The following is a 144,179-nucleotide window of genomic DNA, read 5'->3' as shown; positions in this document are numbered from 1 at the left end:
AATATAGTCCACATGATATGAAGCTCATATTATATATAAAAAACCTGGCTTTCTTTCACTGTAACTTTCTTAACCCTGTTAAAGGGAAGGATTGAATTTAGCTCCTGACAGGTGAAAGATTTATGGCTAGAAATGTGAAGGATGGTGACCCCTTTTATCAGCAGCCTACATGCTTAGTGTGTGAGAAGCTATGATTCAACAAGGTCATAGTCATTACGTACACCCTCACCCAGAGACACAGATGACAACTGCACCTGATCCTTCAGCCAGGAAGGCTGTAGTCCAGGCTGCTAAGGCAGCAGTGGTAATCCACACAACTCATTTTATTCCACCCTCCAAAGAAAATTAACAATTTCACTTGTGATCCAAAATCCGATTCTAACCTACGTGTCTAGATGGCAAAGGCAATTGCTTTAATCCATTAAGCTACTTTAACTCCCTGTCTTTATCTGAAACTTGCAGACAGGAAGTGTCACTGGGAACTTGATGGACTTAAATACTTAGTGCAATCAAAGTTCACTGTGTGTAAATTACATTTTCTTGGGTAGCTTGTTTAAAAGGGAAAAAGCAAAAAACCAATCCTTATCACAAGCCTGGATTCTTCAGATACAGCTGTGGCCATGCTAAACAAACCATGGCAGTGAAGGATTTGAGAAGAGTTGGGGACAGAAGTGGTTTGTTTGTTGTTATTAATTTAGAAGTGGCTGCAGCGTGGCAGACAAGCCATTTTAAGGGTGATGCTAACCAACAAGAAAAAAACAACAGAGCCTGTTAAATCAGTGATACTACAAGTAGACATTTGTGTGACATGTTGATTTCTTACGTTTCAGAGTAGCAGCTGTGTTAGTCTGTATCCGCAAAAAGAAAAGGAGGACTTGTGGCACCTTAGAGACTAAGCATTTATTATGCTCAATAAATTTGTTAGTCTCTAAGGTGCCACAAGTCCTCCTTTTCTTTTTGTTTATTTCTTAGTCTCTCCCTATTATTTGCTAAACTGCATAAGGTTTCCAACAACTTTATGCTGAATCTAGCTGTCACAGAACTGTAATTTAGTGTACACACAGGAATCAGCGTTTGATGACTGGGAGCAGAGAGATGCCAAATGTCAGCCTTTTTGGCCTCAGGCATTTTAAATCCTCTAAAGCTGTTGTTATGTTTAGATTGTGACTGTGGAGAACATAAAACCTGCATCCAGAACTACCCATCAGAAGGGGGAGGAGACTGCCACGCTCAGAAGCCCTCTTTCATTTACATTGAGCTTTCTTGTGCTACCTCAGTTCAAGATTTTAGAAAGTCCAGGGTTTGATTGTACTAACTCCCTGGGAAAGTCATTCAGGGACTAAATGTTTTGAAAAGAAGTTGGACCTGGGACTGTAAATGGGGCCAGCTCTTCATGCTCATGCCCCAGGGCTGAAAATGAGAAAGGCTGGAAGCAGAGATACCTTTGCATTGAACAATCTGCTGGTGGCAACACACATGTTGACCCTGTCTTGAAAAATTGGCCTCTTAATACCTTCAGGGAGTGTTACTTCCTTGTCATGTTTCAGAGTAGCAGCCGTGTTAGTCTGTATTCGCAAAAAGAAAAGGAGTACTTGTGGCACCTTAGAGACTAACAAATTTGTACTCCTTTTCCTTGTCATGTTCATTAATAGGGTGGATACAAATTGATTTTTAAAAAAACCCAGATTTTTAAAAAAATGTAAGTCACAAGTAAAAAATCAATACATTAGTAAAAAGCTAATCTCTATAATTGCTTAAATAAATGTGTATAGCTTTAATGTATCCTCCTAGTTAACAAAAAAGAAGCCCCAAAATTTAGTGTATTTAGTTGCAAATCAACATGTTTTAATGGTTGCCAACCACTGAGAATTCTTTAGGAAATAATTATAAAATATATATACAAAACACGATTAAAATCGATTATGTAAATCAAGTTTCCTGCTTGCTGATTTAAGTCATGATTAAAATTGGAGATTTAAATAGCTTTGATTTAAATCATGTCACCTGGTGATTAGTAAGAAAGCAGTCAAATTGAACACAAAGAGTCAGGGTCCTAGAAGGAAAAGAGTGTTTTCAATTGAGTAAATAATTTGAACCACAGCTGCTGCTAAATGTCTTCCCTGATTTTGCTGCAAGAGTAGTTTAATCTTGGAAAAGTTGGCTGAGATTTTCTTTAATCCTTGCATCATAACCACCCTACCCATGCTATGTAACCCAGCTGACAGAAAAACCTAAATGCTTCATTACCTTTCATGAGATTATTAAAGCCAGTGAACTAATGGATTTTCAGAGATAGAAGCCACTGCAAGAGGCACTAAATCAACAATGGGTGTTGCATCTGAATAAACTACCCTCTTACCAGGCTTTTAAAGTCCCAAAGAGAAATGCAAGAAGCTCTGTCTTGTGCTGGTTTAAATAATCCACATAGTCGTACGTCCATCTATTTCCTGGACACGTTACTCCCAAAAGGCCAGATTCTGCTGTCTGGCTGCAATAATAGAATCCTACTGCAGCCACTTGGTGCACTGTTCTTGACTAGACTCTTCCAAACCTTCCCTGCATGAGAGTTAAAATCAGAGGAGTCAGTATGGAAAATTAACTTTTATAGGAGGCACAGCAAGGACTCTAGAATGTACAGATGAAGCTAAATGTTGTCCTTTGTTCATTCCATTCTAATGAGGTTTTCCAGCTCATACACTCTCCCTTGCTGCAGCCTGTAACTATTATTAAAACAAAGAAGTTTTGCATGCTGCAGCTGAGGAGCAATAGGGTTTAGGGTTGCCTTGTGTTCAGATGCTTGTTGACAAAATTGTCCATAATGAGGAAAGATGAAGAATATTTCAGGTTTAGCTTTATTTGTGTGGTATTAAACTGGTCCCTTTATATAGCCTTTTTTTTAAACAGGCATCACTTTTTTACAGTAGTTCTTCTAGCTCTAAAGGTAGGGTGACCAGACATCCTGTTTTTAAAGGGCCAGTTCTGTATTAAGCCCTCCTGCAGGTGTCCTGACTTTTATTAAAACAGACAAATTGTCCCATGTTTTCTGTCTCCCTCACATAAGTACTGGCATGTCCTGCTCCTGCTGGATCCCTGCTCGCCAGCCGCCCGCCCACCAGTGGCTGATGATGGGGGTGGGGGTGCGAGGCTGGAGGTGGGGAAAAGATGCAATGCGTGGGGCCAGCCACCCCCCTGCTGGTCCATCAGCACAGCCCCTGCTGCATGTTGGCTCTTGGCCAGCAGGTCCCTGCCCCCCATCCCATTTCTGGCCAGGATTGGCTGCGTGGTACAAGCTGCAGTGGCTGGTGAGTGTGGGCAGCCATCAGGCAGCGACCAGTTACGTGTCACCCTGTTGCCCAACCATCGGCCATTTACATGTTCCCCTTCCTGCTGTCCTCTTCCTGCTTTGCCCCTTCACCCCACCAACCCCACTGCTCCTCCATATCCCTCCCCTCCGACAGGGCATGTTCCACTCCCAGCGCTGTGTGGAGACCCGGTCCCTGGTCAGAGTACTCAGCTCACCAACAGCCTGGCCAGCAGGCTCCTTCCTTCCCCCACTGCCTCTGGCTGGGCTGGCGCCCCGGGGAAGCCCAAAACCCTCCAGCCCAAAACCTCTCACAGCACTGGCAAAGGGAAGCCTCTCTGCCCATCAGCTAAGCTCTGGAGTGGCAGTGGGCAGAAAGGGGGCAAAGCGATTTCCAGCCTGTTCGTGCCTGAACCTGCAGGCTCCACAGCAGTCCCCAGGGCAGGGACCTAGCACCCTCTTCACCTGCACCTCCCCTGCATCCCGCCTGTAGGGAGCGCGGGGCTGCTCCATGCCCTAGGCACCCTCCTCTGCTGAGCCACCTCTCTGGCTGGGTTCACTGAAGCCCCTGCAATGAGGTTCCCTGGGCCCTGGTACATAATGCATCCTTAGGGCTTAACCCCATCTTGTCCATGCTGTAGCTGGGGGACAGGCGGTGGCTGGTGGGGGTGGCCAGCAGCAGCCTGGAGTCATTAGCTGCCTTTCAACACTGCGGACAGGAAGGGACAAGCTGCTTCCAGCCTCATGGGGGAGGGGGGAGGAAAGGGGGAAGAGATGAGCTCTGCAAAGACATGGGCCAGGTCATCCCTTCCCCTTCCTCCTCCCCTGCAGCTGGAAGCAGTTCCCATCCCTTCCCTCCCACACAGTGTCGAAAGGCTGCTGCTGGCCACATTCAGATGTGACCCCTGGAGGAAATCTGGGGAGGGGGCATAGTGATCCTGTGTGATCCCCCACGTGTTGCCTCGGGAGGACAGGATGCCAGATATTAGGAGAGGTGGGTCTGTCTCGGTGCCTCAGTCAGCCATGGAGGACGAGGGAGGCCCTGGAGCCAGGCAGGGAGGATCAGGTCACTCGGTCACCCTCCTTGTGTGAGAGAGGTGTACAGGAGTGCGTGTGTCACTTCTCCGTGTGTGTGGGCGGGGGGGGGGGTAAGGGTGTGTGTTACCTCTCCCTATGTGAACCCTAAAGCCTTCAAGATAAAAAGGTAAATAAAAAGAATCCAGATACACAGTATTTCTTTTTAACAGGGACTCAGACAACTTGATGTTAATTTGAACATTTGTATGATTGATGGCCCTTGAGCTCACTTGAATACAAGTAATTTTACCAGGTGTCCCATATTCAGTATAGGGAAATATGGTCACTCTATTTAAAGGTGACCTACAAAGGGTTATTAAGAAACTGGTTTGTGCCCCCTTTTCACTCCTTTATAGTGTAGAAAGAGAACCTGATTTTGTTTAATTTGTTCTAAAAAATTTCCTGCTTGTTTTTTCCCTTCGGAATATCAGGAACATTAAGTCTACTCTTCTCTGGTTTTGCTGGAGGATGTGTGGGAGGTCTTAGGGATAGTATCCTAATGGAAGACGGGAGGATGTCAAAGCCTTAACAAAAGTTTCTTTTATTCAAAGTGTTGGTCAATCACTGAGGTCAAGTAAGTGTTAGCAAAAACAGTTTTAAAATAAAACTAAAAGTACATACATTTTTGGTAGTTTAACAAAAAATCCCATCCCTATCAAGTTGCTCAACTTTCACTCTTCTGGTTCTTGTCATGTCACCCTTTCACTAGTCTCCACACTTAGACAGGACTTGCATTCCTAATTTAAATCAGCCTTTCTTTATAAGCCATAACAGAACAATAGCAAAGGGACAAGCTCATCTCCTCCCCCACCCTCCCTTCACAAGCCCCCTGTAAGGCTGGACTGTAGTCACTGCTATCATGGAGTATATGATTTGCCATTTAAAAAGATCCTGTGATACATTTTGGGCTATTTGCATGCGAGTGCCTAGATGGGTGGGTGTGATGTACTCATTGAATAAATTTTTCTACAAGCTGGGTTGCATGGGAGGCTAATAGAGAAAAAGAAAAGGAGTACTTGTGGCACCTTAGAGACTAACAAATTTATTTGAGCATAAGCTTTCGTGAGCTACAGCTTTTTCTACAAGCTGGGTTGCATGGGAGGCTAATAGAGAAAAGAAACTCAGGGATAACAGTGCAAGGACACAGAGGGCCAGAGCAGCAGACTCCCAATGAGAGCATTAATTACTCAGGGACTATTACATTGGAGAGAAAGGTTGAGTCTGTAAATGTAGCTTGGTTACTAGAAAACACACCAGTTCATTTCACGGCAGACAGGGAAACAATCACAGTTTAGAACCTGTTGGCAGTCTGGGCAGAAACTCAGAGGAACTGGACTATCCTCTCACCACTAAATGTTGTTCCATCACCACAGGGTTGAGGTGTGTCAGGATACTTTGTAGAACCTGCATTGCCTCTGCCCTTGCTCTCACTATCCTGTGGATTGAGGACTTCAGTCTTCAGGACAGTCCATCTCCCTCCTTTCACTGGCCAAAGGGGCCATCTGGCAATCCAGCAGGAAGAAACTCAACAGGAAAGTGCAGCTCATTTGCCTACAACCTATTTCTTTCACTCTTTAGGTCATGTATCCAGGCACATTTCCTTTGGGTGAAGTCCACCAAGTCCAGAGACTCTTTTGCAAATCAGTAGGCATTGTGTGGGTTTCTATGCTCAGTGTCTCCTTCTGGTTCCCTGGTTTTAACAGTCTCACCTGCATTCCCATTCCTTGGTGTGGTCTTGGTCCCTTGTCCTGTTCTTTTGTAGCTTCCCAGGGCTGCCCAGGGAATTCAGGGGGCCTGGGGTCTTCGGCAGCAGGGGTCCTTCCGTGATGGGTCTTCAGGGTACTTTGCTAAAGACATGGAGCAGAAGGACCCCCGCCACCGAATTGCCACCAAAAACTCTCATAGGGGCCTCTGTGGGGCCCGGGGCAAATTGCCCCACTTGCCCCCCACCAGGGCAGCTCTGTACCTTCCCCTTCCCTACTGTTTTTATTGAGGGATGGCTGCTTCTGTTCCTTTGTCCACCAATTCCTTGGACTCATTCTCAGAGCACTGTGCAGTTTCTGGGCTTCTCTGCTTAATGTCCCCTTTTGGATTCCTTGTTCTGACTCTGTGAACTGCACCTCCACATCTGTTTTTTCATTCTTTGTCCCCTGTAAGCTGGGCTCTGTGGCCCTTCACATCTGAGGGGGTGGACCTTTCATTCTTTCTGTGGACTCTGCCCACCAACCCACAATCCAGGTAGGCTGACCTCTTTTGTGAGCATTTGTCAAGGTTCCTTCCCCACTCTGAACTCTAGGGTACAGATGTGGGGACCTGCATGAAAACCTCCTAAGCTTACTTTTACCAGCTTAGGTTAAAACTTCCCCAAGGTACAAATTCTTTTGCCCTTGGACTTTATCGCTGCCACCACTAAACATCTAACCGGTATATTACTGGAAAAGAGTCCGTTTGGAAACGTCTTTCCCCCCCAAAATCCTCCCAACCCTTACACCCCCTTTCCTGGGGAAGGCTTGATAAAAATCCTCACCAATTTGCATAGGTGAACACAGACCCAAACCCTTGGATCTTAAGAACAATGAAAAGCAATCAGATTCTTAAAGAAGAATTTTAATAGAAGAAAAAGTAAAAAGAATCACGTCTATAAAATCAGGATGGTAAATATCTTACAGGGTAATTAGATTCAAAACATAAAGAATCCCTCTAGGCAAAACCTTAAGTTACAAAAAGACACAGAATCAGGAATCTACATTCCATTCAGCACAGCTTATTTTCTCAGCCATTTAAAGGAATCATACTCTAACGCATATCTAGCTAGATTACTTACTAAGTTCTAAGACTCCATTCCTGTTCTGTCCCCGGCAAAAGCATCACACAGACAGAGAGAGAGGCTTTGTTTCTCCCTCCCCCCAGCTTTTGAAAGTATCTTGTCTCCTCATTGGTCATTTTGGTCGGGTGCCAGCAAGGTTATCCTAGCTTCTTAACCCTTTACAGGTGAAAGGGTTTTTCCTCTGGCCAGGAGGGATTTTAAAGGTGTTTACCCTTCCCTTTGTATTTATGACAGTATTAAAGTCATGGGCAGGATTTAAAAAGGAAGAGAAAACATGAATTTTTTTTTTTAAAGAACACTTTTCTCTTACACTCCTCAGAATTTGCTCTCAGAGAGCTGCAGACCTGAGCCCGGCACAACCTGCCCTATGCATTGTGGAAAAGCATTATCCTCTGCTGAAACATAGCTCCCACTGGCCGAATGGAGTCTGCTCAGATATGTAGACTCCTAGGTTCAAAACTATTTGCCAAATGCTGTTGCTGCTGCTGCTATTGCCCCCAAACAAACACACAAACATGAGATGATTTAGGCTGCTTTGTCATAACCTCCTGTCTGCTCCAAGACACAGGACGTTGCTAGCTCACAAGTAAGAATAATGACCACATGGTTAAAAACCAAGACCAAATTGAAGGCCCCCTTGAAAACAGATGTTCAGATGACTCCCTCTCTCCATTAATTTCAGAATTTAAATGCCAGTTAATTCCTCTTTTTATTACACTGCAGCAGGTTCAATGTCAGAGAGAACCATCCTGCAGAAACACTTGATTGATCAAATCTGAAGGTCACTTAAAATGTGCGAACTTTCAAAACAACAGGGGTGAAGGAGGGTGGTGCTTCAAGCGGCAAGTTTCCGTTGGGAATCATCATGTTATATCGAACAGCTGCTGAAACTAGAAACAGTTAGATGTGGGGAGCTGGCAGCGACGACTTTGCCCATGACCTGTAGAAAGAGGGGGTATAAGGCAATACACACAGAGGGATTTAACTCTGGAAGTTACCCAACTCCTAGCCAAATAACCGCTGGAAACTGGTGAATGTCTACTTTCAAGGAGAGGCAGATGGGATTGTTCTGGCAGCTGGTAAAGAGATTAAAGGGTATCCATTCTGCCATGTTTTCTCCTCTTCTTATTCTGCCTTTCTCCCTCCTGCTTCAATCTACTTACCCCGTCCACTCCCCTCCCTAACCTTCACCCTTTTCCCTCTCCCTCATTCTCTTTCCCAGAAACTCATTCTGTCACATTTCCTCTATCCTGTTTCCTGTCTCCTCTACCTACCACCATTCAGCACTCCCCTCTCCTACAGAGAATATAAGCAAAAGCACAGACGCCTTCCCCAGCGACTATATCTGGAGAAGGGGGTGGCTGAGTTGCTTACAGCCTTGTTGCTTAACCACTGCAGAGTCTCCGACTCTCTATGGACCTAACGCTAAATGTAGAGGAAGGCTGCCTCTGGAAGATTCACCAGGAGTTCTCACTGAGGACAGAAACATATGACCAGCCTAGTGGATGGTGGATCTAGGAGACACACCACCAGGCTGCTCTCAGTTTCACCAGTTCAGCTGGCCAATGGCTATTTCAGAAAGCCAGAATCAGCAGCAGAAGCAAATGCAATAAAGAGCCTATGAGACCCAGTAAATGGTCTATTCTATTTAGCATCCCTATATACATCTTCCTAGACTCTTGTCTATGGTGGAAGCTTGTCAGTTTGATATTCATAAGGCCAGAAGAAATCATAATTGAGAATATGTCCAACTGGTGCAGTATTAATTATCTGTAACAAACATGTCAAGTCAATATGCTGCTTGTACACATAAGATTAGCTTCAGTTAGTACATTAAAAGGTCAGCAGGAAGAAGAAAGAAAATGAGAGATGTAAAAAACAACATCTCTGATGTTGGGGGATACGCTGTGGGTACTCCTGAGAGATTGTCTCCAGAGTATTCCATTCCCATTCCCTAAATTAGCTGTACTTTCCTTCCATACAGTTACTATTAATCATGATGCTGTCAGTATAAAGGCATAGGAATATGTTATGCTAGCCAATGACTTTCCAATTAATTCCAACTCTCCTGTCCACAGAATATAAATCCTTTACCCACAGAAATATTATTTCTGGTGGTCATCTAAGAGCCGCTCCTTAAAAGAACAGTAAGTGTTATGAAACTCTGCAATCATAAATGATATTACTACATGATAAAATTCAGGGTGGACTAGAACCTATTCAGAAATATACAGTACTCCCTTAGGACTAACAAAGTACCTTAATAATTCAAGAAAGATATCCAAGGTACAGGTTAGGCATATTGATCATTTGATGCTGGTAATGAATTGAGGCACTATTTAGAAGTCTCCAAGGAATATGCTAATTTAGAAGGTATTGTTATGTTGCTACAATGTGATGCATTAGTGACTATTAGACTTCTGTTTAATGGATAAAGACTAGGTGAAGGAGCCACCTCCAACCCATGCAAAGAAAGCAGATAAGGCTAGAATATTTTTTTAATTTTTCCATATGGACAATATAGGCAAAGAGCCATGAAAGAATGGGTGGTCCTTTCTATGATGGTGTTTTATTTTGCTGAGTACATTACTCCTATCAGTGCTGTTCAGAGTTATGTGTGCATCAAGAAAAGAATATAAACCAGTTTGAGCTGCAAAGTCTAGCTACAATGGAGTCAACTAAACAATAAGATTTCAGCCTTATCTGTAAATAATCCAAGCCTTTGTAGATTTACTTTAAACCTCAGACCTGCAACACTTTAGAGAATGTAGAAACCTACCTCAGAGAATACAGATTTGCAGATACATGTGTTAGATACATCTGTATTTTTAGCTGAAAAAGCTGTTAGTATTTTGTAAATCTGTAAGTGAGATGGTTTTACAGTGTATAAATTATTTAAACATGTGAGGAACATATATACTAAAGATAATGAAAACCATTCATATGCTGATTAAATACTTTAAATGTTACTAAAATAAAGTAGAGATTTGTAAAGACCTAACTCAATATTGTGGACTAACAGTGTAAAATAGTACTAAATCATGCCAGCTTTGAATTATAGACACAAGCTATTTCAAACTATTCAAATTATAGACACAAGCTATTTCAAACTAAAGCAAACTATTTCCTTCCAAAAAGAAAAGGAGTACTTGTGGCACCATTTTATGGATTATGCTCTCCTCTCCCCCAAGATGTATAACACATTAGATTCATAGATACTAAGGTCAGAAGGGACCACTCTGATCATCTAGTCCGACCTCCTGCACAGCGCAGGCCACATCACATGCAACTAGGAGTTAAAGACAAAGACATTAAATAACTTTCACCACACACTGAATCTTAAACCTTTGAAAATAGGGGTTTATAATATAAATATCAACACACTGCTATGTCCTGAGCCCTTGCCATTAAAAACAGTAAGAAAAACTGTAAGAAATAAGAACAGCCTGGTCACTCCAAGCATCAAACTGTATCCACTGTGATGTTCATCCCATTTACTAATATGAACAGACTTCTGATTTTATTTTTATTTTTTTGAGGCTACTGAATGAATGTCATTAGCATTGGCATCAGTTGCTACTTTCCTCCCCATTGTAGCCTGTTTGCTACAGATAAGTGTGACAAGTTACATTTATGCTGCAACAGAAGGGACTGATGAAAAAATATTAAGTATAAATGAGGATTTTAATATAACTTTCTTTCCAAAGGAGATGGCAGAAGACCTTCACGAAAGCTATAATAATTCACATATATGGAGCCATTGAATCTTATCAAGATATTAATGAAATTATTAGTCTTTTTAATTCTAAATTACTAAAATAGCCTCTTAGTTGAATGGCTAACTTTAATATCATATTGATTAAGATTTTGCCTCAGGGAACTTGCATCCTATACTAACAATCCAATCCAAGGAACCCATTTAACACTCTTATTAGCTCTATACAAAGATTAATTAAGCAATATCTCTTCAAAATGGCTCCTCATCAGTGGTTAATAACAGGTTTGTTAGTTAACTTCCTAAAGCAAGATCCACAGTGGTGAATGTTCTAGCAAGCTGGTTAATTGTTTTAATGATTTTTGCAGCTTTTATTGCTGATTTAAATTCTACTTCACAATTTGTAACAGGAGTAATGTTCATAAATAATTATCCACAAGATGCTGTTATGGCAGCACAGATGGAAAAAGTCAGTCATTTAACTAGAGGGGTTCTGGAATTCATTTAGAATGAAGGCCAAAATTTACAGCAAGTAATTCTTTTTAATGCATTTTCAAATGTATCTAAGATTTCTTGGTTTAACATTTTGATTTAAATTTTTTTTATTATTGCTATCTAATAACATTTCATCATTTCCTTTTAACCTACACTCCAGAAAGCATAAATGTCTCCACTACCAAGCAAAAAAAAAAAAGCCCCAACCACAGAAGAAGCGAAGGCTGGGGCAGGTGAGAAACATCTAAGGCCTATAAATAGGCCTGGCTATCAAATATAAAGACTCAAAGCTACATTAAAACTTACTATTATAAAGTCTGGTAGAGCCCTTGCTAGATGCTGATGACTAGTATGCAACTGATTTCAACAACTACCTGTGCTTTGAAAAGATTTGCAGTGAAAAAAATAAAAATACAACCCCCTATTAAGAGTTATGCTGACTCCTCATAGGCTCTTTCACAAGATACTGCCAGAAGCAGACAATTTCAACTACACAGTGAAGACTGTAGCTAAAGGACTTCTCTTGCACCTGCAGACCTTGTATTGTTATAATCTTCTTAAAACAAACAAACCTATCTAGTGTAAACCAGGATCTGAATGAGCTTTCCTCTGCCATCTGTTGATGAACTGGGGGGAAAAGATCTCAGGAGCCAACTGTATTTGCATAGACACACCTACTTTGCCTCAAGAAAAGGAGTACCGGTGGCACCTTAGAGACTAACAAATTTATTAGAGCACTCAGTGATCAGCAGACAGACCTGCCTTGCCAAAGAGATTGATTTTGGTGTTCTGGGTTAAAATCCATTTTAGTCTTGGATGCAGGAGCAGTGAAAGTTAATTATTCTTATTGTTAGCATAACAGACAGCAGACTGTACTTAATATGCCTTAATTGAGGGAGTCACCTTACACTGAACCTCACTCGCTAAGCAGGGGGTAGTGATGCTAACTTCAAGAGAAAGTCAGAGGGTGAGTGTGGCATCTTACCAACACCTGCCTTTAGCAAGAGGAAGCCTTGTTTTTGACTCCTCTAGATCAGCTCCCTGAAACTATGAGGCTTTAGCAGCACAAGCAATACAATCCAGGCCTTGATGGCCCTGTGTGGGTAGTGATAGGCACATAGTGACCTTCAAGTTTACTGAGCATTCCCCCTTTCCAATGAACATTCAACAGAATTACCAGGTCTGCTGTTCTCAAAGGAACACTTCACACCAGCTTGTAAGATTCAACTCAGGACCAGCACTTGCTTAACACCACAGCATTAGATATATTTATAGTGAAAACAAGAATACATTTATTATCAAAGAATAGAGATTCAAGTGATAGTGAGTAAGAACAGTGGAAAGAAGAGGTTACACTCACCTTGTGCAGCAACTGGAGTTCTTTGAGATATATGTCCCTATGGTTGTTCCACTTCAGGTATGCTCACACACCATGCAACTTTAATCAAAGGTACTTGGTAGTAGTCTCTGTTTGAGCAGTGCATGCACCTTATGTATCCCTGTGCCCCACTCAGAGGCTATATAGGGCTGCATGGGCAAACTGCCCGCAGTTCCTTCTCCATCGCAAAGTCTCCAGAGGTAACTCCAAAGCAGAAGGGAAGGAGTGCAGGTGGTGAAGCACCCATATAGACATACATCTTGAAGAGCTCCAGTTACTGTACAAGGTGAGTAACCTCTCCTTTTTAAAGTAGTGTCCTTATGGGTGCTCACTTCAGGTGACTACTGATCAGTACCCCTAGTGGGGGAGGGGAGCCTTGGGAACCAAGTTCAAGACTCAAGACAAGATAATATTTGCAATCTAGAAGACTGGGCCACTGCAGAATGCTTGGAAAAAGTATGTATGGAGGTCCAAGTGGCAGCCTTACAAATGTCCAGAATAGGAATCCTCTTGAGTAATGCCATAGATATATAGAGAGAGATTTCATGGAATGGGCCAATACCCTAGAAGGCAGGTCTATGTCTGCAGTTACATAGTATAATCAGAAATCCCTCCAGAGAGTCTCTAGGTGGAAATTGCCAAACCTTTAGACTTATCAGCAAGGAACACAAATATTCTGGTGATTTTCTAAATGACTTAGTTCTGTCCAAACGAAAGGCTAATGCCCACCTAACATCCAAAGTGTGCAAAACAGCCTCCTCTCTGGACTCGCGCATCTTGGGGGGGGGGGGAGAAACACAAGATGAATATCTTGGTTGATGTTACACCTAGGGTAAAAATTTTGTGTGTGGACATAAAACTTTGTCCTTGAAAAATATTGTAAATGGAGGGCACACAACCATTAGAGACTCTTTCTCCAACCCTTTGGGCACCGGTAACAGCCACCAGCTAGGCCTTCTTCAGAGATAAATTAATGAGGGAAGTAGCTGCCATTGGCTCAAAAGGAGAATCCATAAAATCCTAAATTCAAATCCCAAATCAGAGTGGGTTCTTTAACTGGAAGGGAAAGGTTCTCCGACCTTACAGTTGTGGGATGAGCGAAAACTGAGAATCTCTCAACCAGGGAATGAAAGGCTATCATAGCCACCAAGTGGTCCCTGATAGAACTCATAGATAGTTCTGTCTTTTTGGTCTTTAGAAGGTAATCTAGAAGTATTGAGAGGGAAGGGTGAGCAGATGGAAAATGTCTCTGGACACATGGAAGGCTGACCCTTTTCCACCTGTGATGGTAAATATAGCTTGTGGAATCTTTTCTATTGTTCAATAACACCTGTTGTACCTCCTCAGAACAAATAGATTCTATTCCCACAAACCATTGAGGAGCCAAACTTTGAGATGAAGAATCTTCAGATTTGGGTGAAGAGTCCTACTAGCATCTTGAGAAAGAACATGAGGCATGGGTGGAAGGCTGATTACCTGACAAGTGGGTGGGTAAAACATGTCCGTCTGGGCCACATTGAAACTATTAATATGATTTTGCTTGATTTTGTTTACCACTTTCAGAATCCAGGGTGTATGCATATAGAAGGCTTCTTGTTGACTGAAGAAGGAAGGCATTTCCCAGTGAGAAAGGGCCTAACACCTCCCCCACCCCCTCAAGCAAAAGCGTTTACATTTCCTGTTAACCGTGGAAAAGAGATCTACTTCTGGAAATCCCCAAGCCAGAAAGATTTGATTGCGAATCCAGGAATCTAACTCCCAGCATAGTTGTGGTAGAGGTGTTATCTGAGGTCATTCACTATCCTGTTTTGTTCCCTGGGAGGTAAACTGCTGAGATTAGAATGCAATTGGCTATGCACGAGTTCCAGAGCTTCATCACTTCAGCACAAAGGGAAGGAGATCTGACCCCTCCTTGTTGATTGATATAAAACATGCAAGGCTATGTTGTCTGTCAAGAGCTTTATGGACCTGTCTCTGATTAAAAGCAGGAAGTGGATACAAGGATTCCTGTCTGCCCTCAGCTTGAGGAGGTTGATATGTAGCCATGCCTCTTAGGCAGACCGTTTGCTCTGAGTGGTGGTGGTCCCTAAATGCACTCCCGCCCCACCCAGCTCATCAGGGTTGCATCTGTTGTTATGGTGATGGAAGGAGGAAGTTGAACAAATAAAATCCCCATGCAGACATTATCTGGATCTTTCCACCAATTGAGAAACTCTCGTGCTTGACAAGGGACCAGCACCAGCTTGTTCAGGCTGTGTTTGTTTGGAGTGTATAAACAGTCCTGAGCCAGCCCAAAACATCAAAGGCAGAGCCTGGCATGTTTTGTCACAAAGGTGCAAGCTGCCGTATGTGTGAGTAGTTAAAGACAAATTCTTATTGATGTCTGTGGGCTGATTTGAATCTTTGAGATGAGATTTGTTAACATTAAGAATCTGTCAAGGGAAGATAAATCTGGGGTGATACTGCATCTAAGGATGCTCCTGTGAACTCTAGTCTTTGTAGCGGCCCGAAAGTGGATTTCTCAATGTTGAGCTGCAAACCTAGCTAACACAACAGGGATCTTATCTTTATGACAGCAAAAACCTTATTATAAGATTGGCCCTTGAGTAGCCAGTTAATCCCCAGGTACTGAAGGTAAGCTGCAACCACTGCCAATATGTTCAAGAGCACTCTTGGGGCAAAAGAAAGGCCAAAATAAATTACACAATACTGGAAGTGATCCTGACCTATCAAAAACTTCAGGAATTGTTTGTGAGATGGATGAATTGCAATATGAAAATAGGCATCATGAAGATTGAGGGCTGAAAAACAGTCCCGCAGTTATAATGATGGAATTATAACTGTGAGAGACACCATCCTGAATTTTTCTGATTTCACAAAGCTGTTTAGGAGTATTACAGCCAAAATCAGTCTCCATCCCCCATTCTTCTTCGTGACCAAAAAATAGTTGGAGTAAAAGCCCCTCTCCCTCTGTGCTGAACTGGAACTGGTTCTACAGCTCCTATGTGCAGAATGGAATTGACTTCCTGCTTTAAAAGGTACTTGTGAGAGGTGTTCCTGAAGCGGGATGAAGAACAGAGATAGAGGAGAAGGAGGTAAAATGGATGGAGTACCTGTTTTATAACCTCCAGCACCCATTTGGCTGACAATATTTGCTTCCATCAGGATTGAAAGTGGGAGAGACTGTCTCCAAAGGAAGGGAGGTGGGTAGAATGGTATAGATGCAGCTCAGTTTAATGGAATTGTTCTGGATCCTCGACCAGCCTGTCAGAACTGTCATTTAGATGATAATGGATGCTCAATAGTGGACACAGAAGAAGTAGATGGTCTCCTGCTCTGGAACATTGATTTCTTCCAGGATGGTTCATAAGGTCTCTGAAACTTTGAGAATGGAGCGTGGTGGGATCTTTGGGGATCTGCTAAAGTTTCATTTGCTTGTAAGTGTGTACATCCTAAAGATGGCTCTGAAATCCTTAAGGATATGCAAGGACTCATCATTAGATTGAGTGAACAGTATGAGACCATTGGAGGGAAGTCCTCAACTGTGTTTGGGACCTCCCTTGGGAATCCGGGCAGCTGGAGCCAGGACATCTTCTGCATGACCATTGTCTTAGATATGGATTGAGCAGCAGTGTTGGTCACATCCAGCAAGGCCTGTAGTGATGTTCCAGCTAACAGTTTGCCCTCGTTAATAGCCTGAAACTGCTCATGTTGTTCAGATGGCAGCTGCTCAATAAAGGTGGTGAACTTGGCATAATTTGAGTGGTTGTGTGGTGTCTTCCCAGTATTGAAGCCATCTAGTGGTCAACTTGGATATAGACTGTACTTAAGAAGACCGTAGGTACTGATCTCATAAGGTACCGCTACACTGAAATAAAAATCCATGGCATAGCTGTGGCTGGCCCAAGTCAGCTGTCTCAACCAACAGAGCTCAAGAGTGGGGCAAAAAATTGCTATGTAGATGTTTGGGCTTGGGCTGGAGCTTGAGCTCTGGGGCCCTCTCACCTGGTATGGTCCCAAAGCTCAGACTACAGCCCGAGCCTGAACGTTTAAATAGCAATTTTACAGCCCCTCAGCCCAACCCTCATGCGTGAACTGTGTGGTGCTCTCTCAATGCTGGGGAAGCAACTCTGATCGAGATAGATCATCACCTGCTGATGTACAGCACCTCAGATTAAAGATGAGAGAGACCACTGGCCGCCATGAGGAATACTTTGGACCACATTCCAGAATGCGTTACTGCAGAGGGGTCAAATAGCAGGGGTCTAATTCTTTCCGAAGACTGCTCTATTTTATTTTTATTATTTAAATCCCAATCATAAAACATCTCAAATCACATCAAGTACAGCGTGTCATGCTTGGGAATGCTCCAGAATCCATCTGCTGCTGCTGTATGATTACAGAAATTCAATAATTCAGATGAGTAGAAATCCAGGACAGACGTTTTGCTTGCTCTCCATTTAATTTGCTGGTCACACACACATCCCCTTCAGAAAACTGTACCTCCTATCACAGAAAAATACATTTCAGGGGTAATCAGGGCCCAATAACAGTCAAAAGATTATGCTAGTGCTGTTAACCTGTTACACTTGCTCCTCTTTTGACACTCAAATCAATACACCACGGACTAGTTGCTCTGAACATTGTAAGAAATATTTGTAAAAAGAAAAGGAGTACTTGTGGCACCGTAGAGACTAACAAATTTATTAGAGCATAAGCTTTCGTGAGCTACAGCTCACTTCATCGGATGCATTTGGTGGAAAAAACAGAGGAGAGATTTATATACACACACACAGAGAACATGAAACAATGGGTTTATCATACACACTGTAAGGAGAGTGATCACTTAAGATAAGCCATCACCCACAGCAGGGGGGGGAAAGGAGGAAAACCTTCCATGGTGACAAGCAGGTAGGCTAATTCCAGCAGTTAACAAGAATATCAGAGGAACAGTGGGGGGTGGGGTGGGGGGGAGAAATACCATGGGGAAATAGTTTTACTTTGTGTAATGACTCATCCATTCCCAGTCTCTATTCAAGCCTAAGTTAATTGTATCCAGTTTGCAAATTAATTCCAATTCAGCAGTCTCTCGTTGGAGTCTGTTTTTGAAGCTTTTTTGTTGAAGTATAGCCACTCTTAGGTCTGTGATCGAGTGACCAGAGAGATTGAAGTGTTCTCCAACTGGTTTTTGAATGTTATAATTCTTGACGTCTGATTTGTGTCCATTCATTCTTTTACGTAGAGACTGTCCAGTTTGGCCAATGTACATGGCAGAGGGGCATTGCTGGCACATGATGGCATATATCACATTGGTAGATGCGCAGGTGAACGAGCCTCTGATAGTGTGGCTGATGTGATTAGGCCCTATGATGGTATCCCCTGAATAGATATGTGGACAGAGTTGGCAACGGGCTTTGTTGCAAGGATAGGTTCCTGGGTTAGTGGTTCTGTTGTGTGGTGTGTGGTCATCAACGATCTACAACCTATCCTGAAGGACGAGCCATCGCTCTCTCAGATCTTGGGAGATAGACCAGTCCTTGCTTACAGACAGCCCCCCAATCTGAAGCAAATACTCACCAGCAACCACACACCACACAACAGAACCACTAACCCAGGAACCTATCCTTGCAACAAAGCCCGTTGCCAACTCTGTCCACATATCTATTCAGGGGATACCATCATAGGGCCTAATCACATCAGCCACACTATCAGAGGCTCGTTCACCTGCGCATCTACCAATGTGATATATGCCATCATGTGCCAGCAATGCCCCTCTGCCATGTACATTGGCCAAACTGGACAGTCTCTACGTAAAAGAATGAATGGACACAAATCAGACGTCAAGAATTATAACATTCAAAAACCAGTTGGAGAACACTTCAATCTCTCTGGTCACTCGATCACAGACCTAAGAGTGGCTATACTTCAACAAAAAAGCTTCAAAAACAGACTCCAACGAGAGACTGCTGAATTGGAATTAATTTGCAAACTGGATACAACTAACTTAGGCTTGAATAGAGACTGGGAATGGATGAGTCATTACACAAAGTAAAACTATTTCCCCATGTTATTTCTCCCCCCACCCCACCCCCCACTGTTCCTCTGATATTCTTGTTAACTGCTGGAATTAGCCTACCTGCTTGTCACCATGGAAGGTTTTCCTCCTTTCCCCCCCCTGCTGTGGGTGATGGCTTATCTTAAGTGATCACTCTCCTTACAGTGTGTATGATAAACCCATTGTTTCATGTTCTCTGTGTGTGTGTGTATATAAATCTCTCCTCTGTTTTTTCCACCAAATGCATCCGATGAAGTGAGCTGTAGCTCACGAAAGCTTATGCTCTAATAAATTTGTTAGTCTCTAAGGTGCCACAAGTACTCCTTTTCTTTTTGCGAATACAGACTAACACGGCTGCTACTCTGAAAGAAATATTGGTGTTGCTGTAAAGACAAACAAAACAAAAGAGTCTTCTTCACTATTCTTAAAGTCTACAGTGCTGAAAACCAATTTCTGCCATTTAAAAGCAAGCACAGAAGGAAAACATCTTTCCAGGTATTAGATTTATCCACTTTGAGAGTATGTCATTTTAGTCCTGTCATTCTCTTCACAGTTCACACTTTTTACTACGAGTGAAAATGAGAGTTGAATCACCCATAAGTAAAGGTGATTATTCCTCTTCATCCAGAAATGCATGGTTGATTTAAGGCTAGGCCTGATGTATATCCCTTGCCAAATGAAAAAAAAAAAAAATCAGACTAGGAAATTCCTTGTCCAGCTACCTAATTCATTAACTAACCAGTACATTTTATTACAGGCTTCAGCAAATTAATGTGAAATGGGCCTATTTTATGCTACCATGGTATATGAGCAATGTGAAATTGCTTTTCCTAAAAAGGTATTCAAGTGTTGCCCTACCTTGAGTGTTTCCTTATGAACAAACACAGCAGCAATGCAGTATTTCCTTTGATGATATTTGCACATACACTGAGAGGCCATTGCTCCAGTGCTCCCACTGAAACACTCATGTATCCCCATAAAAATGCACAAGGGATGTAGCAATTTTGCCTTTCACTTGTTTGAGATGACTAAGACCAATGCTAATATCAGTATATTTAAGTCTTCAGGAGATCTAGCAAGATCTCACACTTCCACCTGGATCACAGGAGACAGTAATTTATGTTAAGATGTCCTCAGATAGCTTTCAAATTTTTAGCACGTTTACTAGAAATATGCAGTGAACTAAATCAATATATGTTTATGAATCATTCTGCTAAGGACTCACTCATTCTAGAATCTACTGTACAGACTCAAATTTGTGTGCCAAGAAAGGGGGAATGGGTTAGAGTACAGCAATTAAAAAATGAAAGGGATGAATATTTCTCAGATTTATTCCTTCTATAATTTCCAGTTTACTTTTGAGTTCAGATTCTGACAGTAAGTGAATGTTTAGACAAAATTTGTAAGGAAAGGGACCACTGCCTAGCAGTGAGGCATAGAGCACGTACTGCTCAGCGTGGACACAATAATATGCAGCATTCCCCGAAAAGATATTTCCTTTTATCAGTTGAATTTGCCACTTCTCCATTTCATTGAATATCTCCTTGTCTTATGAGACAGGAAGAACAAAAGCTCCCCATCCACTTTCTCTGTACCATTATTTCATATATTTTATCACGTACTCTCATTCATCTCCTTGCCAAGGTAAACAAACCCAATCATTTTAATCTAGTTTTATATGAGTTTTTCCATGTCCCTAATCATTTTTGTCCCTTTCTCTGAACCTTTTCTAGTTCTGCAATATTCTTTTTGAGATGGGATGAATACTATACAGAGTATTCTTGATGAGGCTGCACTATTGATGATATATAATGACATTTTCCATATTATTCTCTGTCCCATTTCCTATTCATTCTAACATTGTGTTTGCTTTTTTGACTGCAGCTATACATTGAGCACAGGTGTTCATTAAACTATCTGCAGTTCTACTCAGCTCCCTTTCCTGGATTGATACAGTTAGTTAATTTAGAACCCTGAAAGACATGCTAATAGTTCACTGTTTATTAATTTGCATTTGTCAACATTGAATTTCATTTGCCAGCATGTTATCCATTCACTTTAGTTTAGTCTCTAAAATTCCTCATAGTTTTCTCTGGTTATAACTAATCTAAATAAATGTATAATCTGTAACTTTTGCTACCTCACTACTTAGTCCTCTCTCACCACCACCCTTCAATGTCATTGTTATATTAAACCCAGGACCTAGAATGGAATCTTGAAGAACCCCCACTGTTAACCTTTTGCCATAAGAAAACTGACCATTTATCCTCTGTGTCCTGTCTTCAAGCCAGCTTTTGATCCACAATACTTTGTCTCTTGACTGCTTAGTTTCTTTAATAGCCTCATGAGGGACCACATCACAGGTCTTTTGCAAGCCTAAACAAACTGAATGAACTGGTTCTCCTGTACCCGTTACTTTGACATGTTCAAAGAATTCTAATACATAAGGGATAGATTTTCTTTTGCAGAAACCATGGTTAGACCCTATCATATTTAACTTTCAGGTGTTTTACTTTATTTTTAATTATCATTTCAACAAATTTGCCCAGTACAGATGTAATCTGTAATTACTCAGATGATGCCAAAGCCTTTTTTCAAATACAGGTACAACATTTGCTACCCAACACTCTTCTCATACACTAGCTGTTTCTAATGAGAGATTGATTGTTTTTGCCAACAACTCAGCCACTTCACAGTGGAACTCCTTCAGAATTCTTGTATGTTTACCATCTAGGTCTAGTGATGCCTTGCTTTTTACATCATCAATTTGTTCTAGCCCATCTTCTGACACTTCAGAGTTTGATATTACCTCATCTTTGGGTTTGTCTACGCTACCACTAAAGTTGATGTAACTTGAGTCCATTCACAGGTGTGAAAAAACACCTCCCTAAGCAACATAAGTTACGTTGACTTAAAGCAGTGTCTCTACCATGCTATGTTGATGGGAGATACTCTCTCGCCTGCATAGCTTCTGCTTTTCATTGAGGTGGAGTACTTTCATCAATAGGAGAGTGCTCGCCAATCAACATAGCGCATCTTCACCAGACGTGCTACATCAGCGCAGCTGCACCAATGTAACTCATAGTGAAGACAAGCCCTTTGGTGCCAGAAAAGAGCAGGACAGGAGTCAGTATCTTCACAAACAGCCTCTGTGGTGAAGATTGATGCAAGAAATTATTTGTGTCTCAGAACCTTAATTGCTCCTTTTATCCCCTCAGAAACCAACAGACCAACTTTTGGGGGGTTGGGAGGAGTGAGCTGCCTTCTCCTGATCTTTTTGTTTTTATACCTTTAGCTATTTGTTCTCTGAATTCCATTTTAATCCTTCTAACATCTTGCCTGCTATAATGTGTCCTAGTGTCAAATTTCCAAATTTTGAAGGATTTTTGTTTGGTTTGAACAACCTCTTGAACATTTCCCTTTAGACAGATCCGTTTACTCCTTGCCTCCCTGATTCCCTTGTTGCTCAGCAGTTCTATACCTCAAGAGCAACTGATGGTCCAGCTAGCCATCACTGGCGGTAAGAAGGAACTGAAGGGGTGTGGGGTCAGCAGGGCTCTATATTGGGCACCATGAAGGCATGATTCCAGGGAGCGCCCAAGCCAACCCTATGGACGCTGCTAAGGGAAAAATCTTCCGGCTGGCGTGGCCGCGGCACGCACACACCTGATTGAAATGGACATGAACAAACACTCGAAAAACAGCTCCAACAGGGGAGAGACAGCTGAACCGCAAAATAATCCTAGTGGTTAGGGCACTCACTTGCAATGTGGGAGGCTTAAGTTCAAATCCCTGCTCTGACCCACACAGAGTGGGGACTTGAACCCAGCTCTTTCACATTCCAGCTGAATGTGCTAATCCCAGGGCTAGAGAGTGTACCAGGAGGTATGATATGGCTCTCAAACTCCAGTCCATGGAGACCTTCCTGGTTGGCTGTAGAATGTTTTTTTAGAAGTAATCAGTGGGTAAATATGTTGTTGAAAAAGGTGGTAGCCTTGCAGCAATCTGTATTATAGTGTGATCCACAGCACGAAAGATTTAGACAGCCACTTATAAGGATTCTATTTATATATTTATATTTCTATTTATATAAGGAAAAATTTCTGGATGGAAAGGGCCAGAAGAGTAACCAAATAGAAAAGACAGTTACCTTTTCTGTAACTGGTGTGCTTCGAGAGGTGTTGCTCATGTCCATTGCACAATAGGTGTGCATGCTCGCCACGTGCACCGGTGCCAGAAGTTTTTTTCCCTAGCAGTACCTGTAGGGGAGCACCCCTAGTGCCCCCTGGAGTGGTGCCACCATGGTGCGGAATAAGGGATGCTGCACGCTCCCCCTACCCTCAGTTCCTTCTTGCCAGACAACTCCGACAGAGGGGAAGGAGGGCAGGATGTAGAATGGACTGGAGCAACACATCTTGAACACCAGTTCTTCTTCAAGTGATTGCTCGTGCATTCCACAATTGGTGATTCCAAGCTATATCTGTTGGAGATGGGTAGGAGTTCACAAACACTCGTGACAGAGTACAGCCCTGCCAAACCCGATGTCCTCCCTGGTTTGGGAGATGATCACATAATGTGAAGTGAACGTGTGAACTGAAGACCATATGGCAGCCCTACAAATGTCCTGGATGGGAACATGGGCCAAAAATGCAGCCAAGGCTTATGCCCGAGTCGAGTGGGCCTAGAGCTCCAAGACCCGTCTAGTGTAAGTGATCGCCCCCAGGAAGGCCACCTTCCATGAGAGGTGCGACCAGGAGCTTGTAGCTAGCAGTTCAAACAGGGGATCCATAAACTTGGTCAGCATCAAGTTCAGGTCCCACTGCGGGCTTAACATATGGGAAAAGACGATCCAAACCCTTAAGGAATTGGCCAGTCATGGCATGGGAGAACATTGTGTGGCCCTGCATCAGTGGAAGGCCAATATAGGCACCAACTGCACCTTGATGAACAAGGGCGCTAGGCCTTGGGCTCTAAGGTGAAGGAGGTAGTCTAAAATGAGCTGAATCAGAGCAGCCACAGGTGAAACGTCCCGATCAGCTGCCCACCCCAGGAAAACCGAGACCACTTTGCCAGGTAGGCCCAACATGTGGAGGGCCGTCTGCTTTCCAGGAGGATGCACTGAACCCCTTCCAAGCAAGTCCTCTCTTCCTGGCCTAACCAGTAAGCAGCCACACCGTGAGGTGGAGTGCCGCTAGATTGGGGTGGAGGAGGCAGCCCTGGTCCTGGGATAGCAGGTCCGGGGGGGATGGCAGTGGCCATGGTGGGGCAACCGCCAGGCTCGTGAGAGTCCTGTACCAGTGTTGCTTGGGCCATGCCAGGGTGACCAGGAAGATCTGGGCCCTGTCCATTTTTATCTTTTCCAAGACTTTGCCGATCAGCAGGATTGGGGGAAAGGCATAGAGAAACCGGCTGACCACGACAGGAGGAAGGTATTGGAGATGGTGCCTTTGCCCACCCCCCTCGGAGCAGAAGTGGGGACACCACCTGGGGAATGCCCCATGTTTGGAAAAGCCTGTGCACCATCTCCAGGTGTAGTGACCACTCATGCTGAGATGAGAAGTCTCAGCTCAGGCAATCTGCCAGAGAATTCTAGGCACCCAGTAAGTGGTGGGCTTCCAGGCAAACATCATGAGCTATCCAGAAGTCCAACAGCCTGAGGGCTTCCTGGCAGAGGGCTGAGGAATGGGCCCTGCCTTGCCTGTTGATGTAGAACATCGAGACCGTATTGTCCATGAGAACCCTGACCACTATGCCTTCCAGGTGCGAGTGGAAGGCCACGCATGCCAGACAAACCGCCCTGAGCTCCTTGACATTTATATGCAGGGCAAGGTCTTGCGTGGACCACAGACATTGGGTCTGAATGTTCCCCACATTAACTCCCCACCCCAAGTCCGACATGGCAGACACCAGTTCCATTGACGGGGGCTAGCTCCTGAACGTGACCCCGTGGACTGGGAGAACACAGAGGCCAACCAGAGCTGGAGGGGCCACATCCTGAATCTGACGTGGCAAACCACACATGTGCACGCCGACATATGACCCAGGAGCTGGAAGCACGCTCTGGCTGTGGTCACGGGGCACCTTGTAACTGTGCTGATGAGCTCCCTTAGGGTCTCGAACCTCTCCAGTGGGAGGAAGGCCCTGGCCGACATCACATCCAGAACTGCCCCAATAAACTATGCGCTACACTGGGACTAACGTGGACTTGGTGTCATTTACCAACAGGCCCAGAGTGGCACAGGTGGGCAGGAGGAATGCCACGTGATCCTGCACCTGCAACCTGGAACTGCCCTTGATTAGCCAGTCATCAAGATAGGAGTTCTGCGCCTTGCTGGACAATCCAGATAGCAGGAGCAACGATGCCATCCTCAGACACCGCAGGGGCCACAGACCTTGCAGCCGTATGTGTGGCATCCGAGGCTGCCTGAAGGGCCACCCTGGCAGCAGCCATACCCTCCTCCACCAGAGCCTTAAACTTTTTTTTTTTGGGGTCACACTCTTGAAGGAGTCCTTGAATTTGGGCAGAGAGCCCCACAAATTGAACTTGTATCTCCCCAGGAGGGCTTGGTGATTCGCCACCTTCAGTTGGAAACTCAAGGACTAATAAACCTTTCTACTGCATAGATCCAGTCTCCTCAAGTCCTTATTCTTAAGAGTAGGGGCTGGTTGGTCTTGCCTCTTCCTGTGGTTGACTGACTCAACCACTAGGGAGTTGGGGGCAGGGTCGGTGTACAGGTACTCATGCTCCTTGGTGGGCACGAAGTACTTTTGTTCTGCCCTCTTACAGATAGGGGGCAAGGAAGCTAGGATTTGCCACAAGGTGTTTGAAATCTTTGCACCCCTTCATGGAGTGGGAGAGCCACTCTGCCCGGCGCTCCAAGGGTTCCTCCGCCTCTTCAGCTTGAAGGTTGAGGCTCGATGCTACCTTTTTCCAACAGTTCCTGCTGGGTTTTAGTCCTCCTGCAGAACAGGTGGAGGAGGGGCCGTGATCGCCTCATCGGGGGAGGATGAGGATGGAGGTGCGGAACTCTGCATACCCACTGGTGCCATAGGTCCCACCACTTGGTTCCCTTCCGAGCATGGATCCGGGGATAAACGGTCCACCAACTCCTTCTTAGGAGGTTGAGAAATGTTCCGGCCACTGAGCGAGCCACCACTGGGGGCTGCGTTGGGGGTGTGACGTTGCAGCCCATAATGCTTGATGGAAATATGCTTACGAGTGTAAATAGGATACAACTGGAATATGTTTTATGTTAGATATGCCATGCAACATGTTTGCAAAGGTTATGTTCTTCAGCATGTTTTCATCCTATTTGTATGCATGTATCATTTTTGTATTAGAAGTTATGAATATTGGCTATTACTCCACCCGCAAAGGATACCTAAAAGAAATTAGAACAAAGGACAGTAACCACAGGGGTATGAGTGATCACTGGACCCAGACTAGAAGGAGGCTAGTCTGTAAAAGAAATTTATTGGAACATCTCTGAGGCTGAGATTTCATCTGTAATCACTCTCTTACTGTATTAGACTTAGATTTCTGTGTTTTATTTTATTTTGCTTGATAATTCATTTTGTTCTATTACTACTTGGAACCACTTAAATCCTCTTTTTGTATTTAATAAAATCACTGTTTACTTAATACATACTCTGGGTTAATAATACCTGTAGGGGGGAAACGGGGGGGCAAACAGCTGTGCATCTCAATATCAGTGTTACAGAGGGTCAACAATTTATGAGTTTACTCTGCATAAGCTTTATACAGGGTAAAACTGATTTATATGGGGTTTGGACCCCATTGGGAGTTGGGTATCTGAGTGCTGGAGACAGGAGCACTTAAGCTGTTTTCAGTTAAGCCTGCAGCTTTTGGGGGACACAGTTCAGATCTGGGTTTGTGTTTGTAGCAGGCTAGCGTGACTGGCTCAAACCAGGAAAGGCACTGAAGTCCCAAGCTGCCAGGGAAAACGGGCTCAGAGGTAGTCCTGGCACATCAGGTGGCAGTCCCCAAGGGGGTTTCTGTGATCCAACCTGTCACAGGGGGCCACTGGGCCCATTGGTACTATGGTGCCAGTCAAGGAGCCCAGTTCCACTGCACCTGCTGCGACAGCGGCGGAGCAGGCTGTTCAGCTTGACTAGCCTGGCCCATCAACTGACTGCGAAGGGAGGCTGGGCTGGCATCTGATCTGCCACTATCCCGGGACCAGGACGAGCGGTGGCGTTGGGAACGGTGCTGACCACAAGAGACTGTGATCCCAGCATGGAGGAGTGGGAGTACTGCTGGTAGCAGCTACTCCGTGACTGGCACCAACAGGCGGATCTGTGATGGCAAGGTGCCAGCAACTCACGCCCGGGACTGCGAGAATGGTGCTGTGGTGGGGACCTTGAGCGAGATGAAGAACGGGAGCGGCGCTGATGCCCGTACCACAAAGGGCTATGGTAGCCTCTCAGAGACAAGGACTGCCGGTGCAGTCTGTCCCGCCCTCGACGGGACACGCTCTCCTTGCAAGGTCTACGGTCCCTCGAGGCAGAGCAGTGCCTGGAACCCCTGCCAGTTGGTACCCAGCCAGACAACCTGGTGGGGGTTGACGGGGACCGGCGCAGACTGCACACAGGGCAGTCACTGAGCAGGTAATGGCATCGGGATCCTTTCCTTGAGCTTGAGTGGTACCATCCAGGCAGCAACTGTGGGGATCTGAGCTGTGTCTTGCCTCTGGACCAGGAAGCTGATGACGGCAGTGCTACCAGTAGAGAGACAATGTCTCAAGCCACCTGCAGAGCCTCTGGCATGGAGGGCACCCAGATGTCCAAGGAGGTCAGCTAAGGGTGGGCCAGGCTACTCTGCTCAACTTGAGTTGGAGGCCGATGGGGACCGAGAGCTGTCCAATGTGGGTCTAGTCTCTCCCCCGGTCTTGCTCCGGTGTCTTCTTAACCTTTTTGGAGTGTCCCATGGACAGGGAGCAGTGACGGCTGGTGGAAGGCACCGAAGGGTCACCCTGCACCAACGCCGCGGTGCTCGGTGCAGACTCAGAATGGCACAACAGTGTTGGAGTCAAGGCCGACGCCATCAAAATGGATCAGATGAATGTCCCACTCCTTCTTGGTCCGAGGCTTGAAGGATCTGCAAATCTTGCAGCTATCTCTGAGATGGGTTTCCCCCCAGAGTAAACAGTCCATGGGCAGATCACTCACGGGCATCAACTGCTTGCAAGTGTCACACGACTTAAAGCTCGGGGCATGGGGCATGCCCCGACCCGGGCGCACTAAACTACTTCTAACTACAGGTACTACTAACTATGAATTAGCAGAGTCCAAGAGGGAAGCTGCAGCAAAGCTGGAGCAGAGCAGTTCCGACGCACCTTCACTGGCAGCAAGAAGGAACTGAAGGTGGGGAGAGCGTGCAGCGCCCCTTATACCATGCCATGGCAGCGCCACTCCAGGGGTTGCTAGGGGTGCTGCCCTACAGGTAGTGAAAAACTTCCAGCACTGGTGTATGGGGCGAGCACGCACACCTATTGTGGAATGCACATAAGCAATCACTCGAAGAACTAATTGTGTCACATTTCTATCTCATTAGTTGTTGCTCACACTCATATCTGTTATACACTACGGCAGTGGTTCTCAACCTATTTACTATTGTGGGCCCCATATGCAGCCCTCTATGTATAACGTGGGCTGTATTCACACTATATACATACTACCTGTATGGTACTGAGGTTGTCACTTGGGTCACGGCTGTGAGCTGTTTGGGCCGCAAGTGGCCCACAGGCGGCAGGTTGAGAACTACTGCACTATAGCCTTTTCAGAGCCAGGATTGTTTTAGTTTTTTTTTAAATAAAAGATGCCTGAAAACCTCCTAGCACCAGTTGGGCATATCATCAATAGGGTGGATTACATATTAACAGATATTCCAGGTTAGAATACAAATGCTGTACAGTGTGCGCATATGACTGATCACACCACACTGAAAGTGATGGTAATGAGTCCCCACTGCAAGAACTTGGGGAGACTGCTAGAATCATAACAATGAGTCACTTCAGCTACAGAAATGTCACTTCAGGACACAAATTAGCAAAACCAGTTTGTAATGCCATAAAAAATGGTTCCTTGGAACAGCTAGTCTCATAAAAGATGAGAGGCTATTCTTGATGCAATCCCTGATAACATTACGAATGGTTCAGGATGTAGGGTTAGACTAAAAGTTTTACAGCCAGTGGACAAAAGTGAAATTCCCCTTCCCTAAACTATTGTAAAATTAGCTAAATGCACTATGAGAGTTTTATAACTTGTATTCTGAATTGGCCTCTCTCGGACAGGATTCCTGGCAACTCTTATGGTTCTCCAAAACCAGAGGACTTCCCCACCTATAAACACATTAACATCACTTTTGGGGGCCTGTTGTTGCAATGACTGTGCAGGTGCGTTGCATAGAACTTTTTTCAGAGCCCCTCACTGCTACTCCCAAAGCATCCAGGTTTCCGGCAGAGCACTGTAATGCACTTCTACATTCACAGGCAGAGCAAAGCCTCTACACAGCACTCATATTTCTTGTCACACTGGAAGCAAAAGAGCATACTTGATTATTAGGGTTGAATTCAGTGCTGATTCCATGCAATACCATTAGATGAGGGTATCAGTGCTGCATTTGGCCCTTAATGCAAACAGCTACTGAGTGAAACACTCCACCACTAGCCCATCAAACCTACTCTATTTTGCAGTGAAAAATATTCTTCTACATGTTCAATGTGTATATAGACTCTGACTGTTTTACAGGGGAGGTGAAGAAAGAAAGTTCATTGTAATTACAGACCAAACAGTGAATCTATTTTGTGTACTGCAGTCTTACACAAGACTGTTTTAGCAATGAAACGTGTGCGTTTTGGAAAAGGAGATTAAAATAGGCTTTAACATAATTGGAAGCTATGATTTAACACATTCAGCTCAAAGGTTGCCTTGTAGCTATAAAATAAGCTAGAGCATTTTTAATGCCTAGACAGAACAGGTACGTTAACTCTTGCTCAGTTTAAACTACCGGTGTGTGTTTAAAATACACATTAAATCACAAAAAGATTAACTGCTTATAAAACACGTGAGGAAGACCTCAACAGAATTAAAGTAATAAAAGCCATTCCAAAAATGTTAACGTGAAAGAGATAGAAAGAATAAGTTTTGTATGGGCCACATTTTAGTTTAATGAGCATAAAACCAAAATTGTAAAACTTATGCAAAGGCATACTCTATACTGGTATAAATATACCTATATGTGTGCATACAACAAAGCTGGATATTTTCTTTAAAAAAAATAACATGATTCTCTAAAAGCTACACTATTAGCATTTTGTGTGCATAACAGAGCTGGATGCCTGCATACTAGGAAAGCATTATGGTAAAAAATTGTTGCCTTTATGCAGAGCTACCTAAAAAAAGCTGAATTTGATTTCATGTTGATGGTCACATTGTTTTTAAGTATCTGCAATAATATACAAATTACTGGTCCTACGAAAAATTATTTCAGAACAGAGAAAAAAAAGATACACAGACAGTTTTCTTCCTCCTTTAATATCAGGTGATGCAACAGACTTCTAAAAATGGACACCCTGAAATTATTACACTTGATGCATAAAACAGGTATGTGTTACCGTGTAAAATTCAATGTTATAAAAGTTGAAATGACCTGAAAACAAAGATCTTTGTATTTTTACTATAATTATTCCCTCCAAACACATAATAGAATTACCTGTAAAAACAGTCTTTTCTCCCATGTCTTACAGCTGCTTTCCAACCAAATCAAAAAGTTCAAAAGGTATAAATATCAACATTACTGATGGGAGATAAACTAGGAGTTCCAAAGTGGATATTGGCTTAAGACGCACATACTTCCTGCTGGATATTTGGCTGTGAAAGTTTACTATCTTCTGTCTTTTCCTGCCCAGGACCTTGGCACACAGTCTTGCGTTTAAATAACCGTAGACTCAACCTTAACAAGTCACTGTCTACTACTGGGGAATTCGTGTAAGTTTGTTTTGTTGTGCCCTGTTTGGATTGAAGAAAGAAAAATTAGTGGCTTTTTGACAAGTGGGCTGAGATATTAGACTCAGATATCCTCAAAAATTAAATAACCATATGTCCTTGGAAATGGTTCCTCCTGGCATTAAATTCTAACAGTAATTTTGCCTTTTCTATTGACATGCAAAGTCAGGACACCTAATTCAGCATGTGACAACTGACAAATCCTTAGAGAAAATATTTTACAGGAACAAATATTCAGTAATATTCCTAAACTAGAAAACTACTTTTAAAAACATGATTTGTACAAAACCTCATAGAATCCAAAGACATCAAGGGATTATTCAAAAGCCATTCCTGCAACCACATCTTTAAATTTTAATTTATATATTTTATCTTTATAAAAGTGTGTGTCCCTAATTTAATTCAAATCTAGCATATGAGGGAGCACTCACCCCTATTCACACATCTCAAATTAATCTCTTAGGCTAAAGTAAAATAAAAACCCCATGATCACTTAATACCAATGGAAGTCCGTCCTCCATTACATTTTAATCAGTAAACATTGATTTTACCACACACATACAGACAAAAAAATATTTCCATCAATAATCAAAACGTACAGATAGGAAATTAAGAAAAAAAGCTGCTTGAGAACTCACTTTGATTTAAGAATATTGGTTTTGTATGTTTTGACATGTGATGTTGACAACCTGTGTTTTAACGGTTATAAAACTTCAACTTTGTGAACGTCAACATCTGCTGCCAAATACAATCTGACCTGACCACTCCCTTAATTTTGCACAACTATCAAAATTTAAATCAATACAAATTGAAAAAATGCTTAAATATAAACATTGATATTATTCACTGAAATTATGAAAAAATAATCAAATTCTCCCAAGTCTCATTATTTGTGCATGGAGGGGGGTGAGAACAGAAAGATAGACCAGCAATGACATGTAAACTATATCAGAAGAAAAAGTTATATCATTGTAGAAATATTTTGAAGGCAAAGACAATTCATGTTCTTATATTTTGTATGCTTTATGTAATCCATGCACTTGCCTTTTCATTTTTCACTAGCTGCTTGCGAATTGCAGAATCCCTTCTAAAGCACAGGGCTTTACAGCAAGGACCAAGGTTACTAAGAAGACCTGCTCTCTCTTCTTTTCGCAGTAATGCAGCCATGTTCAGGGCCCCAAGTTCATGTTCAAACAAATTTTCTGCATCTACAAAGAGATGATCAGCATATATAAGAATAACTTTGCCGACCGTGAAATATTTCTGTCCCACAGAAGAGTGAATTTAGTGAAGTTAAAAATTCTCACATGTGATTTACAGACCCCCCCCTTGTCACGTATTATTTCTACAATTCTTGCCTAAAGTTGAATTCAGTGTTGGAGGAAATAGGAGACAAGGTGACTCTTAGTCTCCGAGAAGAATACAAACAACAGTTCCTCACTTCACCCTTTCCACTGATTGGTGGAGCAGCATTAAATAGAAGAGTCTAGAATGAGTGTGCTTTTCACCTTCAGCACTGGAGGGAAAGGATTATGATGGCAGTCATAACCGAGGGTTAAAAACTTGGGCACAGCTCTAGAACGGAAGAATGGGCTTCCTCGATCAGATGAGTGGGTGTGAAGACAGGGAGTTCAAATTTGGCATTAATCAAAGTCCTATGTTCCCCTTTTGTGCATGACCAATGGGTACATCACCATTAAAATGGGCCAGATGTAGCTAAACAGATGTGAGATGTAGAATATTTCCCCTTTCCCTAGTGCAGTTGCCACATCTCCCTCTGCAAAAGGCTGCCCAGGAACCATGGAGAACAAGTCAGGAAATAGATATTCTAACCAGCACACTCTTCCTAGGAGTCTCTCCCACCCCCAAAAAACTATCCTGTTAATGCTATTTGGAATGGAAGCATTAATACTTCCTCTATGTTCTGTATAATATCTCTGCCAGAAGTGTCGGTGGGCAGCTGTAGCAGAGGAGGCCAGCCCCACTGCCACTGCTTTTTGTTGGGGGCATCACAGAGAAGTGTGGATGTGGACCTGAGCTTCCTTCTACTCTTTTCCAGGTCACAACCTCTAACCCAGATAACATTGCCATCAATCGAAGAATAAAAAGGAGAGGATGTATCCAAACCCACCTCTGATTTAATGTAAAAACAAAAAGGATAACATATTAAAGCATAACAATGTGATTGAAAAACTTAAGTTACGAAGAATAATGTGACATACTACAGAAAAAAAGCATGGCCTTAGGTACAATTCAGTGACATCTAGATATCAAAAGCTGTTTTATTTAGTGCTTGGCAGAAACTATGAGCATTTTACATGAAGTCTCACATATGGCACTGTAAAAAGCAAGAGACCTGGGACAAGTCTAATGGATAAAGGTTCGAAGGCTAATGCAGAGATTAGACAGAATGCATACAGGGCATGAGGACACATTTTTTAATCCATTTACAGAGTGATCTTTTGACCAAGCTGAGCAGGACATTTTTCAGACAAGGTAGAAATAAAAAAGTACTCAGAATCAAAGATAAGTCAAAGAAAATAACAATGAAGTTGCCAAGACAATCCAGATGGCTAATCAGGAACTCAAGTAAATGACAGACCAACAGCCAACTTCAAAGCCAGCCTGTAACCAGCCTGTGGAGTCTGCCAAGGTACCAGATGCTGTTGCTCAAAGAGCATGTTTCACAGCTGAGCACCTGGGTCCTAAGAGGAAACAGTTGTAAATAGTAGATGGGGAGGAAACAATTAAAGACTAGACAATTAAATTCCAGCACTTGCTAGAAAATGGATAAGCAAACGAGAATCCCAAAAGTGGTTTTCTTTCAGCCATGCAGAACACAGTGCCATCCACAACCTCAGAAACAACTCTGACATCATAATCAAAAAGGCTGACAAAGGAGGTACTGTCGTCATCATGAATAGGACGGAGTATGAACAAGAGGCTACTAGGCAGCTCTCCAACACCACTTTCTACAAGCCATTACCCTCTGATCCCACTGAGAGTTACCAAAAGAAACTACAGCATTTGCTCAAGAAACTCCCTGAAAAAGCACAAGAACAAATCCGCACAGACACACCCCTAGAACCCCGACCTGGGGTATTCTATCTGCTACCCAAGATCCATAAACCTGGAAATCCTGGACGCCCCATCATCTCAGGCATTGGCACCCTGACAGCAGGATTGTCTGGCTATGTAGACTCCCTCCTCAGGCCCTTCGTTACCAGCACTCTCAGCTATCTTCGAGACACCACCGACTTCCTGAGGAAACTACAGTCCATTGGTGATCTTCCTAAAAACACCATCCTAGCCACTATGGATGTAGAAGCCCTCTACACCAACATTCCACACAAAGATGGACTACAAGCCGTCAGGAACAGTATCCCCAATATTGTCACGGCTAACCTGATGGCTGAACTTTGTGACTTTGTCCTGACCCATAACTATTTCACATTTGGTGACAATGTATACCTTCAAATCAGCGGCACTGCGATGGGTACCTGCATGGCCCCACAGTATGCCAACATTTTTATGGCTGACTTAGAACAACGCTTCCTCAGCTCTCGTCCCCTAATGCCCCTACTCTACTTGCGCTACATTGATGACATCTTCATCATCTGGACCCATGGAAAAGAAGCTCTTGAGGAATTCCACCATGATTTCAACAATTTCCATCCCACCATCAACCTCAGCCTGGACCAGTCCACACAAGAGATCCACTTCCTGGACACTACGGTGCTAATAAGCGATGGTCACATAAACACCACCCTATATCGGAAACCTACTGACCGCTATTCCTACCTACATGCCTCTAGCTTTCATCCAGATCATACCACTCGATCCATTGTCTACAGCCAAGCGCTACGATATAACCGCATTTGCTCCAACCCCTCAGACCGAGACAAACACCTACAAGATCTCTATCATGCATTCCTACAACTACAATACCCACCTGCTGAAGTGAAGAGACAGATTGACAGAGCCAGAAGAGTACCCAGAAGTCACCTACTCCAGGACAGGCCCAACAAAGAAAACAACAGAACGCCACTAGCCATCACCTTCAGCCCCCAACTAAAACCTCTCCAACGCATCATCAAGGATCTACAACCTATCCTGAAGGACGAGCCATCGCTCTCTCAGATCTTGGGAGACAGACCAGTCCTTGCTTACAGACAGCCCCCCAATCTGAAGCAAATACTCACCAGCAACCACACACCACACAACAGAACCACTAACCCAGGAACCATACCATTGCAACAAAGCCCGTTGCCAACTCTGTCCACATATCTATTCAGGGGATACCATCATAGGGCCTAATCACATCAGCCACACTATCAGAGGCTCGTTCACCTGCGCATCTACCAATGTGATATATGCCATCATGTGCCAGCAATGCCCCTCTGCCATGTACATTGGCCAAACTGGACAGTCTCTACGTAAAAGAATGAATGGACACAAATCAGACGTCAAGAATTATAACATTCAAAAACCAGTTGGAGAACACTTCAATCTCTCTGGTCACTCGATCACAGACCTAAGAGTGGCTATACTTCAACAAAAAAGCTTCAAAAACAGACTCCAACGAGAGACTGCTGAATTGGAATTAATTTGCAAACTGGATACAACTAATTTAGGCTTGAATAGAGACTGGGAATGGATGAGTCATTACACAAAGTAAAACTATTTCCCCATGTTATTTCTCCCCCCACCCCACCCCCCCACTGTTCCTCAGATATTCTTGTTAACTGCTGGAATTAGCCTACCTGCTTGTCACCATGAAAGGTTTTCCTCCTTTCCCCCCCCTGCTGCTGGTGATGGCTTATCTTAAGTGATCACTCTCCTTACAGTGTGTATGATAAACCCATTGTTTCATGTTCACTGTGTGTTTGTGTGTATATAAATCTCTCCTCTGTTTTTTCCACCAAATGCATCCGATGAAGTGAGCTGTAGCTCACGAAAGCTTATGCTCTAATTTGTTAGTCTCTAAGGTGCCACAAGTACTCCTTTTCTTTTTGCGAATACAGACTAACACGGCTGCTACTCTGAAACCTTTCTTTCTTTTGTACTTCAATTCACTGATAGAAGCATGAGATCCATGTATATGAATAGGTGAAAAAGTAAACACAAATCAACCTAAATCAATGGAACCACTACAATAATACAAATATACACCTATTCGGGCAAGTATCTACATAATATCTATGTGCGTCTTGAAACTAAAATGCTTACCAGTTCATTCTTTTCAAAGACACTTTATAGACTCATAGGAGATTAGGGTTGGAAGAGACCTCAGGAGGTCATCTAGTACAAACCCCTGCTCAAAGCAGGACCAACCCCAACTAAATCATCCCATCTAGGGCTCTGTTACTTTACTAATCCTGAGATGGCATTTTATCCCAGAGGGAAACAGAATTACCTTTAGGTTTTTCTAAAACTCTCTGACAGGTTTCTTTAATTTTGGTGAAGAGTTCAGGGCCTGCCAGTCGTTTGGAAATGCCAACTCTCAACATAACAGCACATGGTGTGAATTTTAAGAGTGCCGCTCCAGGCTCCCGTGGCTCTTTTGGCTGCTTTGGCATAAGACTGGACCAATCCACATCTATTACATCAACAGGATCTGCAAAAAGATACAATGGAGAAAGAGCTATCACACCATCATCCCTTATTATGAAAGGCTAGCTTCATCTGGTGGCTTGAAGGTATTATAAATCAGCTGAATATTGTTCAGAAGCCCTCTCAAAAGGTGAATTCTTTCATATTTCAGAATTAAGATTGTGGTGTCAAACTCATGATGATGGTGGTAAACTGGATTAAGTGATTCCTCCAAAATCCAAAAGGTCTCCTGCTTGTATTTAAAAAGAAAACCCAATTTCTGTTTTTAATATTCTTGAAACCTCCTGATGAAGTGACTGCTTAGGCTCTGCTGAATCTGCGGATCTGGAAATAGTCACTTCAGTAGGCATAGAAAACATTAAAACTAAGAACACACTACCACGGACCTGATTTAAAATATTTAACTAATTGGTGTATGGATTAGACTTTTGGCTGCTATTCTCTGCTGTAGCATTGGTGCAGGCAATAAAATACATCTGCTCTTTAAGGAGACGTGATTTACTGGACAGAACTGGAGCTGTGTTTTTGTCTAACATAGCAGGTATGTTGTAGCCAACATGAACATATCCCACAGGACTTAGTATGAAATGCCTTTCCTACATTGGGTAGGTTGATAGGCATTCAATTCATTAAGATAAATTGAAAAATATGAATCTTGGAACCATTACAGTATCTCTAAAACGTCATGCACCTTTCACACACCAGTTCCCTAGTAGTAATAATGAATGGATACAAAGACTTATCATTAAGTCAGCTGGTCCAATTTTTGCATTCAACTGTTAATAAAAAGGGATTTACTATATATTTTACCTGGCATCTTCTCATCCTCCTGTTGATCCTCCCTCTTTTCAGCATCATCTGCCAGAATTTCATCTAGTTCATCATCACTGATTGGCTCATATTCTCCAGCAGCAGATCCCAGTGATTGCACATCATCTATCTTGGACTCATCTTCTCCTCCTACAGAAACAGACATGCACTGCAAGCTTAAAAAAAGTCATTTTTTAACATTTCAGCACCCTGATAACTAGGCTACTGCATGTATTGGCTTGAGCAAATAAACCTGATAGCTTTCTTGTGGAAGCACATTCAACACTGATACAAGCTGTTCAGTTCTGCAGGTGGTCAAATAATTTTTTTACATCTGACAGATAATAAACCCTTGAATTTAACCTGGCTCAAGTGAATTTCTACTTGTGCACTGTTAGGGAGCATGCATACTCAGGGTTAATAGGGTTAAAAGGAATAAAGGAAGTGGTATAAGTTTCATGAAGGTAGGTGTGTGTATCTTACACTTTCAAGCCCCTTTCTGGGAAGTGCAGAAAGGAGCTTGAAGACGGTTACACCAGGTTCCCTTAGTCTGTTTTGTTTTGTTTGCAAATTATCAAACAATTATACTACCTTACACATCACCCCTAAATTCTATCCTTTGAATTAGAAACACCACACTGAAGTCATAATTACAGTAACTTATGTCATCTTGCAGCCCATGGACAAATGGCTGGGACAGTGCCCCTCCTCTGGGATTGAAAGCCCACCCAAAGCAGTAATGCACCAGCACAGCCCACATGCAACCCACACTCCAGATGGGTACCCACAATCCAGATAAGGATGTGTACAGCCAACTGGTAGTCACCTACTCCATAAGTCACCTCAAAGACAGCATCTACAAGCAGGAGTAGACTTTCTGGATCTGGGCACTAGGAGATGTACTGATTCAATCCACTGAGTAAGCGACCTTTACCAGCAGGCCTCTGATCAAGAAAGAGCTGGAATGTACAGATATCCTCTCCTAGCAGAATGTAGCAGAAATACTGCCATCTCTCTTCCTCGCCCAGAAGTGAAACTCTCTCTATGTGGAAGCTACATCCAAGGGTATAGTTTGCTTGCCCTTGATACAATAAAAAATTATAAATCAATGCAGAAAACTCAGGGAAAGACAATAGTAAGAGTGTAAATTAACTACTCAGAACACCTGTCACGGCTTTGCAGGGAGTGCAGCATCCCTGGCATCATTAAAGTCTTCACTTGAAGCAAACACATTAAATGTTCAACACAAAATCATAATTAAGTAATTAAATCCTCACACATTTTGTGTTAGGCCTATACACAATGACTGTAGCCTAAACAGAATAAGACGGCTGGTGCTGCACCAACATCAGAGTTGAAAGTTGTATTAAGACACGTTCTCTTTTCTCTCTACACTGAAATTTTAGAATCTACACTAAATTTCATGCTAGATCTCATCATAATATTCAGTGTCAACACTTGTGTAACAAACTCCAGATTTTCATGATACATCCTCTATTTTCTAATAGACCCTCTGAATACTCTACTACTGAACACAGCCATTCACATTTTTTCTCAACTACATGCTTGAGTAGAGCAGATATTTTCTGATTTTCAAAAATCGAATGACCTCCTTATGAAACAACATATGTGGCACACAAAATGTGCATGAACCATAATTCAAACCTAACAACCAAAGTTCTTGGGTAATAATCAGTAGAAAGAATAGGAGAAAGAATGTGATCACCCTTTTGTTTTAGCTCCCATTTTAAGAAACATTTTGCTTTGAATCACTGGAAGCGAATTAATTTTTATCTTTTCCTTGACACAATAAAAAGTAAGACAAAACTATGCTGTAATTAAAAAGGTAAATATAAACAAACAGATTTCGGACTGCTAAAAAGAATACAATACAACCAGGAAAAACTGAGTGACAAAATAATTAGGGAAGGAAAGTATGTGATCCTTTGAGAGAAGGTAAGGACAATATAAACATAGCAGGAAGAATTTATTGAATGTCAGAGAGACATGCACTGAGAATAGAGTTTCTTATTCAGTCACAGATTTGTGCTTGCTCTTTTAGATTTTCCAAATAGGTTATGGAATTTTTCCCTGCTTCATAATGGACCAAACAATTCAATCTCTCTTAGATAAGTGCAAGACTCAAGCGACTTAGTTCAGCTCTTCCTCAGTGGGTTTTAAACGTAGTTTTCGACTGAAGTGTTTGCCCATGTCTATATTACCTTGTTTCTTAAACCAAGCACATTTTTTCGAGCCAAAAAAACTCGCAAATTTTATTTGTGTTGAATAAAATTATTTTTCTGAAGTTATTCCTGGACAAGACCTATCTATCTATATGCTAAGAACTATACACATCTTAAAATTATACCATCATCTGTTCTCTGGCAATTGGCTCTGTGGAAAAAAAAATAGTATGACTGAGACATCACAAGTACTACCTTTTACTGATGCAACATTTTTTAAAATGTAGGAAAATAAGACTGTCATCAATTTTCTTCTCCTAAAATGCTTTCTATTTCTCTACATTTTTCCATTTTAACTCTTCTTACCAATATCCTCCTTAGCTGTCACTCCCACACTGACAAAAAGGCCAATAGTGTAAGGGGGTGATGGAGAAAAGGGAATTTTTGTTCATTAAACCACCTGACTATTCAGAAATTTGGTGCCTAAGCAAATTATACCTGGTCTCATTTATGTTTGTGTGTCTCAAGACTAATTTGGAAGTACACAATTAATGAAAAACATGCTAAAAAAGCTACTCATAGAGATTATGTCTCAGGGTACCTGCTTCTACAGTGGAAAAGCTGGAGCCAATCTGCATATCAGAGTGACCTTTCAGTGGAAAATTATTCTGATATACTGTAGTTCGATGTTATGTTAAAAGGGGAAGGAGTAAAATAATTGATACACTAGTTTCTGTTTCAGAACATCTCACCTTCTAAGCTCTCTACTTTCTCAGCTTCATTTCCATCTTCAAATCCTTGTGAAGTTCCCAAGTCCTTTTCTGTCCTTTCCTTCTCCAAAGCTGTAGTGTCCCGGCAAACCCCATCAGATTCCTTTTCATGATCCCTGTCCAGTTTTGGTTCATTGCGCTTTGTTGTGTCTGTTTGAGAAGAAATGTCAAGAGTTCTGTCCCTGTCTCTTTCAGTAGTATCAGGAAGTTGTCTCTCTCTTTCCCTGTCCAACTCTCTTCTTTTTTCCCTCTCTCGCTCTCTGATTCTGTCACGATTCCGTGGCCAGTCTTTATCTACATCTCGATCCCATTCTCTCTGCCTTACATCCCTCCTTTCTCTGTCTCGTTCACGATCGTGATCATGTCTATCTCGTTCTTGAAGCCTCTCCCGGCTATCAAAGGACCCAGATCTGGAATGGACCTGACGATCTGATTCAGGAGAACTTCTTCTTGAACTGTGGCTTCTTGAATCTTGACGATCTGAATAAAATATTAAAGAGACATGACTGTAGCAAATGAATGCAGTACACATTTATCTGTATCAAAAGAGACAAAAATATCAAACACAACATTTTTACAAACTCCGATGTCAAAACAGACCTTTGAGGGCAAGACCACCACAGAATGAAGATTTCTTCACAAAAATCACCTCTATGTATTTGACCTTATTCAAGGACATGACTTCTCTCGATTAACCCCTTCCTCCTCCATCCCAGAAACATTTTTCAAAAGCTAAAAACTGCTTCTTTAAAATCAAATTGTAGGCATTTCTGTATTTTGTATGTGAAACAAAAGAAGGGAAAACAAGTGTCAACATTTTGAAAATTTGCCGTTCTGAAATCCAGTAAAGCCATGGTTGGCAAATAAACTTGTTGTGTAATGCCGTCATATGTCAAATTTAAGCACGACGTGGACTGACATTTGACTGGGGCCCTCCAGGATATACCAAACTGTGGCAAGAATTCTGCATTTATCCCCTGAGTCAGTACTGAAATAATTCTCCTGCATGGTTTTAGGAAACAGTGTGTTGGTGGAGGGTGCATTCTAACCTATAAAAGAAGAAAACCAATTATCTGACCACTTGTAATCATCAACCATTTCAAATCAAGCAATGGTTTCTGCCCAATTTCCCCTCGCAATTCCATTCAGAGACTGTTCTTCAGTTACAAGAAGCACTTTGTAGCACTGCATGAAATGTTAAAACAGCTTTGTTCAAACAGACATGGCCATATTTCCACAGCGGGTGAAAATATTTTCTATACATTCCTTACCTGCCTTCAACAATCTTTAAATGAAAGGTCCTAGGCATGTTCAAGTTACGAAGATTGACATGTCTATTAACTAAGTGCTACCAGTATAGCTTTCTTCCCCCACTGAAGTTAAAGACCCAGTAGAAAGGCCGACAGTAGTGTCAGGCCATCACACATAACCACTGCCCAGCAACAAGAGTACAGGAGAGAGACAGAGGACCAAGTAACCACTGCCCAATTCTCTGCAAAACAATTGAAAGTTTAAAACAAATATTCCACTGTGTCCAGTATCATTTAAAGGAAACCATCACCTACATGAAGCTTGCTATTGTATTAAAAGATCCATCACTTTAATTAGTACGTGTAAATGCTGTTTATTTTGAGATGTTTTAATATGGGTATATTTGTGTTCTGGACAGTATCTTATTATAAGAACGGCCATATTGGGTCAGACCAAAGGTCCATCTAGCCCAGTATCCTGTCTTCCGACAGTGGCCAATATCAGGTGCCCCAGAGGGAATGAACAGAACTGGTAATCATTAAGTGATCCATCCCATTGCCCATTCCCAGCTTCTGGCAAACAGAGGCTAGGAACACCATCCCTGCTCATCCTGACTAATTGATGGCCCTATCCTTGATGAATTTATCTAGTTTTTTTTTAACTCTGTTATAGTCTTGGCCTTCACAAAATCCTCCGGCAAGGAGTTCCACAGGTTGACTGTGCGTTGTGTGAAAAAATACTTCCTTTTGTTTATGGCAAACCTTTACATATTTGAACCCATCAGGTTTTAAAAGTGTGGCACAAAGTCCATGTATTTTCTTGATGCTAAATCAAGATGTTTTAGGAGAAGCTTGGTATGATTATTATCCTAATTTGAACTGAACAGGACTAGAAAGTGAAGGAGAAGACTCTGGAGGCTTGTCCAGACCCCTGAGGAGACAACTGGAAGTCACAGCCACAATTTTTCATCAGAAGACTGTAGGGAATAAGTTAGACAACAGAAACATCACCACAGAAGGTATTGATGGAGATTTCACCTTAAAATGGAATCTGTAAATAAAATAAGGATACATAATAGGGGGACATATTTTAATGTCCTAGAGGACTGAATCCTCTGTTCATAGTTTAGCAATTAAGTTTGAGATTAACTAAAAGACCATCCCTCTGGAGCAAGATAAAATTTTTTCAATATAACAGCCTACCTGAAACAAACAAAGGGGGGGGGGGCGGGAAGACTTGAAAAACAATGCTATCTAGTCAGGGGTCAGAGAAAGTCTTTCAACCCCACAGAAGCAATCTCAGATTGCTATGTGTCAACAAAAATTATCTGCCATCTGAAAAGGTTAAAAAATAAATCAGAGTATGGGACACAGATGCATGCCAATTTTGTCCTGACAACATCCAGGCTTCTCTTACTTCTTCCCTGCTCTCTTTTCATATGGAAGAACATCCACTGATGTCTCTATCAGGCAAACATCTAATTGTTCCCCTTCTGCCAAGTGGGTGAAAAGCATTTTCAGTACTGCTAAGTTACGCAGTACAGGAAGCAAAAAGAAAGCTGGAGCTCTCAAGCAGCCAGTTTGTTTCATGAGACCAGTAACTCTCCAATGAAGGGACCTCACATCAAATAATTTCTTGCCTGTTTTTCTCACTCTCCATGAGCATAAAGCTAAGCAATTTAGTTCCAACTGATTATTTTGTTTCAGGACAAAGATGATTTTCATTTATATTAAACTTACTATTAAGGGCCGCAACCTAATGACTTCACCACAAATTTCTTTCAGGAACCACGTTGAACATAGCTCCCTGAAACATGTAAAATTTAACTTCCTGCACATCATTTCATAGTTTCAGTATTAAAATTTAATTTCTATTTGTTTGTAATTTTTAAAGTACATTTTATACAATAAAATTACCACTATGCTCTGTGTTAGCATAAGAGCTTTTCTAAATTAAAAGTTTAAATTAGTTGTACAGATATGTTTTAACCCTTACAGCATAAATTGCTATTTCTTGTTGAATATTCCAGGCTCAGCAAAGGGATAATTCATCCCCATTGATGCCAAGAGTTTTAAATCATAATCTGAAGGAATATACAATTCCCTCTAATTTTGTTATGGAGGCAGAAGAGGCTTTTCCTTTCATATCCAGTGAACCAAGAGCTTAAGGCCATGCTAGAAGGATTTGGAAGTGGAGTCTATTCACTTTCACACAGTATGATATAAATCAGTCTCATTAGGACAGTATCTTATTACCTGAAGATGTGCTGCGGCTGGGTTCCCCTCGTTTCAACTGATCAATTCTGGACTTCCGTTCCCCAGTGATCTCTAAGCTTTTTTTCTCTCTGTCCCTGGAGCTGCTGTGCAGGACCCTTTTCCGACCTGTCTGGTCATCTCCACTGCGATGAGCAGATTCATTGGAGGGTGATCGAAGTCTGCTTGATGTATGACTTCGATTGCTACCAAGACTGCTGCTGCGCTTCTGATCCACAGGTTTACGATGAGGTGCATCTTCTATAGTAACATGTGGGGTTTCTACCTTGTCTCCCCTCAGTCTGTGGCTTTTTCTGTGGGATTCTTCAGTGCTTCTTTCTGGAACAATGATTTCACCACGTTCTGGAACATCTTCATCTGACCAGTCACTAAATGTTGTGTCTTCTCTTTTTGGAGCAGCTTCTACTCCCACAGCTTTCTCAGCTACTGCTTCAACCAACTCCTCTTTTGTTGTTACAGGGGGAGTTCTTGGGCCTTTTTTCTTTTTATGGTGCGGGACAATTTCTTCATCAGAAACCTCTGAATCACCCTTTGACCTCTTACGCTTCTTCTCAACAGTCTTCTTTTTTGGAACTTTCTTGGGTGAAAAGACCTGGCCCTCCTCTACAGTTGACTCAGTGTACCGTTCCACCCCGATGTCCTCATCTTTTTTCTTCTTTGTGGTCTTTTTCTGCACTTTAGATTTCTTCTTATTCTCCTCATGTATTCTATCAGATGCATCTCGTTCTTCAGAAGGGCGATGACCTAAGCTCTCCTGAACCCTGGTCCGTGAGCTTTCAGTGACTTCTGTTTGTTCTCTCTGCTCTCTCTGTTTATCTCCTGAAGACACTCTCTCTTTGAACTCTGGTTCTTCATAGCGTCTTGAACTTTCCTTTCTCTCTGGCTTTCGACTCTGCCTGTCTTCTGTAAGGTGCGTGGGGCTGAGAGATCGGGATTCTTGTGGTCGCACAACCTGACTTAGCAGCCTGTGCTTCTCATCTATAAGTGGAAAAGACATATTTTTGATGTTCAAGAAGGGGAAAATACACATTTTGTGCATCCTGTACATACCAAAAGAAGTGTCAATCAAAACAATCCATTATTTCCAGCTATCTTCTTCAAGCTTTTAAACCTCTGGAGTATCAATGGATTTTTTCCCCTTTTAATAGATATGCATCTTAAAGACAAATATTGGGGCTACTGCCCCAGGACAATACCAATATATTATAACAAAATTAGCATATAGAATAAATAATATGTCAAATATGTAGCCCCACCGCTCTACAAGAAAAACAGCCTTACAATGAAAAAACAGGGAGACGACACTTTGAAAAGCTCAATCCCTCATTTTCTATTTAAGATTGCAAGGAACTTCTTCATAGTTGCAGGTTAGCCTATATACTGTGGCAGAGACAACCCACTTCTACTTACTTTTATCATCTCCACTGTTGTAGGCATCGCTGTCAGGAGAATGCTCACGGCGGCGCTTGGGTGATGGACGAGGACTAGGGCTACTTTCATTTCTGTGACGCTTCCTATATTAGAAAAATAAATGCAAATTCCATGCAGATTCCTTTTAAAAAAATGGCTGTATTTCTTTATCACCTCTGTAAATATCAGTAACACCACCTATACTCTATGCACCTCTCTCAAAATACAAGATACTAAAAGATGTCCCACAATTTTCTAGCTTCATTAGCAATAAAGTTTCAAGTAAGATCAGTTTTCATTTGCACTCCAAATACTTAAAATACTTTCCTTGGTGAGACTTCCCAACTTTTAAACAAAACATTATTTAAGATGATCACTGTCTTTTACACGAAGGGAATTTCCAAACTTGGTAAGTATTGTTTCTGAGATGATCTTAATTTCAATATTTTTTGTGACAAAGATCCCACGCTAGCCCATACAGATACCTAGAATCCTATGAATCAGCAACACAGGCTATGCTAGAGGGGCAGCCATAACCTGCAGCACCATGGTGGGCAGTTCAGCCACACCAGCCTTAAACTCTTAGGCTATGTCTATACTGCACTTTCGTCGGTAAAACTTTTGTTGATCAGAGGTGTGAAAAAAAACTACACCCTGACCAACAAAAGTTTTACCAACTAAAAGCACTGGTACAGACAGCACCATGTCGGCAGGAGACACTTGCCCACTAACAAAACTACTTCACCTCGTTGGGGGTGCTTTTATTTCGTCACCGGGAGAGTTCTTTCCTGTTGACAAAGAGCAGCTACATTGCGTACCTTACAACGGCTGTAGTAGCACAGCAGTGCTGCTGTAAAGTGCGCACTGTAGACACAGCCTTAGTGATATTTCATCCTTTCTTCTAGGATGATGCTCAGAATTCCAGTAACAAAAACCCTTTAGGACCTTTTTCTTGCCCTTGGTAAGACAACCAAAAATGACACAGAAGTGACCTTAAAAGGAGTTGCTGCTTGAGGCTGAAGAGGAGATGTTGCCAACAAGGAACCCACACTCAATGGCCTTTGGGTGTGGAACTAACTTTCTTAGCACTGAGGAAGATCCTGGAACTGTGGGAGTAGTCACACATTGTTCCACAGGAACAAATCCATTCGGTGCCAAAGGTGTCTTCAGCATCAATATACCAACATACCAACAGGTTCTTGCTTGTGACCTGGACCATATTTAGAAGACCACCTTGGTAAGAAAGGCATAGAACCCACACTGCCTATTGGTCTGGGTTCTAAGTGTGACGGCCCTCCACACCAAGAACGATCCAGGGAAAAAAGCTTTTCCCAGGAAGTACATACATACAGATGTGTGTATCTACTTCCAGGAGGAAGGAGCAGCATGATGAATACCACTTAAATCAATCTGCCATTCCTGTCCAAGTCCTTGGAGATACATCTGACCAAGGCCCAAAATAAAAACAAAGGACCAGAGTCTGGCCCCTGTTCCCACTCCTTTGCATGACTCAAGTGGTGTTCAGGCTGCAAAGACCTGGCAGCTCAGGATTCTACTGGAGTGCTGGAATCACTGGTAATTTAGAGTCAAGGAGGGGTTGGTTGCCTGAATACAGCTGTACATCTGCATGCAGAATGTGTCCTTAAGGGCTATTGCAACTGCACATAGTATAAGCAGCCTGGAGATTGCTCTAACTTAGACTAATGGTTAAACTGGGCCTAGATTATTTGCATTTATTTGTAAGCATGCCTTCTACTTGGAAAGGAAAGTGGAAAGGTCTGAGGCAATTCTTTGTTCCTGTGGGAGTTCCACAGTTTTGCACTAGCAACTGAGGCCTTAACTTTTGTAGACAAAACAATGGAAGTGTAACACACTGAAATGCTTCTCCTGCCGATGTAACTCCCCTGCTATGCAGACACATTAAAACTACCTCAACGAGAGACATAGGGCTTATGTCGGTGTACTTAGGGCAATGCAGTGTCTGTGTAGAAGACACTGCATTCTTTACATTGGCTGCTCACTGGGAGCATGGCAGCTGACCGGACTCTGGGTGTGGATCTCCCCACCAGAAGTGAGAAGCCCTAGGTAGCTGCCCTCTTCAGTCAGTGGAAGCGCTCCTGGGGAGGACACGCACCACTGACAAAAAGAGGGTTGTGTGGCAATCAGCCACCGCAGTAATTAATGCGGTGGCTCTAAGTCAACCTAACATAGGTCGACTTACCTTTGTAGTACAGACATAGCCTAAGAAAGCACTGTCTCCTGCACAAATAAATTTAACACTTTCATTAAACTATTTAATTGTGCCAGTGAAATGGAGATGATTTTCAGCTTGATCCAGAGCATGAAACTCTAAAGTACTGCTGGGACAGCTGAGGATCTGGTCCTAAAAGTGAAACAGTGCAAGCTATTTCCTTTACAAACTAGCTAACCAACAATATATGAGAAATTAAAGGAGCTTTGAATAAAACCCAAGAAATTGCTTTGAGCGCAGTGAAAAGATCCCAACATCAACAGCTGTCTACATAAAGAAGGATTGGGGTTAGTCTTGTAGCCCCATTGAGCACTGCTTTAAAGACAGTTCACAAAACTCAGACGTGCATCCTACAAGTGGAAATACACAAGAGATCACTCCCATGGACAATCAAAAATTTATTTGCTAGAAGGATCAAGAAATAAGTTAAATGCAAAATTTATATTATCCTTCTAAACTTTTTATTGATTATTTAAACTAATTAGATTTTTTTAAAAATTCATTCTGTATTTAAAGAGTAAATGCTGTAAGTTTAGGGAGGATACGCTATGTTATTCTCACATAACAGAGGTTTCATCTCACCTTTAAGCAAGAATCTCAACACAACCTCAACTTAGGATCTGCTACAGTAACATCTGAATGAGACAAAGTGAACTTTCAGAGATTTGCTAGGGGCTCTGGCGTCCACACCACTTTTACAAGCTACTACTAGCAGACGCGCTACTTGTGCCGTAGCAAACATTTGATTTACAACAATGAAAACAGAAACCATTACACCATGAAACATTAAAGGATTGCATGGTATTTTAAATTTTTGGTGAGCAAATAAGTCACATACAGAAACACTTACTTAGATTTCCTCTCCTCATGGACATCTCTTGTATTCCTTTCTTCTCGGACATCCTCTCTCTTATCTCTACGGTCATCCCTTCCTTTTTCTTTATCCTCCCAGTCTCTCGGACGTTCTCGTTCCTTATCCCTGTCACGACCCCGTTCTCTCTCTCGTTCTCTCTCTCGCTCTCGTTCTCTCTCCCTTTCCCGTTCCTCCCTTTCTCGCTCTCTTTCTTTCTCTCTCTCCCTTTCTCTCTCTCTCTCCCTCTCTCTGTCATGGTCTCGGTCTCTGTCCCTTTCGCGTTCTCTGTCTTTGTCCCGCTCTCTCTCTCTCTCTCGTTCTCGGGCACGATCTCGTTCTAGTTCTCTTTCCTTTTCTCTCTCCCTCTCCCGGTCTCTCTCTCTTTCCCTCTCTCGTTCCCTCTCCCTCTCTCGTTCCCTCTCCCTGGCCCTTTCATCTCTCCTATCATCAACCCGGTCTACCCTTCGTTCTTCTCTCCGTTCGTCACGCTCAAGATCATCGCTCCTTCCTTGGTGCCGTACTGGTGAGCTTGGTCTTTGATCTGTAAAGAAAGTCAAGTTTCATTGCCAGTAACTAATTAGATACGCCTCTCACAGTACACTAATCATTTAAAATTAGAATAGAAGCTTCTGTATTCTTATTAAAGTAGAAGGATACTATCTAGATATCTGCATTAAACATAAACCAGAAGCTTCTTACAGAATGCTGGAAAAGGTTCTGAATGACATGAGGGGAAGGGCAACCATCTTGAAATATTTTTAAAATGAAGAAATTTAAGTCTTTTCTACTTAAGCTTAAAGTCACTACAAACCATGGCTATAAAGGTTTTATTTTGTACAAGTCTATTCCCAGTAATTTCAAAACTATCTGCTTGCCATTTGACTACTACTATTGCCAAGAGCATGATCAGATATTTTCTATACGATTTCAATTAAACAGATGCTTAAAACAGACACTCATTTTAAAATGAACTTTATCATTCTATTAAAGAATGCAGGATTTTACTTTTCTTCAATCCATTCTCAGTTCTACGGTCCCTCTAGCCAGCAATTTCAATACTTATAAAAATATGAAACGGACTGGCCCAGTAGCTTATCATGTGATCATTCAGGTGACTCAGACCAAGAGAAGGAGGCAAAGAGGAAATATTGGAAACATGAGAACTGAAATCATTCAAACATTCCTTGCGGCTTCACACGCAAAACTGTTATTGGCATAGCCCACCGGAACTGGTGGTGACGGATGGGGGAAGAATACATGTGTAAATAGGAAATAACTAGTCTAGAATCACAGGGAAAGCCCTATTTAACTTGAATATTAGCAGCAGCAGGGGAGGAGGAAAGACTAGAAAGGAAGAAAAGGAGGACTTGTGGCACCTTGGAGACTAACAAATTTATTTGAGCATAAGCTTTCGTGAGCTACAGCTCACTTCATCCACCAAATGCATCCGATGAAGTGAGCTGTAGCTCACGAAAGCTTATGCTCAAATAAATTTGTTAGTCTCTAAGGTGCCAAAAGTACTCCTTTTCTTTTTGCGAATACAGACTAACTCGGCTGCTACGTAGAAAGGAAGACAAATTCTGATGCCTAGGACCTTAGCAACAAAAAATATACATAGTAGCAGACGACATCTAAATCTCACTTAAGTAGATATAAATTGCAACTATTTTGCATCAGTAACTATACTGTTATCTTAATTCTATTTTAGTAAAGAATAATGGAAAAATCCTCCATGGTGTATGCTAAAGACATTACATAAAGGGGTGGAGGAAACATTTGTATGAATAAAGGAAAATGCAGATTTGATTTTTTGTCCATTATTGCAAAGCTGACATAATGCACATCTCCATACATTGAGAGAATATCCTTCAGGAGCATACATGTGGAGTTTGAACAGAACTGAGTCAATAAAACATACATTCCCATCAGTTTAATCAATTTTCACCTGCGAGTGAATTAATAATGACTTAATGCTCCCTTGCTTCCAAGGGAAGCAATTAAAATTAAACCAAAATTAAACCAAAATTAAAAGTAAATAGGAATGACATTTCTGCTATGGCCGAAACAATCATTTTTTGGATATGAATCGTTAGTTCAGACAACTTGGGTCAAGATACAGGATTTACATTCTTTATGCTGGTATGCCCACATCATTTCAATACCACTTATTGCAATAGTACTACACTGTAATTCAAGTTCTTCATTTTTAAACTATTATATTTCCACATTGTATTGCCATGAGGAGTAGTATTAAGTATCTGCAAACAATGCTTAAATGTGAAACATGACAGACATCTGGAAGTATACATTTGCTAAATACACATGGGTATGAATGGATTAATAGCTACTGCACTATACGTTCACATCTTTCTCCTTTGAAACACTATACTTGTGTTTGGAAACATCAGATTTAACTTTAAAAGCATTTCTGTTTTAGCTGAATATACGATACATAATCCAAAAAATCTGTATTTTAAACCATATTAAAAACGACTCCTAGTGTATTTGGGAAGAAGTAAAATTTTCTCTTATGTGTTCCCTTTTTAAAGCACTGTCTTAGTATTTCTCAAACATCATGTAAATCGGTACTTAAAATTAACTCTTGGAGAAGATTTTAATGTTAGAAAAACTCCAGCTTTTTTTTTTTTTTTTTTTTAAAGAAACAGAGCAAAGTAAAACCATAGGAGCTAAGGAAAGATACTTAAGCCTGACTAATTCTATTAGAGCTCCTTACAAACATTTATTGCGCTAATGAAATGCATTTCACTCTAAAACAAATGGCCTGCCTCCCATAAATTTCCTTTGTTTTACTCGTATCTTTATATTTACTTCTAAGTTTAAGATTTTTACTTAGAACTCAAGACATGAAAGTTCAAACTGCAGTATAATTTAATCATCTGGTTACTGCAAAGGAGATAGAGATAAAAAGTAATTAGAAACTGCCAATATCCGGGACACTTTCAGACTGCAGTCTGTAGGCTAAGGACAAGAAGGAAGCTGCGGATTAGGTTCAACAAAATCCTTCATTGAAGATAGAAGAAAAACTAAAGCAGAGCAGCAGTTAGAAAAACCTCCAGAGCTTTTCATAGGAACAGAAGACATGACATATTATGCTGTTCTGTGGAGAGAAGAAAACTTGGCAGAGTAGTGCCATGGAATGAACACAGGCAGCATCTGGGATTCAATGGCCATGTCCAACACAATTAAAAGCTCCCTGAAGATCAAAAAATTCATTGTAAGTTTACATTTATTCTCCTCACTGTCCCTAAACTCCGAGTTTGCCTTAATTAAGCTCTCTTGTTCTCCTAACTGAGGAAGTCAGCAAGCCAACTTTTTCAGAAGCCAACTCTAGGATGACTTCAGACTGGATGTTAGAACAGAACTCCCTAGGGACAATTTCAGCACTCTTTCTGCTATGAAAATGAAATATCTCATGCTAAGCCCAAAATGGCAGACCCTTATAAAAAATTGGACTCTCCCCATCCTCACCAGCATCTGTATCAAGATTTATTAGCCATTTGACACTGACCACAGCAAAGCATCCATCAATATTAAATTCCCAAGTCAATAAAATGTCATACCGTATTAATCACAGTATTATACTGTGCCTTACTTTAGTAGCCAGTCAAGGTTAGCTAAACCTTCACAACAGCATATTTAAATACTAAGACAAAAAATATTCTGTATGAGTCTATATCAACAAGTAATATTGTATTGAAATGTGACAGTAGGCACATGCTCATGTATATAAATAGGTAACATCCTCCAGAAAACAACACTGAAAAATGTGCAGTTCTTTTCAACTTATTCATTTTACATTGAAGTCACCCCAAGCTGTTTGCTTAAAACATACTGAATGAATAAAAACAGCAGTGGGGGAATGCCATAAGCCAGTCCAGGGGAGGAAGAGAGCATATATTATATAGCTGTGTTAATGACCATTTGTACTAGATATGTCAATTTTCATTAGCCTCAGCACAAGACTGATGCCAAACTCCAATATCAGGTCGGCCGTATGTTTCTGAATTAGTGCATGCATGTTTGCATACCTCTCTCTCTGTTGTCACGTCTGTCCCTTTCTCCATGTCTTCTTTCAAAGGATGAATCTCTTGCTTGCTCTCGATTGTCATAGCGGTCTCGGTCAGGATAGCTACTCCGTGATTCCCAGCTGTCATGGTAGTTGCCACTACTGCTATGACTGTCAACTTGAGACCCTCTGGTTGCCCTACTTCCTATTGAAAACATTTCCACCCGCCATAAGAGTTCAGGTGTAAGAAAATCCCTTGACATTTCATAACAATTAACTATAAGATTTAAAATATCTAAGTTCATTTAATTATACCATTGAAACAGAAGTTAAATTCTAAACTCTATTTGACATAGAAAACTGTTTCAATATTCAACTCCCCATCCTGATGGATTTAAAAGTTTATAGTTAACAAATCTGATACACGTATTTGGGATAATGAGATGACAACCTACCAAAACCAGAATTAAGATGCTGCACTTGTATATAATTTGCGGCTGCCTAGAACACACCATGCCCAAATACTGTACTCTATTTTCAGGAGAAATCAACTTCCTCTTGTTACAATATGGGGTTTTCTGACTGATAATAAGGTAGCAAGGAGGTGGCAGAAATTTGTCCTTAGAAGAACATAAGCCTGCAGACAATGTGCAGAAGGAAATGAACAGACTGAACAGTCAAGATATGATGGAGGTTATTTTAAAATTATTGGAAGCGTTTAAAAAAGAAAATAAAAAAAAAACCTGTTACATTAAAACTAAGAAACCAAAGCAAAAAAACAATGAATACCGATGACCAAATGGTGATAATATAAAAGAATGAACAGTTCTTCAAATACAAATTACAATAGAACAGGTTTTGGAAAGCCATAGATAAAGTTACATATTTTGTATGTGAGAAAAATAGGAGAAGTTGAACCTGGGTATACATGCGTATTTGAGAAGAAGAAAGAGGGGTTGTGTAATGTATATGGTTAGAGAATCTGCCTCTGCTAGTCTTTCATTACACTTCAGGCTCTTATTTGTATTTCATGGCCCTTGGGAGAAGCTAAGGTTGCAGATACATTAAACAGAGTGGCGCAGGATTTTTAAGTACTATGGCAGGATGCCAATGCTACACTGTTTTAATGAATGGAAAACAGAGGAGTGCTATGCACTTAAGCAATAGCAGTTCTGTTTTAATGAAAATACCACTTAAGATAGCTTTACAGCATATGCTTATTTGGCAGAAATTCATCATCAAATAATGTAGTACAGACATTGAAAAAAATAAATCATTGTACCTTTGTCAGATAATTCTGGACCTCTGCCTCGACTTCTGCCAGTCCGGTCACTTCTAGTTTCATTTCTTGACTCATTTCTGGATTCATTCCGTGTGTCAGCACGGGAATTCTCTTCTCTGCCATGGGTTCTTCCATAACTGCGTGGTTCCTCCTGATACTGGTCTTCCTTTTTATGGGTATCTCGATTTTCTCTGTCTCTGTAGTCATGGGTATCTCGTATAGAACGTGAGTCTCTCTGATCACGGCTATCTTTATTATCTCTGCTGTAATCCCTTGTATCCCTGGAGTCTCGAGTGTCCCTCGATTCCCTTGGCTCCCTACGGTCTCTGTTATCCCTGGTCTCCCTCCGATCCCTTCCATCTCGAGATTCTCGGTCATCTCTATGATCCCTGGAGGTACTCTGCTCTTGGTCATAATCTCGTTCCTCTCTGGTTTCCCTCTCTTTTTCCCTTTTTCCTCTAGTTTCTGGAAAACAAAAAATTTAAATGTAATATTCAGCTTGATTAAAGTCTGTAATACTAGATTCTAACAATCCAAAGTAGAAAGGATATAAAATGATACAAGCAAATTACATTTCTTACACAAAAGCCTATGGGGAGAGATTTACAAAAGATACAAATTGGAGCTGGGTGCTTAACTACCCTTTTTGCTTTAGCAAAATCTCCCCATGGATTTGAATCTGTGACCTAGTGAGTATCACATTTCATTGTTTAGAGATTAAATGTATTCAGTAACTTCAAAATGTGTTAGGACGATGATTTGCTGCAATAACTTTAGGACCAGGAGCATATTCCTTTACAGAGTGCTGAGTTCAAGTTCTTTTCTTGTGGTAATTTCTCTTTTTAATTCCTTATGCACCTGACAATGTGCTCGGAGTGTATCTACGCTATCATCTTTGTTAAGATCGCTCACCACTGAAACCTGATTTTTAAAATATTTATTCACAATATGTTCCTATTATATATACAGCAGAACCCTATTTATCTGATCTAATTGGAACCAGGGCCAGACTGGATAATCAAAAATTCAGATAATCCAGAGAACGGAAAAGTGTGAGACTGCAGCACCATCTAGCGGCTACCAGACAGATCGCTCAATTCTGAACCTGTGCGCGCTGGCTGGTCGGTTAATATGGAGAGACAGATAATGGAGGGTCAGATAAATGGGGTTCTATTGTATTGTCTTATAGTTGGTCTATAAATCTTGACAAATGTTCTTTTCATAGGTTTGGGGGTGACGGTATTTTTGTTCATCAAGACTTGATAGGCTATGTCGCAGACTTCCTTTGCACTTAGCTAACTAAAAACCACGGAGGGAGTCATCAGAGAGGATTGGATGATATACTTGGGCTCTTCCTGGTGAAAGGGGAGACAGTCATTTACAACTCTAGAGTTTTCTCTCGGCTGGTCCACTGGCAGGTATTTGGCATCTTGAGAGAAGACCACTATCCTACTGTGATTGGTGCAGCCACTGCCATATACAGGAAAGGGTGGTTAAATGCTAGAGAGAAAAAATGAAGGCCATTCTGGACTTAAACACATATCATATTGGTGAGACCTAATACAATGAAAGAGACCTTGCCTACACTAATCATTCTTGTTAAAGTCTCTCCTCTTTGCACTATCCCTGATACAGCGGAAACAGGAGTGCTGGCATAGATGTCTGCTGGCATTTTAACCAATGTATTGTCTCACTGCTTGGAGCACATTAGATGACACGATTAAAATAATCAGGTTTTTAAATTGTCAGCTAACTACAGTTTGGGGGCAATGTAAAATGTTTCTGAAAAGCATATTCTTCTTCGTACCATCCCTCCTTTCGTGGCGTCTATCATGCGATTGTGAAGTCCGGTCACGATCATGTCTCCCCTTCTCTCTCCCTGGGGATTGATGTCTTGAAGGACTTCGCTTCCTCTGAGGAGAGGATGAAGAGTGTGGGGGATAGGGAGAGGAGGAACGTCTCACAGGTGGGGAAGCTGTCCTTTGATAGGCTGGAGAAGGAGTTCTTTTGCGGCGGGGGGAAGGGGAATGTCTTTGAACAGAGGAACCTGATTGTGATGAAGAGGAGTGATGTCTTGATGATATGGGAGAGTGATGCTGCCCTGGTGGGGAAGCAGACCTGCAGGACACATCATTAAAATAGTCATCACATGCAATTTTTTATGATACTATAAAATAAATAAACCCTCAATAAAAAATAATCTATTGAAAAAAAATAATTTCTATATTCTCCGCCCTCTAGCCATCAACTGGAAAATAAAATCCTTATAATTTCTAATATATAAATTGCGCTCCTCTCTCCCATGCATATTTACTGTTATCTCAAAAATAAAGATACTTTAAGAGTTTGTTATAACCATTCTATATTCCTAGTTTGATCTTTAGATAATATTCAAGAGCAAGTCATCCAGAAAAAAACCTAAATATTTCAGAAATAAAGCACCTTCGATTACACAATGACAAGAATTTTGTTGCTATGAAACATGCAGTTTTCCCCAACAACATAGCTATTTTACTAAATATGAGGTGCTTTCAAGAAATCCTGGTAACATGCAGCAGACAAATTATACATTTTCTTTCTTGGGTGCACACTCTAAGTATAGCTATATACAGCATCCCTGTGGCAAGAAACACTGGCTTCTTAATGTCTGTTTTTGTAATTTTCTGCTAGCTGTCAACTCATTGGGATTTCTCTTTGTCTAAGACAATTTAGGCCCCAATCCTGCAAACTCTTATGCATGTACATAACTTTATTCACTTGAATAACCATACTGAAGTCAACAGAACTACATATCTGCTTAAAGTTATGCGGGTGAGAGAGTTTGAAGGACCAGGGATTCAGAGCTACTCATGTTAATAGTAAAGTAGATTATTCTTTAATACTGCTACTAGGGTAAATAATTCTGTATCAAAAGGCTCACGTTTGGAAAGTACACTGATACATCATGTGATCTCACCAAAGAGAAAGTGACTCAATATGGTAGCAGGAAAGTTTTAATTGTTTAGAAAAATAAGAACTATATATTAACTTCCCACCTGCGAGAGGGTGAGAAAGTATGCTTGTGTGTAGTTAACTTGGCTGGAGCTCGGGAGGTTTGTCTTCTCCTTGAGGCAGGAGGTGAATATTCTCTGGAAGGAGAGGAATTACTGCCAGAATGATCAGCAGGACTTGGAGAACGCTTCTGTCTATGGGAGCCTTCTGAAGGATCTCTAAGAAACATACAAGTAGCCGCTTGTTCAGCATGCGCAATATGGGATCAGTACATCTCCAATCAATTAAAGTCAACTCCAAGACCACACCCATAGTAGAGGATCAAGAATTACTTCTGGTAGAATAATCTGTTCATCACATATGAAATTATGATCATATAGTGCTCTTCCAGAAGATCCCATTTAATATATTTTTCAATCTAATACAAAGAGGGTGAAGCCTGACCCTTCATATTGTCTGTAATTTGTTAAGCAGCTAGATGTCAATACAAATAGGGAATTTGTTGTTTTTGTTGCTTTAATTTAATGAATTCTGTAAAATCAGAAATTTACTATTAAAAAGTTCAGACAAGTTTTCGGACCTTAATAATGGCTTCTGAAGGAAGAAAAGGACTGCTGGTATCTTGAACTGCCATTTGGCTTACTGAAGGATCAGGAGGATTTCCAGTATTTGTTTTCAATATTAAGTAACTTAAAAATTCACACAAAAAGGTCAATGACATTTTTATAATAGGGCTGCAGCCACTGCCATGGAAGTACCTGCTGCTATCATGGTACCACACGCACACAGGCTGCCAAATACACTCCCGCTTCTATCACAGCTGCACTGAGTGCTCCCCACTACTGCTTGTGACCTTCTGCCACTAATTATGGAGAGGAGCATAACACTGCCTCAGATCCAACCACCTTTCTGAGTCTTTTTACTTTATCAGTTCATGATAGAATGTAAAGGTCTTCCTAAACTCCTTAGTCTGCACAAAGTAATAGCAAACTGCCCACTATACATCTTATTTTTGTGTGAGAGAGAATATTGGAGGGGAGGAGAGGAGGAGAGAAAATGAATATGACCTTCCTTGCCCAGGTGGACATCTAGGTTTTGGAATGGATAAGGCGGGCAGGTATTAGGGTGAATACAGAGAACCACCCTTGGATGTAAGCATCCCAAAAGGTAAGGACTTTTAAGAGTCAATTTTTGAAGAAACAGCATTGCTAAAATACTAGATTTACTAAATGAAGCTTTAGGGGCAGTAGAATGCCTCCTAATGGCCAATTTACGGAATAATAGTGTTTTCTCTTCATAGGTCCACTGACCTGATATTCTAAAGAAGTGAAGTAGTATATCTCTACAAGGGGAAGTTCAAGGTATAACGGAAAAATTATGGCTTTAGAATAAAGATATGAGGATCCCAGACTGGACCACCAGTCAAGGTCTGACTCACTGATGGAGAACATGACAGTTATTTCAGAAGGGCATCTCAACAAGTTATTTTTATTAAAGTGACAACTCTATTAGCTGTAGTTTATTAGTCCACTATCCAATGCATTTATTATATTTAATGAATTCAGAGAAAGGTTGGCAGCAAGTCAAATGTAAAACCCTCTCTATTTAGTGCAATATGAACTACAGATTTAACAGAAATGCAGACAACCTAAGCAAGGTTACATTAATTCTAAAAACCTAATAATGCAACAGAACTCACCTCTGTTTCTCTTTTTTCTCCTTATGTCTTTCAAAGTCACGTCCTCTCTCTTTCCCCTCTCTTGTTTTTTCTTCTAAACGCTCTTTTGCTTTATGTTTTTCTTTATGCTTTTTCCCCAGGGGAGTCTCCTCTTGTACTGGAGGAGGAGGACTAGGTGTACGAGGACCCTTCTTTTTACTCTGGATGCTTTTGGAACTCCTAAATGTATCAAAATACCAGAAAAAGCTATTTACAAGACTAAGTAAAATATTTGTTAATCTCTCAGATACTAGCAGCACCAATCTATAGAGCCAAGCGCTTTGAAGCTTTTGGGGCAGACTTCTCTATTCCATCAGCAGATAGTGACACTTACAGCTGTACTCGACTGCATGGTGAATATAAAGGAAAATTAATGTCAAGCTCTCCTTTGAAGTCTCCCTTAGCCATTTGAATTTATAACCCTTATTTCTGAAACAGGCTTGCAAAATTTGGAACTGCTCCCAAATGTGTAATTACAGCTTCCAAAGTTACAATGCCCTTGTAAAACTGCATGCATCAAAACACCAAAATCCTTTGTATCTTGTCCGCTTAACACTAGATTCTGCAATTGAATACAATACATCTGTGTACAATACACTGCAGGGTCAGTGCCCCAAATTTTAAGCTGTTTGGGGTAGGGATCACTCATTCCTTGTATGTAAAGCATCCTACCATATTTTCAGGAGCTTTATGAATAAATATTGAACATTTTATTTCCACCATGAATTACAAGGAAATGTAAAGGTATTTCTTTACACCCGTATGTATTTTTCATAAGTCAGTCACAAACAGATACAAACATATTAGTACCTAGATGTCATTGCATCTTAAAGTACTGTACGGTACTGTAGCAAGCAATCCCTTATACTAGTCTTTTACAGCAAAACCAACATTTACGAGTATTGTGCCCTTATTTAAGCATAACTTGCTTCAAAGGCAATTTGCTTGGCAAATATAGGTGCCTGTTTTTGTATTAGGGTTGTAATTTTTCTCACAGCTAATGGAGCTAAACATTGATTCCCAGATTCTAGAGTCAGCAAGATCTTTTTTAGTTGATTGTTTTTTTGTGGCAAAAAGCCCAGTTGTAACAGCCTGTGATTTTGCCTACTTCATTCCCTCTTGTCTCCCTTTCCCAGTGCTATAACGCTCCAGCTCACTCCTTAACCTAGAAGGTCAAGTATTATCTCTTGTATAGCAATATGAAGTGTCAACAGCAGTGTCAACAGAACACCTGACTCGGCAAACTGCAAAATTTCAATTCTATCCTAGATTAACTTGCATTTAAGCACCACCAACCTCCACCATTGAACAAATGTAATTTGATTACTATTTAGATTTCTCCAGTGCATCTCACAGGCAGTTCACATCATTTAAAAAAAAAAAAAAAAAAAAACAATGTTCAATGCAAAATCTACAAGATATTAAAATCAATGGAGACGTATATTTGCTGCCTTATCCCTGGGATTTTTGTGAACTCTGCAAAAATCTACAGTTTCAAGACCGGTACATTGAATCCACACCTTAAGGGACAATGAAAATGAGTAGCTATATCCACTGATTAGCACAAAACATTTCCTAATGTATCCACATACCATCCTGTTTCCCATCCATAATGTATGTATACCTACTGACCTCTGCTGATCCAAGAGCGGTGAAGACACTGTAGAAGTCTTCTTCTCTTTCTTACTAACTGAAGATGAAGATTTCGGACTTGACCTTCGTTTTGGAGATTTAGACTTTCTTGGCGAAGGAGATGGTGTTAATTTAGATCTAACCACCTCTGGAGAAATCTTGGATAAAGAAAAAGTTTAAACTACAACCAAATACTCATGTGCTGTATATGTATCCTGAATAAGGATTCTAATATCATTCAAACTTTAGATAGTAATAACCACTGACACACCACCTGCCTCAGACATACTAACCACATATTTTTGCAGAAGTAGTTAATTTCATTAGTATTAAAATATCTTAAAATAAAGCTGATCTTAAAGAAAATGCTGCACAAATGACCTACAACACAATTAAATGACACCTAACAAGTCATTACATTTTATGGTTCTAATACATACACTAAGGTTAGCCTGAAAAATTTTATTCCAGTAAGATTTACCTACAGCCCCAAAATTCTGGCTCTTAAGGTCCCCCACCCCAAATAGACATATTCTTTCCAGTTATGAACCACCCACCAAGATTATGCCTAATAAAATCCAGTGTAATATGAAGAGTGAGGGCAGATGGGGGACTGGCGTAGATAAAATGGTCCAGACTGAAGCATATGAAATAAATTCACAGCTGCTAAACCCCAATGGGGGCAGACATGGGGAAGACCTCTCTCACATGTACTTCACAGGTTTCAGGATAGCCAGTTTGAGTGTATAACGATTTGTGCCCCAAAGTTCCTCTCCTATCTGCCTCCTTCCCTGTCTACACAGAAAGGCTAGCCAGAACACAGCCCTGTGTTTGTAAAATTATGCCCAATAGTCATTTATCATTTGCCCCATGGTAGCACATAGAGGCTCCAGTCATGCAGAAAACAATTAGGACTCTAAGGACATAAAATGGCTGTTGGTAAGTTAGAGAACACATGCCTATTTTCAAGATACAAACCTCCTTTTTAATGACTATTTCCTCTCGCTTCTCCATGTTTTCCTGTTCCAGCTTCATGAGTTCTCTCTGAATCTTTTGACGTTTCATTTCCAAAGATAGCTCATGGTCATAATCATAATTAACTTCTCCATTATCAGAGTCTTTATTTAAAAAAGATGACAGGCAATATATGACGTAAGTGGTCTTAAACAGTCACACTTCTCAAAAAACATCACACTCCTGAGTGACTTATTTATGCACACCTAATTTTCTAACGTAGACCAAGTCTTATAATTAGATTATAAGCACTTTGGGACAGGCAGCATCTTTTTCGTCTTATGTTTGTACAGAACCTAGCAAAACACATAATATTCAACTACTCAAAATAGCACAAAGTATTTCATAGTTATGTAGATAGCACTTAGCTTCACTGGAAACCAGGATAACTTCATAGTAACTTAGAACAAGTCAACTATCTCCCGCAACAAAGGGAAATGGAACAATTCTGGGGGAAGATCACCACTTCTGTCTCAATTCAAAAAACAGTTGGTACAGTTATTTAGTTAAATGAGAGCTAAAAAATGAGTGCTTGTGACTGAGATCCTGGACACCAAAACCCTCTTTTTGACATCAGAACAAGGAGCAGTAGTAAGCTCTCTTTTGTCACCCTGACAATGGGCTTCAACAATGACCTATATGGGCTATGTGCAAAGATAATTTAGTTTTTGTGCTCAGTGAGACAGGCAAACATAAAAATTGTTGCAAAATTGAGTCCTTTTTTATTTTAAATGAGGTAAACACACCTAATTTCACTGATCAGCTGTTAATCAGCCACAACTGATGTAAGATGGATTTGAATCAGTAATTTAAGTATGAAAGGCCCTGTCAGCCAACTGAGAGCCAGCTGAGAGCCAATTTCTTTTTGCTTATGTACTGATCAAACAATTCTATGCCTGATGTCTTGTTCATCAAGTTTCAAAACAGATTGAGAAAGAGGGCAGACAGTAACAACCTCTTGTTTTGCATTATATTCATAGATACTAAGGTCAGAAGGGACCATTCTGATCATCTAGTCCGACCTCCTGCACAACGCAGGCCACAGAATCTCACCCACCCACTCCTACGAAAAACCTCACCTATGTCTGAGCTACTGAAGTCCTCAAATCGTGGTTTAAAGACTTCAAGGAGCAGAGAATCCTCCCTCAAGTGACCCGTGCCCCATGCACACACAATGCTATTATTTTTTCAGTATTTCAATGATGCAGGGGTGGATTTAAAAAAATAAAGCTAGAATATGGAGCAAATTCCTCATGGGATTACACAAATTGCAAAGCAAAGGAAAAATGAGGCCTAAACTAATTGATAATGCCCCTGGTAAAGGGTGACCTGCAAAGAAAAACATTCTGTTAGTGCCATTTCTTGTTGCTATAATAAGGAGGCCTGAAAAGATTTATTTTTATAAAAAGGAGGTTTTTCTGCTTGTTTTTAAGATTATAAAGTCATAGGTCATCTAGACTGTTTTACCTGGAAGACTCTTGATGATTGTGAGGAACAAGTAACTTCACAGATATTATGGAAGTGAAACCAGACTTAGGTTTCAATTGTGAAAACACTTAAAATGTCCTGAACTCTAAGCATGAAAGTAAATGTTAACAGGATCAGGGGCTGTGTGGTGAAGTAATTTTATTCAGATTAAGATTTACTACAACTTAAATTTTTATTTGGTTGGCTTTTTTTTTGTTTTTGTTGTTAAAGCCTATAAGGATTAGATTTTTAATGGTAGATGTCAGTAAATGTTGATTTCACAAACCAACAAATATATTTCTATTGATAATCAAAATTTATAGATAGGAAAAGTAAGAAAAATGCTGCTTGAGAAATTCGAGTTTGATTTAAGGATATTTACTTTGTATATTTTGACATGATCATGATATCATCTGATTTTAATGGTTACAAAGCTTTAATTTTTTTAATATTAATATCTACTGCCATTAAATAATTGTCTGACACACTCAATTTCCCACAACTGTGAAAATTTAAATAGATACAAATCTTAAAAAATGCTTAAATATAAACCAATATCTATTGAAAGTATAGAGAAAAAAAGTCAAATTCTGCCAACCCTAATTATATGACTTGATCCAATTCCAACCACTAAATTTATTCCTTGTCCACAGATAAATTGAAACAATCCTTATTCATCAATAATTCATGAATAGTCAACATATCAGTCCATTGGTATGGACAAAACTTCTACAACCTGAGAATCTGTAGTATTTGGAATATTGTAATAGATTAAATGGAGAGTCTTACTTGAATTCAATTTACCTTCTCTATTTGTTTCCCAGTCTCCATTTTCCTCTTCACTTTCTGGAGTCCTCTCCTTTGTAATTTTGATGTCTTCCTTCTCTCTATGCCTTCCTCTTGAAGACTCTTTCTACAGGGAAAAAATGCTAAATTAGAGTAAAAATTTTTTAAAACAGAAGCCTGCAGAAGTCAATAAATTTGCACAGTATTTTGTGATTTATAGAAAGAATTAAACTAATTGTTTTCTTTAGTTCGATTAGTCTAATTATCTTCTCAGCTAAGAAGCAAATTACACTGGGAAAATATTCTAATGTAATTTCATGTAATCAGTGGGTCGGGAGGAAAAACATTCATACAGGTGAAGTCAACAAAGACTTAAAGGAAGGCAAAGAAAGTGATATTTACAATGGAGACTGAAAGAAGAGCAGATCAGTTTTAAAGACCAGAAAATTTTATATGAGAAATTCAGTGAACATTTAAAAGTATTAGAACAGCTAGAGAAAGAGTAATACAATTTTAAATGAGAATGGTTATGTGCAATTTACAATTTTCAGCACCTGAGGATTGAACAGACAATGGATAACTAACTGCCTATTCCTTTAGAGGCTAAAGCCTGTGGAAAGTACCAAAAAGTCCTGGGTAGAGGTGGGGTGGGGAATTAAAAACATATAATAGGCCAGTAAAATACATAATTGAGATGTAAAGCTGTCAGGAAAATTTTAGCCTAACAAGTTAAAGTCTTTTTACCTACTGTAAGGGCACAAAACCCCATGGATCCACAAGGAAAACAGAGGTCAATCTTACAGAAAATAAGATCACCAAAAAGACAGCTAGCCTTATGCTGCTCCTCTCGGCTCACCCAATCCCAGCAGCCAATGACAGGTGCTCCTGAGCTGCACTGTCTCTATGCCCGCTTCCCAGAGGGCTTTTTGGAGGGAGTGGGGGGAGGAGGAGTATACTGCAGATCCACCACTTTCCCTCTGCCCCCACCTCCTACAAATGGAGTGCCTATTCTGCCTCTTTTTATGGGCCTTCATTACAGACTTATAGAACACTTGTACAGCCACAAGAAAAAAGTTACCCAGAAACCAACTCGGACACTTAATTTCTCTCTATTGATAGCTTGAACTGGGTTTGATTTCAGACCTCAATCATCCTCTTAGAATTACAGTAAGGAAACAAGATCACAACCACTCCCAACTGCACAAAATTCTATTTCCTGGTTTTTGCATTAATAGTTTTAAATGTAGTCTCAGTTAAGATTTCCATAGCTTCCAAGGCCAGAAGGGACCATTATGATCATGTTGCGTGACCTCCTGTGGAACACAGAACTTCCCCAAAATAATTCCTAGAGTACATCTTCTAGAAAAAATTTAATTTTACAAAATGCACTACCATGTGAAAATACTGTGAATTTATTTGACACTGCCATTTCTGAAATAAATATGCAAATATGTTTATTTCAGTGCACAGCTATCTGAAGTTTCTCTCTTTGATGCACTGTTCAAAAGAGAAGTGAAATGCTTTCTCAAATGCTATACACATTTTTTCTCAGACAAATTGTTTCAAACATGTCAAAGGTAACTATCATTTAAGAACTCAGGTGAAATTTAATTAAAAGCAGCATGTGTTATATGAAGGGCTTGGTTTTGAACTGGTTTTATTTTTTCCTTATTCATGGTTGGATATCTCAAAAATGCTAGGTCACATCCTCAATTGGTGCAAATCATATTACCTTCATTGACATAAGTGGTGTACACCACGTTCAAGTCAGCTGAGCAGCTGACAATAACTTATCAAGCTTTCAAAGGAAAATTGCACCTAGTCTAAGGCCAAGTATGGAACATTTCAGCCAAAATACACATTTCTGAAAAAGACAGAGAGCCCTATTATAGAAATCTCTTAGCTGTGCAATTCTATGAACGAACACCATTTTTCCCTTAGAGATTCTTCATTTTCCAAGGTTCTTTTCCATCCAGTCTACAAACACCCTCTTTTACAATGTTGGCAGTTTCCATTCACCATTAATTACCTGCTATTTAATTAAGCAATAATATTAATGGAATGTGACATTGATGCTTCAGTAAAAATCTGACAGTGGATGTAACTAGCAATTTGAAGTTTGCACATATAGTGGCAGATCCTCCACACATTGACTCCAATACACCTCTACATTCTCAAAGCCTATATACAAAATAACTTGTCAACATAGCCAGTGCACTTATATGAGCTAGAAAGCCTGAAGACCAACACAACTTGTTAATACGACAGAATGTTTTATCCTCCAAAAATTAAAAACTGTATGCGATATACCTTGCCTAAATCTCTAATTCATGTATTACTGGAGCCCAAATTGCATTGTTAACTATTATTGCAAATTTACAACCAAGTCTAAGCCTCAAAAACAGCTTGCTTATATTCTTTCCTCTAAACAACAAAATGCAGAATGGTGGTTGTGATGGGACAGTCTGCCTTCTATAATATAATGGGGAACAAGCATGTTTGTGAAAGTAGTTCTTCCTTTAATTACCGATAAATTCAGTGAAAACAGCTAGACAATCAGTTATGTGAGTAAGCTAACTAATGATTATTATTCTAGTTTAAGAAACATACAGTATACCTGTAGTTATGCTAAACAACTTCATTCTTTCAGTTGTCAAAAGAGATCAGAGCTTAGTAAGCACAGCATTTAAGCAACACCACTCATTTTATATATATTCCTGTTGTTGAATATATGTATTTTTCTAGAGGACAGAATTAAAAAATCTAAGTTATTATTTCCCTAATAAGTCCTGGATACATATTACTTCCATGAGACTTAGAATACATCCATTGGCAAGTCTTCTACTTACTCATTTTAGTTTTATTTCACTCAAAAAACATTGTTTTTGTTCCATCAAAGTATGCACCAGACTTGCTGAGAAACCCCGTAACCTAATTAATGTTGTCCTAATCCTCCTTTCTTCAACCTTCCCTACAGGGATGGTACACTCCTCATTATTTGGTAAACACCTCTGGGCAAAAATTCTGCCTTATTTGTATTTGGAAGGATTTAATACACTTTTGGGTGCACTGTAAAACAGTCACGCCTTTCTGCGGATTGTGAAAAAGGAAGTGCTTGCTCAGAAAACTGAGCAAGAATAGAGCCTTTCACAGCACTTTAAAATTTTTATCTTCTATAACATCTTTATTAATGGAACCATGCTGTAAGCATAGACAATGATTTAGTAGCCCCCTCTACATTTGGCTTCAGAGGCACAATGGGATCATTCATAAAATGTAGCTACTGAAAATGAATCTGTTCCCCAGAGGTATGTTTACAAATTAATGGCCTGATGCAGAAGTTAAAGGGATCTGGTACTTAGAACAATATCAGATCTTAAGGGACCAATTCTGTGAGGTGCGGAGTACACTGAGTTCCTAGTTAAAATCAGAGTTGTAGGAGCTCTGCCTCTCAAAAAAGGTGTGCAGCACCTCAAAATTGGACTCTTATGGCCTGAGACATACCTAGGGCAATTTCCTATTAAAGTCAATAAAGTTTGCCTGGGAAGGACATCAAGCCAAGAAGTTTCATTACCTTACTAATGTTAATTGAGAGAAGGTTCATGGTTCTCCTGTATCCCGCAATTCTTTTACACAAAATGTCTTATGCTTACCTGGTGCAGTAATAACCTATCAGTACATGTGCACACAATAGTAGTATAAACTGAATTATGTACACAGATTCTAAACCTCAGAAGGTTTGGCGTTTAGTACAATTAAGCTTCTACTGATTGTAGCTAGAATCTTTTGGGCAAGCACAATACTATTTAGCTTTCATAACATGTGTTACACTTCAAAGCACTGCACAAATACTGATTAATCTCCATAGCTCCCGACTGAGGTAGGAAGGCACTGACTCCACTTTAGAGAAGATAATGGAAGACAGAATTAAGGACTTTCCCTAGGTCAGCAAACCAGTGGTAAAACTGGGATTAGAATTTAGGTGTTTTTGTTCTAAGAGGCCCTTGTTTGCTGCATTATTAGACTCCAATGGTTTCTCTCATTCACATGGTCAGTAATTCCATTCCAGTCACAAACGTGTTACTGCATGCTGGTATCTGTTCTCACATCACATGTTCAGATACCACAGTGATAGACAGAGTATAAGCACGTGGATTAGACATACATACGCCTTACATTCCTCCCAATAATCTTGCCTAACTGCGTGCTTTAAGACCTTCTCTCCCTCTCAGCTTCATGCTGCCTCTGCTCTTGGAACTGCCTCCCACTATGTGCACCAAGCCATCCACACACTTCATAAGTTTTGTGAAATTTCCCAGTATCAAGCCCCCAATTGGAATGTATCTGCTCATACTCACATTTGAGCTGCTCTAAGTATTATACTTGTCTAAATTAGATTCTAAGCACAGTGATCTTGTCCCATTATTCACAAAACATTTTGCATACACTTACTTATATTTGCATACAAAGTAATTCCATATAAATATCTAGGAACATAGGAATAGCCAGACTAGATAAGAGCAATTGTCCACATAGTCCAGTATACTCTCTCTGAAAGTGGCCAGGAGCTAGATATGTCCAAGGAAGATACAAGAATGCCCAAAATGGAAAATTATGGAATATCCAGTTCATATGGGAAGTTTCTTCCTAATTTCAGACAGTTATTCATTAGCTGAAGCATGAGGATTTATATCCCATCTAAAAAAAAGTTTTTTTTCCCCTAGCTAATGCAACTGTCTAGTCCTTTTATGAAACATACTAAACTCTTGGACTGTGCCTTATGGCAACGAGTTCCCCAGGTTAGTTACATGTACTATAAGAAATTTCCTTATTTTTACATTTGTTGTCTTTTAGTTTCATTTGAATACTCCAAGTTCTTCTAGTATGAGAAAGTGTAAACAGGAGTGCCTAATTTACATTCTATTTACCGTTCATTATCATATACCTCTATTATGTCTCTGTTTATTTGGCTCCTCTCCGAACAGTGCCATTCTCACCTCATTGTTCACCTTCCAGACATCTTCTATTACATCTTCTTTCAGATGGGGTGATCAGAAACAGTGTTTCAGATGAGGGTGGACTACTAATTTACATCATGGCATTTTTTAAGAATTATATTCTAATCCATTACTTATACACCTTAATATTTGTTTGCTGTTTTGACTATTACTGCACATTGAACTGATGTTTTCATTGAGCTATCCACAATAATCCCAGGTCTTTTTTCTGAGTAGTTGCAATTACTTTAAAACCCAGTAATGTGAATGAGTGCTTTAAGTTACTCCTTTTAATGTGCATTACCTTGCATTTGTTAACTCTGAATTACATCTGCCATTGTACTGACCAAAACAGCTTCCTCTTTAGGTTCTTGTGAAATTCCTCATAATTGTCCCTAGTTTTGACTAACCTACATACATTTTTTTTTTTTTATCTTCTGCAAACTGTCTTCTTACTGTTCAACCCTTTCTCCAGAATCTCCTTGGAACATCCCATTGTGGAAAACTGACCATTTCTTTCTTTTTGTTTTCTGTCTCTGGGCCAGTTTCTAATACACCTTGACTGTTTAGTTCTTTCAGAAAGCTTTTGTTTCAAGAGAGGCTACTCAAGTCCAATTTATGTCAACCAGTTCTCCTTTAGCCACTATTTTGTGGACAACTTTCAATTCTAGTAGAATAAAGAAATACAATTTTAATTTACAAGAGCTGTGTTCATTTTCCCTATCATATCATATTCCAAAAAGTATTTTGTAACTATCTTTACTTATTTCAAAATAAAGTTTACTTGTTTTTGATTCTCAACTTCACCTCTAGAGCTTTTTTTTTAAGATTCAATTGCGACCCTCCAGTCCTTTGGAATAGTAGCTGTTATAAGAAGACTGTATATTTTCGTTAACAACTCAGTCACTTCATTCTTCCTTCAGAACTCTTGGCTGTTTACTGACTGGTCTTGGGTGACCCATTCCCCTTCATCAATTTATTCCAGCACCACCTCTTTTGACAACTCATTCTGTGACTTTGCCTCATCTTTAATACCTGAAAAGAGTACGTCCAGGCTAGCTATCTCCCCAACATTGCCTGTGGTGAGGATTGATGCAAAGTTTTGCTTCTCTGCAAAGTCTTCATCTTCCTTAATTGCTCCCTTTACTCACTGGTAGTTCAGCAGATCCACAACTTCTCTTGCAAGATTCCTGCTTTTGATATACTTAAAAGATTATCTTGGATATTTTGTGCGTGTGTCTTCGGTTACTACAGGAATAGAATATTATAGCTGCCTAGTTAAGTGCTCAAAAAACATCCACCTTAATGTTGCACACAGCAACTAAGTCATCATACCTTTTTTAATTCATGGGAAAAATACACTTTTCCCACTCTCCTTGTACTCAAGAACTGAACCATTTTTGCTCAAACTTAAAAAAAAAAAAAAATCACCTTAGTGTAGAGAGTTGACAGCACTGAAAATTTCAGCAAGTTATCAGCAACTGAAAACAAGGTTAGAATGGAAACCATTATGTAACTTTAGCGACAGCAGTTTCTATTGACTCCTTTATAGCAGTCTTTCAAATTTCCACTTGCATACAGCAAGTGGGAACAGACCCAGAAGAGAAACAATGCCAACAATGCTCGCAGAATTCAAAACATTCATTTAAAAACAAAAAGGTTTTAGCCCTTATGGTTGTGAAAAAAATTTAAATACTTAAAAGTAAATCAATGTTGCAGCTGTTGTCCAATTGCAGAAGAGTTCTACCAACTTTGTGTCTCTTCATTAGCAATGTCAGTGGAGGAGAAGGTGATATAGATTTTGTTGAGAAAAAAATTGATTGGGGGGATGGGATTGGACGATAGCAGAGAATTGGTGAATTTGTTGCAGAGGTAAAAACTGATGAACTAGGGTGAATGATGGGAAAATCGCAGGGAAATGAATACATGGAGTAGTGACTACATGGACTTATGAAGGGGGTGTTTTCTGATAAGCAAGATGGAGTTGGGGGTGAGTAACAAGTAAATGATGTGTTATAATGTGAATAAGGATGGGTGCTTTATACATGTCAGTGTTTAAAGTAAAAATGAGCTAGTAGGTGTTTGCCAGGGCTGGTACATTTTATTGACAATTTCAAAAGGTTCTGCTATATTGTTAAATAGCTTCCATGTTTCACACTAGAGGTAGCTGAATATCAAAATTTTATAATATGCATTTCAGCTTGTGGAATTTGTAAAGAATTCTGGTAACTTTCAAGACACTACTATACAGATGCAAGACAATATTAAATACTAAATATTTAATACAAAATATGAAATTAAATATTTTATAACACATTATGTTATTTATTTAATATTAAACAATTCACAATGACCATGTTTCTGAAACTCACTAACCTACTGCTATTGAGGGAGGCTGGATATTCCATACACTCCATTCTTACCCTAACAGGAGAGGATGATTCCTCTGTATTTCGTTTCTGTGGCTCAGTCTCCACGTCCTGACGCTTGTTCTTCATTCTCTCCCGAAGATCCCCAGTGGGCCTTTCTGGTGACCTGTATAAGGCAGAAAGACATATGATGTAGCCACTTCCTTTTAAGGAAAAGGACACTCAATTTCCTTTACTGATTTTTGTAACTAATTTTTATAGAAAAATCTGTTCACAAAATTTGATTTTAAGTAATTCAGCCATGAAGCCTAAGATCCCCACCCAGCAAACGTGAGGAAAACTAGTTAAATCTTAATGGGTTTGGTATAACTAAACAGCTTTCGGAAATTAAGATCACGTAACAGCTTCCTAGCAATCAAGAAAGACTGAACTTCAGGAATGGGTTATTTTCTCACTGGAAGCAAAATGACTTGGTACAATATTGTATTACTAGTCCAATTAAACTGACACATGCAGGGCGGAGTGCAGCTTATAACTCAGATGCAGCATCACTTTCACAACTGTATTCAAAATCCCAGCCAGGTTGACTATGTCTCCCTTTTCCCAACTATTGTCTAACTCTAATTTTCACACTCATGACCCACTAAACCCTTCCAGTTATCTCTGGCTCTGTATATATTCAAAGATGCACTAGATTTAAAGAAAAACCACACTTATTTAAACCAGTGCAACTCTGAACATAGACCAGGCCTTTGAGCAGAGATCATTCAAAGTTGCCACTCACACATTGCCTTGGCCTTTTTGCCAAACAAAAGGAAGCCTATCTGAATTCAGGTTTCAACAACCTGCACCCTAAGGCCAGGACTACATGCAATTTTTGTGCTCGTATAACTATCCTGATTAGGTGTATAATTTTTTTTAAAAAACGGAAAAAAGTTATAACAGTACAACATCCCTACTTCAAATGTAGTTATGGTATAGAGGTGCCTTATACCTGTATAGCTTATTCCCCTTCTTAGGGAATACCTTGTGTTGGTATAAGGCACCTTTATACCAAATATAACAGTACAATTAAATCAGTACAACTTTTGTTGTTGGACAAGTCCTTAAACAAAAGGGCTGAAGTGAATGATATGCACGGCCTTTCAAGTTAAAAGCCATCTATTGTTCTCGCTAAATAAACCTAGCTGAATACTGAGCTGTGTGTATCTGCAATGGCAGTTAATTCCTACTGCTGATTCTCATCTCAGATAATTCTGTAAGGTTATTAGCTTTATATCTTTACCAATTTTGCTATAGCTACACTGAAAGATACTGATCAACTACTAGCTCCAGGAAGCCTGTCTAATATTTGAAATAATGAAACTTCCATTTGCTTCAGGACAGCAGTTTTCAAGCCCTGGGGGCCCACAGACTATGTCTAAGGGGGTCTGCAAAAGGTGACTATGAAAATAAAGTTTCAGATCCCAGAAAAGGCATTTAAATTTTTCTCATCAATAAAAAGTATGCGACAACCCCCACCTACAGGTCAAAACCCAGAAGTGTTGTTACCGCAGAAGCCCACAGGTTAGCACCCTTTCTCAAGCTGCATCAAATGCCATGCCAAGCACATGCAACATTTACAGTTGAATTCTGTTCAGCCAGTTTTCAGTCTAAGACTTCTGTGGCAGAGAACCACAGACCACAGGTTGAATTTCCAAATGGATCTACACCACCACCTGAAAATTTTTAGGGATCCACAAATGAAAAAAAAAGGTTGAAAACCAGTGCTCGGAGCATTTGTTTTCTTCCTAGAGGGATTGGGAATAAGTCTATTTCCTGTATATGCAGATATTTAAGAACAAAAATAAAAATTTGTTACTACTTTTAAAAATCGCTATTTGAAGCCTTGTTATTTATGTTTCAATTTTCTCTTCTGCAATATTTTCCATCATTAAAATGTTAAATATGGCCATAAGGTACTATCTTAAAGAGATCCAATAAAAAGGCCAGTGATGCCTATTTATCCTCCTCCTGCTTTTAAATATATTTAACGTGCAGCAAAATTGAACACAAGTCAGGGGAAAGGTTCAACAGTAACAGGGGTTTTTCCATCTGCTCTCTTTCCCGGCAGTACTAATCAACAAAATACCCTGCACATAAATATAACTAAAAGTCACCTTCCTAATATGCGTACTTGCATAATATTTTAAATTTACAGTTTTAAGTAAATTATTGCTCATTTTTAAAAGTAATTTTTTAATCCTCTAAAACAAGCTGTATCAATATTTTTTCAAAGACGCTCTATGATACTCGTTCCCTCCACAGATAGCTTTCAGCATTACAAAAAGAGGTATTTTTTTTTAATGTTTTGTGTCAATTTTATTTAAAAATCAGTTCCATCAAAAATCCCAAACTTGCTACATGAGGGAGGACTTGTGGAATTGACCAAATTTCATTTACATAGCAGAGAGATTACATATCTAATCTAAGGATGACATACTTTGCCCCCAAGAACACTGGTTGAAGCATTGTTCTCATAATACCCTCTGTGAGCAAATCAGAGAAGCAACAGAACCTAGTGAGAATGCAACTTATGTACCTTCCAACAGAAAGAATCTGATGCTACTAGAATGCACAGGGCTTTCTCCTTAAGTTTCAGGATAAGTGGGGAAACCCACCAAACCCACCACTCTCAATACACATTTCTAAGTTGGAAAAAGCTGGAAACCAACAACAGCTCAATCTATTTAGGCATTATTCAAAACTACTTTAAGATGAGGAAGGCCATCAGGAAATTAGAAGCAGGAAAAAAGCATTGTGTGGTTGTCATCTTTTATTGTTTTGGGAGATAAACACTGAGGTGAAATGAAGGTAAACCCTTTCCCCCTGCAAATAATAAAACAACAAAGACAGTAGAAATAAGTAATTTGGTGAAACTAAGTTAATAGGTTTACTCCTTAGCAGGTGGTTGGGAGGCATTGGCTGGTTTGGGTACTTTGGTTTAGGGCACAGAAAAAAAACCCATGAACTGACTGAATTTTCTAGTAAATTTTCTGCAGATGTTTCATCTGGTACACTGGAAGTTGTTTCTTTTAAATAATGTTTGCTCCTTAAGTTTGATTTATATATAAACTTCACCACAGACATCTACAATGTATATTTATATATAGTGTATATTATATGTGCACATATTATGCTTGAGTGGTCGCGAGGCAGTAATTTTGCGTCAGAGTTTTCAGAATAAGGTTGCGTCAGAGTTTTCAGTTCATCTCTCTCTTATTAGTTGTGCCTCTCAATACATCATACACATATTTGTACCTGTTAACTTTACGCTGCATTTGGTTTCATTGGTGGTTTGTTCCAACAATTGTTTCAAGTGGTTTTGTACAGCGTTCATAGTTTGTGATGAGCGCGAGCTGTGCCTTCAAACAACTCTACAACAACACTATTGCAGAAGGCAACCAGATCTCCTACACCTGCTGATGGCACTATGTGCCTGGATTCCACTATAACAATCCAGGATACGGAGGGAAGACATCACTCCAGGAAAAATAACGAAGTCCAGCGAGTCATCTTGTACCTCATGCCCCACCTCATGAAATGATCCTTCAAGAAGGTGTACCAGACATCAGGTAGCATATGAGGAGTGCTGAACAACTGGCTACTGAGGTACCATTAGCAGGTAAGTAGAGAACTAGGATTCACTTTGGGATGTGGAGTAACTCTGATGTCTCAAAGATAGGGCTCAGGCAGCTGTTTACCATGATGCCATCCTTGTCCCCCCCAGTAACGTATATAGTAATTTATTGGTGTGTTATTAAATTCTTAATTTTCTCAAGAGGAATGCAGTATATGTGCCGATGTGTCTGTCTGATGATCTATTTTACGTTGTGGTTGTCATGAACAGACCAAGACTCATGGGAAGAGAACAGGAAATGTTAAAGTTCAAATAAAGTTTTATGTTAATGTTTCTGAAGTTTGAAGAAGCTAATATATGTCCTGTTTTCCTACCCTAGAGTTAGGGTTTGCGGAGGGTGTAATGGTCAGGATAGATACATTAAGTATCACTGTGGCTTCTTTTGGGCAGGCCTGGAATCAGGGGGTCAGGGACAGGTGGCAATGTTTTCTGCTACCAAAGTTGCTTGCAAGACAATCATGGGACTACACTGAGAGGATCAACTGACCCAGTGCAACCATAACACCTGGGCTTCCCAGATACTGTAGAACTGACAATGTCTGAGCTGAAATAGTGCAGACGGAAGCATTTACAAGACTTACTTGGAGACAGTATAACTGTACAGGTTCTTGGTACATAGTGTTTGACAGATGTTCCCTGATAAAAATGGTACAGAAGATGCCAAAATTCTTTAGTGTAGAGCAGACTCTTTTGTGCCTTGCTAAGACTTATAGATGAGTTAAAGCAAGCTTCCAAATGCTCTGGTTGCTCACTTATCCAAAGTTTCGAGTCAGTAAGCAGCAAGCTATGCAATTTGACTTTCATATAAAACTTATAGGAGAAAAGAGTTAATATAAACAAAGATGTAAACCAACATTATTTCTGAATACCAGTGATAACTTCATGCCTTTATATGAAGCAAAATATTAAAAACAAAAAAAAAACTGCTAGACATTAAGAGTAAACATCTTTTTAAAAAAAAAAATGAGCAAGAAGGGCTATACACTAGATGCTCCAAATACTGTAGCAAGGGAACACATTCAGCACATAAAGGTAAGTTTAGAATCATTTACATGTAAAGCACCTCTCTTCCTTTGCTGTTTGGAGAATTCAGCACATAACATTACAGTAAGTTCCCTTGCATACTGAGAAAAAAGCTTAAAGATAACCTGTATTTTGTATCCCAGTTGCTAAGCAATGAAAGTTAGGATGGTTTTAAGATTAAGGCACAGAAATGGGAAACAGAGCCAGGAATAGAACCATAACATCCATGCCAGACATCCTGTTTGACCTTCAACTGGTCACTTAACTTGTGCCTCAGTTTATCCAGCTATACAATGAGGCTAGTTCCTACCTCAAAGGGGCACTGTGAAGCATTATTAATGTTTGTGACATCTTTGTATGAAAGGTGCTGAAGTGAAAATTATTAAATCATTTTTTTTCCCTTCAGAAAGAATGATACAGGCTTACTGAATACAGTTCTGGTTAGGTAGCATGGACTCATACTACTACACAGTGCCCTTTTTGAAAGATAGCACTGGGTATAATATTATAAGTCATTATAAAGTGCATTCATTTTACTTAACAAAAAAGGCACATTTTTTTAATCCCTCTGCTGGACATTTGTCTGCAGAGGTGGTCATGAAACCACACTTTCCTATCCTAGCACAGTGGTTCTCAACCAGGGGTATGTGTATGTCTGGGGCAAAGCAGGGGTCTTTCAGGGGGTACATCAGCTCATCTAGATATTTGCTAGTACAAACTGAAATTTCATACAGACAATGATTTGTTTATACTGCTCTCATACACTATACACTGAAATGTAAGTACGATACTTACATTCCAATTGGTTTATTTTATATATAATTGTATGGTAAAATAAGAAAGTAAGCAATTTTTCAGTAATAGTGTGCTGTGATACTTTCATATTTTTTGTCTGATTTTGTAAGCAAGTAGTTTTTGAATGAGGTGAAACTTGGGAGGTACACGAGACAAATCACACTCCTGAATGGGACACAGTAGTCTGGAAAGGTTGAGAGCCACTGTCCTAGCATGTCTCCTCACAACTGGAGAAAAAGAACAGTCACCTCACTCTCCAACAAAAATACTGTTACTGGTGAAGGCAAAGGGATATGGGCTGTGATTTTGAGAGTATTGCCTTAAACAGTTGCAAAACAGCATTTTAGTAGCAGAAAGAGAGGAAGACAGAAGTTGCAGTGACACACTACACAAAAATCCATTTATTAAAGTACTTGCATGTCCCATTTCAAGGCAGGTTAAAACACTGTTATGCAAAAGAAGTTAATCTGCATCCAGAGCACTTTATTAATTATTTTTTAAAGTTACACACACAAGAAAATCCAGGGAAAACCCACTGCATCTTGCCAAGTTACTTGTTTTCAGCAGCTTCACAATCCAATAAGGTTATTGATAAAACATACCATTAGGCACACCACAGCATTTCAAATTTTTACAGAAGACATATTTGAAAAAGCTATTTTCCTACAGCATGTGAACAATTCAAAGTGAGTTCTTGATTTACCTTCTATAACTGCTGCTATAGCCTTTACCTCGTGGTGAAGGGCCATGTACGAATCTACATGTGTTCCCATAGAGGCAGTTGCCAGTCTTCAGCCAGTTACGGCACTGTGTCTAAGAGACAGACATTACTAGGTGAATTTCACACTCATTTCTGGAAATACCATTGGTGTGAGTGTGGCAGAACAAACAAATGAGTCCACATTTACTCCCATTTATCTGAGATTTCCATCCACCAGTAATTTACTTCATTAAAAACCAACAGTGAGCATTAAGTCTGCCAGATAAAAAATTTAGGTTTATAAAAATATTAGTAAATGTACATTGTTACCGCTCCTCACTAGAAGCTGGAACACCACAAGTAATGTGAAAATCTAAAGATTAATAATATCTTGAACATCTAAGTGTGAATGTGTTCTCTTTACCTTTACTAACATGACTAATGACTGAATATTCAGTACTCATGAACAACCCCTCTAATGTCCTGGAAGAGAAGATGCTGGGGTGGGAAGGAAGAGAAAACACTTTTACAACTCACCTCTGCAGTACTTCCAGTGCTGGGTCCAAGCCTTTCAAACACACTGGGTCTTCGGGATGTGCTATCGGATATGGTCTTGGTATTTTCCACTGTGACCTTCCTTCTAATTTTTGACATTTTGTACTACTTCAACCAAAAAAAAAAGCAAAACTGTAAAATCCTTTAGTTTGGAGCTACTGCCACTGAATTCACAAGTAAAAAGAAAAATATATTATGCTATAAATTACAGAAGAATTTCTGCAGAGGTGACGAATAATGGAACGGAAGAATCATAAATAAATGGAATGTACCCGATTAAAGGGATGCCTTTGATTATTAACACAATTGGTTCAAACTAGTCAACTGAACACCAACAATGAAAGTTTTAAATTTTATTCTATGACCTGCTTTGGATTCCCCAACATCCCTTTGGGAGAACATCAGATGCTGTTCTGCTCATTCAAGCAGCAAACACAAAACAGCTGCTTTCTTTGGTCATGTGTGTTTGGCCATGACTTCTGATTTCAAGTGTAAAGAGCACTTTGAATGGTATTTAATCACTCCTTCGAGAGATGGAGTTTGACTGGTAAAGAGGGCTCAGTTTAGCAACTTAATGATTCTAAGGAATTCCCATTTCTCCCCTCACCGTTCATGAGAATGAATTGGCAGCCATTCTCTCTTCTCCCCTTCCATACTTTAGCCATGCTCATTGTCCATGCTGGTTTGTTATTGTATGGCTGTTTGCAACTACTGTGCTTTAAAGAAAGAATGCTGATGTACTTCTGATCACTAAAAGAACTGAATACATTTTGCAAACAGATACACCTTATGCTTGACAAATCTTCCTAGCCATAATATGTCTTACCTGGGAGCAAGGAGGGAAGCTATAAGGGGAGAGGAGGTTATGAGGCAGGAGAAAGAGGCTACAAAGGAAGGAGAACTGAGTCCAAAATGATTCTCCATTTGTTTAAGTGATATCAATTTATACAGAAAAATCAGCTTGGGAAAGCCAGTCTGTTTGAAAACAATACACAAGCAGTTTTAAGAAAAATCCATTACATAAGAAAAAAATACTACTAATGTAACCTACATTTTACATTTCTCGCACCTTTGACAATGTCTCTTGATTTCTTCACTACACTGAGACTTCGTTATCTGAATCTCATGGTTATCTGAATGTTGGCTCTTTCCCTGAGTTTTGACTTCAGGGTAATGTTCTCTCTGTAGAAAACTATACACTGAACTCCTTAAGCTCTTTAATCCTTCTATAAACTGCAGGAGACAGCTTAGGGCTCTGCAAGAGGCTTTCCCAGTCCCCTGACTATTTATTCAAATCTTTGCTTGGGACATAACATTCTTTCAGATAATCAGATAATCACATTACCACATTTTTATTGTATGTGCAAGGTTGCTACATGCTGTGAGAGAAGTTAATTGTAGGATGTACCAGGGATTAGAAACAAGTTAACATTTATTAATGATCTGAAGGGTGAAGACAGACAGCAAAATAGTAAAACTTGCCAGCAACAAAAAGTTATTTAGGTTAGTAAACACTGTGGAGAATATTGAGGAACTCCAGAAAGTTCTATTGAAGCTAGAAGATTGAGCAATATAACAGCAAATGAAATGTAAATAAATGCAATGTAATGCACACCAGGAGAAATTATTTCAATTTGTATATAGATGATGAGTTCAAATTAGGCCAGTCTTCTGAGAAAAATAATTAGGAGTCATTGTGGATAGCTCAATGTGCAGCAGCGGTTAAAAAGTCTAAAGATAAATTGTTGAAGTTAGAGAGTGAAACATCAAGTCCAGACTAGCCCAGCTCCCTTCCAGTTCAAGGTTGTTCCCTACAGTTTAGAGTGAACAAAACACCTGGATAATTTTTAAGGTACCATGCAATTAGATTCTTGGATTGGGGGGGAGGGGGGAAGAGAATACAGAATATATTAAAAAAGCATTGTATATATTAATAGTAAGACCACACATCAAATACTGCATTCACTTTCACAGGCTTCATTTTAAAAGAGACATCTGAAACAGAAAAGTTTACAAGAACAGTATGAAAGACGGCATGGGAAGGGGAAAGAGTCAACATATGAAAGGTGAGTAAAATGGGATTATTTAGCACAAAAAGGAGTCACAGGAACATAGTAGAAGCATATGATATATGGAATAGGAACACACTGATAAGGGGTTCCCATTCATCTTGCCTTGTAAGAAGAATGTCCCTTTATTTAAAAAAAAAAAAAAACAAAGGCAACAAACCGAATTGGTTATTTTTAATTTACTCTTCACTCAGCAACTAATAAACTTTAAGAATTCAGGGCTACGGAAAAGTTAAGATGGTTTTCAATTTTAAAAGGATAGATCTTTTATAGTATTGTGATAATAATAGCACACTTATGACTAAAGAGGAACTTTCATTTTAACTACCTGCTATTAGGCACCTATGACATTCACACAAAAATTACACTTTGGACTGTAATTGCTTCATACTCTTTTGAGCCAAAAAGAATTTTTAATTAAATTCCTTTCAGCCATTTGAGTTTTATGAACATGGAAAAGAAGTATTTTCACACTTCAAGTTTTTTTTTTTTAATGGAGTTTTGTATGCATGTGTTCAGATAACACAAGATCAATTCAATTTTTAAAGTTTGGCACGTTTCCAGCTGTCAATGAGACTCATGTACTTTGCTAACCGAAAAAAACTGGTGAGACAAACCATTCCAAGTGAAAAGAGCATGCTATGAGCGCACAGCATGTTGCTTTCACGGACCATCTAAGTGCACACAAGGGTCTCAATCCTGTAATCAGATCTGCATGGTCAGACCCTTGACCCTAGAATAAAGGCCCACTGACTTCCATGGGGATCCATGCATTTGGAGCCAATTACAAGATCAGGGCCCAAGCATGGTTATGGAGACAGAGGCAAGTATATCTGAGAACCAAATATACTGTAACACAAATTTATGAAATTAAGTAGAATGCATTTATTTGAATCACTAGTTTTTTATTCTTCAGCAACCAAGGAAATTAAATGCACAAAATACAGTTAATATTTTACATGCAAGTAGTGAGGAAAATTGTTTTTTTGACTATGTTGTGGCAAGAGTAAGGAACATTCCCCTTGTCTTCTTCCATATGCACTCTTGTATAGGCAGAGGGAAGGGGGGATTCCAGAATTTTAAGGGGGAAGTTCTATTTCTGACTCTCTCAGCCAAAAATTTAACAGATAGCCAAGAGCAATTGAACCGTAATGTCCCCATAAAATTCAGCAAATTACTTTAATTCTTCCTAGATTTCTCTAAGAAGTGCTTTTCACTTGCTTGACCACAGTCCAAAAAACCCCAGTCCTACAATGATCACCAATGCAGTTCAGACTCCTAATCCCCTCTGATCTGCTTCTGTGTCTCCTCTTTCAACTTGTTCAACAAATTTTGTTTGAGCCCCGTGAGGATAGAGCCTTAAGCACTCAACAGTTTCCAACTCGGTCAATAAATACATTAAATGCACAAAATTGGGAAATATCTTTTTTAAATTAATTTAATTAGAAGGAATTATTGTTAATTATTTATTTCAGTGATATGACATAACTTAGTAACTAAATACATTTAGGAATATTTAGAAGTTTGCAACTTCCATGACATCTAATCACTATTAATGAATATCATAGAAAAATAATAAGGAAAATGGGACAGGGAAATTAATTTTATAATACTTAATCAATTTACAGGGTTAATTGTATTATTTAAATTGTCTAACAATAAAATACTGCTCCCCCCCCATATTTATATACAATCCAAAGGCGGCGCTATAAAAAAATAGCAATACACCATGAACACAATTATACCTTATTCTCTTGTAGATACTTCTATACCACTCTGCAGTACAAAAGATGGCTTATTATTAATGAAGCTTTTTCAAGGTCATGACAGATAACATTTAGTGAACAGAATTAACTGTATTACTATATTGCAAATGAATTCACATGTACTCTCCATCAATGCATCTGTATCCATTTGTTGTCTCTTTCTTATCGTTAGATAGTAAGCTCTCCAGAGCAAGGACTGTCTTTTCGTTCAGGGTCCTGATCCATGACGGTGGCTCCCAGGCACCACAACAATACAAATAATAACGTTCGGGTAATATTTTCCTTGATATTTCATGATAATGTGTAACGGGTGGAACAATTTAAATCAAAGTGATTTAAATCACCAATATTAATCATGATTTAAATCAAAAGCAGGAAACCTTAATTTAAATAATCAATTTTAATGTTGTATTGCATTTGTACTTTAATTATTTTCCTAAGGAAAGGCTGATTCTCATTAGCTGGTAACCATTAAAATATGTTGATTTCCAAGTAAATACAGCCTTTACACAAAATTTGTTACTTCTTTTTGCTAACCAGAAGGATACACTATATCTACAGACACTTATTTAAGCTGTAACAGTAAAAGTTGTGTTATTCAGCATGTTGAGGGAATGGGGGGTGGGGAGGTGTGCTGGTAAGTCAGAAATTCCGGTTAACAAAGAGGGAGGGAGTTTGGCTGCGGGAGGGGGATCAGGACAGGGGCACAGGATGGGGTGCTGAATCCAGCCGGTGCTCACCTTGGGCAGCTCCCCGCAAGCAGTGACATGTCCCTGTTGCTCCAGCGGTTCTGCACGCTGCTTCTGCCTGCAGGCACCGCCCCCGCAGCTCCCCTTGGTCACAGTCCTAGGCCTATGGGAGCTACTGAGCCAGCGGCTGGGGGCAGAAGCAGCAGGGATATGCTGCCACTTGTAGGGAGGTGCCCAAGATGAGCGTGGCCCAGATCCGGCAACCCAAAATTTCCCCCGTGTCCCAACCCCCTTCCCCCTCCTGCACCCAAACTCACTCCCAGAGACTGTGCCCCACACGCCCTCCCATAATGCTGGTTTCTAGAGCTTTCCAGTTGGCAAAGTGCAGAATAACACAGCTTTTACTGTATATAATTTAACTTGCATTTATTTGGAATCTTATTTTTTCCCTTTTTATGTTAGAAAATGGTGAACAATGAATTTCTTGTTAACTAGATGATTAATTTTTTTTACTTGTGAATTGTGTCAAACTATTTGGATGGAAAAAATTCAATTAAATGCACAAAGAGCATTTTAAATTTTTGTATTAGTTTCATAAATTACCTTATAGGTACTGAGTATGTAAGAAAGAAGTTTACCAAAACATAGATTCACAGATATTAAGGTCAGAAGGGACCATTATGATCATCTAGTCTGACCTCCTGCACAATGCAGGCCATAGAATCTCACTCACCCGCTCCTGCGATAAACCTCTCACCTATGTTTGAGCTATTGAAGTCCTCAAATCATGGTTTAAAGACTTCAAGGAGCAGAGAATCCTCCAGTAAGTGACCCATGCCCCATGCTACGGAGGAAGGCGAAAAACCTCCAGGGCCTCTTCCAATCTGCCCCGGAGGAAAATGTTTTGCATTTAGCACTGATTTATTAAACAAAGCAAGTATTATCTGTAGTTAGTGAATTGAACTGATTGTTTCTAGTCACCATGTTGTTAAAGATAGTCATGGAACTGAACTAGCTGAATAAACTAAAATGAAGAAAGAACAAGGAGTATTTGTGGCACCTTAGAGACTAACAAATTTATTTGAGCATATGCTCTCGTGGGATAAGCCTACTTCATCAGAAACATGCAGTGGAAAATACAGTAAGAAGATATATAGTTATAGATACAGATATACATATATATATATATATATACAGAGAACATTAAAAAATGGAGGTTGCCATACCAACTCTTAACGAGACAAATCGATTAAGGTGGGCTATTATCAGCAGGAGAAAAAAAACTTTTGTACTGATAATCAGGTTGGCCCATTCCAAACAGTTGATAAGAAGGAGTAACAGTAGGGGGATAATTAGCATGGGGAAATAGTTTTAGTTAGTATAATGACTCATCCACTCCCAGTCTTTATTCGAGCATAATTTAATGGTGTCCAGTTTGCAGATTAATTCCAGTTCTGCTGTTTCTCGTTGGAGTCTGTTTTTGAAGCGTTTTGGTTGAATAATTGCAACTTTTAGGTCTGTAATTGAGCGTCCGGGGCATTGCTGGCACATGATGGCATATATCACATTGGTAGATGTGCAGGTGAACAAACCTCTGATAGCGTGTCTGATATGACTAGGTCCTCTGATGGTGTCCCTTGAATAGATATGAGGACAGAGTTGGCAACAGGCTTTGTTGCAAGGATAGGTTTTCCCCCTACTGTTACTCAAACCTTTTTGTTAACTGTTTTAAATGGGCCATCCTGATTATCACTACAAAAGTTTTTTTTCTCCTGCTGCTAAGAGCCCCACCTTAATCGATTGGTCTCGTTAAGAGTTGGTATGGCAACCCCCATTTTTTCCATGTTCTCTGTGTGTATCTATATATCTTCCTACTGTATTTTCTACTGCATTATCTGATGAAGCAGGCCCACTATATTTGTTAGTCTCTAAGGTGCCACAAGTACTCCTCGTTCTTTCTGCTGATACAGACTAACAAGACTACCACTCTAAAATGAAGAAAACACTCTCTCTACACCTACAGAAGAAACTACTGCTGTCAAAAGCTGGTCTAGTAGTTCAACAAATTCTGGTTCTAGGTGCTTAGTCAGTGATTTCCACCAGTTCAGTGGTTTGACTTTCTTTAAGACTTCTGTAGCAAACGTGTACTGCTTAATATTTACTTTACATTATTTTAATACATTATAATAAATGTAGGCCTTAATAAACTGTCAGAATTTCACATTTAATTTTAAATAGTTTTTTTAAATAAGTTGGTATTTAAATAAAAAATCCAATTTCAATACAAATTATTTTTTTTTTTAAATCATTAGTTTTTATTACACACTTGAAGGAGATTACACCCCTTGGGTTTACTTAAGTAACAGCAGCTGCTATACTATGATACAATGCCATGATTCAGGATAGAATATAGTGTACATTTAAGTTAATAGTAATGATATACCTATAGTTCAAATGTAGTCCAACATTTAGATTTTGTAAAAATACAATTTCACAAAATCTAAAAGTTAACAAAAATGTTCACACGAAACGTTGTTGATTTATCACTGATTTTGTTTTAAAAAGCAGAAAAAACAAACGCTTTCCCTTGCAATAATAGCATCCTGCTTCAGTAGAAAAGCTAGCAATTGAGAGTAAATGGAAACTGATTATAAACAAAAGTGGCACTGAGTAGATTATTTTCATTGTCTAAGTGAAATGCAAAAACTAAAAGAACACATGATAATAAGGTGGCACTAACAAGCAAGGCAATTTATGTGTAATGCTTGACTATACAAGTTGTCCTCTGCCACGTTGAATAGTGTCAATCTTTAAAATGCTATAAATCAGGGGTTCGCAAACTTCATTGCACCATGCCCCCCTTCTGACAACAAAAATTACTACATGACCCCAGGAGGGGGAACCAAAGCTGAGCCAAGCCAACCTTCACCACCGGGGGCGTGGGGGTGGGAGGGGCAGGGGAGGGGGTTGGCACAGTGGCAAAGCCCAAGCCCCACTTCAAAGCCGATGTGCGAGGGCTTCAGCTCCAGGCAGGGCTGAAGCTCTCAGGGGTGGGCTTTGGTCCTGGGCCCCAGCAAGTCTAAGCCAGCTCTGGCTATAAATAACATCCCATTAGAAAGCAAGACCTTTTTAAATAGAAAATATTCTAAAAAATTTAACTGTACACTGATTATGCTACGGTATTCTGGGATATAGCAAACTAATGTCATTAAGAGAGAAATAATGACACTTTTCTCCACACATTAGAGTGCTAAAAAAAGGTTAAATGTTGTATATTCATATAGAGATGGCCAATTTTCAGATGCATAACACACAAAAACTGGAACGTCAACATAAAAGTAAAACCAAATTACCAGTCTTCAAGTTACCTATGAAAATTTGTGTCTGGCATTCAACAAATAATTACTCAGAGTTCAGTTTTTACAACCCTCTGCTATGAACATGTCTTCTTCAAGTTAACTACACCTCTTATTTAACACAATGCATCTTTATCATCTTAAAATGTATAGACCAGTAATGGTAAGTAACTGATAGCTATGTGTTTACATTTGTGAATTGGGGTTAGCCTGCTATTGGTAAAATGCAACAATTCAGTCCCTAGGATTACAGAAAAAGGTAAGCAATAAAAAAAAGTATGGATAATGTCTTATATGCATTGTATTTCACATTTTGTCTGAAACGGCAGGGAGCCACTTCCCAAAACAACTTTTAACATACTAAGGCCTGGTCTTCACTATGGGGAGATTTCAGAGTAGCAGCCGTGTTAGTCTGTATTCGCAAAAAGAAAAGCAGTACTTGTGGCACCTTAGAGACTAACAATGTTAGTCTCTAAGGTGCCACAAGTACTGCTTTTCTTTATGGGGAGATTGACACTACTGGGATTGATCTAGAGAAAACCCACTACATCGATGGTCAACCCCGTTATTCCAGCTCCCCAAGAAGATTAAGGCAAATCGACCAGAGAGAGTCTCCCACTGAGGCAGTGCAGTGAAGACACCATGGTAAATTGACCTAAGCTACATCAACTCCAGCTACTAGCATAACTTACCCTCCCCCATAGCGAAGATAAGTCTTTTGTCTTTAAATGCAACTGGCCAGTTCCCATTAGGTCCCATTCAGTAGCACACAATCTACTGTACAGTAGAATCTAGACTGCAAAAGGTCTTGAAGCAGACCAATCTAAAAAAAAGCAATGGTCTAGGTCTAGCGAGGATCCAGTAGAAATCCCCAGGTGTGATGCTGGAGACAAAAGGAAGAATCTATAATACTAGTCACACAAACCCATATCCTCAAAGATATGTAAGCACCCGACTCCTGTTGATTTCAATGGGAATCAAGCACCTACATGCCTTTGAGGTTCTGGGCCAACAGCATACACCAGTGTTTTTCAAAGTACACATCATGACCCAGTACCGGGTCATGGAATGTCAGACACATAATAGACTAGCTAATTAAAATTATAACGATCGTTGCTGCACAGCAGCTCTCAAAGGCCACACAGCAGGGACCTGGAGAGGAGAGAGGTAGGGGGTGGGCGGGAATTGGGGAGAGGAGCAAGTTGGGGCTTGCAGGGCTACTGCGGGCCTCTCCCCCAGCCCCAGAGCTCTCCCCGAGCTAGCTGCTACCGGCAGGAAGAGGACTGGGGGGAGTCCTCTGGCCCCAGGCCTGGGGGAGCCTGCTTGCACCCCAAACTCCTCATCCCTGGCCCCACACCAGAGTCCTCACCCTCCTACATCCCAACCCTCTGCCCCAGCCCTGAGCCCCCTCCTGTATCCTTAACGCCTCAACCCCAACACCATCTCATAGCCCTCACCCCCGCATCCCAACTCTCTGCCCCAGCCCTGAGCCCCCTCTTGTACCCTGAACCACTCATCCCCAGCTCACTCTAGAGCCCTTACCCCCACAGACCACCCTCTGCCCTACTCTGGGCCACCTCCCACACTCCTTACCATAGCTTACTAAGACTAATGTCTAGTGTTAGTTATGTAATGTGGGTTAAGCTGGAATGTATTGCATTATGATGATTTTATGAAAACTCTAGTGAAAAGATATAATTATGTTGGGTCACGGGTATCAACAATTTTCTTCAACTGGGTCACAAGGAAAAAAGGTTGAAAACCACTGGCCTAAACTACAAGTTCTGGATAGTCATCAATGACAGAAGACTTTAAAGAAAAGGCAAAAGCACCAAGGTTCAGGATCGATGCTACAAGGGCTGACAAGTTCTAAATTCAGCTAAAAAGGCTGATTGCATTTCACTACTCTCAGCAGCTGTGACAGGGACCCCAGTACCCTGAAGCCCACAAAGGACAGAGATCACGTGTCTGGGAGGCAATGAGGAGCCCACAACAGGGTAAAGCACCAACCACAGAAGATGGCAGGTTTAGCTGGCAGGTGAAGTGTCGCAGACTCGCTGGCTGATCGGTGCCCTGTCTGACCCACAGCTCAACCCCTGCTTCTCCTCACAAATCACAGCCCGCACAATCTGCCCCCCCTTCCTCCCTCCCCGCCATTCTCATCTCGGCGCCAGGGCAGAGTCGCCCCCACAGCCTCCGGGCGATCCGCTCCCGCCTGCGTGCATCACGATTCCCCCCATCGCCTGGTACAACCCGCGCCCCCCACCACCTACTCTCCGACTCCCTCCCCGGGAGCCACCTGCCATCGCCCTTCGGCCCCGCTGCCCTCCCAAGCCACAGCCCCTCAGCCCAGCGCTTCCACCGGGACCCCCGGCCTCTGCAGCCGCTCTGGCCGGCCCGCGGGGCGCAGGATGGCGGCGCGGGCGGGGAGGCTCTGCCAGCACCGAGCTCCCCTCCCCCCGCCGCCGCCGCACGGGGATCCACCCCGCCCAGGCCCGGTTTCCCCGCCGGGGCGCCACACTCACCTGCTCCTTCCGCTGCCTGGCCGGTCCCCGCCGCCTCCTCCGCCGCCGCCCGGGGCGGAGAGGGTGGGAGGGGGCGAGGGGGGAGTCCGTCCTCCCGGGCCTGAGCGCCGAGCCACACGGGGAGGAAGACAAGGAGCGCGGCCCGCTCCGGCAGCCGAACGGCGCTTCCCAAGCCCAGGGGCTGCCGGGAAAGCCGCGCAACCAACCGGCCGGCCCCAGCGCCGCCGCCGCCGCTGCCGCCGCCGTCGGGAGGAGGAGCCTTGGCTCACCGGAAACCGCCGTGCTGCCATGCTCGTGCGTAGCAGCGCAACTTCCGGCCGCGCAGGGCAACGAGTAAGCGGGGGGGACGAGACGTCGGGCCTGAAGGGGAAACGTGGGGGTGGGGCCTAAAATGAGGGCGGGGCCTGGTCAGGGGAAGAGAAGGGGGAGGGGCCTGAAATGAGGGAGGGCGGGGCCTAGCCTGGGGTAGAGAAGTAGGGTTGCCACCTTTCTAATGGCTGGTAATGGGACCTCTCAAGGCCTCACCCCTGACCTGCCTCTTCCCCCCAAGGCTCCACCCCCGCTCCACTTTTTCCCTTGAGGTTCTGCCCCCTTCACCAGCTGCTCCCCCAGGCTTCCTTCCTCCTCTGCCTCTTCTCCCCAAAGCCTCGCCCCCTTCTCCCCCTCACTCACTGGATCATCTTCACCTCCCTCCCCCACCAGTTGGCCGACCTTGGCTCCGAGGCTGGGACAGGAGCTGCTGCAAGGTGCCTGCCTGCAGGTAGGAGGCAGCCCTGGCTATGCAGGGACTGGTGAGGGTTGATCGCATGGTACCTCCACCGCCCTCCAGTAAGCATTCTTTTGGTGTCTGGTCAGTATGTCTGACTGGATACTGCCAGTTCCCCTTTTTGACTTGTCTTTCCATAGGCATATCTCTTCAGTCTGTTCAGATGCTGGCCTGCTTAGGAATATTGGACATCTGAGCTGTGTTGCATAATAGAGGTTAGCTCAGTCATGGGGGGGCGTTGTTCCCCCTTCCATGGCGAGGCACCTCAAAGATGACTGCCACCATCTTGGCCGAAACATGAGGGATTAAAGCAGGGACTTTTAGTGCTAAAAACATAAATGGCTGCATCATGGCTACAGAGCCATGGCTCTCTAGCTGGGGTTGTAAGACATTCATAGCTTCTGTGGATCTGGCACAGGGAGGTACCTGTAACATAGTCATCAGTGGGTTACGCAAGCACTTCAGGTACAAATATTACAATTTGTTTTAAAAGTTGATTTTCACCATTGTTGGTGGGAGTGAACTGGATTATTCAAAAGTTCTCCGAAAGCAAACACTAAAGAGGTACAAAACGGACAACATGTATTTGTTTGAATATTATTGGGCTTGGGAGGTTGCATTGACATGGTTGTAGTTTATCTGTCACTACCCTTCCCAACTCTACAATTTGGCCTAAATGTAGCCATCTGTAAAGCAATTTAATATATGTCAAGGTGAAAGGTAATAAATGAAACACCAACCTGTTGCCCCTAAACAAATAATAATTATAATAACGCAGTAAGTAATTCCTTTTATTTGAGTGAACTAAAAAAAAAGCACACTCGAATGAATGACACGGCCTATCAGGTCACCTAAATTACCAGTTAAAGCAATGAAATGCCAAATTAAAATATAGCACATTAAATATTGTTGGTAACGTGTAAAGCTATTGTTTTGATACCACTAAGTGCTTCAATACAAGTGGGTTTAATTAGATTTGTAGGAAGCAAAAATCCATGTGTTCCTCTGTCCCGAAGTTCAAAGGTAAAAGAATACTTAATGCCAAGATCATAAGCCCAGTCATCTGAACCTCCAGGAGCTAAATCTGTAGGAGAATGAAAAGGAAACAGATTATTACCTGTAACCTTGGCCTCAGTCCCACACACTGCCTTGTGGTAGAGAGGATATTCTGTCATACTGATTATAGTACTAAAAATGATACTTACAGATAGTTTGTGCACTGGGGCCAGACTCATATATTTTGTGAGTTGTTTTTCTAATAGATTGAACTACTTTATTTGCCACAGATAGCTGAAATCAATAAAATATTAATTAACTTTTATAATTTAGTAAAAGTGTTTCACATGACTCTGTTAGGACATTGTAACCATCCATTAGGGGTACAATAAAGAGAGAAAGTAAAGGAGTACTTGTGGCACCTTAGAGACTAACACATTTATTTGAGCATAAGCTTTTGTGAGCTACAACTCACTTCTTCGGATGCATTAGTGAGCTGTAGCTCACGAAAGCTTATGCTCAAATAAATTTGTTAGTCTCTAAGGTGCCACAAGTACTCCTTTTCTTTTTTGCAAATACAGACTAACACGGCTGCTACTCTGAAATCTGTAAATAAAGAGAGAGGATCTGTTTACAGCATGTTTACAGTTGTCCCCAGACCTGGCTGCATTGCAGTTTGTAATGTTAATATGTGATTGGCTTTAGAATGCTTATAAGATGTGGCTAAACATGGTTAGGTTATGTTCATGATACAAATAGCATCTATGCTGCAACTGGACAGCAAACTCATCACCAAATCCATGATTCTGTGCAACTGTCCTGTATTTTCCATTTCCTGTCAAATATTGTTTAAGTAACCTTTAAGTATTTTAAGTTAAAGTTAATGTTGAAGCATACAAAAAAGGATTTAATAATGGAACTGTACACTACTCTTGAACAACTGACTAGAATGAACTATTCTGTAATTAGTTTACAAGATGTCACATCTCTGCTTCACAGGTAAAGAAGTGATAAATCTACATTTTCTTTATCCTCTTTCACAAATGCATTATCTAGGATAAAAAAAAATTAAAAGGGTTATAAACCCTCAACTTTCAGGCCATAAGATGGTCACAAACTGAGGAGGCTTAGGAAGAAACATTCCCCTGGGGGCAAGTTATTTCATGTCGGCTACAGGATTTTTTCCTCCTTCCTGTGAAGGCTGGCACTGGTCACTGCTAGAAACAGCATACTGGACTGGGTACAGATCTGGTCTGATCAAATATGTCTATGTTCCTACTGTATCACTGTACAAAGCCCATTAATTTAAAAAAAGGAAAAAAAACTTCCATTGAAGAGACTGTAACAGCTAATTTTTAAAATCTTCCTTAAAGACCTTAGATCTGTGTGGGGAAAGAATGGATGGAATGGGAAGGTTGGAGGCAACATGGAGGAGCAATCCCAAATACCCATCACCTGTTGCTGCTGCTTGACTCCATGCCAGGGATGCTGTGGCATAAAGAATGTCATGAGACTGCCCAGGGAAGTTGTGGAAGCTCCTTCTCTGGAGGATTTCAAAAGGAGGCTGGATAGCAATGTTCCCTCCAATTTTTTATATCCATGTGCGGAATGATTTTGTTATGTGTTCCAATATGGAGGTGATCTGTGATGGGAGTGGGAGTGAGGGGTTTGGAGAGTGGTAGGGGGCTCGGGGCTAGGGCAGAGGATTGAGCTGCGGGGGGGGGGGAGGGGGAAGTGAAGGCTCTGGCCGGGGGTGAGGAACCTTTCCCCAGATGCAGCAGCTTTTGGGGTCCCAGGGCCAGGGTTCCTCTCCCCAGCCACGGCAGCTCCGGCAGGGCCAGGGCTGGGGGAGAGGCGCCAGTGCGGCGCAGCTTAGAGGGAACTTTGTTGGATAGCCATCTGTCTTGGATAGTTTAGACCAGTGGTGGGCAACCAGCAGGCCGCACGTGGCCCGTCAGGGTAATCCGCTGGCCACTGGGAGTTGTGGGCAACTGTGCAAATGTAAACAAAATGTCTGGCAACCTACCAGCGGATTACTCTGATGGGCTGCATGTGGCCTGCGGGCCGCAGGTTGCTGAACGCTGGTTTAGACATGACAAATCCTGGATCTTTGAAGGAGGTTAGACCAGATGACCCTTGCAGTCCCTTCTAACCCTATGATTCTATGTCCACCCTGATGATGTCCTATGTCTCCACATAGCCGGTCCCATGGAGTGAAAAGCCCTTCCCCATTCTGTCAGCCACTTCCTGCTCCTTCCCTGGTCCCATGCAGGAGGCACTTGGAGTAAAGAACCCCTGACCCACTCCCCCATGCATGGAAAGCATCAGGAAATTGGCCAGAGGGAGCAGGGAAAGGATTCTTTACTCTGTGAGGCTTCTCTTCTTACTCCTTACCCCAGGAAATCTTGTGAGGCTCTTTAGCAACCCAAGTAGCCTAATTGGCCTGCATATATTGGCTAACTCCAACCTAGCCTGTATCTCTTTTCCTAATCTAGATAAACCTGAAGGCGTGGGGACTAACCAGTGGAGGAAAAAGAGCAATGATGTTCTTCACTTCCCAGCTTCCCCTGTTTATCCTGTTGATTAATAGAACGGGAGCTGATCCTACACAACTCCTAGACTCTGCAGGAGAGAGGAGCCCTGATTGTGTGGACCTCCAGAACTTTACAGGACTTAGACTTCTTTTATATAGGCCTTAGGAGACCTTTAGCCCCAGAGTCCCGGCTAGCGGACAACTTCATGACCTGCAGAATCAAAGAGGTATTCTGCTTCAGTGGACTAGCTGTGATCTGCTGGTCCTCCTGAGGACCTCAGTGTCTGTAAAAAAGGTCTTGTCTCCATCAGACCATTAGGACCATTTAAACATATTTCCCATAGAAAAAAATTAAATAAGGAGCAGTAAAGGCTGCAGGCACCTATCAGTGTTATGGATGCACACTATTCAAGAGCAATAGAGTTAAAAAAAAGTTTCAGACTTAGTAGGTTCAGATATGGGGAAAAACTTACAAGAAACCTGCACTTGAATGTATTGAAATGCAGTTCTAAGGTACCAAGTTACCTTTACTCTGCCCCCTTAGCGATGCCTTGAAAATATCAGAAAGTCAGGCTACCTTATTCATCCAGAATAAACACTTTCATCTTATCAATGTCCTCCAAAATTAGAATACTTTCTTGTAATCATATAGTGGTTGTGCCAACAACCAGCTTCCTTACGTTCTTATCTATTGAAAAATCAATTTTCCAAATCTTGAACAGACTCAACGCCTACTGAAGGCGTCATTCAAATTTCTCATTAAATGTCCATTCCTGCAAGGTGATGAAGGTGGGAGATACAGATGAAACTTAATAAGTGGTAACACTTACCAGCTCATCATGGTCTTTACTTTTATTTGTAGTGTAGGAATATGGAAACAGTACCATCTGTGAGTAAGAGTGCATAGTTATATATGCCTTAATGTGATCTTTATGCTTTTGGAGAAAATTAGCTACAGCTTTCACTTCTGGTTCAGACTCTGGATAGGGTCCACAGTATATCTCATGACAATCATTATGAGAGGCACCTTTACCTGTAATAAAATAGAGGATACAATGTCACCTGTTGAGTTCTTACAGTATATACTGAATTGTCTCATGGCTCAGTGACAAAATAAAGCATTAGGATGCTATACAAGTGAGCATAGAATCTGGGAGACCTTGGATGCATCATTACTGCATGTATGTATCATTATTGCACCATTTAAGCATCTTGGCCTGATTCTCCTCTACCTTGCCTTATGTTAAAAAAATTGGAGAGGATACAAAAAAGTTCCAAAAAATTATTTGAGGGCTGGAGAAAATGCTTTACATTCAGAGACCTAAAAAGCATAATATGTTTAGCTGAACAAAAAGAAGTTTGAGAGGTGACTTGATTCCAGTGTATAAGTACCTTTGTGGAGAGAAAACATGGGTACTAAGGGATTCTTTAATTTAGCAAAGAAGGACATAACAAGAACCAATGGCTGGAAGCTGAAGCTAGCTAAATTCAAATTGGAAATAAGGCACACATTTTTAACAGTGAGGGTGATTAACCATTGGAACAAACTACCAGGGGAAGTAGTAAAATTGGAACAAACTCTGCACATGGACTGCCTGTTGGATTATAACCTTTTAAATTGATTCCAGAAGGTTTTTTACAAATCAGCAGCCTTACCATCTCTGTTATAAGAAAAGGAGTACTTGTGGCACCTTAGAGACTAACACATTTATTTGAGCATAAGCTTACAAGTCTGTTGCATCCGATGAAGTGAGCTGTAGCTCACGAAAGCTTATGCTCAAATAAATTTGTTAGTCTCTAAGGTGCCACAAGTACTCCTTTTCTTTTTGCGAATACAGACTTAACACGGCTGCTACTGTGAAACATCACTGTTATGAAACTGACCTAAGAACTTTATTCATATCTCTGTGTATATTGATCTTTTAACCATAGCAACTCTTTCTTTTTTCTTTTTATTAATAAATCTTAGATTTAGTTAATACAGATTGACTATAAGTGTGTATTTGGGTGAGATCTGATATATTCATTGACCTGATGAGCAATGTGTCCAGTCTCTTGGCATTGGTGGAACTTTATATAATGTGAATTAGGTTTTTAGTAGTCCTCCCTATATTGGCTGTGTGGGTAGGAGCCAAAGGCTAGATTGCTTAAAGGGGACTGTATTTTGGCTTCTTGGTAACCCGATAGATGTTTGGTTACTGGCTTGGTGAAATCTAATTACAGAATAAATCACCAGTTTTGGGGATTGTCTGCCCTATTCTTTGCAGTTTGCCCTGAATAAGCATTCTCAGTGAAGCCCCTCCAGGCACCACAGTCACACCAGATCTACACTGGTCGATATATCGATATACTTACGTCGATATAATTACGTCATTCAGGAATGTGAAAAATCCATACCCCTGAATGATGTAGTTATACTGACCTTAACCTCCCATATAGACAACACTATGTCAACAGGAGATCTTCTGCCTCTCAGGGAGGTGGAGTAAGTACACCAATGGGAGAACTCTCTCCTGTCAGTATAGGAGCATCTTCACTTAAGTGCTACAGCGGCACAGCCCTCAGAGTTTCACAGCTAAATACAAGGTGGAACAAATTGTTTAGCATAAACACATATTTCAAGGGACCATTCAAGGAGAAGTGGCCCATTAACACGTCTCCAGTCAGAGAGGGGAAAGGAAGGGATGGGGGGAAAAGGCAACTGAGAGTGGAGGTTGGGGGTGGAGGCATTGTTAGTGGGTTGTAGATTGTTGTAATAAGCCATAAATCCAGCGTCGCTATTCAGTCCATGATTTCTAATTTCTAGCAAAGTTGTGTATTTAAGCTCCCAGGCTAATCTTTTGAAGATGATGGGCAGATTTCCTTTGAGAATGAGGATTGAGAGGTCACATATAGAGTGATTGTTTTGTAAAAAATTGTTCACACACAGGCAATATGGTGTTTATGTCTTTTATCATTTTTCAGTATGAGGGTTTCACCCATATAATTGTTATTGAGCATTTAGTGCACTGGATGAGATACATCACATGTTGTGATAGGCATCTGTAGGACCCATGGATCTTAATAGCTGTGTTGTTGGGGTGTTGATCATCATAGCAGTGGAGATATGTCAACAGGCTTTGCATATCTTGTTCTGGCAGGATCTGGTTCTGCTTTAAATTAGTGTGTTCTGGTCCATAATGCCAACTGAAGTCAGTTGTAATTGTACCTGCTCAACACCTCTGAAAATGAAGCCCTTCCCTTAAAGAGTGGTTCCACTTTGAAAAATACCTGTTAAATTGAAATTGTTGAGTTCCATCTTTATTGTTTCACGGTGATTGTGGGTCAGATGTGTTCAGTTTAAGTAAAAAATATTTTTAAAAAAATTATAAAACTCAGCCATCATCGATAATGAAGAGTCTGCAGGCAAGATTATGTTGCGAGTTACACCTATACAATCCCATTACTTTCAATGGGTTTGCTAAGGTGTATATTATTGAAATGTAATAAGCAATTCTACTGAGGATGTCCAAGAAGGAATAGAATTCAGTTTGCTTTCTGATAGCTATATTGGCTCCGCAAAATAGAAACTTACTTTAGTTACTGAAGTCATCTGATATGACTCAGTATACCCAGAAAGTAGGTCTGTTGCTTATAAAGGTGCCTTTTTTTGCCATGTGCTCACCACCACTTCCCGCAGCTCCCATTGGCTGGGAATGGTGAACCGTGGCCACTGGAAGCTGCGGGCGGCCGTGCAAATGTAAACAAAATGTCTGGCGGCCCACCGCAGGCCACAGGTTGCTCACCAATGCTCTAACCTCAGTGTGCCTGTTTCCTCACTTTTAAAATAGAAGTGATATTGGAGTTGCTAAACATTTTAAGTGCTTTGAAAATTAAATGTGCTATATAAATCCCTGCTGTAATTAATATTCACAGCATATATATTTCCTATTAAACGTACTGATTTCTCCAACTTCTGTACTGATTAAGTATTTTACGTTTGATATTACTCTTAAATCTTATATGGTACCTATCACCATAGTAGCTTAGCATCTCACAAACTTTAATGAATTTATCCTCATAACACTCGGTAGGGAAGTTTCTTTATTCCCATTTTACTGATGGGAAAATAGGCACATAGAGCTTAAGTGTCTTGCTGATAACCATACAGGAAGTATGTGGGAAAACTGGGAAATGTTGTCTGGACTCCTGACCTTGTTATAAACATTTTGATTAAGTTCATTATTAAGGTACATTATCTTTATATCAGAAATGACTTTATGAATAGATAAAATATTTTCAAAATGAAGAACTTTGAAGGTTAAAACGGAAATGTCTGTAATAAAATATAAAGAAAATTGCATCATACCACACCAGCCTGCATCAAAATTTCTGTTCATGTCGGTACCAATGCATCTGTTGTTGCCATGCTTTGAGCGGCTCTTCCTCCACAACCGATTCTGTGGACAGAGACACAAAAATGTGGGTTTACATAAAAGTTTAGAAAAATGCTTATCACTATTTCACTTGCTAGTGAAAATGCAACTTTTACATTTCTAGATGTTGAGGCTAGAAACCTCCAATGAAGTGGAGCAAAAAAGCAGATTTGAGGAGCCTATAAAATAATAAACTAGTTATCTGTATGGAATCATAGAAGTGTAGGACTGGAAAGGATCTTCAGAGGTCATCAAATCCAGTCCCCTGCACTCAAGGCAGGACTATGTAATAACTAGACCATTCCTGACAGGTGTTTGTCTAACTTGTTCTTAAAAACTTCCAATGACGGAGATTCCACAACCTGCCTAGGCAATTTGTTTGGTATTTAACTACCATGACAGTTAGGAAGATTTTCCTATAATCCAATCTAAACCTCCCTTGCTGCAGTTTAAGCCCATTGCTTCTTGTCCTATCCTCTGAAATTAACGAAAACATTTTTTCACCCTCCTCCCTGTAACAACTTTTTATGTACTTGAAAACAGTTATCATGTCCCCTCTCAGTCTTCTCTTCTCCAGACTAAACAAACCCAATTTTTTTTCAATCTTTCCCTCATTTTCTAGACCTTAAATCATTTTTGATCCTCTTCTCTGGACTTTCTCCAGTTTGTCCACATCTTTCCTGAAATGTGGCTCCTAGAACTGGACACAATACTCCAGCTGAGGTCTTATCAGTGCAGAGTAGAGCAGAAGAAAGCAAGTCGTGTCTTGCTTTCAACACTCCTGCTAATACATCCCAGAATGCTATTTGCTTTTTTTGCAACTGTGTTACACTGTTGACTCATATTTAGCTTGTGATCCACTGTGACCCTCAGATCCTTTTCCGCAGTACTCCTTCCAAGGCAGTCATTTCCCATTTTATATGTGTACCATTGATGGTTCCTTCCTAAGTGGAGTATTTGGCATTTGTCCTGATTACATTTCATCCTATTTACTTCAGACCATTTCTCCAGTTTGTCCAGATCATTTTGAATTTTAATGCTATCCTCCAAAGCACTTGCAAGCCCTCCCAACTTGATATTGTCCACAAACTTTATAAGTGTACTCTCTATGCCATTATCTAAATAATTTATAAAGCTATTGAACAGAACCGAACCCAGGACTGATCCTTTCGGGATCCCATTCAATATGCCCTTCCAACTTGACTGTGAACCACTGAAAACTACTCTCTGAAAATGGTTTTCCAACCATTTATGCATTCACTTTATAGTAGCTCCATCTAGGTTGTATTTCCCTAGTTTGTTTATGACAAGGTCATGCAAGATGGTATCAAAAGTCTTACTAAAGTCAAGATATACCACATCTACCTCTTCCTCCCTATCCACAAGGCTTATTACCCTGTCAAGGAAAGCTATTAGGTTGGTTTGACACAATTTGTTCTTGAAAAACATGTTGACTTGTCACCTTATTATCTTGTAGCTGTTTGCAAATTGATTACTTGATTATTTGCTCCCGGTTATCTTTCCAGGTACTGAAATTAAGTAATGCTAAACATGCTAGGTAACAAGACGAAAAGTTGTACAGTACAACGCCTGGTTGTGTCTGGTATAATTATTCTGATTTGACTAAAACTTGGACTACACAAATAGGGGAAGACTCAAAAGATTTGTCCAGACACCCAAGTTGACTGCTGCAAATCAAAACCACATTTGAGCTTAATGAAAGATTTTGTTAAAAGACTTCTGAGGGGGGTAATTAAGAGAATTTCGAAAGATGCTGTTTAAAATAAAGATTGCACAATTCTTGCATCCAAAAGGGGAAACTGTGATATTCTTAACCAGTCTCTATTCAGTCAAACTCTCATTGAGGTCCATGGGAGTTTGCCCACATAAGGACAAAGTAAAAATTGAGTCAGTATTTTAGATTGTGGCTCCATGACCCAAATTCTCCTGTTACCTTAATCTCACTCCATTGATTTCAATGGCACTGTGCATTATAACTAGGAGGTGAACTACTGCTAATGATAGAATTTTCATACACCAAACTCTTTTGCATGCACACATTGAGACCCATTGGATATATCAGGTGTAAAGTCTATGAATTGTGGATGCAACTGGTAGCCTGTTAACACTGTGTATATAAAGTTGAACATACACAAATAGAGGCTGAATTGAGGCCTTTTTAAAAATATAGCCCAAGTTTATAGAAATGAAGAAGACAGGTTTCTGCCTAAAAAGGGAATCCGGAAACTTAGAAAAAAGATAAATTCATAAAGCAAATAAATCATTCAGCCTCTGGGATTCTTGAACCTTCTTCTCATAGTGAGTAAGTAAAATACCTGACAAGACACTGGGATGTTGTCTGAGCTTACCTGTTGCTCATTCATTTACTTGAAACAACAAGTACTAGGAAAACTATGCTATCTGGCTTTAGACCACAGAAAGGAGAAATGAGTTGTTCAGTCAGGCCTTTGCAGCCTTATGGTGGATTGTCATAGTATTGGCAGTCTTGCTGATGCAGCCTACCACAGTTATCACCTGACATCCGAAAGAATTAAAATCACAGGGTGGATGCTCTGACACTCCAGAGCATTGGTTTGACCTGGGATTTGGAAAATGCCTGTGTTCTATGAGTTAAAAACACATGTTTGCAGTAACTATTGTGAAGGGGCAAAGAATAGAGAAATTCCAAGTGCGAGTTAAGAGGTTTGGGCTCAAAACTGCCACATGGCACTTTGAAAAGTATGCCTTTAAATCTGTCCAGTATATCAGCCCTCACAGTACTTGTGAATAACATGCTGGAATATTCCACCATCTGTCTAGAAACCTACGTACAGTGGTCCACGTGTATTCATAGCCATCTACATTCATCACAGGCATGACGTAGAAATCAAGATGCTGCAGAAGTCTTGTCATGATCTGATCTTTCTCACGGAAGTGGGTTGTCTATAGAACATGAAAAGAACTTGTTCATAATGTTTATAATAATGTTTTCCTCACCATCTTTGAAAGACACCTGACAGGTCCTCAGTTGGCCCTATGTAAAATAATAATGTGAAGGTGGTGGCATCAGTCCAGCCCCTGGAGGACAAATACCCACATCACAGAAGTCACCACTATAACCAAAACCTTAGTTAGCACAGACAGGCTTGGAATTCAATTAAAATGGAGATTTAGCTGTCCGCTTACCCAACTGGGTGGTCACTCTAGGCCAGGACAGAGGCATATTGGTGAGGAAGCTTGTACTTTTGCTGCTTGTGCAGATAAATAGTGTAAGTCTCCAAAGTTGCCACATGCACTAAAACTGCTTAATAATAGCATTGCAATGGCTGTTGCAAGTATGCATTGTTTGGGTTTTTTAAAATTATTAAAAATGAAATACATCCTTGTGCAAAGGACCACCACAAGACCTAGCACTACTTACGTCCCACCTAAGACCTATGTTGAGGGCTTAAGTGGGACATAAGTGGCACCTAAGCCTTTTATTTGTCCTCTGCATAAGGGTAAATTGTACCCTAATAGGGTTAGCTGGGTTACTAAATATAAAGAGTTAAGTTTAATAGTATCTTTTTTCCCCTCGTATGTCTTGCATTAGACATGTTCTATTATTGTAACTTCCCCTGTCCTTTTTATTCCCTGGCAATTGTTTTTCTCTGTGGCAGTCTTTATTGTGCCTAAAAACACAATTCAAAACATCATTAAGGAGAAGCTACTACCTGGAATGTGTATGGCTATGTCTGTGACAATTTTAATAAAAGTGTTCCCTCATAAAGTGACGTGGGAATAAAGTTTTGGATTGTATTTAAAATGCTCAGGTAAATTAGATGAAGGAGATAGGGAGGCAAACAGTTTACATTTTCTCTCAACTTACTAACTGCTTACAGATGTTACAGGTACATTTCAGTGACATGACAGCAGCACAGTTGGTCATCATTTAGACCAACAGCAAGAGGTTAATTAGCATTAGCTCCTAAGGGAGTGTTTAAGGCTGACCTTTTTCAAAGGGGCTTGATGGAGTTAGGTGCCCAAATCCTATGGACTTTCAAAGAGATTTGGGAACCTAACTCTTATAGGCTTCTTTGAAATCTCCTATCTAAACTCCTTCACATACCGCCAGCCAATTCTGGATCCACAATGATTTCAGTGGAGTTTTATAGGTGTAACTGAGGGCTGAAGTTAGACCCTTATGTTTATTCTGATGCCTTTACTCTCTATATACCATTCAGCTTCATAGTGGACAAACTGTTATTTGTAACAGTTAACTGTTATTCACCTTGTAGTTGGGTAACTCTACATTTGGACTTTACCTCTCAAATGCACTCTTAAGGTATGTCTGCACTGTCAAGCTGGAGGTATAAATTCCATCTGGAGGACACACACCCATGCTAGCTCTGATCAAACTAGTGCACAAAAAATAATGTACTATAGTGGCCGGGGGGCTGGCTGCCCCGAGTATGATACCATCCGAAATATTAGGCATGTATGCAGGGCAGTTAGCCCTTCTGCCATTCATACCATCACAGCTACACTCCTATTTTTAGCGCACTAGCTTAGTCAGAGCTAGCATGGGTATGTCTCCTCCAGCTCGAAGTGTAGACATAGGTTTAGTTTGAAATACAATAACTTGTGTTTTCCACTCCTGACCATTCCATAAATATGAAAGTCTTGGCCTAACTTATTGCTGATGTGAAAAATTTACCCTTGTATCTGCTATACAAATTGAGCTTTTTAATCTCTGTCTCATGCAGACACTTTATTCTTCAGTGCTGTGGCATTAAATTGAATAGGAAGTTGTTGAGATAGAGCACAGTTTGCAAGAGAAGGAAAATAGGATCAAGGTATTTTGTTTTAACTATTGTAATGAAATCTACTCACATGTCCTATGAACCAGAGGCAAAAAGCAGGAGCAATCCATTCCCTTGCATGGATACCACAGTCAATCCATATGGCACTTTTTGGTGTTCTGTCTGTATTAGATGAAAGCTAATGAAAGAATATGATATTTTTAAGGCTGTAAGGAAGTTGTGGATTTTTGTTTGTTTGTTTCATTAAAGTTGTTGTTTATTAAAGTTGTGGTTTTGGTGCAATCAGCATGTCAACATGGCACTAGGCAGACACTCCCCTGGAGGTCTCTCAGGTTTCCCCTCAACCTGTTTCCTGATGAGGAATGAAGACCCCCTCTTAGTACCCCGACAGGAGCAGCAGCCCTGGGTGCACACCCACATGTAAACTCCAGCACCTTCTTCCAAGGCATGTAGCCTTCCAAAGCAGGGCAGCAGCACAAAAGACACATGGTGTATCCTATTTTGCTCTCAGAGGCAAGCCTGGCAGAAGGCCATTTGGGCCAAATTTGAGTGAGTGTCATTGCAATGTGGTGCACAGAGTCGCAACACCACTCAAATTTGCAGCAACTTTAAAAAGATGCAGTTTCCACACAAAAATTGTGGCCCACGATTTTCTTACAGCCTTATTTATGTTGAAATGGCACATGAGAATGGAAATAGAACAGTAAACAAAAAGAAGAAAGAGAGACAAGAAAAGGAAGTGCTCTCTCTGGAGACACTGGGCTGGATGCTGATCTCATTTACATTAGTTTATGTGCCCAGTATCTCAATTGACTTACTGTAGTGTAAAGGAGAGCAGTATTTGACCCACCATATATGCCAAAGTTTAGTGGCACCCTGTTTACTTTTGGGAAGGGAGCATTTACAAAACTTTAAAAAAAAATCACACATTTTTCTATCAAAAACATTTTTGATTGAGCTACTAGTATCATTTTTTAAAATTCTCTCTGACAAAAACCTATACCTGTAGTTTAAATTACTACAGAAAAAAGAGCTCACATTAAATCATAACTGTACCTTCAATATATAAAGTGGGCGTTTCTCAAATGAGGATCCAATATATATTTTCTGGAGGAGATCAGCATTCATCTCTGTTATTTCTTCCATCCAAGAATATATCTATAAAGATGGAGTGGATCAGTTAGCAAATATAGTTTCAGTTTAAAAGTCTTCAGCCCCAACTCTGCTTTCTATGCACAGGAAATATTCCCACTGAAGTTAATGGCAGGTTTCCCATTCATTGCAAGGAATGCATGGCTGTGCCTCCTTTTTTAGAAAGGGAAGGAGGGATTTTTCCAAAGTGCTTACATGACTTAGCTGCACAAGTTCCCACCGGCAATCAGTGGCTAATTATCCATAGCCAGCTCTTCTATCTCATACAATTTGAGTGACAAAAGAAGAACAAGGCGAGTGAGGTAGTATCTTTTATTGGACCAACTTCAGTTGGTAAGTGAGACAAGCTGTCGAGCTACACGGAGCTCTTTGTCATGTCTGGGAAAGGTACCAAGAGTGTCACAATTAAATACAAGTTCCAACAGATAGTTTAGCATAAGCATTTAGCATGTATTTTTAGGGATCATTCAAGGTAAAGTGGCCTGAAATAATACATTCAAGAGAGAAGATAAGTTTCTTTAAAAGCTGTCTAGGTAGGGGAGAAAAGGCAGAGAATGCTTTTGGATAATTTTTTTCAGACTTTTTAACGGCAATATTTAAAACCAAAGAATGAATTAAAAGTGCTGTACTGAACACAATATGGAAGCTTGGAAGAATGTCAACAAAATATTCATTAAGAAGGTTTTTATGGGGAAATATTAACTGGATATGGAAAAAAGTTAAATGTTTTGGGCCTTATGTTCAAAATTAGGTGTTTAGAGAAATACAGGCATATTTGTGTATCTAATTTACATGCACACATCAAGTAATTGTATATGCAAATGGTTAGTTACACTTCTAGTAATTTGTGCATGCATTTTCATGTAGTTAAATGAAAATTGAAAAGTGGATACTTTCTGACAGCTATCTTGCATACGTTAGGTCAACAGATATAAAATCAGCTGGAGCAGAAATACTATGTTCTCAATTTTTTTTCCAGTTTGCTGATCCTTCATTTTTTAGCTTAATTAGAAAATGTGTAAACTGTTAATAAAGTTATTAATGCAGTACTCTGTGATTTATCTGTTCTTTCCCAGCTCCACCACGGAAACCCTAAACAAGACATTGCAAGATCAAATTAGGAAAGAAGCTAAAATACAATTATACTAGGATAATTTATCTAGGACCAAACCCTTTAGTTCAAACTGAATTTTTACTCAATTCATTACACCTATAAGATAGACTTGTAAGAAATTTTACAACAAATACAGTTTCTTAAGCTGTTCTTCTGTTTCTCCTCTATGATTTAGAAAAAAATATTCAATCATCCCAGACTGTACTTGAGGCCAGTAGAACTGGGTATTTATTAAGGTTTTGCCTGACACTTCCCATTATGAGACCCTATTTTCAATTGCTTATAATTTTGTTAAACTCTAAAAGTTTAGGCTGAAATTTTACATGCCAAATGTCAGCCACAGGCTATTTAAAAAAAAAAAAAAACCTGCCAAAAAGGCCCAAGGAAAATGTTATTTTGCACATGTTAAAAAATTCTAGTTACCTTTTTATTATTTTTTCTTAATGTTCTAGCACCCCCATGCTTGGAACTGGTACTTGAAGTTTGGCAGGGGGTGACCTTTGTGTCAAGGATGTGCCTTTGGCCATCCCTATAAAAATCCACCCAAATGTGGCCAAGTTATATGCCTTTGAAAAAATCAGTTTGCACATGCTCAGTAGAGACTTCTCTGATTTTACCAGCTAAAATCACTGACTATTCCAGCCTCACTGAGCATGCTCGAGCGTCTCATAGCTCCTTGTGCTGAATAAATAGTATGTGATCAGATACTTGAAGACTGTATGCAAATGCATATCCACAAAGGGCCAAATTAAGAGTACACAGGAACCTTAACTCTGGCATTTCATAACTTCTGAGTGCTTGACTTTGCAATCTTAATAATGTTTTTTTAACATAGTTTTTTGTGTGGAATATAAATATACAGTATAACCTGCACAAAGGATTATCTTTATTAGGAGCCTAATTTAACACTCATTGAAGGCCAGTTTCACAAAGATTAAAACAATTTTGATCCTGATGAGCTGGAAGGAAGAATTCAATCAGAAAAATGTGAATGGTAATTGGGAATCTTTTATGAAAACCTTACTAGGTGCCCAAAAAGCTACAGTCCCAGAGATGAGGAAAAAGGCCATTCTGGTTAAAAGATGGACCTGGTTTAGAGGGGAAGCAAGGGAAGCTATAAAAAATAAAAACATATAATAAATGGAAGAAAGGGGAAGCTGACAGGAATTAATATAAATCAGAAGTTGTGAATTATAGAAAATTGATAAGGGAAGCAAAAGGATCTATGGCCAGCAGAGTGAAGGACAATAAAAAGGATTTTTAAATATATTAGGAACCAAAAGAAACCTCACAATGCTATTGATCCATTACTAGATAAAAGTGATAGAATTACCAATAATAATGCAGAAAAAGCAAAAGTGTTCAATGAATATTTCTGTTCTGTATTTGAGTAAAAACATATGCTATAGTCTCATCAAAAGGTGATGGTAACCCTTTTTCTATTCCACTAGTATCTCTGGAGGATGTTAAACAGAAGCTACTAAAATTAAATCAGCAGATTTTAAATCAGCAGATCCAGATAACTTGCATCCATGAGTTTTAAAAGAGCTGGCTGAGGAGATGGACCATTCATGTTGATTTTCAATAAGTTTTAGAGCACTGTGAAAGTTCCAAAAGACTGGAAGAAAGCTAATGTTATCTCAGTTTTTAAAAAGGGTAAACAGGATGACCTGGATAATTTAAGGCATGTCAGCCTGACATTGATCCGGGGCAAGATAATGGAGAGGCTGATACAGGACTTGGTTAATAAAGAATTAAAGGAGGGTAATTAATGCAAATCAGCATGGCCTTATGGAAAATAGATCCTGTCAAACTAACTTGGTATCTTTTTTTGATGAGATTGCAAGTTTGGTTGATAAGGGTAATAGTGTTGATGTAATACACTTCTGTAAGGCATTCAACTTGGTACCACATAGCATTTTGAATAAAAAACTAGAGTGATATAAAGTTTCACATTTATAATGACACATTAAATGGATTAAAAACTGGCTAGTTGATAGGTCTCAAAATGTAATTGTAAATGGGGAATCATCATCAAGCAGATGTGTTTCTAGTGGGGTCCCACAGGGATCGGTTCCTGGCTATACACCAGGGATCAGCAACCTTTGGCATGCAGCCTGTCAGGGTTCCCTCCCCACTCTGAACTCTAGGGTACAGATGTGGGGACCTGCATGAAAGACCCCCAAGCTTATTTCTACCAGCTTAGGTTAAAACTTCCCCAAGGTACAAAGTCTTTGCCCTTGGATTAGATAAGATGCTGCCACCACCAAGTGATTTAGACCAAGAACAAGGAAAGGACTACTTGGAGTTCCTATTTCCCCAAAATATCCCCCCCAAGCCCTTACACCCCCTTTTCTGGGGAGTCTTGAGAATAAACAAGATGAGCTTTGGATTTTTAAGATCCAAAAAACCCAATCAGATTCTTAAAAAACAGAACTTTATTAGAAGAACAAAAAAAGATAAGAGAACAACTCTGTAAGATCAGAATGGAAGATAATCTTACAGGCAGTCAGATTCAAAACATAGAGAATCCCTCTAGGCAAAACCTTAAGTTACAAAAAGACACAAAAACAGGAATACACATTTCCTCCAGCACAGCGAATTTCACAAGCCAAAACAAAGAAAACTTAACACATTTGCTAGCTAGATTACTTACTAACTTTACAGGAGTTGGAGGGCTTCCATCCTTGATCTGTTCCCGGCAAAGGTATCACACAAACAGATCAAAGCCTTTTTCCCCCCCTCCAGATTTGAAAGTATCTTGTCCCCTCATTGGTCATTTTGGGTCAGGTGCCAGCCAGGCTACCTGAGCTTCTTAACCCTTTACAGGTAAAAGGACTTTGCCTCTGGCCAGGAGGGATTTTATAGCACTGTATATGGAAAGGTGGTTACCCTTCCCTTTATATTTATGACACAGCCCATCAGGGAAATCCACTGGTGGGCTGGGATGGTTTGTTTACCTGCAGCATCCACAGGTTCAGCCAATTGCAGCTTCCACTGGCCCCGGTTTACCACTCCAGGCCAACGGGGGCTGTGGGAAGCAGCAGCCAGCACATCCCTCAGCCCGCCCTGCTTCCCGCAGCCCCCACTGGCCTGGAACAGCAAACTGTGGCCAGTGGGAGCTACAATCGGCCAAATCTGCAGACGCTGCAGGTAAACAAACTGGCCTGGCCCTCCAGGAGCTTTCCCTGATGGACCACATGCCAAAGGTTGCCAATCCCTGCCCTACACTATCTAACATTTTTATCAGTGACCTGAAAGAAAAGGTAAAATCATCACTGATTAAGTTTACAGATGATACACCAACTGGGGGAGTGGTAAATAATGAAGAGGACAGGTCACTGATTCAGTGTGATCTGGATTATTTGGTAAACTGGATGCAAGCAAACAATATGTGTTTTAATATGATTAACTCTAAATGTATGCATGAAGGAACAAAGAATATAGACCATACTCAACAGTTGGGGGACTCTATCCTGAGAAGCAGTGACTTTGAAAAAGATTTGGTGGTCGTGGTGGATGATCAGCTGACCATGAGCTTCTAATGTGATGCTGTGGCTAAAAGAGCTAATGCGATCTTTGGATGCATAAAAGGGCAATCTTGATTAGGAGCAGAGAAGTTGTTTTACCTCTGCATTTGGCACTGGTGTGACCACTCCTAGAATATTGTGTCTAGTTCTGATGCGCACAATTCAAGAAGGGTGTTGATAAATTGGAGAGAGTTCAGAGAAGAGCCATAAGAACAATTAAAGGATCAGAAAAATGCTGTATACTGATAGACTCCAAGGGCTCAAACTATTTAGCTTAACAAAGAGAAGGTTAAGGGGTGACTTGATGACAGTCTATGAGTACATGGGGAAGAAATATTTAATATTGGGCTCTCAATCTAGCAGGAAAAGACATAACATGATCCAATGGCTGGAAGATGAAGCTAGACAAATTCAGACTGGAAATAATGTGTAAATTTTTAACAGTGAGGGTAGTTAACCATTGGAACTAATCACAAAGGTTCATGGTGGTTTCTCCATCACTGACTATTTTTAAACCACGAATGGATGTTTTTCCTAAAGAGATGGTCTAGGAATTATTCTGGGGACGTGGTATGGCCTGTGTTACACAGGAGGGCAGACTAGATGAGTGCAGTGGTCGCTTCTGGCCTTGGAATCTAAGAATCTGTAAATGGAGCTTTTTCCACTGGTTTCAGTGGGCACCGGATCAAGCCCTGGGTGACCTCCTGTCTTAAGAGACCACCCTAATGTACACCCAAATATAGTCAGTATACACAATTCAATTCCTTCTTTATGTAATGACCCCCAGTGTTAAGTAACCACGTGTAATCTGTCCTTAACAATTGTCACTGCATTTTAAGAGTGGCAAGCAGGGGGACCTCGCCCTAATTTTTCAGAAAGTGGCACATTTTGGTGATATACTTTAAACTAGGGCGGTTGATTAATCGCAGATAACTCACGCGATTAACTCAAAAAAATTAATCGCGATTAAAATAATTGATCATTAATCACACTGTTAAATACTGGAATACTGATTGAAATTTATTAAATATTTCATGTTTTTCTACATTTGCAAATACATTGAGTTCTGTTACAACACAGAAATTTGTGTGCAAAGTGCTCACTTTATATTATAATTTTTATTACAAATATTTTTCACTGTAAAAATGAAAAACAAGAGAAATAGTATTTTTCAATTCACCTCAGACAAATACTGTAGTGCAATCTCTTTATCATGAAAGTGTAACTTACAAATGTAGATTTTTTTTGTTATGTAACTGCACTCCATAACTAAACAATGTAAAACTTTATAGCCTACAAGTCCACTCAGTCCTACTTCTTGTTCAGCCAATCGCTCAGACAAACAAGTTTGTTTACATTTACTGGAGATAATGCTGCCTGCTTCTTATTTACAATGTCACCTGAAAGTGAGAACAGGCATTCGCATGGCACTTTTGTAGCTGGCGTTGCAAGGTATTTATGTGCCAGATATGCTATTAGGGTTGGAAGAGACCTCAGGAGGTCATCTAGTCCAACCCGCTGTTCCAAGCAGACCAACATCAACTAAATTATCCCAGCCAGGGCTTTGTCAAGCTGGGCCTTAAAAACCTCTAAGGATGGATATTCCACCACCTCCCTAGGTAACCCATTCCAGAGCTTTCACCACCCTCCTAGTGAAATAGTGCTTCCTAATATCCAACCTAGACCTCCCCCACTGCAACTTGAGACCATTGCTTCTTGTTCTGTTATCTGCCACCACTGAGAACAGCCTAGCTCCATCCTCTTTGGAACCCCTTTGGAACTCCATCCTTGTATGCCCCTTCATGCTTTGGCCACCATTCCAGATCACAAGTCCAGATCTAATGCATCCAAGGGTGCTGAGGAGTTGACTGATGTGATTACAGAGCCATTGGCCATTCTCTTTGAAAATTCGTGGTGATTGGGGGAGGTCCTGGACGATTGGAAAAAGGCAAATATAGTGCTCATATTTTAAAAAGGGAAGAAAGAGAACCTTGGGAACTACAGACCAGTCTGCCTCAGTTCAGTCCCTGGCAAAATCATGGAGCAGGTCCTCAAGGAATCCATTCTGAAGCACTTGGAGGAGAGGAAGGTGATCAGGAACAGTCAACATGAATTCACCAAGGGCAAGTCATGACCAACCTGATTGCCTTCTGTGATGAGATAACTGGTTCTGTGGATATGGGGAAAGCAGTGGATGTAATATATCTCGACTTTAGCAAAGCTTTTGATATGGTCTCCCACAGTATTCTTGCCAGAAAATTAAAAAAGTATGGATTGGATGAATGGACTATAAAGTGGCTAGAAAGCTGGCTAGATTGTCGGGCTCAACAGGTAGCGATCAATGGCTTGATGTCTAGTTGGCAGCCAGTGTCAAGCGGAGTGCCCCAGGGATCGGTCCTGGGACCAGTTTTGTTCAACATATTTATTAATGATCTGGATGATGGGATTAATTGCACCCTGAACAAGGTGACACTAAGCTGTGGGGACAGGTAGATACGCTGGAAGGTAAGGATAGGGTCCAGAGTGACCTAAACAAATTGGAGGATTGGGCCAAAAGTAATCTGATGAGGTTCAACAAGGACAGGTGCAGAGTCCTGCACTTATGAAGAAAGAATCCCATGCACCGCTACAGGCTGGTGACCGACTGGCTAAGCAGCAGTTCTGCAGAAAAGGACCTGGGGTTTAGAGTGGACAAGAAGCTGAATATGAGTCAGCAGTGTGCCCTCGTTGCCAAGAAGGCCAACAGCATATTGGGCTGTATTAGTAGAAGCATTGCCAGCAGATCGAGGGAAGTGATTATTCCCCTCTATTCGACACTGGTGAGGCCACACCTCGAGTACTTGTGGCACCTTAGAGACTAACAAATTTATTAGAGCATAAGCTTTCGTGAGCTACAGCTCACTTCATCGGATGCATTTGGTGGAAAAAACAGAGGAGAGATTTATATACACACACACAGAGAACATGAAACAATGGGTTTATCATACACACTGTAAGGAGAGTGATCACTTAAGATAAGCCATCACCAACAGCAGGGGGGGGAAGGAGGAAAACCTTTCATGGTGACAAGCAGGTAGGCTAATTCCAGCAGTTAACAAGAATATCAGAGGAACAGTGGGGGGTGGGGTGGGAGGGAGAAATACCATGGGGAAATAGTTTTACTTTGTGTAATGACTCATCCATTCCCAGTCTCTATTCAAGCCTAAGTTAATTGTATCCAGTTTGCAAATTAATTCCAATTCAGCAGTCTCTCGTTGGAGTCTGTTTTTGAAGCTTTTTTGTTGAAGTATAGCCACTCTTAGGTCTGTGATCGAGTGACCAGAGAGATTGAAGTGTTCTCCAACTGGTTTTTGAATGTTATAATTCTTGACGTCTGATTTGTGTCCATTCATTCTTTTACGTAGAGACTGTCCAGTTTGGCCAATGTACATGGCAGAGGGGCATTGCTGGCACATGATGGCATATATCACATTGGTAGATGCGCAGGTGAACGAGCCTCTGATAGTGTGGCTGATGTGATTAGGCCCTATGATGGTATCCCCTGAATAGATATGTGGACAGAGTTGGCAACGGGCTTTGTTGCAAGGATAGGTTCCTGGGTTAGTGGTTCTGTTGTGTGGTGTGTGGTTGCTGGTGAGTATTTGCTTCAGATTGGGGGGCTGTCTGTAAGCAAGGACTGGTCTGTCTCCCAAGATCTGAGAGAGCGATGGCTCGTCCTTCAGGATAGGTTGTAGATCCTTGATGATGCGTTGGAGGGGTTTTAGTTGGGGGCTGAAGGTGATGGCTAGTGGCGTTCTGTTGTTTTCTTTGTTGGGCCTGTCCTGTAGTAGGTGACTTCTGGGTACTCTTCTGGCTCTGTCAATCTGTTTCTTCACTTCAGCAGGTGGGTACTGTAGTTGTAGGAATGCATGATAGAGATCTTGTAGGTGTTTGTCTCTGTCTGAGGGGTTGGAGCAAATGCGGTTATATCGTAGCGCTTGGCTGTAGACAATGGATCGAGTGGTATGATCTGGATGAAAGCTAGAGGCATGTAGGTAGGAATAGCGGTCAGTAGGTTTCCGATATAGGGTGGTGTTTATGTGACCATCGCTTATTAGCACCGTAGTGTCCAGGAAGTGGATCTCTTGTGTGGACTGGTCCAGGCTGAGGTTGATGGTGGGATGGAAATTGTTGAAATCATGGTGGAATTCCTCAAGAGCTTCTTTTCCATGGGTCCAGATGATGAAGATGTCATCAATGTAGCGCAAGTAGAGTAGGGGCATTAGGGAACGAGAGCTGAGGAAGCGTTGTTCTAAGTCAGCCATAAAAATGTTGGCATACTGTGGGGCCATGCGGGTACCCATCGCAGTGCCGCTGATTTGAAGGTATACATTGTCACCAAATGTGAAATAGTTATGGGTCAGGACAAAGTCACAAAGTTCTGCCACCAGGTTAGCCGTGACAGTATCGGGGATACTGTTCCTGACGGCTTGTAGTCCATCTTTGTGTGGAATGTTGGTGTAGAGGGCTTCTACATCCATAGTGGCTAGGATGGTGTTTTTAGGAAGATCACCAATGGACTGTAGTTTCCTCAGGAAATCGGTGGTGTCTCGAAGATAGCTGGGAGTGCTGGTAACGAAGGGCCTGAGGAGGGAGTCTACATAGCCAGACAATCCTGCTGTCAGGGTGCCAATGCCTGAGATGATGGGGCGTCCAGGATTTCCAGGTTTATGGATCTTGGGTAGCAGATAGAATACCCCAGGTCCTGGCTCCAGGGGTGTGTCTGTGCGGATTTGTTCTTGTGCTTTTTCAGGGAGTTTCTTGAGCAAATGCTGTAGTTTCTTTTGGTAACTCTCAGTGGGATCAGAGGGTAATGGCTTGTAGAAAGTGGTGTTGGAGAGCTGCCTAGTAGCCTCTTGTTCATACTCTGACCTATTCATGATGACGACAGCACCTCCTTTGTCAGCCTTTTTGATTATGATGTCAGAGTTGTTTCTGAGGCTGTGGATGGCACTGTGTTCTGCATGGCTGAGGTTATGGGGTAAGCGATGCTGCTTTTCCACAATTTCAGCTCGTGCACGTCGGCGGAAGCAGTCTATGTAGAAATCCAGGCTGCTGTTTCGACCTTCAGGAGGAGTCCACCTAGAATCCTTCTTTTTGTAGTGTTGGCAGGAAGGTCTCTGTGGGTTAATATGTTGGTCAGAGGTGTGTTGGAAATATTCCTTGAGTCTGAGACGTCGAAAATAGGATTCTAGGTCACCACAGAACTGTATCATGTTCGTGGGGGTGGAGGGGCAAAAGGAGAGGCCCCGAGATAGGACAGATTCTTCCGCTGGGCTAAGAGTATAGTTGGATAGATTAACAATATTGCTGGGTGGGTTACGGGAACCATTGTTGTGGCCCCTTGTGGCATATAGTAGTTTAGATAGCTTAGTGTCCTTTTTCTTTTGTAGAGAATCAAAGTGTGTTTTGTAAATGGCTTGTCTAGTTTTTGTAAAGTCCAGCCACGAGGAAGTTTGTGTGGAAGGTTGGTTCTTTATGAGAGTATCCAGTTTTGAGAGCTCATTCTTAATCTTTCCCTGTTTGCTGTAGAGGATGTTGATCAGGTGGTTCCGCAGTTTCCTTGAGAGTGTGTGGCACAAGCTGTCAGCATAGTCTGTGTGGTATGTAGATTGTAATGGATTTTTTACCTTCAGTCCTTTCGGTATGATGTCCATCTGTTTGCATTTGGAGAGGAAGATGATGTCTGTCTGTATCTGTGCGAGTTTTTTCATGAAGTTGACAGATTTCCACTCTATACGGCTAAATTCAGTGCCTTGCATAATCACAGGTTTCAGAGTAGCAGCCGTGTTAGTCTGTATTCGCAAAAAGAAAAGGAGTACTTGTGGCACCTTAGAGACTAACAAATTTATTAGAGCATAAGCTTTCGTGAGCTACAGCTCACTTCATCGGATGCATTTGGTGGAAAAAACAGAGGAGAGATTTATATACACACACACAGAGAACATGAAACAATGGGTTTATCATACACACTGTAAGGAGAGTGATCACTTAAGATAAGCCATCACCAACAGCAGGGGGGGGAAGGAGGAAAACCTTTCATGGTGACAAGCAGGTAGGCTAATTCCAGCAGTTAACAAGAATATCAGAGGAACAGTGGGGGGTGGGGTGGGAGGGAGAAATACCATGGGGAAATAGTTTTACTTTGTGTAATGACTCATCCATTCCCAGTCTCTATTCAAGCCTAAGTTAATTGTATCCAGTTTGCAAATTAATTCCAATTCAGCAGTCTCTCGTTGGAGTCTGTTTTTGAAGCTTTTTTGTTGAAGTATAGCCACTCTTAGGTCTGTGATCGAGTGACCAGAGAGATTGAAGTGTTCTCCAACTGGTTTTTGAATGTTATAATTCTTGACGTCTGATTTGTGTCCATTCATTCTTTTACGTAGAGACTGTCCAGTTTGGCCAATGTACATGGCAGAGGGGCATTGCTGGCACATGATGGCATATATCACATTGGTAGATGCGCAGGTGAACGAGCCTCTGATAGTGTGGCTGATGTGATTAGGCCCTATGATGGTATCCCCTGAATAGATATGTGGACAGAGTTGGCAACGGGCTTTGTTGCAAGGATAGGTTCCTGGGTTAGTGGTTCTGTTGTGTGGTGTGTGGTTGCTGGTGAGTATTTGCTTCAGATTGGGGGGCTGTCTGTAAGCAAGGACTGGTCTGTCTCCCAAGATCTGAGAGAGCGATGGCTCGTCCTTCAGGATAGGTTGTAGATCCTTGATGATGCGTTGGAGGGGTTTTAGTTGGGGGCTGAAGGTGATGGCTAGTGGCGTTCTGTTGTTTTCTTTGTTGGGCCTGTCCTGTAGTAGGTGACTTCTGGGTACTCTTCTGGCTCTGTCAATCTGTTTCTTCACTTCAGCAGGTGGGTACTTTGCAAACTGGATACAATTAACTTAGGCTTGAATAGAGACTGGGAATGGATGAGTCATTACACAAAGTAAAACTATTTCCCCATGGTATTTCTCCCTCCCACCCCACCCCCCACTGTTCCTCTGATATTCTTGTTAACTGCTGGAATTAGCCTACCTGCTTGTCACCATGAAAGGTTTTCCTCCTTCCCCCCCCTGCTGTTGGTGATGGCTTATCTTAAGTGATCACTCTCCTTACAGTGTGTATGATAAACCCATTGTTTCATGTTCTCTGTGTGTGTGTATATAAATCTCTCCTCTGTTTTTTCCACCAAATGCATCCGATGAAGTGAGCTGTAGCTCACGAAAGCTTATGCTCTAATAAATTTGTTAGTCTCTAAGGTGCCACAAGTACTCCTTTTCTTTTTGCGAATACAGACTAACACGGCTGCTACTCTGAAACCTGTGATTATGCAAGGCACTGAATTTAGCCGTATAGAGTGGAAATCTGTCAACTTCATGAAAAAACTCGCACAGATACAGACAGACATCATCTTCCTCTCCAAATGCAAACAGATGGACATCATACCGAAAGGACTGAAGGTAAAAAATCCATTACAATCTACATACCACACAGACTATGCTGACAGCTTGTGCCACACACTCTCAAGGAAACTGCGGAACCACCTGATCAACATCCTCTACAGCAAACAGGGAAAGATTAAGAATGAGCTCTCAAAACTGGATACTCTCATAAAGAACCAACCTTCCACACAAACTTCCTCGTGGCTGGACTTTACAAAAACTAGACAAGCCATTTACAAAACACACTTTGATTCTCTACAAAAGAAAAAGGACACTAAGCTATCTAAACTACTATATGCCACAAGGGGCCACAACAATGGTTCCCGTAACCCACCCAGCAATATTGTTAATCTATCCAACTATACTCTTAGCCCAGCGGAAGAATCTGTCCTATCTCGGGGCCTCTCCTTTTGCCCCTCCACCCCCACGAACATGATACAGTTCTGTGGTGACCTAGAATCCTATTTTCGACGTCTCAGACTCAAGGAATATTTCCAACACACCTCTGACCAACATATTAACCCACAGAGACCTTCCTGCCAACACTACAAAAAGAAGGATTCTAGGTGGACTCCTCCTGAAGGTCGAAACAGCAGCCTGGATTTCTACATAGACTGCTTCCGCCGACGTGCACGAGCTGAAATTGTGGAAAAGCAGCATCGCTTACCCCATAACCTCAGCCATGCAGAACACAGTGCCATCCACAGCCTCAGAAACAACTCTGACATCATAATCAAAAAGGCTGACAAAGGAGGTGCTGTCGTCATCATGAATAGGTCAGAGTATGAACAAGAGGCTACTAGGCAGCTCTCCAACACCACTTTCTACAAGCCATTACCCTCTGATCCCACTGAGAGTTACCAAAAGAAACTACAGCATTTGCTCAAGAAACTCCCTGAAAAAGCACAAGAACAAATCCGCACAGACACACCCCTGGAGCCAGGACCTGGGGTATTCTATCTGCTACCCAAGATCCATAAACCTGGAAATCCTGGACGCCCCATCATCTCAGGCATTGGCACCCTGACAGCAGGATTGTCTGGCTATGTAGACTCCCTCCTCAGGCCCTTCGTTACCAGCACTCCCAGCTATCTTCGAGACACCACCGATTTCCTGAGGAAACTACAGTCCATTGGTGATCTTCCTAAAAACACCATCCTAGCCACTATGGATGTAGAAGCCCTCTACACCAACATTCCACACAAAGATGGACTACAAGCCGTCAGGAACAGTATCCCCGATACTGTCACGGCTAACCTGGTGGCAGAACTTTGTGACTTTGTCCTGACCCATAACTATTTCACATTTGGTGACAATGTATACCTTCAAATCAGCGGCACTGCGATGGGTACCCGCATGGCCCCACAGTATGCCAACATTTTTATGGCTGACTTAGAACAACGCTTCCTCAGCTCTCGTTCCCTAATGCCCCTACTCTACTTGCGCTACATTGATGACATCTTCATCATCTGGACCCATGGAAAAGAAGCTCTTGAGGAATTCCACCATGATTTCAACAATTTCCATCCCACCATCAACCTCAGCCTGGACCAGTCCACACAAGAGATCCACTTCCTGGACACTACGGTGCTAATAAGCGATGGTCACATAAACACCACCCTATATCGGAAACCTACTGACCGCTATTCCTACCTACATGCCTCTAGCTTTCATCCAGATCATACCACTCGATCCATTGTCTACAGCCAAGCGCTACGATATAACCGCATTTGCTCCAACCCCTCAGACAGAGACAAACACCTACAAGATCTCTATCATGCATTCCTACAACTACAGTACCCACCTGCTGAAGTGAAGAAACAGATTGACAGAGCCAGAAGAGTACCCAGAAGTCACCTACTACAGGACAGGCCCAACAAAGAAAACAACAGAACGCCACTAGCCATCACCTTCAGCCCCCAACTAAAACCCCTCCAACGCATCATCAAGGATCTACAACCTATCCTGAAGGACGAGCCATCGCTCTCTCAGATCTTGGGAGACAGACCAGTCCTTGCTTACAGACAGCCCCCCAATCTGAAGCAAATACTCACCAGCAACCACACACCACACAACAGAACCACTAACCCAGGAACCTATCCTTGCAACAAAGCCCGTTGCCAACTCTGTCCACATATCTATTCAGGGGATACCATCATAGGGCCTAATCACATCAGCCACACTATCAGAGGCTCGTTCACCTGCGCATCTACCAATGTGATATATGCCATCATGTGCCAGCAATGCCCCTCTGCCATGTACATTGGCCAAACTGGACAGTCTCTACGTAAAAGAATGAATGGACACAAATCAGACGTCAAGAATTATAACATTCAAAAACCAGTTGGAGAACACTTCAATCTCTCTGGTCACTCGATCACAGACCTAAGAGTGGCTATACTTCAACAAAAAAGCTTCAAAAACAGACTCCAACGAGAGACTGCTGAATTGGAATTAATTTGCAAACTGGATACAATTAACTTAGGCTTGAATAGAGACTGGGAATGGATGAGTCATTACACAAAGTAAAACTATTTCCCCATGGTATTTCTCCCTCCCACCCCACCCCCCACTGTTCCTCTGATATTCTTGTTAACTGCTGGAATTAGCCTACCTGCTTGTCACCATGAAAGGTTTTCCTCCTTCCCCCCCCTGCTGTTGGTGATGGCTTATCTTAAGTGATCACTCTCCTTACAGTGTGTATGATAAACCCATTGTTTCATGTTCTCTGTGTGTGTGTATATAAATCTCTCCTCTGTTTTTTCCACCAAATGCATCCGATGAAGTGAGCTGTAGCTCACGAAAGCTTATGCTCTAATAAATTTGTTAGTCTCTAAGGTGCCACAAGTACTCCTTTTCTTTTTGCGAATACAGACTAACACGGCTGCTACTCTGAAACCTCGAGTACTGTGTCAGTTTTGGTCCCCCCCCCCACTACAGAAGGGATGTGGACAAATTGGAGAGAGTCCACTGGAGGGCAATGAAAATGATCAGGGGCACTTGACGTATGAGGAGAGGCTGAGGGAACTGGGTTTATTTAGTCTGCAGAAGACAAGAGTGAGAGGGATTTGATAGCAGCCTAAAATTACCTGAAGGGGGGTTCCAAAGAGGATGGAGCTAGGCTGTTCTCAGTGGTGGCAGATGACAGAACCAGAAGTAATGGTCTCAAGTTGCAGTGGGGGAGGTCTAGGTTGGATATTAGGAAACACTGTTTCACTAGGAGATTGGTGAAGCACCACCTAGAGAGGTGGTAGAATCTCCATCCTTAGAGGTTTTTAAGGCCTGGCTTGACAAAGCCCTGGCTGGGATAATTTAGTTGGTGTTGGTCCTGCTTTGAGCAGCGGGTTGGACTAGATGACCTCCTGAGGTCTCTTCCAACCCCAATATTCTACGATTCTATGAAATCACAGGTGGAAAATTAGAGATGTAAAACACGCAGCAGGTCATCTAGCATATCTTTTTGCAGCAGCAAGGAAGAAAAGATATAAATCAAGAAAGAAAAACATATTCCTTTCTTTGCATTTTCCCTAACCTTGCTTTCAATGAGCTTTCCACATTATTCTTACTAAAGACTTCTTTGGCGTGAACATTCAATCCATGTTAAGGCAATTTTGGCAGAAATACACAACTGCACCATGCAGAGTGCCTTTTTAGGTGAATTGCAGAATGATCCATTGGAATTAAATTTTCAGAAGCAACTGAAGTTATGATTGTAGACTTAGGGTGAGCATTTACATGAAATCTAAAATGTCTTGACCAAATTTCATTTTAGGTAATTACATTGCACCTACCTTAAATTTCTCATATGGTTTCAGTTGGTGGGTAAAGTGGTTCTTATGTGGTGTGTTTTGTAAGGTGCTGGGATCCTTTTTTATTAAAGATACTGTATTAAAGTGAACTATTATTAGCTAATCAATACAAATTAATTGTTTCCCCTATAGGGCTGTAATGTAACAGTCCATATCTCTACCAGACAGTCCATATCCCATCATTATCAAATTAAATTTAAGCCCTTGTTAATGAAATAACAATAAATGCATAAAGGATCACAAGAAAAATATAAAGTATCTTACTTCATTCAGAGAGTGATATTGTTCATAATAGGATGCAGAACTGCGGGGGTTGACTGTGTCATTGACAGTTTGTTGTTTGATAACTCCTTGAACATCGTCCATCAAAACTCTGAACAACAAACAAAGAGCATAAACCATTCTTAAGCAGTGTCGCCAATTGGCTTGAATTTCTGATTTCATATCTTCACAGCAAGAAATAAGAATCATACTTGTATCGGATGGTGGATCGGTTTAGCTCAGCTTTCACATCATTTATATCGGACACATTGACATAGAAATGGACTTCTTTGTTCTTCATAATGTTTTCAGCCGAATCAGGTTTCCAGAGAACAACCTACAAAGTTTCCAGGAACAATTTTTTTCACAAGGAAAGAAAAAATACTTTACCATCTAGTAAACATTCTGAACACAATCAAAACACAATACACGTCTTCAATCTACTAGGTCATGTGTGGGAAGCAGTTTCATGTGTTGTGCTGTCACATCATGCTATTGCTGAAAATGAAAAGTGTGTGGGTAAGAAAAATTTATAACAGCTGAATATAAATTCATAAATCAAGAACAAAGGCAGGAACATCACCTTTCATGAGATAATATTACTAGTTTAATATATGTTTAGCTGATTATTACAATCCAAATCCTCAAATCAGTGGGGGGTAATTTTTCCTGAGGGTATTTGGGGAATTAATGCAGCTCAGACTAGTCTTTGCAGTTATTGTATTCAGTGATTACTTTGACTATAGCTGAACCAAATGCCAGAAGGGATTTCAAAATAAATCCAGATGAAGCAGCAATATAAAGGGGCCTAGAGAGATTAAAATTGGACAGAAAATAAAATGAAATTCATTTTAGTAAAATTCAAGTTAGGAAAATGAAAGTTAATGAAATACAATAATCTGAAACTCAGCTATTCAGTAGGAGATTGAAAATTGGAAAGCAATAATGTTGAAAAGACTTAGAGGTGGTAGTGGACAGCAAATTAGACATGAATTTATAATGCAAAAAAAGGCCAGTGCAATTTTTTTGCTGCATATTCAACATCAACGTATCATGAAGTAGGTAAATAATAGCTCTTCTCTCCTTGGATTTGGTGCAACTACACTTTGAATATTGTATTCATTTTGGTGCACCATACAGGACTATGTTAATTTCAGGCACCAACTTTCCAATGTGCTGGGGGGTGCTTGACCCTCGGTTTGTCCAAGGCCCTACCCCCACTCCACCTCTTCTCCCAAGCTCCCGCCTCTTCCCGCTCCACCCCTGCCCTGCCTCTTCCTGCCCCATTCCGCTCTCCCCCCGGAGCGTGCGGTGCCCTCACTCCTCCCCAGAGCCCCTGTACACTGTGAAACAGCTGATCATGGCGGGCAGGAGGTGTGGGGAAAGAGGGGGAAGTGCTGATCGGTGGGGCCCACCGACGGGTGGGAGACACTGGGGGGAAAAGGGGAGTTGAGGGGGGTTGCCGGTGGGTACTTAGCATCTGCCACTTTTTCCCTACGGGTGCTCCAGCCCCAGAGCACCCAAATAGTCGATGCCTATGATGTTAATGCAAACTAGGTAGTTTTTAGTTCACACCAGCAGCATCCACCTGGGGCAGTTAGCACCCAACATTTTGGTGTGCTCTGCAATTCATACCTCCATAGTCTGCACTGCAGTGCAATGTAGCTATAGCCTTTGGAACAACCAACATAGAGAAAGCCTCTGGAGAATATATTCCAAATTTTAAACAAGATTAAGGGCCAGATTCCCAAAGGTACTTGGGTACCTAGTCACCTCTTTAGGTGCTTATGTCCACCATTAGAGGCTGGTGACATTCTCAGAACTAGTGCTTAGCTTCTGCCTAACCCAATAGGCACTGACATTGCTGCTGGTGGGCATGCGCAAAACTGCCTTTGTCCTGATGCCACCCCATAGCAATGAGCTACTTGGAGACCTAGCGCAAGCCAAAGTCCTAGCAGTCCCCAAGCGGGATTCTCAAACTGTGTGTTTCCTTGCCTGTCTTGCCAACAGGACCTGATCCCACGGCCACGTGCACAGCACACCTTCAGGCTTGGGCCCTGCATGCACTTATATATGTGTGTGTGTGTGTGTGTGTATATATATATATATATACACACACACACACACACACACAGAGTACATGTTCAGAATACCTAGTAGTTAGGGCACTCACCACATTTAAATCCCAACTCTACCTAATTTGGAGTAGGGACTTGAACCCAGTTCTGCTTACATCTCAGATGAGTGCCCTAATCACCGGGCTATTGGGTATACTGGGCTGGGTTTTTCTCAACCTCTCCTGCGGGAGCTGTTCCTCTTTGTATACAATAATTAAATATTTATTGTAACAGGGGCTTGAACCTGAGTCTCCCACATCCTAGCTAAGTGCCCTGACTTCTGGCCTATAAAGTTAGTCTCCCTCTGACTCAGTGAATAGTTAATTATTCATATAAATTGGAACAGCTTCAGCAGAAGACTGAGAGAGAGAGCGAGAGACCTACCGCAGAATACCTCATAGTATGGTGATGAGGGCACTCACCTTGGATTCAAGCGACCTGAGTTAGAGTCCCTGCTCTAAATCAGGCTGAGTGGGAACTCAAAGCTGGTTTTCTTACATCCTATGGAAGTGCTGGGCATTCTGGGCACATACACTTTTAAAAAAAATAACAATAAGGGTGTTGTTCTATTTTTCTGTGAGAAAGTGCTGCCCTGATGCAGAGGTTCCAGGCAGTGGGAGGCACCTAAGATCCAGATCAATGGGTGGTAGGTACCTAAATACATTTGAAGACCTGGGCTCTAAGCCCCACACTTTTCCTCTGCTATCTTCTGGCAATGAATTCCACAGGCTAACTGTGTATTGTGTGAAAAACTATTTCCTTTATCAGTTATCCTTAAATGTTACATGTTCTGAAACCTTTAACTTTTCCTCCCTTCTGGCTGGCTTAGGCTGCTTCTCACTCTTCTTTCTTAGGGTTTGTCTACACTTAAAATGTGACAGTGGCTCAGCTGTGCTGCTGTAACACTTCAGTGTAGACACTACCTATGCCTATGGTAGCTAGGTCGACAGAGAATTCTTCCATTCGACCTAGCACTGTCTACATAGGGACTTAGATCAGTTTAACTATACCACACAGGTGTGGACCAGGGTCAAGGCACAAAACATTGAGAGTTGCAATGCCTATGTCCCATATATGAATCTAGCTTTGGGTGCCTATCTCAGGGGCAGGCTAGGGGTAAGGTCTGCAACATAGGCATTGACTCCGTGGTTGTTCTGGGGTTGGAGCACCCATGGGAAAAAAAATAGAGGGTGCTCAGAACCCACTGGCAGCCCTGCAAATCAGCATCTCTCCCTTCACCCCCAGTGCCTCCCACCCGCTGGCGGCCCCGCCAATCAACTCCTCACCTTCCCCCCAACACCTTCCACCCGCCGTGATCAGCTGTTCCATGGTGTGCAGGAGGCCCTGCGGAGAGGGGGGAGGAGCGAGGGCTGGGAAGAGGCAGGGTGGGTGGGGGCGGGGCCTTGGGGGAAGGGGTGGAGTGTGGGTGGGGTCTGGGGCGGAGTGGGAGTCAAGCACTCCCCCGGCACATTAGAAAACAGCACCTCTGGCCTGCAATACCTAAGTATCTTTGTGAATCTAGTCCTCAATCTATAGTATAGGCAGGACAATAGAGGTTTAAATTAGTTTTAAGGAGACATATCATACAATCTGAATGCAATCAATTAAGCTGCTAGGTCTTGAATACCCAGTGTGAAGGCCGTATTCAAAGGTGAATCTGAATCTGGAGGGAGTGTAAACTGGTGTAACTTACACTTTCTTTCCAGCCCCACTAAAATATATATTGCAGCAACTTACTTATTTGTTCAATAACCACTTTAAGAACATGCAACGTTTGTTTACATCTTCTAGTACTTATTTCTCTAAATCTGGCCTACTAAGTCTGAGTATAAGGAAGTACAATGAAGTCTAAGTTGGTATAACTAAGTTAGCAGAGAGTCTAGCAGGTGAATGAAGTAATACAGGTAACACAGGAATTGTCAGAATGGCTCAGACCATTGGTCCATTTTGTCCAGTATCCTGTCACCAAAGTGGTCAGTAGTAACTACGTCAGAGGCAGACACAAGAAACTCTGCAGAAGGCAGTGATGGGCTAACTTGCCCCCAGAGAGAGGTTAGCTTATGCCCACAAGCATGACAGTTTATATCCCTTCCAAAACTCTCGCTAATTTTCAGATATTTATTATTATAACTCTGTCAGTGTACAATGCTTTGCTGAATCCTGCCAACCTCTTGACCCCAGTGATATCTTCTGGCAATGAATTCCACAGGCTAACTGAGTATTGTATGAAAAACTATTTCCTTTGTCAGTTATGCTTAAATGTTAAAAGAAAAGGAGTACTTGTGGCACCTTAGAGACTAACAAATTTATTTGAGCATAAGCTTTCGTGAGCTACAGCTCACTTCATTGGATGCATTTGGTGGAAAATACAGAGGGGAGATTTATATACACACACAGAGAACATGAAACAATGGGTTTTATCATACACACTGTAAGGAGAGTGATCACTTAAGATGAGCCATCACCAGCACTGGTGGGGGGAAAAGGAGGAAAACCTTTCATGGTGACAAGCAAGATAGGCTATTTCCAGCAGTTAACAAGAACATCTGAGGAACAGTCGGGGGTGGAGTGGGGTGAGAAATAACATGGGGAAATAGTTTTACTTTGTGTAATGACTCATCCATTCCCAGTCTCTATTCAAGCCTAAGTTAATTGTATCCAGTTTGCAAATTAATTCCAATTCTTGCTTGTCACCATGAAAGGTTTTCCTCTCCCCCCACCCCCGCTGCTGGTGATGGCTCCTCTTAAGTGATCGCTCTCCTTACAGTGTGTATGATAAAACCCATTGTTTCATGTTCTCTGTGTGTGTATATAAATCTCCCCACTGTATTTTCCACCAAATGCATCCGATGAAATGAGCTGTAGCTCACGAAAGCTTATGCTCAAATAAATTTGTTAGTCTCTAAGGTGCCACAAGTACTCCTTTTCTTTTTGCGAATACAGACTAACACGGCTACTACTCTGAAACCGCTTAAATGTTACATATTCTGAAACCTTTCAGTTTCAATAGACATTTTTTGTTCTTATATTAGGAGATGAACGGCAGTGGTCATTCTGTCTTCTATATACCATTAATTACTAAAGGCAGTACTGCCTATATTTAAGGTTGCCTGGTATTTCCCATTATAAGACCCTGTTTTCCACTGCATTTGCTTTTAACTTTGCCAAACTGGCCTACTAAATTGGGGTAACATTTTCCATGTTGATTTTGATTCCAGGTTGATTTTTATATTTTAAGTTCCAGCTAAAATAGCTTCACTGTTTCTGAGAACAAGAATTCATTGTTTTGCCCATGTTAAAAAAGTTCTTACAGCTGTTTAATTAAGAAGCTTTAGTGCCCTCATGCTTTGGAGCAGGGACTTGAAATTTGGCATGGGGCTGACCTTTGTTTCAAGGATGTGCCTTTTAGCATCCCCATGAAAATCCATCCAAATGTGGCTAAGTTATAACCCTCTGAACATTCTCAGTTCACACATGATCAGTAGAGGCTAGTTAGAATTTGGCAGGAAATTCACAGAATGCTCTACCCTCACTGAGCATGCTTCAACCCAGTACTGTAGGAACTGAGCAAGACTTTCCCTTTGTGATGCTGGAAATCAAATGCCAGCTCTGGCCAAGGTCATAGGGTTTAAGTAAGAACTGACAAACTCATAGCTGGAAACCAAACTAGCTCACCTGTATGTTAATTTTGTTCAAAATAGGTATTAGTCTTATAAGAATGTATTTAGTGTTTAGACTCTATGAAATGCATGAAAGTTGCTGCATGCATTAATCTCATTTGTAACATCTGCATTCCATGCTAAAAGGTAAAATATAAGTTTCTTTTATAATTGTAAAATGCCTGCTCTGAACTTGTGAGCTCAGACGGGAAGAGTAGTTCCTCTGCCCATCAAGAAGGACTATCAAGACTTAAAAAGAAAAGGAGTACTTGTGGCACCTTAGAGACTAACAAATTTATTTGAGCATAAGCTTTTGTGAGATACAGTTCACCTCATCGAAAGCTTATGCTCAAATAAATTTGTTAGTCTCTAAGGTGCCACAAGTACTCCTTTTCTTTTTGCGAATACAGACTAACACGGCTGCTACTCTGAAACCTATCAAGACTTAATGAGCCATCTAGGACAAAAAGCTTTGTTGATTGCCCCAGCCACCCAGGAAGAAGTTACGTGCAGGAGCCCTCATCCCATTGGCTTGATCTCTCGGGGAAGGTCATATAGAGATGCTCACAAGAAGAAAAGGTGATCTCTTTGCTGTTTGAATTTTCACAGGGCCAGAGACACTAAACTAAAGCAGAAATCCCCAGGAGTTATCCCTGGGTCTGCCCTGAAAGACATTTTGAATTCACAGATAACTACATCTCTGTCATCTTTAGGAACTGTAGATGGTAACGCATTTGCTTTAACCTGTAAATAACTCTCTCAATTTTCTTCCTAGCTATTAAACCTTTGGATGGATTGGCTTCAGGCATTGTCTTTGGTTTAGGAACTCCTACACCAAAGACAATGCCTGAAGCCAATCCGTCTAAAGGTTTAATATTGACCAATTGATCTGTGGTAAGTGACTGGTCTTTTGGGATTGAAAGCAACCTGATTATTTTGTGGTTTTTGGTGTAAGTGACCATTTATCACTAAGTCCAGTTTGTCTGAGTGGCAAGATAGACTGGAGAGCCTAAGGGGACTGTCTGTGACTCCATGGTAAGACTGTTATAGTGATCCAGGAATTCACACTTGTTACTGGGTAGGTGAAATCTAATTACAGAACATACCACCGGTTTGGGGTGTCTGCCCTGTTTTTGACAGTCTGCCCTGAGATTGGCACTCTCAGTTGTGAGGCACTACAGACAGCATGAAACCCTTTACTTACTCTTTCTGGCATCTAGGGAGTGTGGCACCATGGACTGGAACTGTGTGGAGGGAGATTTTCTCTCCTCTGCTTTCCGTGCCCACCCCCCTCCAGCCACACTGGAATGCAGAGTGAGGGAAGAAGGGATTACAGTAGCTGGAGAGAAAGAAGGGTGATCCAGAGCTAGAGGATGGGATGCAGCAGAAAGGGGAGGGAGACGGGAGCTGGTGTGAAGGAGGTGGATAGGAGCAGTTGGTGAGGGAGATAAGAAGCAGGGAAGGATAGGTGAAGGGTGGGAGGACGACAGGAGTCAGGGGAGCAAATTGGACAGAGACAGGCTATGGGCACAGGGCCTGTTAAAGGCTCTGATGATCAGGACACATCGTCTGGAATCCTGGTAACGACACTGATTGGGGAAATGGTTATGCTTTTCATTATGGGGTGCTGACTTCAAACGAAAATATAATGAAATAATGGGGGAAGTGCTTTAGAAAAAAATTGGATGCCTTATTTTAATTAAATGCTCTTTTCTGTAATGGCAGATGGAAATCACAAAATCCTACTGGTGTTCTAAGAGATTATGAGTTCTAGATGAAGAGATTCTTATCATCTAAACTTTGTCTTTAGCAAAACACCACCAAGTACTGTAAAATCCAATCCTGCGTGTCGGGGTCCTAGAAGTCATACAGTCAGAAATTGCATTAGCTTATACTCCTGGGATTTCCTGACAAATGATTTTACCAACCATCAGATGTCAGTACTTCATCATCTTTGTTTTGTTGCTGCTAATATACAAAATCAATTACATAATTCTGAAATCGGGTGCTTGATATAATATGATAAAATGTTATCAGTCAACGGAATCTGCTCATCTCAATCAGTAGACATTAAATTGATGGAAATAAAGTATCTATTGCGCGTCTACAAACTAAAAAAATATATAACATAAGAGAATAAAAGGGGGAGCTAAATCTTCCTCCCAGTGGAATGGCATTGGTGTGCATGAGAACAGAATTTGGCCTAGAGTTTATAGAGAACAAATTACCTCAAAGTTGGTGGTTAAATTCTGAAGGAATTCAGCTTGTCTGTCTGATCGTGGGAGAGCCCACAACACTTGATCACTGGAAAGAAAAAGACATTCAGAAAAAGAAAAGGCTTGAGTGTGTGCATGGAAACATTTTGTATTGATGTACAAGTCTGAACAGTCCATCTCAGTCCCAATTAGCTTCTCTGACTTGGGGGCTAGTGGAGCCAAAGGAGATTCAAGCAATGAAAATGCTGGGCCAGATTCTATCCCCTTTACATTGCTGAAAAGCTCCTGGATCTCCCCCAAATGGAGGAGTCCCCAGCTGATAAAAAGCTGAAGTAGACAGTTCTTACACTGCTCTCCCATAGCCCCAGGGTGTGTCTGGAACCAGCCTGACCTATTTTAGAGAAGCCCGAGGTATTGTAAAGGACATCAGGGCTGGTGTATAACTGGTCCCAGGACTAGAAAGCTGCAACTAGCTCTTATGCTGCAGTCCCAAGAGGATGCTGAGTGCAGCAAAGAAACTGGCCCTCTCTCTTTACCTGTTGAGGTCATACTGTGAGCACCTGATGGCAGGCATTTCCCCAACACCCTTCCCCCACCCCCGTTTTGTGAACTAGTTACATGCAGTGTTGCCAATTTAGTGATTGTTTGGACATTTGAAATTGAAACATTAATACACACTTTAAAAGCATATACAGTGTATGATAAAATACGTATATCTGCTAAAGTATAATACATTTGAAAAGTATGAACATAGACTAGCTTCCTTATAAAGAAAAGCAGTACTTGTGGCACCTTAGAGACTAACAAATTTATTAGAGCATAAATTTGTTAGTCTCTAAGGTGCCACAAGTACTGCTTTTCTTTTTGCAAATACAGACTAACACGGCTGCTACTCTGAAACCTAGCTTCCTTATACAGCTGTTGTTTTTTTATGACAATGTCAGTGCATTCATTTCGGTGATGTTGGCCAACCTAATACTTTCAAATTATGATTTGTAAGCAAAGTCTAAATGAGCTCTCCCTGATAGCTAGTGATGGGCTGGGGGGAAAGGCTTCAGGATCAAATTGTATTTACATTCACACCTAATCTATCTAGGTATCCAGCAAACAGAGCTGTGTTGCTCAGGTGATAGATTTTGGCTGGGCTTGGTTACAAATCACTTGACTGTAGGGGGGAGGGTAATGAAATGTTGTTGTTCTTATTGTATAAGTAAAGGGTAGTAGAACTGTACTTAGCCTCTGCTGATCGAGCACATTGAGAGAGGCTGGGGACAGGTGTTTTGCTTGATGGTCTGCCTGAGTCACAAGTACTATTTGACCTGCCCCTCTCCACTGTTTAAAGACTGAGCTGATTAGGATCCATGGATAGTCTCTTGTTTTGTTAAGTGACCACTACAGCTGAAATCACTGATAATCAGGTCAAAGTGCTAAGACTGCTGTGGAACAGCATTTCTGTGGAAGAGATGGCCCAGCCTGCACTAACAGCGAAGTCCCCCCTCTGAGAGCTCAGCTGAAATCACTAAGAGCTGGGTGGAACTTCAAGAGAACATCTGGCAGAGGTCACAGTCACAGGTGGCAGCGGAAGGTGGCAGCGCAGGGCCATTGGCAACAGAGCGATGGAGTGAACGGTGGCACAATGAATAACAGTGGCCAGAGCTAGCAGGGAGCAGCTGGAGGAATGAGCAAGGTGCCTTCTTGCCCCCCACCTGGGAGGTGAACTCATGTGAAAGCACCTCTGAACTCTGAGTCTCCACTGACCCAGGACAACACCGGTGAGTGTTACTGAGTCTGTTAAGAATGCTGGAGACACAACACAGTTCATGCGAACAAACATGGCTGTGGCATCATACTTTCTATTTAAGCAAGAGATACCACACACTACAAACTGGAGGCCAATGTTAAGTGCATTGTCACTTGTTCATCCTGAAGTTGAACACTGGTTCCAAACAAGACCAGCAAATGCTCACTATCTTTCTGCAGGAAACTCAACTGACTGGCTAGAAGCATGTGGTGCAACACTGAAAGACTCAACAGTTGAAAAAGTGAAGAACTCTCTCACCACATTCAAAAAATTTGCATACATGGCTGATGAATGCACTGATGCAAATGGGCATCAAGTATTAAGTCAGTGTGTACATTATCTTGATGTCTGTGGTTGGCCAGTAGATGCATTTCTAGATGTTCAAGTTATAGAAGACACATTGGCTGCATCTGTGACAACCCACATCTTAGAAGAGTTAAATGTTTCTAAGTTGGACCCCAAACAGATGGCTGCTTGTGCATTTGATGGAGCTGCAAAGTTCTCTGGAAGACATGGTGGAGTACAAGCTTTGCTCAGAGAAACGTGTAACCCTAATCTCTCTTAGACACACTGTAGAGGCCATCTACTCCAACTAGCGCTTGTACGAGCTGCAGACTCTTCAAAAGACATTTAAAAAACTATAAATTTAATGTATTAATTATGTTTTTTCAGCAAGAGTCCAAAAAAACTGAATGTCTTGGAAAATATAGAAGATACAGTGGGACTGAAGTTCAAATTAGTCCAACTTGGGAAAACCCTCTGGCTTTCGTATGAACGATCCTTGGCTGTTGTCTTAAAATTACTCCAGCCATTATTACTGCTTTGGAAAGTATCTATAAAGATGGATGGATCTAAGTAGTGAGGCTGGTGGATTACTTTTGCTACTACATTCAGAGAAGACTATTATTATTCTCTCTCTTGTAAGTCTACTGTTGAAACCACTTGGGACATTAAACAATGCCATCCAGGCATCTGCTACAACAGAAGTAGATTTTTGTCCAGCAATAGAAGCTACATTAATTAGATTGGATTAATCAGAGAGCTATGCATTGAAAAAGTACTGGAAGAAACAAAGACTTCAGTCCAGAAGTTGGCTAATGAAGGCATTTATATTGAATCCTTAAGTGAAGAGGACAAGAGATGTTTGTTAAGACAATTGAAAAAGTACACAAACATGATTCTTAAAAATCTACAACAGTGACTTCTAGATTCTACTCAACCTCTGTGTAGCTTTTACAGATCCCTGTCCTATAAAACGCCAACCGTTGCATGGAGTGAGGCACTACCAGCAATGGGGATGCCATGTGCTCAGGACAGAATAGAGAATTTGAACACACAGTGGAATATCATTCAACGAATGAATGAAGATTTGACTTCAACTTCTTTTTTATCATCACTAATGGCTCGACTCGATCTTTATGCTATGTTTCCTGGGATGAAAGAAGTAGGAAGTCATCTCTTGCTACTTCCAGTCACAACAGCTGAAGCTGAGGGTTCTTATTCATCATTTAATAGAATTTTGTGTTCTGAATGTAGTCGCCTTCTGCCTGATCATGTGAATGAACTAATGAGCATATCAGTTGAAGGAATGGAAGTTCCAGACACACAAGAAGCCACCAAAGATGAATGCATTGCGTTCAAGAAGTTCATTAGCAGAGTTGTACAAAATTATAACAAGAAACCAAGAAGGATGTAGATGTAGTGCTTCATAGAAGGCTTGAGTAGCCAACTTTAATTTGTGTGATGATTTTAAAACGTGAGTTAAATCTAATAAAATGGTCATGAGACATTTTTCAGTTTTTACTATGGTGCCATACAGCCCACCTTTACCCTCATTGTCTCACCCCTCATCGGCCCTGACCCCCCCCCATAATTTTGAACACCCCCGCTACTTTCAATTCCTGGGGAAAACACTGCCTGATGGCATGTCCTGGATTGTCACAAAATATGAATATACTCTTCCTTACACATATTAAAGATGCCCCAGCTCTCTTTTCTTCCCGCGCCAAATCCTGTTCATCTCTGCCTTCCTTTGCTCCCCTCCCCTATCATCTACCTGCCTGCGGGTCATTTGGAACCCTATATACCACTGACCTGCTACTTTCTCTCATTCTTTACAGTTACTGATACTCATCATCCTGCTTGAAACCCATAGCGCTCAGCTATCTGTTGTGCCACTTAGTGCCCCAGTTGTTCAGTTCAGAGCTAGGTGTACTTCCTCTGACTGCATCCCTCACACAAATCAGTGCCTGTTCACCACTGTAGGGAGGGACTGAGATGGGAAGCAGACCAGAGATGCACACACGCTGCTGACTGGGAGTTAAGGAAAAACTTTCAACCCCTATATAAGTGCAGAACAGTGGTGGTTTAAATGCACCCTTATCAGGGAGTTAGGAGAAGCTTGAAATACTACATGTGTGTCAGGGATGCCAAGGGTTGGCTGTCCTTAAGAGTGAGATTTATAGCCCCAAAGAGTCAGCTGGTGTCTTAGGTCATTGCTTAAGACAGGGACTCTCATCTTTGGTCCTTGGCAACATCCAATAGTCCCAGTTTTTAATCCAACCAGCACTTAATAGTTTGTTTTAAAATATGCGCTGTTTAATATTGCATATGGAACACTTAAATGTCCTCATTCATAGTAAGTCTAGGGCATGTGAGAAGTTTAGATGCAATGCAAACCAGTGGATTTTAATAAAAACAATTATTTGCTGGTTGGAACAAAAACCTGGATGGTTGACCATACCTGAGACATAAATTTGTCCAGTGTGGTTTACATTTTGAACTGTATTTTGCAAAACCCACCATCTTTTGATCAAGTCCTGCTCATTTTTTGGGTGAATTCAGATTTTTTTTTTTGCCTGCCAAGTATTCACACGCACAAACAACCCACCCACCCACTCTCCTGTTGCGCCTGTATAGAACGTGGGTCAGTAATCTCCATGGTTACCACAGTACACAAGTTTGGAAAGTGGCTTTCCAAGCTCTAAGCCTTGTGCCTGAGGAACCTCGATATATTGTTGTCTCTTGCAGTGTCTGAGTAAAAATATTTTAAATCTTTATATATTTACTCAAAGCTCAAGAATCTGTGTGAGAGTGAGACAGCTTGCTAATGAGTGAGTCTCACACCCAATGAGAAAGACTTGACATGTCTGGTGTATAGGTAGGGGGAGCAGGGAGAGGAGCCGGTGCAGGTCTGAGCTCCATTTCCATTTTCTTGGAGTGGAAGCTGTTGACCCAGAAACCCCATGGTGCTGGTGACGGTGCATGAAGCAAGCTCTTGAAGAATGACTGACAACACCATTTCAGAAGATTCCCCTTAAAACAAAACAGACAGGGCTCTCAAAACATGTAGTTTTAATCTGTGGATCATGATTGTTACAACCCACTGCTGTGATTGATTTCTAGCTGTGACCTGATTGAGGCTAGCAACCAAGTGATTTATCATTTCTGATTTTAGCTGTGTTCCATGCAATCACTGTTGTTTCTCAGGCAGAACCAACAGTGTGCCAGCTTCTCCCCCTCCCCCACATCATACGAGAGAGAACCAAACAGCAATCAGAGTTATGCAGCATTGGCTACTTGCCCACTTCTCAGGGCAAGAGCACTACATAGCTTGTCATTGGGGTTGTTTTGAAAAGGAGCTTGTCTCCTGATGCTACTATCTACCATGGGAGTTAATTTTACAAAGGGTGCCTGAACTGAGCTGCCCGCATGTGACTTCTTCATGTAATTTCCATCACTCACTATAGTGCAAAATCTTACAATAAGGTGACTACTGTGTATTTATATCACTGTCTTCCGTTGGATGGACTCAGAACTGCTCAGCTGACTGTTATAGGCATTACATTAGTCAACAGTTAATCGAGATTCTCCTATAACTTATGTTGGAGGGGCCTGTGCTTTTGGAGCAGAAGGATCCGAGTTCTGTCCTTATTGCTATTGTGCAATTTGGTGTGCACCCTGGAGACAATTGTGAAATCCTACTGATAGATCTGGAGGACAGGAACTGAGAATTCTTATCCTAGACCCTCTCCAATCTGGCTTCTGTCACTTTCCCATAACTGAAACCACTCTCGCCAAAGTCTCTAATGACCTCTTCCTAGCCAAATCTAGAACTAGTACTCCATCCTTATCCTCCTTGATGTGTCAACTACCTTGTACATCATCGAACATGCTTTCTTCCTGAAACCCAGTCCTCCCTGGGCTTCCATGACTTTGTCCTCTCCTGGTTTTCCTCCTTTCTCTCTAATTGCTTTTCAGTGTGCCTATCAAGGGCTCCTCCTCATCCCCCCTCCAACTCCTATGGGTGTTCCATAGGGCTCTGTTCTTGTTCCCTTTCTCATCTTCCTCTGGACATTAGCTCTGGGTAATCTTATGTGCAAAGACAAATTCAACTAGCATTTCCATGCTGACAACTCACAGATCCCTCTCTACTCCAGACTTGTCTCCTTTTGTCCAAACTAAAATTTCAGACTGTTTCTTTGACATCCTCATGGATGTCTAATTGCCAATTCAAACTCAAAACAGAGCTCTTAATCTTCTCCACAACCTCTCCCCACTATCTCCTCTCTCGATAATTGTGGACACCACCACCATCCTGCCTGTCATTGAGGCCTGTAACCTGGGTGTCATCTTTGACTCAGACCTCTCTCTAGATCCTCATATCAAGTCTATGTCTAAATCATGCAGATCCTTTCTGGATAACATATCTATGATATGGCCTTTCCTATCAATCTACACAGTTAAAGCTCTCATCCAATGTTTTCATCATCTCATGTCTCAATTATTGCAACATCCTTTTCTCTGGTCTTGAAAAATGCGGTATTGCCCCACTCATATTTATTCAGAATGCTGCTACAAAGATCATTCTGCTAATCAATTGCATTGACTGTCAATCTTCTCTTTCCATCCCTCCACAGACTTTACCTTCTCTATTTCTTGAAACATGTCCTACCCATCTTTAGTTTCAAGGCCCTTCATTTCTATGCCTACCTATGATTTCTCCTCTGATCAGCCATCACCCACTTGTTAAATTTTCAGACACCTCCAGTATTTCTTTCATGTTGTCCTTCATGCTTGGGAGCTGCTCCTTGTAAACATCAGCAAAGCTATCTTATTATCCACCTTCACATCCCTCCTTAAATCTCTCCTTTCCCATAATGCCTATAAAAAACTTGGCAACAGCCAGACTCTGATGTTCTGAGAGACCACTGTCCGTCATGCTGCCCACTATTGTCTTACTATGTTCTTGTATTCACTTGTCAGTCAGTCTGTATCCATGTGTTGTCACTTATCTTCTACATAGATCGCAAGCTCTCTTTTTGTTCTATGTTTGTACATTGCACAAAGGAATCATGGTGCCCAAGAGCCCTATTTGTACACCAGGGTAATACAAATAGTAAATAAGCATAACAGGTGGCCATGGATTTGTTACAGCTTCTTTCTGGCAGCCATGAGTGTCCTTAATCTAACCTTGTATGTATTTTGCTTTTTGCCACTACTCATGGCTTCTATTTTTGACACATAAAACTGTCCCTCGTGACTAGGAATTAAGATATTTCATGACAGTGGAGAACAGAGTTGCGAACAATGGAGTCTGTTCCCTCCCACACACCTTTTAGGTGCTGTAAAACCGTCTCCACTCTTATCCCCTCCCTAAAACAGTTCAGAGAGATGGACACATTCCAGTGTTGCCAGCTTTCATGATCTTATCACTAGTCTTGCAATATTTGACATTTTTCTTAAAGATCCACCTTCTGGAATCATGCTACAGGCATTGTGGTTACAGAGAAAAGTTTGGAAATGTGATCCCTAAATGCTCTGACACTAGTAGTCAAATAAAACGCATTAGTTTTGAAATCTCATGACTTTTCAGCCAATTTCAATGTTTTTAGGGAACCTGACTCATGATTTTTGGACACTTGCAGTTGGAAATACTGCATTTCTGCTGACTAGGTCAAATCTTAACTATTTTGTTTAAACATTAAAAAATAGCTTCAACTGGTCTAAATTGGTGTAGCTCCATTGACTTCACCCAAAGATTATTTTAATGAACCTGTCCACTTCCTTCCCTATTTATCCCATTGTGTGTAACCAATTGTAACCTGTATTTAGGTAACCATTGGAAAATGTGATTACAATACAAGGCAATAAAAAACAATCTTGTGTTTTGGGCACAAGACTAGGAGCCAGCAGACCGGCATCTAGCTTCTATTCCCAGTTCTGCCACAAACTTTTAGTGTGAACCTGAGTAAGTCACATAATAAGAGTGTTGTGAGGTTTAATTCATTAATATTTGTGTAGCGGTTTGATATCTTCTGATAATGGATGCTATTTAATCATGATTATTTTTGTTACTGGTTTTGCTCAATATATTTACAAGTTGCATTATCTTTTTATCTCCACATAGCACAGCATTTCAGATTTTAAAACCAATTGAATATTAGAAAATATAATCTTTTTGGCTGTTTTTGTTTCTGGCATCTGTTTTCATGTTTTCACTAGAGCTTTTTGGTTTCAGGCCATTTCTGAGATTTATCAATAGGTAACAATAAAGCTGGTTCTCAGATGTCATACAAGGATGAAATGGCTATTCGAAAATGAATTATGGCAGGAAAAAACAATCATAAAAACTCTTTTAGAAAGAAAACAGATTGTTAGCACTTTCAGAAATGGTTTCTATTTCCACTTCAAGAAGTAATTCATTCAAAGCCTTGTTTTAAGGAAAATGAAGCAAATTATTTTTTCCCATTAAGCTTAAGTATGCCATTTAACTGCATTCCAGAGCACTGACTGAACAGAATTGATTTGCACTTAAACCAAAAAGAATAGTTTTAATATGATTAAAAACATAGGATTTATAGTTGCAAAGGAGACATGTATTAATTTAATTGCCTACGTCATCTATATATTACATTGATCTATACATCCAATTACAAATACAATAAATAACCTTAGATCTTTGTTAAATGTTTGTTTATACCAGTAGGAGATATTATGGTTCAACCAGACAACCTTCCATACCCACAGCCACTAAAATACAGATAGTACCAGGAGTTTGTTACCTTTGAAAAGTGAAGACATGCTTTTGCTGAATGCAGATAGCTAGGGTGACAAATAGGAGATAAAACTTCATCTCAGCAGCATCTGCCATGAAATCAAGTGCTGTTAGAGGAAGCCAAGGGTTCAGGACCTACACTATCGATTTCTAAACCATTATTTGAAGAGTGGTTAAAATTTAATACTGTCACTCTTCTCTGTCCCCTGCTTCCTGTGGTTGAGTAAATGTGACTTAATTCTTGTGGGAGATTCTGTTCATATTGATGAAGCAAATACTAGAAGGGACATGGTACATTTTAATCATTTTCATATTAATCAGTCACTTTGTTTTCTGAGCTTTTAAATAATTTTATTGTGGCTACAAAATTCGGACCTAAACAAAAAGTCACATTGATACCTAAATTGTTGATGTTATCATTCTATACAGCATACAGGAAATCATGGTCTAATGTGAAACAGGGATGGTGCTCTCAGTTCCAACAGAAGCAGATAGATATCCATGTTATTCTCTCACTACTTCAGATCAGGATTGGAACACATCTCCTAGACCTGCTTCAACCACAGCTGACCTTGCCCACTTTTGATGCTGCATTGGCCAACTCCAGCAGAGCGGAGACCATGGGCCACTTGCATTCCTGCATCCTCTCTCTTGGGAGATTTTCCATTGCTGAGTCCCAAAGCCTGGATTTTCCACTGGTGGAAGCTAGGTAATGAATCAGGCCCTCAAGGTTTAGCTTTGTGATGGGAAGTACTAACTGTTTTGCACAGGATTCTTCCTGTCTTACAATCCAGAAAGGAGCACTGGTGCTTTCATGATACTTTCCCTGTATCTTTGTTAATTGCTGTATATAATACTTGAAATAAGATAGGTGATGATACTGGGGTGAAGAACCTGAAGATCAATGGGGGGTTGATGTCCAGTGATCACAGCAGGAGATAGACTTCTGAGTTATATTCTGAGCTTTGGTAGTGGTTTGCTGCATGATGTTGGACAGGTCCTTTAACTTCTCTGTGCCTAAGTTTACTTATATAAATACATATAATAATACGTACCTCCCTCAAAGGAATGGTGTGAGCCTTAATTCATTAATGTTTGCAAAGTGCTTGAAGATCCTCAGATGAAAGCTGTATAGTATTATTTAACAAAAACAGTTGAGTCTTTTAAACTCAGGACATTTCTTGAATGCATCATAAGACAAATAATGGATCCCAACAAGCCAAAAATGAAAATAAGCCAAAGGAAAAATACCTCTAATGTGTCAGTAAAAATACATGAATCATAAAAAAAGACTCTGAATTACAAAAGAAGGGCAAGACTGATTGAGCAGAACATAGGAAATGAAAAATAATAACAAATAATGAAAAGTTTCAGAGGAGCAGCCGTGTTAGTCTGTATTCGCAAAAAGAAAAGGAGTACTTGTGGCACCTTAGAGACTAACACATTTATTTGAGCATAAGCTTTTGTGAGCTACAGCTCACTTCATCGGATGCATTCAAAAGAATCACTACAATGCCCCCAATTACTGCCTAGATTTCAAAGTCCCTTTTTAATCTTTTCTAAACTTTGTACAAATAAATATCAGGTTCTAGTAAGTTACGCAAACAGTTCTCAGATAAGGAAGCAGCGAGCACTCTGCCACCATGGTTGATGTTTAAACCAATGGTTCAAGTGCTCCTCTGTCATAAGAAAAGCTGCCTGCTGCATTGAGACCAGATCTCCAGAAGGCTCTGGATAAATCAACAATTTATCTATCAACTGTCTCTCTTCATTTTGAAATACGTAGTAAAGTAGAATATTGGAGGATAGTGCAATCTGAAGACTGAGCTTCAAATCACATGACACAATCTGAAGACTGAGCTTCAAATCACATGTAGCAGGGACCCTAGGAAATAATGTATTATGGTCATCCAGACTATTAATGTATGTAGTTAGCTGATTGATTAATTGATAAAAGTGCCCATCACCACAGTCTCTAGTCATTGTATTAGTTATAGAAACAACAACTTACCGGATAATAACACTAAAGAGTCTTATTGCACTGTGAAACCAGAGCCTCTTACATACATACACAAACATCACTCCGAAGTCACTCCTAGGTAGGCAAAAAATTAATTCGTTTCACAAGATTCTCTTGACACTAGAAAGTCTTGTTGCTCTCTGTCAATGGTTACTAGACTAACTGTACTTCTGACCTCTCCTGGTCTTTTTGAGTTCACCCTCCTCAGGTCTCAGGCCTTAAGATGTCTCCTCTCTCATGGGATGGAATCATGTGATTCTCTCACTCTCAGAATCTGCCCTGAGCTGCAGCCCCTTGTTCTCAACCACAACTACGTCAGCAGGCCTGATTTATCTTCAATGTGTGGATCTCTGGTCCTACTGAGAGCAATGACAGTGATAACCAGTAACCAGACAGCCTTCTGAAAGCAGAGTATTATTTATTTAGAACCAAAGCGTTAAGAGCAAATAGATCTTAAAATAATAAACAAGTCTATTGGCATGCCTGCCTCTCCCTAAGTCTTGCCATCCTCTGGATCTGGGAAAGCCCAGCTTCTTTAGAGCCTCTGTCAGTCTCTGACAACTGACCTCTCCCTTTCTTTCTTGAGAAGGGCTTTTTAACTGTTTTGTATCCTTTTGATCTCTCAGCTCCCAGTCTGGCAAAACCAGGCTTGCATTTGCACTGGAGACACAATATAGGATCCCCAAAGCTAATAGCTTTCCCCATTATCTTTGAAGGTGTGTTGGAGATGCTTATCTAGATCTATTGCAGTTCTTTCCTGCTCACTCATCCAACAACTCTCTTTGAGTTAAATCAATATAGGCATATAATAAACATTCCAATAGCCTCATCTAGTTTTACAGTCTGCCTCAATGACAAGGCTATATATACCACATTCATAATATTATTACACTATTCCTAGATGAATTAGATGAATCTGTGCGAGCCTGTGCCTTCATGCTCATTAGCATAGAATCATAAAAACATGGGGCTGGAAGGGATCTTGAGAAGTCATCAAGTCCAGCCCCCTGAACTCTGGCAGGACCAAGTAAACCTAGACCATCCCTGATAGGTGTTTGTCCAACCTGTTTTTAAAAACCTCCAGAGATGGGGATTCCACAACATCCCTTGGAAGTCAATTCCAGTACTTAACTATGCTTATAGTTAGAAAGTTTTTCCTGAAGTTTAAGGTAAATCTCCCCTGCTGCAGTTTAGGTTAATTACTTCTTAGCCTACCTCTAGCTGACACAAAGAACAATTGATCACGCCCTCTTTATAACAGCCTTTAACATATTTGAAGACAGTTGTCAGGTCCCCTCTCCCTTTTCCTTTTCTCAAGACTAAATATGCCCAGGTTTTTTAACCTTTCCTCATAGGTCATGTTTTCTAAATCTTTTATCATTTATGTTGTTCTCCTCTGGACTCTCCAATTTATCCACATCTTTCCTAAAGTATGCTGCCCAGATCTTGACACAGTATTCCAGTTGAGGCCTCACCAGCACCGAGTAGAATGGGACAAGTGCCTCCTGTTAATACCCCTAAAAATATTTGCCTTTTCCCCCTCTAAATAGAGGACCTACACTTTTCTTCATCTTTCTCCTTCTCCCAGTGTATTTATAGGTTTCACAGTAGCAGCCGTGTTAGTCTGTATTCGCAAAAAGAAAAGGAGTACTTGTGGCACCTTAGAGACTAACAAATTTCTTAGAGCATAAGCTTTCGTGAAGTGAGCTGTAGCTCACGAAAGCTTATGCTCTAATAAATTTGTTAGTCTCTAAGGTGCCACAAGTACTCCTTTTCTTTTAGTGTATTTATAGAACCTCTTCTTATTGCCTTTTATGTCCCTTGCTAGGTATAACTAATTTTGTGTCTTAGCCTTTCTGATTTTATCCCTACATGCACGTGCAATTCTTTTGTACACCTTAGTAAATTGTCTGTTTCCATTTTTTGTTGGATTCCTTTTTTATTTTCAGATCATTAAAGAGCTCCTTATGGAGCCATATTGATCTTTTCCTATCCTTCCTGTCTTTCCTTCGCATTAGCATAATTTGAAGTTGTGCCTTTAATATTGTCTCCTTGAGAAACTACCAGCTCTTCTGAACCCTTTTATCCCTTAGCTTTTCTTCCCATGGGACCTCTCTCACTCAACCAGTTCTCTGAGTTTGTTAAAGACTGCTTTTTTTGAACCCCATTGTCCTTATTCTGCTGCTCTCACTTCTTCCTTTCCTTATAACCATGATACCTGTCATTTCATGATCACTTTCACCCAAATTGCCTTCCACCTTCGCATTTGCAACCAATTTTTCTCTGTTGGTCAGAATCAAGTCTAAAATGGCAGTCCCCCAGTTACCAGTTTTATGTTTAGCTGTATTAGTTTTCCGACAGATGTCTGGGTAATGTCCCCCATTACTACCAGATCCTGTGCGTTTGGATATTTCTGTTTGTTCTAGAAATGCTTCGTCCTCCTAAATTGGTGGTCTATAATTAAGGCTGCGAGTCTGTCACAGAAGTAACAGAAGTCATGGATTCCATGACTTTCTGGGACCTCCAGGACTTCTGCAGCCTGTTGGTGTGCCTGACTCCAGGACCCCTGGAGCAGCCTGAGTGGCCCCAGGGCCAGCCCCACCAGTCCCCCCAGCAACAGTGGCGATCCCGGGCCCCCCCCGCAGCAGCATGGTGGCAGCAGTCTCAGGCCGCCCCACCCCCAGCAGTGGCGATCTCGGGACACCCCACACCTGCAGCAGTCTTCCCAGGCCATCCCCTGCCAGCGTCAGCAGTCCCACTCCCCCACCACCTGTGACAGCGGCCCAGCCCCCACGAGCGGCAGCGGTCCTGGGTCATCCCCCGCCAGTGGCATCCTCCGGGTGTTCCGGAGCATCAACGGTTGCCCAAGAGTTCCCCAGCACCAGTGGGCATCCCAAGAATACCCAAAATGTAGTCAGGGTTACATAGTACAAGTCATGAACAGATCACAGGGCTGTGAATTTTTGTTTATTGCCCTTGACCTGTCCATGACTTTTACTAAAAATACCTGAGACTAAATCTTAGCCTTATCTATAATAGACCCCCTACCATGATATCATCCCTATTTTTCTCCTTTTATGCATATATATAACACCAGAGGACATACATTCCCATGAATACATGCCACTGTATGCCTATTGGCCAAAATTTTCAAACCTAGTTGCCTAATCCTATGTTGCTGAATTTGTATTTTGGCACCTATATTAAAGTGGCTTGATTTTCAGAAGGGCTACATACACATACAACTCTCACTAAAATTGAGGCTATCTTTTTTTAAAGTGCCTAAATATCTGTGCCTAACTTTAGGCACCCAGGTTTGAAATCTTGGCCAATATGCATATACAGCTAAATTCACAAAGGAACTTGTGGATTGCAACACTCCGCATCATCATGCCTAACTTTTAGGTGCATAGAAAGTCACTGGGATTCACAAAGCCTGAATTGCATGTTCAGGCTCCTTATACAATTTATGGAGGGAGATAGTTGTCTAAGGGCTTGTCTATACTATTTGCCGGATTGGCAGGCAGCAATCGATCCAGCAGGGGTCAATTTATTGCGTCTAGACTAGATGTGATAAATCAACCGCTGAGCACTCTCCCATCGACTCCAGTACTCCACCAGAATGAGGAGTGCAAGCGGAGCCGATGAAAGAGCGTCAGCTGTCCACTTACCTCAGTGAAGACATCAGAGTAAGTAGATCTAAGTACGTTGACTTCAGCTACGCTATTCATGTTGCTGAAATTGCGTATCTTAGATCGACCCCGCATGGTAGTGTAGACAAGCCCTAAGACTGGGATTCACAAACACCAGCACTCCACCTAAGCTAGCCAATGTCATGGTGAGGGATGTGTCCTAAGCCCCGCCTGTCTTAGGACATTTGCTGCCTAAGTCTGATCTGGAGGGTCATGCCTCCCTCCACTTGGCATTCTCAACAGTAAACTCTCATAACTTTCAATCCAGTGGTTATGGTACTCATCTGGAATCAGGGAGACCCAGGTTCAAGTCCTCCTCAACCTGAGGGGAAGAAGGAATTTGAAAGGAGATCTGCCACCTCTTAGGTTTGTGCCTGAACCACTGAGCTATGGGATAGTCTGGCCTGGGTCTCCCTCAATTTCTCCTATTGTACCGTGGATAAATAATTAATGTAATCGGATTAGAGGGACCGGATCCTCAGTCATCCACATCCTGGGTGAGTGCTCTAATCACCAGCCTAAGGAATCATTTGCATGCTTTCTCTCTTTGGTTCAGTGACCTGTTTTAATTATTTGGCCAAAATGGAACAGCTTCAACAGGAAAGGTTGAGGGAGACCCCTCTCCCACCATAAGAATATCCCATAGTTCAATTGAGTCTGTGTGTAGAAAAGAAACCTTTAATAAAAAGGGGAAAGCAACCCAGCATTAACTTGGGAAAATGCTGCAAGAAGGATTCGTAAGTATAAGACATGAGCAAAACACCCACCACAGAGTATGTTGGGCAATGTCCTTTGCCTCATGTTCTTAAGTCCAACAACCAAAAGTTCCTTTAAAGTGTCCCTCCCTTCTCCCTCCACCGCACCCCACTTACAGTTGTCATTCTTGGTCAGTGAAGACGCAGAGTTTAGAAGTGCATTTGCGTGAGTTCACCTCCCACCGTGGGAGGTATGAGGGGGGAAGGCATCTTGCTCACTTCTCCAGCCACTCATTCTGCTGCTGGCCACTCCATCTGCTCTGATGCCTGCTCCAGTCCACCCCATTGCTCCTCTGCCCACTCCACTGTACCCTCTGGGGTATCTTGAGGTCCCACCACTTAACATAGCTTCCAGGGATTTCATTTGTTAGTAGGGAAGCCTCCCTGCTGGTACAGGCTAGGCAATCTCTTTCACAAAGACACTATCCCAAAGCAGGCATAATGCTTAAACCTGGTTATCAATGATTTCAGCTCTAGTTATCTGCAACAAAAGACTCTCAATTGAGTCTTAATCAGTTCTGTTATTACACAGTGAAATGAGAGAGAGTCAGATAGTGCCTCCAACCCTTAGGCAGCACCCACACCACCATATACAAACTCCTGTCCCCACCCTCTCTCTTCTCTTTGGGGCTTTAGGACCTCTATCCCCAGTTTAGCAAGTGCAGTTTGGTTGAGGGTGAACCCCTCAATCAGGGCATGCCAAGCACAGTTCAGTTTCCCTTGATTCACACAACAAGAGTAACAACCCTTTTATTACCCTCACGCCCAATAACAAAGTGACTTGCAATCCAACACCAGCCAAAAGTGATCATTTGGGCAAAGCAGCCCAATCATGCTGCACATCTAGGCAAAGTGGATGTGTCTATGCAAACAAGGTGTCTATGTAAACATGGAGCCTTCTCCCCTAGCTCATCACTAGATGTCAGGGGAGAGCTCATGCATACCCTGTTTACACAGTGATTAGTGCCCATTTCTGAAAGGTGGCAGATCCCCATTTTAACTCCCTTCTCCCATTATGTGAACAAGGGATTTGAAGCAGGGGTCTTCCACATTCCAGATGAGTACCCAACCAGTGAGCTAAAAGTTACAATTAAAGTCCTTCTTCTCCTCCTCGCCCTCCCTTTTGTGTGCTTGCCTGTGAGGTTTGATCCAGTAGTTGTGTTCAGAGCTCACCTCTTAGATTGGGCCCGGCAGCAGAGTTAGGTGGACAAATGCCTACTTTCTTCCATTTCATGAATTGCTCAGGATTTGGACTCCTAGAGTGAGGAACAGTGTGTGTGTGTGCATGCTCAGAAGCAGAAAAATAGGTACCTCAGATACTTTTACTGCAAAAATTTAGGTGCAGAGTTTAGGCACCTACAGCATTCAGCGGCAGCTAAGTGGGAGTTTTGTGAATACCAGTGGCATCTGATCCTGGGATTTAGGTACCTAAAGTGAAAGTCAGGCATCTAAGCCTCTTGGTGAATCTATCCCATAGTGAAACATGTCCATGGAGATGTATGTCATGTGATGGTTAGGTGTGTGATACTATTGAGCATGAAGGCATGGTGTTGTAGAGCAGACTTCCCCAGTTTCCTCTTCAAGGCACTTCTTCAATAATTCACACATCCTTTTGTCTATTCACAGTCCTTCTTGGGTTCTGATGTATTAAATTAACTAAAACATTCCAAATAAAGTTAAGCCCATCTGTTTTCCCTTATCTCTCCCATATCTTTTCTGCCTGTAATCTCACTCTCAAGTTTCTCTGCTGGAGTCTACTCATTCCCAGCAGCATCCGTACTCCACTCTGGTCTCCCCAAGGACCTTCCCCTTCTCTGCAGCTTCCTACTGTTCTTTATAGGGGAATCAGCTGATCCCTGCTTAGGTATGCCTACTTAGTAAGCAGGACTGGGATAAACCCCGGGCCTCTAGTCCTTAGGAGGAAAGCCACCCTGTTGCACTAAGTCTCTATTACAGATTCATCTCAGATTGGATCAGATTTCCAGTATTCATAGGATATCTATTTCTGTCACTGAAGTTTTTTGATTGATGAACCTATGAACCATACACTCAATTACCAACACAGCAAAATAGACTACAGATATGGTATAAGGGATGTGAATGAGCCCAGGCACCATATTCAGATGAGCATTGATTTCTCTGACTTAACTCTATTATTATGGTTTATCATCTCTCCTCTAATTTAGGACCGCATTCCACCATCTGCTCACCTGCCATACTTACACTGTCTACCTGCTTCAGCTGAAACCCCCAACTGCCTCTAGCTCTGAAGACCCAAGCT

General features: G+C 41.2%; 2 protein-coding genes and 1 long non-coding RNA gene across 8 annotated transcripts; 1 reads left to right on the top strand and 2 right to left on the bottom strand.

The window, feature by feature from the left end:
- The first annotated feature begins 12,166 nt into the window (after window positions 1–12,166).
- Window positions 12,167–16,978, top strand: LOC122457177. Its single transcript, XR_006276578.1, has 3 exons — window positions 12,167–13,079; window positions 13,992–14,081; window positions 14,357–16,978. It is a non-coding gene; the product is annotated as an uncharacterized LOC122457177 (long non-coding RNA).
- Window positions 16,979–30,385: 13,407 nt separating this feature from the next.
- On the bottom strand, window positions 30,386–88,054 carry ZC3H13 (zinc finger CCCH-type containing 13). 6 transcript variants are annotated; one of them, XM_038387086.2, is made up of 20 exons: window positions 87,729–88,040; window positions 77,306–77,428; window positions 76,772–76,881; window positions 70,626–70,737; window positions 63,224–63,332; window positions 60,917–61,056; window positions 59,939–60,096; window positions 58,289–58,486; window positions 56,634–56,807; window positions 55,406–55,716; window positions 53,599–54,063; window positions 52,339–52,521; window positions 48,287–48,830; window positions 45,186–45,289; window positions 43,758–44,753; window positions 40,234–40,731; window positions 37,299–37,448; window positions 36,292–36,492; window positions 31,920–32,083; window positions 30,386–30,878 (listed from the first exon to the last, which is right to left on the bottom strand). In XM_038387086.2, exons 2-20 carry the CDS (start codon window positions 77,420–77,422, stop codon window positions 30,708–30,710), a joined length of 4,905 nt encoding a protein of 1,634 aa, XP_038243014.1. In that variant the 5' UTR covers window positions 77,423–77,428; window positions 87,729–88,040; the 3' UTR covers window positions 30,386–30,707. The 6 variants fall into 6 exon arrangements, with proteins under 6 accessions (XP_038243014.1, XP_038243013.1, XP_043356630.1 ...); XM_038387085.2 differs by having other exon boundaries at window positions 77,306–77,431; window positions 87,729–87,867; XM_043500695.1 differs by lacking the exon at window positions 76,772–76,881 and having other exon boundaries at window positions 77,306–77,431; window positions 87,729–88,054.
- A 1,217-nt stretch (window positions 88,055–89,271) lies between these two features.
- On the bottom strand, window positions 89,272–141,218 carry CPB2 (carboxypeptidase B2). Its single transcript, XM_038390201.1, is given in 14 exon segments — window positions 89,272–89,578; window positions 89,700–89,784; window positions 92,854–93,056; window positions 96,372–96,462; window positions 99,271–99,381; window positions 101,311–101,418; window positions 102,297–102,398; window positions 118,585–118,693; window positions 118,794–118,918; window positions 126,586–126,661; window positions 135,439–135,545; window positions 135,547–135,581; window positions 139,670–139,892; window positions 141,123–141,218. Coding segments are annotated over 14 exon segments (1,656 nt in total). The 3' UTR covers window positions 89,272–89,393.
- Between the last annotated feature and the right edge of the window lie 2,961 nt (window positions 141,219–144,179).

Source organism: Dermochelys coriacea, chromosome 1 (genome assembly GCF_009764565.3).
Source record: "Dermochelys coriacea isolate rDerCor1 chromosome 1, rDerCor1.pri.v4, whole genome shotgun sequence".
Taxonomy (NCBI): domain Eukaryota; kingdom Metazoa; phylum Chordata; order Testudines; family Dermochelyidae; genus Dermochelys; species Dermochelys coriacea.
The sequence above is the reverse complement of the archived record's forward strand: the minus strand, read 5'-3'. Positions and strand labels throughout refer to the sequence as shown.

Coding starts and splice junctions, on each gene's coding strand:
- ZC3H13 (XM_043500695.1), bottom strand. CDS start 88,018: ATGGCAGCACGGCGGTTTCCGGTGAGCCAAGGCTCCTCCTCCCGACGG. Junction 55,717..56,633: donor ACTTTCTCACCCTCTCGCAG/GTGGGAAGTTAA, acceptor TGTGTCCTGCAG/GTCTGCTTCCCCACCAGGGC. Junction 52,522..53,598: donor TCCAGAATTATCTGACAAAG/GTACAATGATTT, acceptor TGTTTTCAATAG/GAAGTAGGGCAACCAGAGGG.